The sequence below is a fragment of the Pseudorca crassidens genome, chromosome 3 (assembly GCF_039906515.1).
Source record: "Pseudorca crassidens isolate mPseCra1 chromosome 3, mPseCra1.hap1, whole genome shotgun sequence".
Classification (NCBI taxonomy): Eukaryota; Metazoa; Chordata; class Mammalia; order Artiodactyla; family Delphinidae; genus Pseudorca; species Pseudorca crassidens.
This window is the reverse complement of record NC_090298.1, coordinates 30232867-30362383: the sequence shown is the minus strand read 5'-3', so window position 1 is coordinate 30362383 and position 129517 is coordinate 30232867. Positions and strand designations below refer to the sequence as shown.

Here is a 129517-nt window from a genome sequence, read left to right as displayed (position 1 = left end):
TTTAATCTATCTGGAATTATCTTGCCATAAAGTAAGGACTCAATTTTTTCCCAGATGACAGCTCCAACATAATTTATTAAATACTTTTTCTTTTCTCTATTGATATTAAATATCATCTCTATAACTACTAAATTTCCACATATATTTATGTCTACGTCTTGCCTTTCTACTCTGATCCATTGATCTGTCTGCATACTCAGTGTGCCATTACCACAGTTTTAATTATTGTAGCATTATACTGTAAAGACGTTCTTTCATTAGTTTTGCTTTTCACAATTGTCTTAGCTATTCTTCTTTTTTTTTAATAAATTTATTTATTTTATTTATTTATTTTTGGCTGCATTGGGTCTTCATTGCTGTGCCCGGGCTCTTCTCTGGTTGCAGCGAGAGGGGGTTACTTTTCGTTGTGGTACGCGGACTTCTCATTGTGGTGGCTTCTCTTGTTGCGGAGCACGGGCTCTAGGTGCGCAGGCTTCAGTAGTTGTGGCACGCGGGCTTAGTTGCTCTGTGGCATGTGGGATTTTCCTGGATCTGGACTTGAACCTGTGTCCCCTGCATTGGCAGGCAGATTCTTAACCACTGTGCTACCAGGGAAGCCCGTCTTAGCTATTCTTGCTTACTTATTTTTCCACATGTACTTTAGAATCAGCTTATACATTGCAATCTCTCATTATTTTGTTCAGATTTCCCAGGGAGCCCAATATATAGCATTTTTTTTCTCTGTCCAGGTTACGAGCAAAGTGAGAAAAAAGGTAAAGAATTAAGCATGTGGGAAATCAAATATAACCATTATTAGAGACACGGCTGAGTTGGATAGCTAAGTATACTTCCAAATGGCCTTGTGAACAGAATCTCAGGACTAGGCAGATATGTTTCTGAGCCACAGACAACTTTGGTCTGGGGATGGCCTCTTGAGGTGGGAGCTGTCCAGGTGAGGCTCTTGAAACCATCATCCTTGTGGCCCACTCACTTCCAAGAAAAAGGAAGGAATAAAGCCAAGAAAGTCTACTTTATTCTTCCCAAATTTGCTAGAGAAGGAGAAGGCGGAGCGAGTGAGAAGTGTAAAAGAGGCCTTAAAAATCCTCTGCAGGAAAGAAAACTGGGCCTTTCTCTTCTAACAATTTGATGTTGGGTGGAGTAAATTATTATTCCACTTTTTTCAGTGAGATACATAGTACACAGAAATGTTGAGAAGAGACACAGAAACCTCCATCTTCTACTTCAGTTAACTCCTTACGCAAAGCTTTCGTGGCCTTCGACAGATCCCCTCAACAATCCCTTACATTAATCATTGGTATCTTCTCTCAGCCCAATGTAACATGAGAGAAGTCATAAAGATAAATTTCTCCATTATTTTTTTCTTCATAGTTTACAAATAATACTTAATACAGTCTCACAGTCAAATAATCCTCAATTCAACCTTGAACTGCTTCCATTTGGAACTCTGACATTGAGTTCAATTTTTTTCGGTTTCAGGACAGCATCATCTATCTTTCTTGGCATTTACCACATAGCTTCTTTCTGTCTGACTCTTATCTCAAATTAATTAACCCCAAAATAATGTCAACTTCCATGCCCAGTTCCCTCTACAAGGTGTGTTTTTCATATCCTTGATGCTATCTATGGGATTATTGCTGTGGACCCTAAAACTGAAGGAGAAATACCCTCAAATCATCTCTGATTTTCTGAAGTTGAAGCTAGAATCACCTACCTTACATCCATTCTACTCCTATCCCCTGGGATCTGGCTGCACTAAAACTGATCAAACATGGTGGATCAAGCATGCCTTTTCAATGATCACTTAGGTCTTCCTAATCTACATATTCCTCTGGGTGGTAGATCCCTCTTAGCCCTCCAATGCCTGCACCCCACCCCTGAGACACGTGACTCTGTGGAATTCCAGGGCAGGGACAGTATACCCAAACCTATGTTCTGAAACAAAGTAATGCGTACTTTTAAATAGATAGGTTAATATGGTAGGTCCCCATAGGAAGAGAAAGAATAATCTTAAATGTACATCATTATTGGAATCCAAAGAGAAGAATGTACTGATGAAAAAGAATTCAGCTTTATTGCATAACCTGCTAAAGAGCTAATGCAAGTCATGATTACAACGTTTTTACGGTGTTTCTCTCTGTGTCTGGTGGGTTTTTGGTTTGTATTTTTTTTAGTTCTAAACATCATTCTCTGTCTTAGTGCTACTGAGTTCAAGCACACTCCACTGAAGAGCATGTTGTTAATGTTCATCATGGCATCTGTGCTGTATTTTGGGAGGTCCATGGAACTTAATTAGAAAGAAAGTTGGCTTTAATTTCTTCTTTTAGTCCCCCCACTTGAAAAAATAAAGCCTGGCTGTTTGAAGACCCATTTCAGAAAATCATTCTTCAGTTTCCTCTTGATTTGTGTTTATTGCTTAAAGTTTTCCCAGGGGAGGGCTGAAAGCAACCTTAGAACAGCTCAGGCGTGCTCTTGTATTCCTTTTCTATCGCAGGGCTCCAGATAAGAGCCTTGAAGAAGGGAACATATTCAGCCCTTACAGCAGGATGTCAGTACTTTATAATAACCTCTTCCACAGCCCCAAGCTCTCAGCACTATTCACTTTGTACTAGTACCCTTAACACAGCACAAAGGAAGACTTTGAACATCCCTGAACCCCACATCCCTGCTGAGACCCCGGGATCCAGGATACTGCACAGCAGTCTTCAAAAAGCCCCCTAATTTTATTTCTGTCTCTGATTTCTGGGCCAGAGTCTTCTGCTTGAACAAGGGGAAGAACAGCTGTGTAAATAAATACAGATGACTACAACTGGCTGCATGCTTTCCCCAATTGCGTGCTACACTCACAGAGGCTCTCTGTTGATTGTGTGTAGGATAGATAAGGACATGGACCCAAAGTGTGGCACTATATGGTATTTTTAAAAAATTTAATTAATTAATTAATTTTTGCTGCACTGGGTCTTCATTGCTGTGCACGGGCTTTCTCTAGTTGCGGCGGGAGAGGGCTACTCTTCCTTGCAGTGTGTGGGCTTCTCATTGCGGTGGCTTCTCTTGTTGCAGAGCATGGGCTCTAGGCGTGCAGGCTTCGGTAGTTGTGGCACTCAGCCTCAGTAGTTGTGGCTCTCGGGGTCTAGAGCTCAGGCTCAGTAGTTGTGGCGCACAGGTTTAGTTGCTCCGTGGCATGTGGGATCTTCCTGGAGCAGGGCTCGAACCCGTGTCCCCTGCATTGGCAGGCAGATTCTTAACCACTGCACCACTAGGGATGTCCACTATACGGTATTCTTCAGAGAGAAAATTGTCTGGTATTAAGCAACTGGGAGAGTGTTCTGTATAAAATATGGATGCAGGGCTGCTGGCTCACCAGAAACAGTTAACTGTATCATACGATTGTAGTTAGGAACTTCCAAAAAAGCCTGTTTTCCTAAAACCAATGGATCATTCATTCAACAAACATTTATCGAGTGTCTACTACATATGAAACATTTTTTTCTAAATATTCATGGGGACACCTGGCAAACCTTGGTAAGGTCTATCTATGCCTTTAAGGCTGTGAATCAGAGCAAAGGGATAAGTAGTGATTAAAGGTATAGTTTCTGAAAGCAACTGGTCTAGGTTTCAGTTCTAACTCCATTACCTACTAGCCGTGTGGCCTTAGGCACGTTGCAAACCCTTTCAGAGCTTCAGTTTCCTCATCTCTAATACTATTTTCCTCATGATATCATTGTGAGGATTAAATGATGCGATGCACAGTGTCTGCTGCATGATAAACTCTCAGCGATCATAGTAGATAGGATATGGACTAAGCTATTGTAACAAGGAGACCCCCAAATCCAGTAGCACAGCATAATAGAAACTGATTTTCTCTGTTCATAGCTAAGAGGTCTAGAATATCTCTGCCATTTTCAAAATGTAGTTTCATCTCTAAGGCCAAGATGGTTGCTCCAGCCCTTATCACATCCTCGCCAGCAAGAAAGGAAAAAAGCAAGGTGGGTGTTGGGGGGACATGCTTATTCCTTTTGAGGGAATAACCTAGAAGTGGCACATTCTGTTTCTGGTTACATCCCATGTGCCAGAACTTAGTCATATGACTGTGTCAAGCTACATTAGAAAGGCGGGAATTGTAGCATCCAGCTGGCAGCGTTGCGCAGCCAAGACTCATAGCTTCTGCTGTGCGAAATGGTTGGCCACGAACAATCTCAGCCACAACTATCACTGTTACCTAGTCATGGGACCAATGACAATCGTGCTGTGGGAGCCTCAGGAGATCACAAGACACATGGGGTAAGAAAAAAAAACACATTTTCAATGGAGGGAGAGAGAGCTCGGAGGCATCTAAGAGGGAGCATGATCAGAGCATTTTGAGAAGTTCAGATTATCTGGAGTGTAGCATGTAATAGCAGCATCTTGTGGGAAGCGAAGCCAGAGCAGAGGTTAGCAGCAGACCCTGAAGGGCCTGAGATATTTGGACTGTACTTCCAGGCAGTGAAGAGATAGTATAGCTTTTTTTTTTAGCTGGGGAGGGGAAGATAGGGGATGTAGTTTAAGAACATATATCTGACAGTTGTGAATAGGCAAGGAGGTGAATGACCAATTGGGGAAGTCATTTCAATAAACCAGCAATGAGATTTTGAGGGCCTGAACTGGGCCAAGGTGGTGGTGGGATTGGTCAGATGGAACCAGGTGGGAGGCACATTTGGAAACAGGATCAACAGGATATCATAACTGATTGAGCATGGGTATGAGGAAAATGGGTCAAGAATGACTCAAATTTTTCATGCTCAGTTTTTGTCAGGATGATGATGCCATTAACAAGGACAGGGAAGCTGGGAAGAGGGGAGATAACAGCTAGGATGGGGTAGTGTTTTGTGAGCCCGGAAAGGAGAAAACTTTGTGGTACCCTTATAGTTGAATTTATGTTTTTGGATAATTGTTTGATGTCTGCTCTAGGTATTAACGCATATGACTATAAACTCATTTGTAGGTGCATAACAAACCATCACACACTTTGTGGCATAAAACAAAAAATTATTTATTATTATTGTCCTTCATGGTTCCGCAGGATGACTGGGCTCAGCTAGGTGCTTATCACTCAGGATCTCTCACTCAATTATAGCCAGACAAGGGCTGGAGTTGGAATCATCTCAAAAACTCACATGTCTGATGGCTGACAGTGGCTATCCACTGAGACTTCAGCTGGGACTATTGGCCAGAACACCTCCATGTGAGTGTAACCTCTCCACGTGGCCTGGGTCCTTCACAGCATGGTCACTGGGTTCCAAGGACACACATCCTAGAGAAAGTTAAGGAGAAGCCGAACAGTATTTCTGCTAATGACGGAGTCACACAGTGGCATTTCCACTGCAACCAATTCATTAGAAGTGAATTTCTAAGACCGGCTCATGTTAAGGGCTTGATGGGAGGACTGTTGAATTTGTGGACATGTTTTAGACCATCACACTCTGTGAGGACAGGGACCTGACCTGTCTTTTTTTAAACCATTATATTGTTCATGCTTAGGGAAAAAGTCACATATTGGGTGGTCAATGAAAGTTTGTTGAACAAGTAAATGAAGAGAAAAATGAATGTTTCAGTACCGCAGATGATCCCGGCTAAGGATGAGGGAATGTTGGCTCTTACTGTTTTATTACTAGCTAGTCACCTGTGTGGTCATCACTTCTACACGGGGAACTTCATTTTTTAGCAGCTGCCACTAATACAACTGGGAGAGTGAGAACATCACAATCCTTTTTTATTGGGCCACTGGCTTTTGAGTATGGAACAAATGGATCTGAGAGGTGTTAAAAATAAAATGAGGCGTATTTAAAAATTTTAGAATTTATTTGAGCAAAAATTGATTCAAATCAGGCAGTATCCAATCTAGCAGATAGAAAGGAACTTCAATTAGCTGTACAAAACAAAAGACTTTTACAGGCAAAAGGCAGTAGGAAAAAATTATATGAAGCAAAAAGCAGGTTGGTTATTGCAAAGTTATTTCCTTTAGGGGATGACAGGAGTCTATGAGCCAGATTACCCAACTGGTGCTACATCAGGTGATTCCTGGTTGACTGGTTTAAGATTCCACTTCTGGGAGAGCTGAGACTATAATTAAGTCTCAGTTTGGTGACATGGGTAAATCTGTGTTCAGCAGTTAATGTTTCAGTATTTTATTTTTTGGAAATGATCTAGATAGTCAGTGAATACCCATCATTTAATTTATCTCACTGTAACTTTAAGGTTTCAAGTTACCAGAAGATTTTGGAAACTATTTTCAAGTAGACTTATGAAATGGAGCAGGACCCTGTGGGGCCCTCTCAGGCACAAATCCTTTCCATGTCCCCCATTTCTCATTTGTAGGAAAAAGGCTTCACCTCCTAGACCTTCCTGAATACCAAAGAGCAGATTCAACAGTTGTTAATCAGGGAAGCAAGGGAATGCAGAAACAAAGGAGGAGCAGTCAAGAAAAAATACTGCAGGAAATTCCCTGGTGGTCCAGTGGTTAGGACTCTGCGCTTTCACTACCAAGGGTCTGAGTTCAATCCCAGGTCGGGGAACTAAAATCCCGCAAGATGCTGAGCCAAATGAAAAAAAAATTAATAGAATTATAGTGATGGGCAAGGTCCAGGTTCCTCCTCAAGGGATATGCATAACAATACCTTTGAGTTCTTCTAGAACTAAGGTACCCCACCCAGGTTGAGGATGGTAACTTCAGGCTAAGCCCAAAATTCCTGGAGCACCATCCTGTTACCACACCACCAACTAATTAGAAGAATGTCACACACTCTGCAGCCTTTGCCCCAAATTTCACCTGTAAAAACTTCTCCCCCAGAACCATGGAGGAGCTTGGGGTTTTTGAGAACGAGCCACCCATTCTCCTTGCTTGGCCCTACAATAAACCTTTCTCTGCTCCAAACTCTGACATTTCGGTTTGTTTGGCCTCACTGTGCATCAGGCACAAGAACTTGCATTTGAATAGGCAGAATAAAAGTATTATACTTAATACTGATAACTCTAAAGACATGCCTATTTTAATTAAACCAACAAACTTAAACTTGCTTTTATTTACTGAAGATTATCCTAGATCACATGAACTTGAAAAACGTTTGAATTAATTTCTACACTTCTGAGAGTATACTTGATTTATATAAATGCTTGCTTGTCTTTAAGCTTATTTAATAGAGCTCTTTACAAATTAATTTTGGCAATACCTTCCTCTGGTGGAAAAATTTCACACATGTATAAATACATACATAGACATACGTAAACATACAGACTCAGAGGTCTTATAGCTGTTGTTTTGAAATTTTAAGCATGAGATGGGTATGATAGTACAAAACTCACTAGTTTAAAAAAGAACAATTAGATCTAAACTGTGTTTCTGACAGATGGAATAAGTTAATATTACCTGTTTTTTACTAATTTCTGTGAAAGAAATTTTTAGTTTTTTATTGGCCTACTTTGCAAAATACCCTTTCCTCTTTTCTTCTCCTTCTGATAAGAATTACCCTGGTTCCTGGAGAAGACCAGTAGAATACTTACATATCAAAAGATACAGAGAAAGTGGGCTTCCCTGGTGGCGCAGTGATTGAGAGTCCGCCTGCCGATGCAGGGGACACAGGTTCGTGCCCCGGTCCGGGAAGATCCCACATGCCGCGGAGCGGCTGGGCCCGTGAGCCGTGGCCGCTGAGCCTGTGCCTCCGGAGCCTGTGCTCCACAACGGGAGAGGCCACAACAGTGAGAGGCCCGCGTACCGCAAAAAAAAAAAAAAAAAAAAAAAGATACAGAGAAAGAATGCAAGTTCCACGAGGAAGGACTTTTGTTTCCTAAGTTCAATTTTTTTACAATATCTGCAAGTCTTTTAAGATGAATAGGGGAGGTTTGGGGATTGATAAGAAGGATAGATGGGCTTTGAATTGTTTCTAGAGTCACACCTCTGTTCTTATAAAGACTCAATTGTAAGATAAGTGCTGTTGTTTTTAATTCCTTAAAGAACTGGGTTGCAACCTGAATGATATGGAGGCTGCCCCACCCATTCAACTAGTCATCTTCAGTTTGCTTCTTTGTATCAAGGAGAAGATCTTCAACTAAGATGAAAAACAAAAGACTCCTATGTTCCAAATTTAGAGCTGTGTCTAGATTTAGTGTTTTTGGAATGTTTTAGTAAATCCTTCCACAAAGGCTTCAGAAAGTTTTTCTTTCCCTCCCAGTACATAGTTTGATTTTACCTTAGGGGAGAAAGCCTCAAAAAAAGTTCCTACCACGCGCTCAATATCAGCTTCCAACATGGCCAGCTTCTGAACATAGAGATCATTAAAAAAAAAAAAAAAAAAAGAGCGAGAGAGAGAAAGAAAAACATCCTTTCAAATATCTTGTCAGGTTTCACCTGGTAAAAAGAGCAAATATTCCTGGCTGTATTAAATGACTCCATGAACACAGAGGAGTTTCTGAAGAGGGTGCAAAAGATACTACATTTCCAAGATCTAGAGCTGTTAACGAAAGTTCGTGTGCCCGACACACAGTGAGGCCAAACAAACTGAAACATCAGAGTTTGGAACAGAGAAAGGTTTATTGCAAGGTCATGCAAGGAGACAGGTGGCTCATGCCCTAAAAGCCCCGAACTCCCCAAAGGGTTTCGGCAAAGCACTTTTAAAACCAGGTGAAGGACGGGGGGTCACAGGGTGTGTGATCAGCTTGTGCACAGTTCTCTGATTGGCTGATGGTGAGGTAGCAGGGCGGTATCACAGGAGTTAACATTATCAGCCCTTAGGCTCCAGGAGGCCTGGGGCCATGTGCTCATGGTCGTCAAGTAGTTAGCATTTTCCATTTGTTGGGGAGGGGGGAGTTTCACATCTGCAAAACAACTCAGGAAATGTGCATCAAATGCTATTATCTAGGTACTTCAGAGGAGCTAAAGCAGAGGATATGTGGGAAGCCTGTCCTAGGAAGGCCCCATGGAGTCCTGCTGGGTTACACTTCCCCCCTTTTCTTTGATACTCCTCAATCTCAAGGAGAACAAATTTTGAACAAGAAAAGGAATAAAGGTTCAGAAAGGAGGTTAATCATAAACTTGACAGAGGTACCCACATTCTGGCAGACACTGATTTGAGAATGGCTGGTGGTGTCTGAGTCTGACACAGCTACTCCATTTTTACTTCCAAATGCATTTCTCTCCTCAACGGCCAAAGCAGATGTCACCATTAGTGATTTTAATGCTTTTCTAGATATGAGAAGATGCAAGAATTTGGGCTCTTAAAATCTTCTGAAAATATCTAACTATATGAAGACCTGTTCTGCCAGTTTTTCCCAGAGCACAGAGTGCCTCATTCCTGATCTCCATCCTGAACTCCTTTCAGGGGGTGTTGAAGGTCAGCAGCTGCAGGGGAGAGGTAGATGGCAAATGCCAATTTTAAGCCAGCAGGGCCCCTTCATGGTCATACATTTGACCATGGTTTTGGGGGGCATTTCATGACCTTTTTGTGCTAGGAATACTCATTCCCAGGTATGATGAAGATCTCATTGATAGGCCACTCAATGTGCTATCACTGGACTAGGCCTTATTAACAGCACAAAAATCTCCGGACCACCTATCTTATGAGTCTCTTATTGTCCAGGAAAAGATTCCCTCTTGTTGCTTCTTCCCATATCTAGAATTACATTATTACAATCATTGAGCCACATATTATCATTTTATCAGAGGCTCAGTCACACATTTGTTAATGCAAGAAACAACAACAAAAGAAGACAATATAGGTTATAAGTTGTTGCAAATATCTCCTAGTTTTGGCCAGACTCAGGAGGGGATGTGTTAATTTCTTCTTTCCTGCAACCATTCACAGGTGGGCTGGGTCAGGATGTTCCCTGTGAGCTGAACAAAGGTATTTTAGTTTAACATTCGAGCATCAGGGCAGGGTTCCTGAGATGGGCCATTACATATACTTTAAGCTATAGGCAACACCCCTTTAGTGATTAACTTGTAGAAAAGCAATAGAATACAAAGGTTAAAGTAAAAGAAACAGATGTAATATGGAGTCAGATTTGTTCTTCCCTACTACAATTCCCAATGGTCAATGCCCATTCCACAGTCTTGTGGGGAAAGGGGCAACAACCACTCTTGGCTACTTCCTGCTGTACAGGGGTGATGAAGGGTGATTGTGGAATGGAATTGATCAGCCTTAGGCATGGAATATTCTTTAGAATCTTTAGTAAATAGAATAATTCTCTTCCTTTCTTTATCTATAATTATTCAAATCTGATGAAACTCCTTAGCCCTGTTGGTATCTAACTTGTAATTGGACTTAGGCTTTTGGTTCCAGTTCCCATACTTATCTATTAAATTTAACTTTCTGACTGTGTCATGACTATACTTAGGGGGAAAGACTTCCTTACATTTGGAGAAACACAGATTAAAAGCCAGTAATATTTCAGGCAAAACCAAAAAATTATAACCATATTCACCAGTTTACACAGTCCTATATACTTGATCCTTTTTACTAACAGTTTTATGGAATCAGAGTTTCCATTAGACTTTTAAAATATCTTACCTAGTTTAGCAGTATGATTTAAAAGTTATCAGAAACCTGTTTTCATCAAAACATCCTTTCTATGACTCTTCTTGAGGATGTGGCAATTTTGCAAAGCATCAGCTTCGCTGTCTATGAATGATAAAGGTCTTAAAAAGGCAAGGTTAAAGATCTGATTACAATTCTTCTTGGCAAAGAAGCTTATCCAAGTTGTTGTGACATACAACATTTTACAATAACAACCAAAATTATAACATTATACCAGGATGTATACAAATTTCAGATATTTTGCATAATTTCTAGAATGTCTATATTAATAACATTTATTCATAATGTATAATCACTCATTTGACAATGCCTTCTGTGTAATTTAGCATACCAACTAATTCTAGTCAGTTTAATATATATATTTTATTATTATTAATTAATATTAATATATTATTCTGAGGTGCCTCAGGAGCCCTCTGAAGCATCTCAAAGCTAGCTGAGGTCAAAAGAACTTTAATTAGAATTTGATAGGAAGTTCATCAAAACTATCAAAAAAAATTTTTTTTAAACATTTGGTCATATAGAATCATACATAGGTCACTGTGAATATTTAAAAACAAATACAGATCAATGAAAGGCAAGGAAGTTCACACAATCTGTCCTCAAAAGCAGCATTCTAAGTAAACTTGTTCTCTTAGCAGAGAGGAACCAAATCTAGTCCTGCACCTGTCTACTTTTAATAACAAAATTCATTTACCCAATTAAGTTTAATCTAATCTCAGCCTGACCATGCATAAAACTCCTTTTTTACTCAAAATGTATATCCCACTTTCCTACTGTATAGTGAAATGTTTTATTATTTTTAGTAGCTTTAATTACATATTTAAATTAGAATCCCCAACTCTTAAAAACCTTAATTTCTAGTGAAAATCAAGAGGTAAGTAATAGTTACCAAAATCTGGAGAGACTATTTTAGATATTTTTCAGAATGTAATTATTCCTATAGAGTTTACCTAAAAGCTCTTATCTCATTTGCATTTAATTCACTCATAAAAACTTCATCATACCAAGTTATTTTTCTTGCTGACAAATTTTCAACAGATATAACAAGATTTCATTTAACTTCTATTAAACCTAGGTGCAGTGAAAGTATTATACTTAATGTTGACAACTCTAAAGACAGATCTATGTTAATTAGATCAACAAACAAACTAACCTTAATACCAGGTATTAATAGAGTATTTCCCCTTTCACATGAACTTAAAACTCATTTTTAGAAGATTATTTATTTATTTATTTGGCTGCTCTGGGTCTTGGTTGTGGCACATGGGGTCTTTAGCTGGGGCATGTGGGATCTAGTTCCCTGACCAGGGATCGAACACCCTGTATTGGGAGTGTGGAGTCTTAGCCAACGGACTGCCATGGAAGTCCCTTGAAACTCATTTTGTCTAGCTTCTTTTATATTTAATTAGTTCGTGCTTAAAGTCAATTAAATAGAGGTCTTTATAAATTCAATTTTTAAAAATATTTGTTTATTTATCTTTGGCTTCAGCAGTTCTTAGTTGTGGCATGTGGGATCTTTCATTGTAGTGAGTGGGCTTCTCTCTAGTTTTGGCACGTGGGGTCTCTAGTTGTGGCGCACAGGCTTAGTTGCCCTGTGGCATGTGGCATCTTAGTTAGATCTTACAACCCACATCCCCTGCATTGGAAGGTGGATTATTAACCCCTGGACCACCAGAGAAGTCCCTATAAATTTAATTTTGATAATACTTTCCAGAGGTAGAGATATCTCATATGTATAATGTGTACACAGACATATAAACAAACAGTACTAGAGATCTCATAGCTGCACTTAAAAAAAAAAACAACTCAGTTATGAATCAGGTATTACAATATAAACTTACTAGCTTACAAAGAACAGTTGGAATATATTAAAATTGTTTGCTCAGATAACTAAGTCTTTACTATTTGTTCTTGATATCCCTTATGAAGCTTATGAATTAAAGTTTGGCTGAGGGAGCGTTCCCAGAAGTTTTGAGGTTTTTTTAAAAATGTTATTTCTGCATCCTTTTTTTTCTTCAGTTCTAAGCGACACACGTTGATTAGATAAGCTCCAGAGAGGCCAGATAGATCATTTACATCTCAAAGGCACAGGAAGAGAAATGTGAATTCTTCCTCTAACTACTTAAACAAAACCCAGCCATCTTAGGCTATTTTCAGGGAACTTCCTTTTTTCCAGTTCCCAAATATCCACTGCAGTTTAAACAAACAAATGACAGTAATAAATAAATACAATAAATAATACATATCATCTGCTCACATTCGTAGGCCCCTTTTTCAGCAAAACCAGGAAGAGAAAAAGGGATTTGGACTTAGGTACTGAGACACTCATTCACATACATACACATACACTCCCAATATAAAAGCAATTGCAAAAGACCCATTTTGATATAACAGCCGAGCCATTAGGGCCTTTGCCCTCCAGATCTCAGGGAGTATTGAGGCATTTCCTTTCATTTAGGAAGCATAGCTAAAGACCTCTTAGTTTTGCAAAAGTACCAAGTAAGATGGAACAGAACTCTGATCATACATACTTAATTATTCACAGCAAGTATTATCAAATATCAAGCAAACAGCAATTCAAATTGGTCCCTCAGGGTCATGGTTCCCTAGTCCCAAAAAGGAAAAAAATCCCAAACAATGCTCTGCCACAGGCAAAACCAGTGCAATAGGGAAGGATACCCTGTTATTGTCACACATGAGTCCCATTATTCACCAAAGATGTCTCAATTGGCCAATGCAAATACTAACACACATACAATTCCTAAAGCAAATAATCAGATGAGGCGTAGCCCAGAAATTCCACCTCCATTCACAGATGGAGGCTCCAGAGTGTCCTGGCTCCCAAAAAAGAATGGACCACGAGTGGCTCACCCCAAAATGATACACACAAAAACACAAACAACAACTAAGCTATGGTCACACAGACAGAAAATCAGAGGAGGTGTAGTCTAAAATTTCACTTCTACTCCCAAATGGAGGCCTCCAAACAAATTGGCCTAGCTCTCAAAATGAACCAGTTCCCAAATCGGGTGAAGTCCAGCAACAATTCCCCTCTCCAGCAGAGTACCCCAATCAAACAAGATTTCCCTTAGAGGGAAAGCCCAAATTGAGGGGGGTAATTATTCCCAGTTGTACACACTGGAGCGACGTACCCTCAAGCAAAGAGAGTGGCTCACTTCCCACAAGGGAAGCAGCCCATATGGAGTGGAGGGAATTCCCAGGCTGCGTAAGCTGGAGCAACTCACCCAATAACACCAAATGTGGACCACAGCTCCAGGTGTTTCTTGGCTCCAAACAGCCTCATGCCATGGACGGCCGGTGCCTGATGGGGGCAGTCCCTCTGAGATCCCCAGAGCGAAATGGGCTTCGGCAGCTGCTGGGAGCTCAGGCAAGGGGCTGCCCCAGGCTGGGCTTGACCTGCCACTGGCATGGACTCCTGTCTGGCTCACCAAAATTGTTAACAAAATGTGCCTGACACACAGTGAGGCCAAACAAACTGAAACGTTGGAGTTTGGAATAGAGAAAGGTTTATTGCAAAGCCATGCAAGGAGATGGGTGGCTCATGCTAAAAGCCCCGAACTCCCTAGAGGGTTTTGGCAAAGCACTTTTAAAAACCAGGTGAGGGACAGGGTGTTGCAGAGTATGTGATCAGCTTGTGCACAATTCTCTGATTGGCTGATGGTGAGGTAGCAGGGTGGTGTCACAGGGTTTAACACTATTAGTCCTTAGGCTCCAGGACGCCTGGGGCCATGTGCTCATCGTCATCAAGTAGTTAGCATTTTCCATTTGTTGGGGAGGGGGGAGTTTCACATCTGCAAAACAACTCAGGAAATGTGCATCATATACTATTATCTAAGTACTTCAGAGGAGCTAAAGCATAGGATATGGGGGAAGGCCAGTCCCAGGAAGACCCCATGGGGTCCTGCTTGTTTACAGAGCCACTCCCAGATAATCAAAAAAGAGACTCAGATAATTCCCCTGAGAGTTGGCAACAGTTCATAAAACCCCAAATGAATTGCAACCCACATTTCTGTCCAGCCATATTTTTGAGACCCCTAACCTGAGGTTTTCAAGTCAAGTTCTCAGGACACAAAATGATACAAATAGGAAGTCAATAAATGTCTCTGGGAAAGCATCAACAACCAATGGGTACCTGAAAGCAAATTCACCAGTCACAATTTAAAGATCTAATTCTTACTTTTCTGTTTTTTTTTTTTTTGGCCTGCCAATCTAAAAGGAAGGGGCGGCCTTTTAGGATGGCCTAAAACGTGAAATTTTACCTTCTCTCTCGACGTGGCACCACAGATAGAGATCTGGGAGAGGGGAGAGATGACTTGGGTAAGAATTCTCCCCCTTTGAAGACTTCTGCTAGTTTACCCCCTCTGCAGGTTCTGGAGCAGGTGGGCTGTCCCAGTGGGTCTCATCCTGGTCACCAGAAACTATAGAGGAGGAAAAATCATTTTCCTTCTACCCTTTGTGGTCAGTGCTTGGCTGAGACCCCTTTCTCTCTAGGGACCCCTCATGGGTCCCTAATGGCTAAGCTTATCTAGATTAAAAGTTCTCCACTTTGGCCACTGTAATTCAAGATTATCTTTGGTAAGTTTAACCTGCTTGTTCAACTTTAAAACAAAATTTTACTCACCTGAGACCTCACACTGGACCCAGTCCAGTTTCTAAGTTGGACCCCAGTTTGAACCTAAACGCAGTCCCATTACTAAGTCAGTCTTAGTCCAACCCAGACAGGTTTCTGTGTTGAACTCCTGTCACTTTTTGGGCTCAGTCAGTAAAAAAAAGAAAGCTTAAATAAAGTCTGAAAACTCATAATTCAAAAGCTGGGGAGGTAGGACCCGAGAGGGACTTGCCTACCACCTCCAGGGGCTGCAAGAAAGCAGCAAGGTCAAGGGGTTCCATGGGTACCTATGTCTGGTTGCTCTTTGCTCCTGGGGGGCTCCTCATGGGGGGGATCCCCTTTGATTCCCTCTTCTGATACCAGAGTGGTTAAAAGATAAACTGAGGCATATTAAAAATTTTAAGAGATTATTTGAACAAAAATTGATTTGAATCAGGCAGCATGCAATCTAGCAGGTAGAAAGGAGCTCCAAGGAGTTGTACAAAATGAAAGACTTTATAGGCAGAAGGGAGTAGGAAGAAGGAAGTTGTATGAAGCAAAAAAAGCAGGTTGGTTATTGCAAAGTTTCCTTTAGGAGATGGCAGGTGTCTATCAGGCAGATTGTCTAACTAATGCAGATCATGATTCTTGATTGACTGGTTTAAGATTCCATTTCTGGGATAGCCGAGACTATAATTAAAATTAAGTCTTAATCTGGTTACATGGGGCTTAGCATAAGTGACTCCAGTTTGGGCCTGATGTCTTATTTTTAATAGACGTAATCCTAAACCATATGTCTTCATCCTGCAAGGGATTGATTTCTGCTTTTACCCAAAGGTAAAAGGAGGGTGTAGTAGTTTCTTTCTGCTTTGGAACAAATTACCACATACTTAGTGGCTTAAAACAACACTCTTAGCTCATTTGCTCATTGTTCTGTAGGTCAGAAATCTTGGGATCTCTGCTCAGGGTCTTACAAGACTCAAATCAAGGTGTTGGTCAGACTGCATTCTCAGTTAGAGCTCGGGGTCCTCTTCCAAACTCATGTGGTTGTAGAATGTGCAGTTCCTTGTGGTTATAATGCTGGCTATGTAATGTGGTTTCCTTGCTGGCTGTCCAGGGGTCACTCTCAGAGGCTAGAGACTGCCTACATTTCTTGTCAAGTGGCCCCTCCATCTTCAAAGCCAGCAACAGAGAGTTTCGCCCTCATTGAATCCCTCTCTTATGCTTCACATCTCGCTGACTCTCTCTGTCCCTGACCACCAGACCCAGATTTAAAGGGCTACTGTGATTAGGTCAGACTCATTTGGCTAATCTCTGTATTTTAAGATCTGGGAACTTGATTACGTCTGAAAATCATGTTTGAATAACTGGGAGTTCACAGCAGTAGTGTCTGAATAACAGGGAGAAGGTGCAGGTACACCGGGGCTAGCAATCTTGGAGGCTATTTTAGAAATCTGCCTCCCACAATGGGAAATTCCCCAAATATAGGAAGGTGTATGGGTGATTCAAATGTTGGGAAACCCAAAACCTTACAATGTCCACCGCAGGAAGAAAGAAGACAAATGCAGACATAGGAAAACTAAATGGTAAGCATCTGAGGGGAATTCCCTGGCGGTCCAGTGGTTAGGACTCTGCACTCTCACTGCCCAGGGCCCGGGTTCGATTCTGGTCAGTGAACTAAGATCCCACAAGCTGCGTGACGTGGCCAAAAAAAAAAAAAAAAAAAAAGGAAGAAGGTAAGTTTCTAAAATTGAAATTATAAATTCTACTAGGGAACTAAATAGAGATGGACAAAAAGAATGTGGACCAGTACTGAAAGCCTGGCTGAAATTAGATGCAGAAAATGGCAATAGAAGCTCTTGATACAATTAATCATTTCTTAAGCAATTAACTGCAGCAGTGAGTGTAAAAAGATGAAGGTGGACAACAGTGAGAGGCCCGTGTACCGCAAAAAAAAAAAAGATGAAGTTGGAGAAATTAAAGGGAGGCGTTTGCACAGCACGGGAATTAGCAAGACAAGCAGAGCACTGGTCAAAGAAGCAAAGGATCATGGTAAGAGCATCATTAAAGGGAAAGGAGCTGGAGGTCTGAATTCTCTTTCTTTATCTATAAAGTGAGGGTGCAATGGATAATGGCTGACCTTTAGCACTGTAGCATCTATGATTCTATGTTGTGGCCACAGGGTCCTGCTGAGTTGGAAGGCAAGGGAATGATTCTAGTAGCATTGTAGAGTAGGAAGTGAAAGTCATGAGGACAAAGATTGGGTTCGTTAGGATTTGATGGAATAAGAAAGTGTAAGTGTAAGAGAGTTAGGTAAAAAGTTGGTCTTATGCTACTTCCCATAGAATTTTAAACTTTATAGCAATATACTTCTTTTCCCCCCTCCCTTTCTTTGTTCTATTATTGTGATAGACTTTACTTCTTCATATGTTATAAATCTCACAGCATGTTGTTTTTGGTTTGTTTTTAAAGTCAATTATTACTTAAAAAACTTTAAAAATGAGAAATAAATATCTTTTATATTTATCTCCAGAGGTTTAAATTCCCATCGGAAACTATTGCCTTTTAGCCTGAAGCACTTCTTCAACAATGGCAATGAATTTTCTCAGCTTCTGTTTGCCTGAAAATGTCTTTATTTCAACTTCATTTTTGAAGGTTTTTTTTTTTTAATATAGAATGCTAGGTTGAATTTTTTTTTTAACCCTTTAAACTTGAAAAAATGTTGGTCTATTTCATCCTGGCTGTATCTTTTCATCTTCCTTTAATGGAAGAGTGGATAGATTCGTTCTGTCATGTAATTAATTTACTGGCAAATTATCTTCATCATTTTGAGGCTTGTTTTTAAGCTTTATTAAAGTAAGTCTGGAGTAGATTTTACTCTAGGGTTAGTTTGGCCTTAATGCTATGGGTGTCTTCAGTGAAAAAAAATATCCAGAGTATTTGGTGGAGTTTCTCTTTTTCTTTGATTGGACTCGTTTTGTATTACCCTATGCCTTCACGGACTAATATCCAGTCAAAGACTCAAGGAGATATCTATGCAGATTCCTAAAGCTACATCTCTGCATAGCTTCCCTCCTCTCTGCCCTGCAAATTTCAGTCACCTCAGCTCACTTAAACTTCAACTAATGTCTCTTGCACTCAGTGAGACAACTGTGCTGTACTCACTTTACTTTCCACTTCTGTGGTCTGGAGTCTGGCAAATATCTTCAGAGAGAAATGCGGGGTCATAATAGGAATCATTTCATTTATTTCTCTTCTCTCAGGGGTTACAGTTCTCTGATGCTTGTTGTCCAGCATCTAAAAATAATTGTTTCACACATATTGTTTTCTTTTCTTGGTTATTTGAGGCCTGAGCATTGGTCTGGTACTACTTTATCTGTCATTGTCAGTGGTAGAATGACCACATTAAAAAATATTTTAAATAGTATTTATCTATTATTTCCTTTTGATGTGATGGGGTAGAATTAGGCCTGTGCTTCTTCTATTATGTCAACTAGAAATTCTATGGGAAGTTATTTGATAAAGACAAAGGCATATTCAGACTTGTGTGGTGTTACTGGGGGTTGGATTGGAAGAGAATGAAACTGGAGCAGAGAGACATTTTGGACATTTTAGACATTTTATTCTGCAATAATCCAAGTAGAACACAAAGCCTGAACAAGGTTGTCAAATGTGCATAGGAAAGAGCAGTTGAAGATAACTCTGAGGTTTCTAGGTGATTAAATGATCTCAGAGAAAATAAAGAGCCCTAGACATTCAATGATAGCACAGAACTTCTTCCCTTCATGGTGGCATATAATATTGTCATGGACTGAAAAATTTGTTAGATTGGAAATAAAAAATGTCACCTAGGTATAAGTGTATAACTCTGGAATCATCTTAGAACTGCTGCATTTCTTCTTTTATAATTCATTCTTTATTTTTCAGATTATTATTATTCTTTTTATTGGAGTATAATTGCTTTACCATGTTGTGTTAGTTTCTGTCGCACGTTGAAATAAATCAGCCATACACATACACACATCCCCTCCCTCTTGGAGCTCCCTCCCCTCCCCCCATCCCACCCAACTAGGCCATCACAGAGCACTGGGCTGAGCTCCCTGTGCTATACAGCAGGTTCCCACTAGCTATCTGTTTTACACATGGTAGTGTATTTATGTCAAACCTAATCTCCCAGTTCATCCCACCCTCCCTTCCCCGCTGTGTCCACATGTCTCTTCTCTACGTCTGCCTTTCTATTCCCGCCCTGCAAATAGGTTCATCTGTACCATTTTTCTACATTCCACATATATGCGTTAATATACAATATTTGTTTTTCTCTTTCCGACTTACTTCACTCTGTAGGACAGATTCTGTGTCCACCCACATCTCTACAAATGACCCAATTTCATTTCTTTTTATGGCTGAGTAATATTTCATTTTATATATATATATATATATATATATGCCACATCTTCTTCATCCATTCATCTGTCAATGGACATTTAGGTTGTTTCCATGTCCTGGCTATTGTAAATAATGCTGCAATTCAGATTGTCGGAGGTCATCTTAACCTAAGTAGAAAACAAGAACTGAATATTCTTTAGGTAGAAATACTATGTAAGTGGGCACATGATGTGGAGGAATGTTAAGTGTGCAGACACAAAGCCTATGTAATAATACACTTAGAATTAGGCAGGTCCAGAATACCAGGTCCAGTGGGAACACCACATGCCAAGTCCTGAGTATACACAGAAGCAGAGGCCACCTGGGCACCATGTAGGCTTAGGCACATTTATACACAAGTAGCACGTGTACACTAGCACCGCATACCCTAAGGGATGGAGTACACTCAGGTTTTCTGATGACTGCAGAGTGATTTAGAGGAGCTATCAAGTCAGTGGTCCACAGCTATGCATTTGAAGTCATAGATGGGAGTGGGAAACAACATTACCTGTCACAAACACAGTCCTGCTGCATAGGCCTTATTTTCTAGTTGCGGTGATTGATAATTATGGGGTTTTTGTTTTTGTTTTGGCTGTAACATGTAGTATAATATCAAACACTCTTATGAAAGGATAAGAAAGGCTACACAGTGGCAACAAAATATGTTAAAAAGTAAAATTTGACAAGAAGCCAGATGGTGTTAAGCTTTAATGTATTTAAGGTAATTTCATCTTCTCCTAAATTGTGCCAAAGTTGATGGATAAATGCACAGTAGGTGCTTTGAAGGTAGGAGTAGGGGTCGGGGAGTGGGAGGAGAGGTAAGTTTTGGATTAGGGGCTTTTAAAATAGGAGGCCAAAATTTTCTTAGTCCTCAGTTGAATACCATTAGGTGGCAGATTACAGATTGCCTTCCAATATCTATTCTCCCCTTCTTATTAATGGAGCTATAATTTTTAGGTGGGAACTGGACACTTAGAACATAGACTGTTTCTACCCTTTCCTATGGCTTGGTTTGGCTATGTGATAAAGTTTCGTTTAAAGAAATCTCAATGGAAGGGCTGTAGGACACTTTTTGAAATTTTTAAAAGGAAGGAGAAGGTGGCCCTATAGCTTTGCCCTGCTTCCTTCTGATGCCAGGCTGGAATGTGCACTTGATGGCTGGAGCACCAGCTGCCAACTTGGACCAATGCTTCTCAGAAGCTTGCCTATCTGCCTGCCTTCCTCCATGTACAGGATTTTATGAGTATCTCTGGGGTGCCCTGCCCTGGGGATATGCGCTGGTGATTGTGGCTGTGGCTCTGCCAGTGCACCTCCATGTGTTTGTGAGTGTGTGCACAAGCATGTTCCTGCAAGGGGTGGACATCAGAAGTGCATGTTCTGAAAGAAAGCGAGCAGCATAATTCTAGTGCTTCAGAAAGAACCGTGTGGCTGTCCAAGCTGCAAACTGGGGGAAGTCAGAGAGAGGTACCTTTCAAATCGGCCCTTTTTATGCCATTCCCCAAACTCCAGATCATTCTTGGAAAACTGGGCAGAGCTGACCCAGAGAAGGAGATGGGCAAGGGACTCTGGGGTCCACCTCTGACCTTCCTGGCCTCCTCCATAATATCCCTTGTGCTATCATGTGAAATGCTGAGCACAGGGACTGGATGATTTCACTGAGTTGAGAAGTCTGAGGTGGGTTTTTACTTTCTAACGGAAAATACAGCTCAGAGCAGGGGACTTCCCTTCTGAGGGAAAGTTTTTGGGCGATGGCCAAGGTAGGAGTTTGGGTAGTTGGTACTACGAGGCAAGCGGCTCCTGTCTCCCTGCTCCAGGTCCTGAGTTGGGACAGTTCTTATGGGTGAAAGCAGGACCTGAACTAGATCTTGGGGAGGAGGCTTGGAGGAATTGGGAATGGGGTGCAGGCAGCAGGATGGCTCAGCCTCTCATTTGCCCGTGAGCTTTTTCTGAGGTATCCTCTCTTTTCCTTCTTTGGAAATTCTGGTGATGTAGCTGCCATTTCCCTGGGAGCAATACTTTTACAAGAGCTTTTTTTTTCTTAAATAAATTTATTTATTTTATTTTTGGCTGCATTGGGTCTTCGTTGCTGCACGCGGGCTCTCTCTAGTTGCGGCGATCCGGGGCTACACTTCGTTGTGGTGCGTGGGTTTTTCATCACGGTGGCTTCTCTTGTTGCAGAGCACAGGCTTTAGGCACAGGCTTCAGTAGTTGTGGCCCATGAGCTTAGTTGCTCCACGGCATGTGGGATCTTCCCGGACCAGGGCTTGAACCCGTGTCCCTTGCATTGGCAGGTGGATTCTTAACCACTGCGCCACCAGGGAAGCCCTACGAGAGCTTTTATTGCATCTTTAAATAAATAAACTAAACAAACAAATAAGAGAAATTGTTATTCATTGTGGAACGCTTGAAAAATATCGAGCATCCTTAGGAAATAAAAGCTATGCCTACTTCCACTGGCTGTGGACAACTACCCTAGCTGGTATTTCCCTTTAAGAAAAAGGTTAGGTAGTTGGAATAATCCATGAAGTTGTGCATCTGCTTTTTAAAACCTAACGTTATAAGGAAAACATTTTTCTGAAATTTCTAGATCTGCTCTTACTTGTTGTGTTAGCTTGGGTGAGTCACTTAACCTCTATAAACCTCAGTATCTTCATCTGTAAAATGGAGATCAATAACAGTACCTCCTTCACCAGATTGCTGCCAGGACTAAATAAGATAATATATGAAAAACTCTTAGCTAGTGCCTGGCATGTGGTAAGCACTCATTAACTGTTGGTAATATGAATATTTTTCAAGTTATGCATCATCAACGTATGATTTTTCAATGAGTGCATATGCTGGCATTGTATATCTGTATCATAATTTATTTAACTATTCCCCTATTTTGGACATTTATATTGTGTAAAATTTTTGCTGTTATAAATAATTCGTAATGAAAAGTGCCTGAATATATAACTTCGTCCACTTTCCATAAGAAGGTAAACTCCTGGAAGGGGAAGGAATCATTGGGGGAAAGGAGAACATGAGTGGAGGGAGAGTTTTCCTCATCCATCTCACATGCTTCATAACCTCTTGTGACGGCCTCTGATACAAGTCCTTTGAGAAAGCACAGCAGCTTCTAAGGGAGCCTGGGCCGAAGGAGAAAGGATGACACTTTGGGAGATTTCTGTCTTCCCTCCTTTTGTTTCAGATTCTCAAAGGGTTGGGACTCACTGAACTGGGAAGACCTGAGGTCTAATTCCAGCTAAATGGCTGACTGTGAGCTTGGGCAAGTTGCTCAATTTCCCTGGACTTCTCCTTAGGTAAAATGAGGAGTTGGGTTTTGCATCAAAGCTTGCATTCTACAGACCAAAAACTCTGACAAGTTCATATCCAGTATCAACCTACCCCCCTTCCTATTTCAGGTGGAGACTCTAGTTCATGAAATCTCCAATCATTCATTCATTCAAGAAGCATTTTTACGGCACCTACCAGTCATTTATCGCAGAGGTGAATTACATGGTCCCCTGTCCTTGAGAACTCCCAGTCTAGTGGATAAGCAGAACAAGGAAAAAATTATATTGATACACTCTGATAAGTGCCATAATAGAGGCTATTACTAAATCCCATGGGAAGACAGGAGAAGGAGATACCCGTTAAGTTTTTATGGTGCTGGGTGAGTGGGTCAGATTAGAAGCACGTCACCTAGGAAGAAAGGCTAGCTCTCCTCAACCCCCTGATCCTGAGGATTAATGAAATCTCTCTCTCCACGAGACCCTTGTCTGTCTTAAAATATCTCCATAAAGCAAATATTGCTGAGAACTTCCAAGATGGGAGAGAAGGTGCTGTCCATAAGGGTGAACAAGACGTTGGCCTCATCCTCCCAGACACGGATGGGGAAGGGCAGCCTAGAAGTAACTGAGGCTGTAGGAGGTGGGAGTGATTTCTGCAGTCTTCTATGGGAGAGCTGGGAAGGGAGGGATTTAACTCCTGAGAGATCTGGAGAAAGTGTTTTTTCTGGCTTGGTGGAAAGAACTCTGAGTTTGGAGCTGGAAGGGGCAGGTTCAGCTCCAGAGTCTAGGATGGGCTGCCTGATAGCTGTGCGTATCGGTAAACAGCCCCAGGAACACTTGGAGATAAGTGCATGCAGAGCTGGAGTACGGCCCTTTCTCCCTTCCTCCAGTTTACACACCCTAAAGGTGTGAAGGTGCTTCTCCCTGAAGGAATATAGATGAAGTACTGAGTATGGAGGCATTCGGCACATGCCAGAGCATTACCACAGTTCAGGAAGAAGGAGGATGTGAGCTGGGATCTGAAAGAGTGGACGTCTCCAGTAGGCTTTTTCAAGAAGGTTCTGGCATTCACCAGGCAGCTGTGCCTCTCTGGCAGAGGGCATCGCGCAGCAGCAGTTGCTGGAACTGGGCCTGATGCAGCGGTGGTGGTGGCGAAAGCACTCAGAGGAAACGGAAATGGAGCAAAGGGGACGGGGAGCCGGGGGCGGGGAGGGCAGGGCAGCTGACCACACCTCAGTCTGACTGGCCCAAGTGCCAGCAGGGAAGGGTCGCTGGGTCAGGGCAGGGGTGGGGATGGGTGGCTGCTCAGGAAGGGCCGGCCACCTAGCACCACGGAGACAGGACAAGGAGCGGCCATCACTGCTCCACCTCTGCCCCTCCTTGTTCTATTCCAAAGGGAAAAGCTGTGATGAAAGGCCTTTAAGAAAAGTAGGGCAGAGGGAAGATGACCCAAGCAGGGGTTGCCCGGACACTGGTGAACGGACAGCTGGGTTGAGTGTCCGGCCTGGGCAGGAGGGAGAAGTGCCCCGAGAAGCGCTGCGCTTTGTTTCGCCTTCAAACAGGATGCTCCGGGTCCAGCGGGACCCGCCCTGCCAGCCCTCCTCCCTGCGTCCCCGAGTCCACGCAGACAGAGAGGAGAGAGGAGGGTGTAGGGGTATAGTGTGCATTGAAAAACAACGCAGAAGGGAGAGAAAGTGGGCTCAGAGCGGAAAAAGGCGGGATTATATCCTCGGGTACCTTCGCGAGGCTCCAGGACTGGAGGGGGATACTGCAAACAAAACAGCGCAATGAATATTATCCCCCCCCCGCCCCCACCCCCACCCCCGGCACGGGGAAGGCCCACTCTGTGTGTGGAGCTGAAATAGGCGGCCTTTTTAAAAGGAAGAGAAACAAATTTGCAGCATCTTGGGGCGTGTCATCTTGGAGTGTTCTTCCTTTGCATGCTCTCCACGGCAGCAGATTTCCGTCCCAGTCCGCTCCCTCCAGGGTAGTGTGGGTGCCTGGTTAGGTCACTGGGGTAGGTGGCAGAGAGGCAGCATAGCTACAGGTTCAAAATGTGGACTCTAACGCCACACTCTCTGGTTTTGTAACCTGGCTCTGCCACGGGGACTCAGTTTCCTCATTTGTAAAATGGGGTAATAGTAGTATCAACTGTAGGATTGTTCTTAGATCGGTTTATACATGGGAAGCACTGAGAAGACTGCCTGGCACCTGGTAAGAGCTCTGCAGTGTTGGCTTTCATTGTTGTTGTAATTAAATATCTGTGTTTAGAAGATATTCTCTAAATGTTAACTGCTGTCAGAAAGATCAAAATATCAAATGCTTCCTGAGCCCTCACGTGTCCATGATGCTATGCTCTATGCTTATTTTTGGCGCTGGATTGAGTATATGTTTTCTGCCCAGGAACTTACTTTCCCCGGTGGACACACTGATTTAGACATACACAAGGAACTGAAGAATAAAATGGGAGTAAGGCACGAAAAAATAGTGCATCAGAAAAGAAACAACTGAGCATAAGAAGTCAACCCAAATTTGTGCTGACTGTTTTAACAAAGTTGTAATCACACTTCTTACCGGTAGGGTTTTAAAGCTGGTTAATAGGTCAATTTGTAGCTGTTAAGCTGTCATGTACCTACCTGGAAGGAAGTCTCTGTTGGACTATCACAGGATCATTCTTATCCTGGGGAACATTTTCCATAATAATATTTTATTAATCATTATAATAAATAATAAATATTTCATGTTATCTTGGTGAATAGTTTTATGTAATAATTTTTATTATCATGATAATTAAAATATGTAATGTATGCTGTTTTAATAAATATATTTATAACAATGTTTTATTTCTATAATAAGGTATTGAGAGATATACCAGTTATTGTCATTTCATCATCCCAAGAATCCTGTGTTACAAAATATTTGTTATCCCATTTAACAGGTTAGAAAAGTGAGACATAGATTGAAATTGCCCAAGTCCACACAGTTAATAAACTGTAGAGCTTGTATTTAAACCTAGGACTATTTGAATCCAAACTTATTCTTAATGACAGGTAATTCAAAGCTAATAATTTGGATAATCAGAAAGATCTCAAAGGAAAGAGAGCTATGGACTGAAACTAAACATGACTAAATAAAATGGGGAGAGATGGAAATTTCTGAATGTACCTTCACAAAACTAGCTGTTTGAGTCTGAACTGGAGAAACTATGGCTTACTAACAGTTTATGTGGAATACACTTAGGTTTACTTTTTTTTTTTTAATTTGAGTTTCATATGAGCCAACAAATTGTAACATGGTTGCCAATGAAAGCTAATTGCTGTGGTTGCAGCAACAGAAGTAATATCTGCCGAAATACAACCATATAGGAATTAGTAAATAGAACACTAAGAGAGCATTCATGACAGTGAAGGGTCTGGAAAATATATTGGTTTCTAAAAATCTCAACAATGAAGAATCATAATGTTTTTTTTTTCTAGAAAGCAGTAATAATTATAATAATAATACCTAATTCTTTTTAAATTCTTTATATATATATATATATATATATATATATATATATATTTATTTATTTATTTATTTGGCTGTGCCGGGTCTTAGTTGCAGCATGTGGGATCTTCCTTGCAGCATGCAGGATCTTTAGTTGTGGCATGCAGGCTCTTAGTTGCGGCATGTGGGCTCTTAGTTGCAGCATGCGGGATCTAGTTCCTTGACCAGGGATCGAACCCAGATGCCCTGCATTGGCAGCGTGGAGTCTTAGCCACTGGACCACCAGGCAAGTCCCAATAATACCTAATTCTGATAAAACAGTTCCTTTGACCCAGGCATATTTATACATATTAACTCTTTTACTCCTTACAACAACTTCGTAAGTAGTCTTATTATTATTCTCACTTTATGGATGAGGAAAATTTGTTAGCAGCATAGAAAACTAATAGTAGCCCTCTACCTTGTGCTTTTAGCTTCTGCCACAGTCATGTGAAAGACGCATGTGCAGTGAACAGAGTTTTTACTTTAACATATGGTTAAATCTGAAAGAGGACTAATGATAGATAAGTCATATCTCTTTTCCCAACCCTTTCCGGATGCAATATAATTAACCCCTCCTTTTCAAGAATAGCATGTAGATACAATGGCATACTACTCAACCATAAAAAATAATGAAATAATGCCATTTGTAGCAACATGGATAGACCTAGAGATTATCATACTAAGTGAAGTAAGCCAGACAGAGAAAGACAAATACCATATGATATCACTTACATGTAGAATCTAAAACATGCCATGAGGGACTTCCCTGGTGCCTCCCTTGCAATGCAGGGGACACGAGTTTGATCCCTGGTTAGGGAACTAAGATCCCACATGCTGCAGGCAACTAAGCCCACGCACTACAACGAAGATCCTGCGTGTCACAACTAAGACCCAACTCAGCCAAATAAATAAATAAATATTTTAAAAAATGACCCAGATGAACTTATCTACAAAACAGTAACAGACTCACAAGCATAGAGAACAGACTTCTGGTTGCCAGAGGGGAGGGGAAGTAGAGGAGGGATGGATTGGGAGTTGGGGATTAACAGATGCTAACTGTTATGTATAGAATGGATAAACATTCTACTGTATAGCCCAGAGAACTATATTCAATATCTCATGATAAACCATAATGGAAAAGAATATGAGAAAGAATGTATATATATGCATAACTGAATCACTTTGCTGTACAGTAGAAATTAATACAACACTGTAAATCAACGATATTTCAATGAAATAAAATTTTTAAAATAGTTTACCTTAAAAAAAAAAAAGAATTGTATGTAGAGCATTAGTTGTTGAAAAGAAGTGCATCCACACTTGAGCTAACTCCTTTTTTCTTTGACAAGTGGATGCCTCTGACGGCTATTTGGTCTACCAGCCAGTTGTGCCCAGATATGTGCCATAGCCAGGGAGGCTCACAAAGCCATGAGATTGTCCATCAGTGGGAAACACAGGAAATTGCAGGTTAGGTGTATACGAATTATGTGCTGGATTTAAAGGCTGAACAGTCCAGACACAGGTAGATATACAGAAAATAGTATGAACTCTTTAGCTGTGATGGTTTTCGTCAGTTGTTACTTGGCATCTCTATTTAAAAATTTTGCAATTTGTACTTTCAGCATAACAAGCTAAAAAACAAAAACACCACCACCACAAAACCAAGCCAAAAACCTGAAAGAGCACATTTAATGAAAAATAAAGTACTGAATGTTCATTTATCAAGGTAGTTGATGACAAATATAAAATTTGCATAAAATGCTCATTGACATCAGGGGTTTTAGTGATATCACTAAACATATAAAAAGCAAAGACACACATCTGCTGAAGAAGCAAAGCACCTACTTCAATGTTAGATGTTATTTTAACTGGATTATGCCCAAAGCAAACAATTAAACATGTGCAGCTGTGGAAAGGTATGTTTACACATCACTCTTTGAAGTGTGACTTTTCATTTAGATCAGATATCTGTTCTTCTAAATTAATTTCAATCATTTTCAGTTTCAAGATTTCTTGTGCACTTACAAAGCAATGTTAGAGTGTTGGCTCCATTAGCAATAAGAATTTGGTGAACAGTTAAATAATTCCAGTTTTACGTCAGGATCATCAGATATTTCAAACAGGAAATCAGCTAATTCTGGTTAATGATTCAATCCTTTTTCCATCTGACAATTCATGAAATCAAAGTAAAACTTCCAGAGGTTCATCTGTTGAAGGCGAAACACTTGATATCATTGTGAGTATTGTAATAAATTCAGTTAAAAATCCAACATTGAAGATGAAATTATCTGTTGCTGTGGTGATATTATGAATATAAATTTTAGCAGAGCATAGCACCATGGTAAAAACTGTGCTCTACTCATGTTCTCTATGGAGCAGAAATGTACTTGGAATTGATTTTGGTGCACACACAACTCCTAATTGCATCTAAACAAATTTCAATATTTTAGTAATTGAAATAGAAGCTGACAGTGGTTAAATTTGAACACAGAGTAACTGAATTACAATTTTTTTGTGTGTGTATGTGTGATGAAGCTGACCTTGAAAAGCAAACAAAAACTGCAACATGACAGTATGTACTTTCTCTTTGTCATGCATCATCATTTGAATCTTATAAATGTTTGAGCTTTTTGAAGAATTGCTTGGAAAATCAACTTAAATGTCAACCATGGGGAAGAAATCCTCCAAATTTTGATTGCGTTTTGTTCAAAATCATCTGGAAATATTTAATCAAATTATTCAATAAAGGGAACAACCACACTTTTAGCTTTTAAAGTTTATAGTAAACTGCAATGATTGAAAACAAAGTTTGTAAACAGGGAGATATTAATACTTATCCTTACAAAAGCAAGGAAAGAAGTGAACAAATTAGTTAATAAGTGCTCAAACAGTGGAATAGCTCAACATGTGGAAAAAAATCTTTTGAAAAGATTTTATTTTCAGTTTGATAAGTTTTTATTCTATTGTGGAATGCATTGAAATTAAGAAGACATGTGATTTTCATAATCTAAATTAGATTAAGTATTTAGAAGAATTATAAAAAGAACACCTTTTTTTTTTTTTTTTCGGTACGCGGGCCTCTCACCGCTGTGGCCTCTCCCGCCGCAGAGCGCAGACTCCGGACGCGCAGGCTCAGCGGCTATGGCTCACAGGCCCAGCCGCTCCGCGGCATGCGGGATCCTCCCGTACCGGGGCACGAACCCACGTCCCCTGTCTCGGCAGGCGGACCCCCAACCACTGCGCCACCAGGAAAGCCCAAGAACACCCTTAAAAGGAATTTATTTTGTAAAATATATTTGCTGAAGAAAGTACTCTGGGATTAAAAAAAAAGTACCCGTGAAATATTTGGGTTGAAATATTTACAGATTTCAATTTAAAAATTAAAATTTGAAAATAAGCTCTGTTTGGCAGACTTTGCTCAGAGCTGCCTGTGGAGTGCTCAGCACCAGTAGAGAGTGTAGTTTCTTTAATAAAAATACTACAGTCAGGGATTTCTCTGGTGGTCCAGTGGTTGAAAACCTGCCTTCCATTGTAGGGGACGCAGGCTCGATCCCTGGTCAAGGAACTAAGATCCCGCATGCCACGGGACAACTAAGCCTGCGTGTCACAACTACTGAGCCAGTGCACTCTAGAGCCCGAGCGCCACAACTAAAGAGAAGCCCACGTGCCACAACGAAGAGTCCACGTGCCGCAACTAAGACCCGATGAAGCCAAATAAATAAATATTTTTAAAAATACTACAAAGAGATCAATGAAGCTGTCATGAATTTCAAATTCATTAAGCATAAAATTCAACTATGAAGAATGCTGCAGGCAATTTTATAAGAAAAGTAAAAATAATAAATCCTTATTTTAAAACTCTTTACAAAAACACCCATGACATGGTATTATAGACAGATAAAGCTAAGAAATTGATTAAATACATAAATATGTACCAAGGGTAATTATTTCACCTTTATTGTTTTTAATGTTTAGATGATTATTATAAGGACTTGAAAAGTTTTGTCTTAATATACTCAGATACATTATTTTAACATTTTAAGAAAGAATTTTATTTTTGAAATTAATTTTTAGTGAAGTAATGTATAAATTCTCCAATAATATAACACAATTTTGTTGGTCACTTAATGTTTCAAAATATTATGTAATTTTAAGCTCTTGTCTTAAGTTTTTATTTTGATGCAATTTCAAACTTACAGGAAAGTTGCAAGCCTATTACAAGGGTCTCCAGTATTCCTTCACCAGTTTCCATTTTGCTCCAATTACTTTATTTTATTTATTTATTCATTTTGGCTGCACGGGTCTTAGCTGTGGCACGCGGGGTATTCTTTGTGGCATGCAGGATCTTTAGTTGTGGCATGTGGACTTCTTAGTTGAGGCATGCATGTGGGACCTAGTTCCCCCGACCGGGGTTTGAACCCAGGCCCCCTGCATTGAGAGTGTGGACTCTTACCCACTGGACCACCAGGGAAGTCCCTTGCTCCATTTACTTTAGCATTTTCCCTTCTCTCTTACTCTCTCTCATATCAACATGTTTATGTGTATAAAATCTTTTTTTCTGAACCATTTCAGTGTAAGTTCAAGACATCATGTCCCTTTTCTACTAAATCATTTCATGTGAATTTTCTGAAAATAAGGATATTGAATTTAGGAAAATTAACATTACTATAGCACTATTATCTAACCCATAGTTCACGTTCAAATTTCATCTCTTGGATCAATAATATCTCTCATAGCTACTTTTTTCTGGTCCAGGATCCAATCCAGTTATCATTGTAGCAGTAGTTGTCAGGTCTTTTTGGCATCCTTTAAACTGAAAGAGTTCTTCAGTTTTACTTTGTCTTACTTAACCTTGACATTTCTTAAGAGAACAAGCCAGTTGTTTTGTAGAATGCTTCTCAATCTGGGTGTGATTAATTTTAGGCCATGCATTTTTGGCAGGGATAAAGTGATATGTCCTTCTCAGTGCATCACATCTGGAGGCACACGGTGTCAATTTGCCCCAATGTTAATGATGTTGACATAGATCAGTTGGATGAGGTGGTGTCCACCAGCTCTCTCCCTTGAAATGTGGAGGTACGTTTTGTGAGAATTACTTGGACATCATGTAATTTTTACCCACTATATTTAACATCAGTTGATTTTATCAATTGTCCTAGATATGACCAATGGGAACTCCTTCAAGCTGGCTCCATGTTCTTTTGATATGATCTCTTATTCTTTATGAATTTCTTTTTCAGCACAAGGTATTATAGGAGCATCTTTTGCTCTTACTGCTCCAAGCCTGGAATCAGGCTTTTCTCCAAGCAGCCCTGGCTTTTTAGTAAAGAATGGTATTTATAAACCAAGATCTGAGAACGAGGTGTGCTGAATGTTATAATACATGTGTGTCATTGCTTAGAGGCCTTCTCAGTGGTAGTGCTAACACACACACACACACACACACACACACAAACATGGACATATACAAATGTCTCTCTCTCTCTGTATGTATGTATACAGAACCATGAATTTATGCTGATACTTCCAGTTCAATCCAATCCCACAGATACATTCTAGTCTTCTCCCTCACCATATCTACAATATGTAATTACTCACTTGCCCATGCTTAGCCTACACAAAAAATAACTTCAGAATTGCTCAGCCATACCACTGTGAAAAGCAAATTTACTAGAGTTTAATATATATTAACAGTTTTACAAGGTAAAAATTACATACAGTGAAGTATAGAATCTTAAGTGTACAATGAGATGGGATTTTTCAAATGGATATACCTTATATACCTTATACCCTTATCAAGATAAAGAGCATTTCTATTATTCCAGTGAATTCCTTCTTGCCCCTTTAAGTCCCTCCTGCAACATGCATACTCAAAGTTTGATTTTTTCTTTCTGATTTTTTAAAACCATCTTAATTTAGTTTTATTTAATTTATCTATTGATTGATTTGCCTGAGCCATGCAGCTTTCAGGATTGAACCCTTGCGCACCGCAGTGAAAGCATGGAGTCCTAACCACTGGACTGCCAGGGAATTTCCAGTTTTACCTTGGAATTTACCTGTCTTAGAACTTCATACACAGGTCATGAAGATATTCTTGTAGATCCTTCTAGAAGTTTTGCAGTTTTAGGGTTTATTGCTAGGTCTATGATCTGTAACAAATTAATTTTTGTGAATGGTGAGATAGGAGTCAAGGGTCATTTCTCCCTCATACATATAGTTGTTTCAGTACCATATGTTGAAAAGACATTCCATTTGTTCTCATTTTATTGTTTGGTGCTCATGCTGAATATTAATTTGTAAGTATATTTATGGACTCTATTTTTTCCATTGATATTTCTCTAGCTTTATGCTATTATCCCACTGTCTTGATTATTGTAGCTTTACAGTAAGTCTTGATATGAGGTAGTGTAGGTCCTCCAACTTTGTCATCTTTTTAAAGATTGTTTTGGGAGAATTCCCTGGTGGTCCAGTGATTAAGATTCAGCCCTTTCACTTCTGAGGGCCTGGGTTCAATTCTTGGCTGGGGAACTAAGATCCCACAAGGTGTGGCCAAACAAAAACAAAACAGGAAAAAAGAAAAGATTGTTTTGGTTATACTAGTTCCTTTTTCATTTTTTCCATATACATTTAGAATTATCAGAGTCCATAAAAATACCTGTAGGAATTATAACTCAGATTATTGTGAATCTATAGATCCATTTGTGGAGAATTAACATTTTTAACAATATTAATTTTTCCAGTTCATGAACATGACATATTCTTCTATTTATTTAGGTCTTTAATTTTTATCTCAGCATATTTTGTAGTTTTGAGTATAGAGGTCTTGCATGTTTTTGCTAAATGTGTTTCTAAATATTTTATGTTTTTGGATGCAGTTGTAAATTGAATTGCTTTTACACTTCATTTTCAATTGTTTGCTGCTAGTGTGTAGAAATGCTACATTATAGATTTTTTTAAAGTTGATTTTTTTTTAATCCTATGATTTTGATGAAATCACTTATTAGTTCTATTATAGTTTTGTTAGATTCTTAAGGATTTCCAACTTAACATTTATGATGTCTGTGATTGAAGACAGTTTTAGTTTTTTTTTCTTCTTTTCAAATCTTTTTGCCTTTTATTTCACTTACTTGGCTTATTGCAGTAGCTGGATGAGTATATAGTTTGGTTTTTTTTTTTTTTTGATGATTTACACTTTATTACACATTTTCCCCTAAAGAATTTGAATATGATTTATACTGTTTTTAGAGAATTCTGAGAATCTTTATGTGAATTAGCTATTAGTATATATTTTTATATTATACCTACTTTTATTCAGTGAGAAAAAGACACCAACAATTAAAAAAATCCAAGTTAGATAGATACACATCTTTAGTTCTCATTTATCTTTCTTTTTAGTTATTTTAGCATGATTTTGCTGCCTTGATATTGAGGCAGATTCCATTCTCCACTCCCCTAACCCCCCCAACCCCACAACTAGTTCTATTTCCAAGTTAAGTATGGTCACGTGACTAAATTTTCTCTAAAAATATGTGAATGGAAGTGATGTGTGCCACTTCTTGACCTAGTCTAGGGTATGTCCCACTACAGTTTCTTCTGCCTGTTAGCCAGATGCAATCTTAATGTGACAGTGACCTGACTTTAATCATATGATAAAGACCAGGCACTACGGTTTCTTCTTTATGTCTTTGGATGTAGAATATCTTTTTTTGGTAGATTCCAGTCTTTTTTTAACCCATGGTTGTTCAGCAGTCAGTTGTGATTTTGGTGTGCTCGTGAGAGGAGGTGAGTTCAAGGTCCTCCTACTCTGCCATCTCGTCTCCCTCCCAGGCTCAAGACCAGGCACTAAGGAATGGTGGAGGAACATGAAGGAAGGATCCTGGGTTTCTGAATGACCATATGGAGGAAAGCAGCCTTTCGACCTGGACTGCTCCTTTCAGACTATCAGATGAGAGGAATACACTTTTGTCTTCTTAAAACTACTCAATTATTGTTCATTCTCTTTATTTCAGCAGCCTAGTCTAAATAACAGTTAGAGAAGGAATAGGTCCAGATGGTTTCTCAAGTTCACAGGTTCAAGTTAGTCCATTTAGAGTATATAGTTTTTTGGTAGAACTTGTGTAAAATTGATATTATTACCTCCATTGTTTCTGATGAGTAGTCTACCATCATTCATATCATTTTTCTCTTTTTAGTAATATGTCTCTTTTTTTCTTAATGCTTTTAAGATTTTTTTTTATCTTTGATTTTCAGCTGTTTGATTATGATGTGCCTAAGTGTATTTTTCTTTGTGTTCATCCTGCTGGGAGTTTGCTGAGCTTTTGGGATCTGTGTGCTGTTTTCCATAAAATTTGGTAAACTTTGGCCATTATTTCTAAGTCATTTTTCTTCCTGTTCTTTATATTCCCTTCTTCTGGGATCTAATTGCAAGTATGTTGGTCTTGGTGACATTGTCTTATACATTTCTGAGGTTTTGTTCATCTTTTTTCAGTCTTTCTCTCTCTCTCTCTCTCTCTTTTTTTTTTGACCATGCTGTGTGGCTTGTGGGATCTTAGTTCCCTGACCAGGGATTGAACCTGGGCCCCGACAGTGAAAGCACCAAGTCCTAACCACTGGGCCGCCAGGGAATTCCCTTTTTTTTTCTTTTTATATTGGATACTTCCTATGGACCTATTTTCAAATTCATTGACCCTTTCTTCAAACTCCATACTGTGATTCTTCAAACCAATAAGACTGGGACTTTCTGCTTAAGTTCTAGCTGACTTCTGTCTGTGTGGACTAGGAAATACCCTCAGGCAAAAAAGCTATATAATAGCTAGTGGGAAGCAGCCGCATGGCACAGGGATATTGGCTCGGTGCTTTGTGACAGCCTGGAGGGGTGGGATAGGGACGGGGAGAGGGAGGGAGACGCAAGAGGGAAGACATATGGGAACATATGTATATGTATAACTGATTCACTTTGTTATAAAGCAGACACTAACACACCATTGTAAAGCAATTATACCCCAATAAAGATGTTAAAAAAAAAAGTTATATAAACACAAATTTTATCCAACTTAGTTCTCTTTCAAAGACTGTCCAGTTTCTACTGCTTTTGATTGATCTCCAGAGCCTTCAAACGGCTGTTTTAAACTATTTTTTGCAGCATTATCTGCAGAAAATACAAGCTACTTTGTCAATATCAGATATGGAAACAGTAATACAAATATTATTCCCAAATTTACCTAAAAAAGGAAAAATATGTCATAGATATAAATATACATATAACTGCAAAACAGTCAGTAGAATAGAAAGTTGTAAAAATAAATAAATTTAAAAAATTTTAGTAAATATTTGGGGGAGTTCCCTGGCAGTCCAGTAGTTAGGACTTGGTGCTTTCACTACTGTGGCCCTGGGTTCAATCAATCCCTGGTTGGGGAACTAAGATCCTGCAAGCCACATGGCACAGCCAAAAAAAAAGAAGAAAAAAAAAATTGGGTTACAGCTGACAAACTTACCTTAAAATATTCCATGTGTTAACACGAGCCTATTTGTGCATCACTAGAGTGTAGCACAAGCCACGTGTAGTTCACCTCCTGAGTCAACAGCCCCTGAGTGGCTCTATTTGCTATTTAATGAGTGGGGTGTGTGGTTGGGTATTTGAGCGTTGTGGCAGCCTCAAATTGTGCTATCAAGGTTTCTAAAGGCATGCCCTCCATTTTTGTACTTATCTCATGGCAATTCAGCCACAAACATCTTACAGACTGGCACCAGTCCATGAAATGTACTACGCAGAGTACTGATACACAAAACCTCCCCCAGCTCTCTGGGCGGGATTTCTCCCCTGCCTCACTTCCAGTTTTATTTTTCACCCTTTCTGCTCTGCTCTGTCCTCAGGAGGCTGACATGTATCTCTTGCCTTCTGGCTTCCTGTTGCATCTGACCAATGGAGACAACCAGAAGGAGATGGAAGGGCAGAATAGTCAGGTTGATGTGTTTAATCCTGTAGCCCTTTCTTAATGGGTCACTGGAGATTGGTTGTGTTTCTGTCCCTCTACTAAAGGCCACAGATCCAGTCAGGTAGCCGTCTCATTACGGCTACCTTCTTTCGGTTCTGGTGTCTACTCTGTTCCCTTGTCCTCCAGGCCTTTGTTATTAGCATGATATTGCATTTTCCTGCCCACACAACTTTGTTGACTATCCTCAAATGATGTGTGTGCCACCCCTTTGCTGTCAGGACTCTGACTAACACCCCCTCAGGTAAGATGTGTGTGGGTTGCAGTAGTAAGCAATTTGCAAAGATCTAGGACTCAAATACCCTCTGTTTTATGGATAATGTTAATAGACCATCTCTGATGAATTGAGACAGCTTAGACTGAGGGTCAGCTGGTGGTTAGGGACATTCAGTATGAGGGAGGGAACCAAGGACAAGAAAAGGGCTGGCTTGCAGCATAGCATGTGGCCAAGGCGGCAGGTTCCCCCTGATGCAACCTCCCTGGCACTGTGGACGTACCTCTGAAAAACAGCCATGTCTATTTAGAACAAGCCAGGTAACTAGTCGTGTTGTGTAGTGAGTATTGCTGATCTTAACGTGTCTTTCTATTTTTCCATACTCTACCTTGAGAAACACCTGCCAGACCAGTGGCATAGCCATGGATTGGTATTCAGGTCCCCTTCTTCAAGGGATTGGTGGCCAGCACAGATATCATGAGACACCACGGTTCTCACAGCAATGAGGAAGAATTGTATTGCACTATCAAACCACCGCTTTTCATAGATACTCCCTCAGCAGCAACTGCTGCAAATCCTGACATCCATCAGTGGATGGACTCGTCATAGTTTCCAGTTTTCTTCCATCATGAGGATGGTAAAAACAGGACTGACCCCTTGGGCTAAGACTCCTTGGGTTTTTTTCCCTTGACATTGGAGGTGAGACAACCCTGAAGAGAGAGGCTATACTTTTTCACAATAGAGGAGTAAGATGCATAGTTACTTAATTTGAATATTTTTAAGAGATATCCTTATTTTATATTGCATGTTGGTAAAGAGGGGCATATCAATCACAAGAATAGCTAAGAGACATATTTAAAACTGCAGGCTGCAGAGACAACAATAGCACTACAACTATGTTATGTTCTCTATGTTATGCCCGTGTTATGTTCTCTATAAGTATTGGTGTTTTAGGGCAGAAAATTTGTTCGAGAACACGTTTACGAAGTGGATAAAATCCTCATTTCATTTGTATAAGTCTTCTTCCTAAAGAAGGTAGAATTTTAGAATGTCTTATTTTTTATGGTATCAGCTTGGGCTTGGTTAGATGATGAGACCAATGATCAGGATGTTTGCGGGGAGAGAGGAACACAGAGGACCAAATTTAACTGGTTAAATTTACCAGAAGTTATTGTTTTTGTGATCTGTTTTTATTCTGTTGGGGCCAGTGTGTTGATTTTGAAGTCTTTATCTGCCCTTGGAGATTTCAATGATGAGCACATTTTAAGAACTCTTTAAAAAACCCACCCTCAATAGCTCTTTAAATGCAATCACCTGTTGGCAAGTGGTCAAGACATAATTCATAATGAAACATTTGTTGTTTGGGATTAGTCCATATCCATCAAGCAAAAGCTTGTCTAGTAGTCAGTTGCCTTTTCCAGAGGTCCTGTTAGGGAGACTTGCTGTATGTATTCTTTTTTTTTTTTTAAATTTATTTGTTTTTATTTTTGGCTGTGTTTGGTCTTCGTTGCTGCGCGTGGGCTTGCTCTAGTTGTGGCGAGCGGGGGCTATTCTTCGTTGCAGTGCACGGGCTTCTCATCGTCGTGGTTTCTCTTGTTGCAGAGCACGGGCTCTAGGCACACGGGCTTCAGTAGTTGTGGCACGTGGGCTCAGTAGTTGTGGCTCACAGGCTCTAGAGCGCAGGCTCAGTAGTTGTGGAACACAGGCGTAGTTGCTCTGCGGCATGTGGGATCTTCCCGGACCAGGGCTCGAACCCGTGTCCCCTGCGTTGGCAGGCAGATTCTTGACCACTGTGCCACCAGGGAAGCCCTGTATGTATTCTTTTAATATGATTCATATCAAGGGTTAAATTCTGTGATCCTTGCTGGGGTCATATGGTCAAGCTTATGCTGGGTTAAGTATTTTTCTTTCTTCACCCACCATCAGAGGCTACAAGGCCCTGGACTTTTCTCTGTCCAATGTCAGGACTAACCTTGTCTTTCTTCCTTCATTCCTATTGTTCTTCTTTTCTATTTCCTATCACTTTACTCATGCACTGCCTGCCTGGGTGAGGAGGCAATGGAAGAATGCCACTTAATGTCTTTATGTGAAAATTTTAGGTGACAAGCAAAGAGCAAAGTCTGGCAGGGAAGATACCTAATTAGAGGTGATCATGTTTGAGACAGATGCTCAAATTAAGGTGAGCACACAGGGTTATGGTGCGTATGGGAGAAAGGTCATCTTGAGAAAATCTTAGAAAGTTTTCTTTCTTTTATTTCTGGCCCGAGGTGCAGCTTGTGGGATCTAGTTCCCTGACCAGGGATTGAACCCGGGCCCTTGGCAGTGAGAAGGCAGAGTCCTAACCACTGGACTGCTAGGGAATTCCCAGAGAAAGTTTTCTATATTAGAAGATATATAGGGATTTCCCTGGTGGTCCAGTGGGTAAGACTCCATGCTTCCAATGCAGGGGGCCCGGTTTTGATCCCTGGTCAGAGAACTAGATCCCGCATGCATGCCACAACTAAGTCTGCATGATGCAACTAAAAAAAAAAAAAAAAAAAAGAAGATCCCACATGCTGCAACTAAGACCTGGTGTAGCCAAAAATAAAGAAAATTTTAAAATATATGTATTTTTTTTTTAAAAAGAGAAGAAGATATGTAAAGAAGTACAGAAGCATGAGCTGAAAGATAAACAGGGCCTAAATCATGAAATAATTGAATGACATATTAAGGAATTCAGTCTTTAATCTGAATTATGGGGAGCCATAGAATATTTTTAAGTGGTATGTTAAGGTTTATGTCTTTGAAAGCGCTCTCTAGTAGTGTTATGGAAGATAAACTGTAGATAGAAGATCTAATGGGACACAATGGAAGCAGAAAGGGTGAGAAATTGTAAGGGCCTGGAAGTGGGGGCAATGAATTTGCATAAGAGGAGACAGAGGCAAGAGACATTTCAGGACTTAGACTCCACAGGACTTGGGTTGGCTTGGAATAGGATGGGCAGATGAAATAGGGATTGGGGTTTTAGGGGTGATGGATAGTAGTATCACTGGTCAAAAGAAGGAGTATAAGAACAGAAGCAAGTTAGTTGGGGGAGTGGGTAAGAGATTCTGAGTTTAGTTTTGAACATATTGGATTTGAGGTGTCTATGGGGAGATAATATTACATGTGTAAGCATGGAATAAGAAGAAAGATTTTTGTTTTTTTTTCTTTTTACAACTGGTAATATTCAGTAATTTTCAGTCCAGTATATTTTTTCAATCATATTCCCACTGTTATAATTTTCTTCTTTCTTGATATTTGGCCACTCATAGATATATTTCTGACTCATTTGCATTTATATGCTGAGTTATTTTTGTATCATCACTATTTTTGATTAGAAATACATTTTACCTTGAAATATGCAATTAAAGTTTATTTTATTTGCATTATTGTTTGATATTTCAGTGCAAAACATTTTTTACATACATATCTCATATTTTTATATACAACCCTGATACAAGTAGGTTTTATCAGATGAGGAAACTGAGGCTTAGAGGTACCAGGCAAGTACTTAGGCTTGTGCAGAGAGAGTTCCAAAAAATAAAGCTAGAGAAAGTGGGCCTGCAATGGGGCCTGCAGAGTAAGCATAACCAGAAGAAAGTGTCAGAGCTGAGATAAGAAGAAGAAGCTGGGATAGGAAGTTGATGTGGGAGAGTTGGAGGGGTTCCCTAGCAAGCGTCAGGAGTAGCAGAATATTGCCCCGGGCTTGACTTCTACCTGTGTGGGACGGTGTGCACCTGGGTCCGTTTCAAGAACCTCTAGGCTATTCACATTCAATCCCACGTATTAACAGAACTTCTAGTATGTCCTTGGCACAAGGTTAGGAACTGGGGATATAAAGATTAAATAAGAGAGTCCTTCTCCCCCCAGGGCTGGGAGTGACATATGTATAAACAACAGACTATACACAACCATTAAGTTCTAAAATAAAGTGAAGAATAATATACTTTGGGAATAGGGAAGAGAGTAGCTAATATTGTCTAAGAGTTCAGCAAAGAGAAGGAGAAGAAAGGAGTTAATTTGAGCTGAAACTTGAAAAGGCTGGAGAGATATTTACTAGGTAGGAAAGGAGGGCAAGGATGTTCCAAGTGCTGGGAAGAACAAAGGCGAAAGCTTGGAAGTATAGATGTGTATGGAGTGGATATAAGTTGGTGTAAAACATACTACCAAGACTAGACCCCCTCAAGGAAGGAGATGCAGGTGGAAAGGTGGACATCTTATCATCGTCTCTATGGAAACTTTTCAAAGGCATGCCTGGGAGGATGGGTGAGGCGGGGAACTCAGACCACCTCTTTCAGTGGTAGAATCACCTGGGTTTCTGACCCCTGAGCAGCCCATGGCTCTTCAATGATCTCTATGTCCACAGATCGTAGGAGGAGTGAGAAGATTGAATACAACTGAACCCCCTCCCTTCCTCCTTACCTAGGAGTCTGGACAAGCTTTCAGGCAACTCATTTTCTACAGGTTGTTAGGTCACAGGCACTGTGACCTTGGTGTTTCTTGTGGCTTGGAGGGTCCCAGCTCTTTGCAGTAAAGATATTCATGAAAAATTGGGTAGAAGTCAAGTGTTTGTCAACTGTGAGAGAGAGGGCTGCATGAAAAAGACAGGACTCAATTCACCTTGAGGTGTAGTCAGGATGAGCAGGTCCACCTGGCAGAGAAGATAGTCTGTGCTCAGACACAGGTATGGAAATTAATGAGACACATGTTGGTGGGAAATTGTGACAACTGGCTTCCAATGAACAGAGCACTTACGTTCAGGACAAGGCTCATGTCAGCAAGGCTCTTTATAAAGCATTTATATCCCACGTGGAAGGACACTGCAAGCTTCTGAGCACTGGATAGGGAAAGTGACGTTTTAGGAAGATTATTTTGATGAATGGGAAGCTTGGAGTCTCTCGTTATATAAGTATTCTCAACTCCTGGGTTCTTATGAAGTGGGGTCTTTGTATCGTTTTCATGCCAAGCAAATTCATTTGAAACCCATCAACCTCTTCTTCATGACTGAAGGTTCTGGAGTTTAGGATAAGCATAGGAATGAGTTAAGGAAAAATTGTCTGAAGCCTGCATGCAGTCAGTAGCTGAAATCCGCAGGTATTTTATCATCCCTGTGCCATGTGCAGTGGTTTTACCCGAGTATTTTTTTATCTGTGTTTGCTTCAATCTCAGGGGACAATCTGTTCAGTCACCAAAAGGGATACCTTCAAAGAGTTTTCTTGGATAAAGTCCACTCATGTGGTCAGCTGTGACCTCATCTTACTGCTCCAGGGGCCCTGGTTTGGGACTTGATATCTTGAGTTCCTGCTTGAATAGGGAAGCAGAGAGGCCATTCTTTTTCATGCTTCTCATTTTGGAACATGTCAGAAACCACCATTAGCTTGTTAAGTGTTTTTCCAAAAAAATGTTTTTGTATTTTTAAATAATTTAGCCCATTGTCCTGCTTATTGTCAAGAGCTGGTAGAGACAGCCAACAGCTCATATTCTTTTCACAAACAAACACAAAGTGGGAGGTTTGGGGAGGTGCAGGGGTGGGGAGAGTAGGGCTTTTCACTTTGCTGGCACAAGAGCTGGAAGTGTAAGGAAAGAATAGAAATACTCATTCAAATTTTCCTAAACTAAATTGAGAACTTGATGTTTCTACCAGTGACCATAATACTCATCTCACAGAAATGTTCACACTTCTCTTTCTTAGCTGTCTTTTCAAATTCGAAACTGTTGGAGCAGGCTCTGTATTCCTTTATTTTATTCATTCTTGTGAGCGAAGCTCCCTGGCAGACTCCCGAAACCCCTTGGAGGAGAAGCCACGTGTCATGGCACATTTCTGTTGCCCAGTGCAGCCAGAAGTGGATGCAAATTCAGTCCCCTCCACTGCTGAATTCACATCCTTCTCCTGGAGCACAAGGGCTGGGGCAGATTCAGCTTGAAGAGCAGCTGAGCCGATGGATGGATGGGAGCAGTGTGAAGGGACTGGGGGCAGGTCTTTTGTTGCATCCCCAGGAAGTGAGGCTGTGCGCGGGACCGGACCTGCTTCCAGAACAGGCCCCCGCTGCCTGAAACAACTCATTCCCTGAAGGGCCTCTGACTCATGCCTCTAATAGAACTATTATGGTTTCTTGGCTGCAAAGTTGTCCTTTTGAAATGTAGGGTTTTTTTTTTTCTTTTTGCAATTCGAATTCTGAGTCATCTATATAGATTAATTCCCCTGCTTCCTGCTCTCATGGTATTTTCGAAGCTTTCTTCACAATATCCCTTTACTCAACTAGATTTTAATCTCTATGCATACAAAGGAATGGGTGTCTACTCTATTCACGACTGTATGTCCAGTGTCTGGAATGCTAAATGGAGCCTGGAGGCACAGGATAATTTGTTGAATGAATGAATGAATGAATGATGTGCTTTTCCACTGTAGCCCTACCAAGCAAGAATGGTTTTTAAGAGGCATCAGACCTCCTAAAGCCATAGCAGGTGGACAATTAAGTAACATGACCCAGAATTTCCCTAGGTTTTTATTTGGGGCACAATTCAACAAACATGGTCATCTGGTTTCTATGCTACAGTCCAGTACAAGTAAATTGGAGACACAGAGGTGGGCTGCTGCTGGAGAAAGGTGACTCGGATAGAAAAAAGAGAAACAACGTAAAGTGTGACAAAAGGCAGGCTTAACTTTAGTGAAGTGTAGGAGCATAAGGCTACTGAATTCAGGGCCAAGTCACCTACAAGCTCACAAGCACTGAGTTCACCCCTCTATTATACTGAAATGTAACCATTGGGTTGGCAGTGAGAATTTTCAGTTATCTGGAAAGTTTACGGTGTGAACTGGTTTGTTTCCAAATGACGCTGGGCCACGGAGGTATTAGCATGTCTTGGTATGTCAATTGTTTCTTTTAATCCTTTAGAATATCCACCACTTATCTTTGACATGCATAGTAATAATCATATCCTGTTCTGTTTCTGCTTCACAAGATATGCCTCCATCTCCATAGTTTCCTTCTGAGCAGGAGGAGAATCTTCTACTAATTCTAACTCATAGAGCCTTTATGCACATCTGTATTGGAAATTTCCCCCAATCAAAAACAAACAAACAAAAAACAGATAAAGGAAAAGTCGAGAGAAGAAAGCAATGACAAGAAGTGATGCTGAAGGTACAGTGATGCTAAAAAGCACAATTCTGATTTTTACACACCTAATGAAGGAATAGAATAGATTTCACAGGAGAGAAAAATAGAGACACGCAACTGGGAAGAAGCCGAGGATGTTTTCTTAAGGCAATGGAGGGGCAGGTTTTTTGTCAACGGAACATGTGATTCTTCTGAACACATTTTTATGTTCATACCACACTGAACAATATTTGATTCAGATTTCTAGGTAAGGAGAAAAACATTGTATGACTCAGGCCATAAAAAAAAAGTCCCAATTCCAGAATTTAATATTTGAGGGACAAATATTGGGTGTCTCCTCCTCTGTGCTAATTCTAAGCAGGCACCAGGTTGTCTACTGTGTGAGATGCCACTTAATTAACACCTGAAGGGAACATATGCTAAGCACTAAATATGTAATGTGAAATAACAAGAAATGGTTACACTCAAACTATGATTGGTAAACAACTTAAAGGAAAAGGTGAAATGAATGAAAAAGGAGAGATGAACTCTTCAACACTCAGCTTATATTGACGGTGAAAAGGTTATAAAGAAAAACAATTTTTCCATATTGTTTTCTAATCTTTGTCAACTGGAATGCATGTTTTACATAATTAGAACCATAGTGTATGTGTATTTGTATTCATTTTTTTTATGACTAAGTATTCCATGGAAGCTACTACTGGAAAAAAACTGCTTATTGTTTTGGGGAAAAAAAGAATTAGTTCATCTCACTCCATAAGCTCATTTAACTTGCAGATTGACTAGACAGTGAAATGCAAAAGTGAAACTTCTGTTAGAAAATAAAATGGAATAAAAAGTAAATGATACAAAACACTAATTTGAAAATATACATACACCCTAATGTTCATAGCCCTATTTACAACAGCCAAGACACGGAAGCAACCCAAATGCCCATCAACAGACAAATGGATAAAGAAGATGTGGTATAAACACAATAGAATATTACTCAGCCATAAAAAAGAATGAAATTCTGCCATTTGCAGCAACATGGATGGACCTAGAGAATATTATGCTTAGTAAAATAAGTCAGACAGAGAAAGACAAATACTGTATGATATCACTTATATGTGGAATCTAAAAATAATACAAATGAATGTATATGCAAAAGAGGAACAGACTCACAGATATAAAAAACAAACTTGTGGTTACCAAAGGTGAGAGAGAAAGGGGAGAGGGACAAATTAGGGGTATGGGATTAACAGATACAAATTCTATATGTAAAATAGATAAGCAACAAGGCTATATTATATACTACAGGGAGTTATAGCGATTATCTTGTAATAACTTATAAGGGACTATAATCTGCAAAAATACTGAATAGCTATGCTGTATACCTGAAACTAATATAATATTGCAAATCAACTTTACTTTAATAAAAAGTAAATCATACCACTGGGGAAAAATCCAAATACAAAATACTTAGAAATAAAATGTATAGGTCCTATATGAAGAAAACTAAAAACTGTTTTGAGGGAACTAAAGGAAGATTTGAATAAATACAAAACCAGGTCATGTTAGTGGATAGAAAGCTTAATATAGTAAAGTTGTCAACTTCCCCCAAATATCTATAGCACTAACATATTTAATCAAAATGCCAATAGGATTTCTCTTTGAATTAGGCAAAATGCTTCTAAAGTTCACATGGAACAATTAACATAGGTGAAAATTGAAGAAAATGATGAAAAGGAAGGGAATAAAAAGGCTCTGTTGTATCAGAAAATTAAGATATAATACTATAATAAATAAAACTGTATGGAACTGGTCCAGAAATAGGCAAAACAGATAAATGGAAACATAATAGAAATGGACCCAAGTATATATATTTGAACTTAATATATGATAAAAAAAGACTAGATAAGCATTTGAAAAAAGAAGTTAGACTACTAGTCCATACCTTACAATAAAATATATTCCTTCAGGATTAAAGTCTTAACAGTAAAAGAGAACACTAATAAAATATAAAGAGAAATATAAGTAAAAATATATAATCTTGAGGTGAGGAAGGCCCCAAAGCACAAATCATAGAGGAAAGGTTTGAAATTAAAACAATCTATGTAGGGAGAAAATATATTTTAATTTCAAATATATACATATATATTTAAATATATATATATGTTTAAAAGGTGAGTGACAGAATGTGTGATAAAGTGACAGATGTAGAGTTATCTTTCTTAATATATAAAGAGACCTTAAAGCTCAACTAAAAAATGAGACTATTACAAAAAAAATTTTTTTGCTGTTTTTTCATTTTCATTCAGTTAAAAATATTTTCTAATTTTTATTGTGATTTATTGTTTTACCCATGGACTTAGAAATATAATGTTAATTCCAAACATTTGGGTATTTTTCAGATACAATATCTTCCTTTATTGGTTTCTAATCATTTCTATTATAGTCACAGATATTATTCTGTATGATTTTAGTACAGTTCATTTTATTGAGATTTATTTTATGGCCTAGTGTACGGTGTTTCTTCATAAACATTCCACATGCACTGAAAAGAGTATGTATTCAGCAATTGTTAGATATAGTGTTCTATAGATATTAGTTAGGTCAAGTGGGTTTGTATTGTTTTCAGCTCATTATATCCTTACTGATTTTTGTTTAATTATTCAATCAATATTTCTATTTTACTCTGAGACAAAATGTATTTATCTGGTTGCTTAGAGCTGCTTTAAATAGATTTGGGGCTCATCACTAATTCTTTCACATTGATTATGCCATTTCAAATTCCCTAACTCTTTGTTTTGATTCCTTGCTTTCATGACTGGATTTCACCATCAAGTATCAATAGTTTCTTTGAAAATGTGACTTACAGGAGCCTGAGATTTTTCATGTTTTTAATTTTCTACCTGTGGTTTTTATATTTAACAACTTGTCTATCTTTGGACCATTTCATTTCTTCACATGTTGCATATTATTCCAGTGTCTTCCAGAATTAAATTTTCTGTGGACAAGTCTGAGATCATCTTGAATTTTTGCCCTTATTTATAACTTTCTTTCCTTTCTGGATGTCTTCCTTTATTTATTTATTTTTACTTATTTATTTTTTTGCAGTACGCGGGCCTCTCACTGTTGTGGCCTCTCCCATTGCAGAGCACAGTCTCGGGATGTGCAGGCTCGGGGCCATGGCTCACGGGCCTAGCCGCTCCGCGGCACGTGGGATCTTCCCAGACCAGGGCACGAACCTGTGTCCCCTGCATCGGCAGGCGGACTCTCAACCACTGCACCACCAGGGAAGCCCCCTTTATTTATTTTTAAACTTACATATTTTGATATGAAATATAGTACATATATAAATACCTTTATTCTTGAAGTTTAATAGTTTAACCAAACTATGTCACAATGTTATGTTGTATCAATTTTACCTGGTATGTACTATGCTCCTTCAAGTTTACAGACTCTGATCCTTCTTTATTTCAGGGGAATTTTATCTGATTATATATCTCTGAATATCATTTTTTTTCTTCAAGGAAATAAATATATTTAGGTTGAACTGTCTTTGTCCCCTATGTCTATTATATTGGCTTCATTCATTTCATTTCTTTTATTTTTCTTATGTATTTACTCCTTTTATTTCAAGATGTCCCTCCATACCATTAACTTAAAATTTGACCATATCTTTTTTATTCCTTGTTGGACCTAGATTATTTATCGGTATAAATGGTGAGGGTTTTGGGGGGTTTTTTGTATTCTTAATATTTTTTTTCATTCTCCATCTCCTTTTCCATTGCCATGTTGTTATATCACCTTGCTTTTGCACTCTTAAGTTATTGAAGTAATATTCTTATTAAAGTTCTTTTATAGTACACATTCTAAGAGAATTTGCTTCTGTTTCTTGAGTTCTATTCCACTCCGAGTCCTTCATATTTTTTGCATGCTATATTCCTATATCTTCTTTTCCTCAAAACTATGTATACTTTCTATTTAATTTCTTTTAATCTTGCTTATGCTTGGGAATCTTTTATCCAAACTTTTATTTTCTGTAATATATCATGAGCCTTGACACATTTGCCACTTATAGCAGATGCTTTTAATACCCCAGCCCCTATTACCTTTACTCACCTGAGTATACCTGAAGCTGCAGACAGTTCCTGGCATGCTGACAACTTCTCAAGCACCTGCATTTCTCCTCTTTACTGCCTGAAGCCCTTCTTTGGTATTATGGGAGTTTACTTGGTTGTGTGCAAGCACACTCCAGAAGTATGAGTGGAATTATGCTCCTGGGGGAAACCCTTAACTGACAGGGGATGAGAGTCAGTGACTAAATGCTCATTAGAGAGTATCAACTACAGAGAATATACTGGGCAGGTGAACATGATAACTCAGCCATTAGAGATCAGCTTGTTTCTGTGCTCAGCCTTCATCGTGCTTGCACAATGGGTCCATGAACAGTGTAGCAATGGTGTCAAGCATGGAGACTCTCTATGGAGTCCAACAAAATGAGCTGTTTCTCACCAAGGCTGATCTAGTCATTGCCATTACTCAATGTCCAACGTGTTGGCACAGAAAACGGTGTTGAGCACTTGGTTTGATATAATCATTCAAGAAGACTAACCAGTTATCTGGTGGCAAGTTGATTACATTGGACCCCTTCTATGCTGGAAGAAAATTAATTCTTCCTTGCTGATATTGGTAAGTATTCCAAGTAGGAGTTTGCCATCTCTGCCACAAAGTCTTGGCCAGCACCACTAACTGAAGGTAGAATTTCCGATTTGCTGTTATAAGATCCTGCTTAATGTTGCCGTGGATCAAGGGACCCAGGTATTTACTTTACCATAAGGAGGTGTAACGATGGGCAATGACCATAGAATCCATTGTTCCTGACAAATATTGCATCACGTGGAAGCTGCTAGCATGATAAGAAGTTGGAATGCCATCTTAAAGATACAGATAAAGTTCTTGCTTGGAGAATAACACATTTAAAGGTAAAGGTATTTTACATAGTGCTGTGTCTCCAATAGACTATAATACAGTGCTTTGTCTTTGTTAGTGAAAACACAGGGGTGGAACCAATGCGTAGAAGTTGAGCTGACTCTTCTCACCCTCCCCCTCACTGTTGCAATTAGGGAATTTTTGTTTTCTATTCCTAAAACTTTAGGATCTTTAGAATTAAAGATCCTGGTCCCTGGGGGGACATTTCTACTAGGGGATACAATTAGGGTTCCATTGCACCTAAAGTTATGACTGCTGCTGGACCATTTCTGGAATCTCGTGTCAATAGACTATCAGGCTAGAAAAAGTTCATATACTTGTGGAGGTAATAAACCCTGATAATATGAGAATCTAACACTTTTCTTACAACAATGGGCATAGTTTGGAACTCAGTGGATCCACTGGGGAGCCTCTGATAATTCTGCACCTGATAGAAAGGCAATTTCTGCAGCTAAGAACTGACGATGTCAAGGCAACCAGGGATTCAGACACCTCAGAGATGGCCTCACAGGAGAGCAACCTAGGTAGCAAAAGTTCTGGCTGAGTGTGAGACAAAACCAGAAGGAGTGAGAAGGGAAGGAGAAAATAAAATCAGTTACTTGAGTTTAGCTGAAGCCAAAGGGACTTCTGCTTCCCTCCATTAGGCCTTTTAGCTAAAGCAGCAGGGACTTCAACTTTCACCTTTAAGCATCATTAAAAGCATGGAATCAGAGTGGGGCATGAGCAGATCTGGGAACCACTTAGGGTGATGGTAGCAGATGCTGCTGATAGCATCCCCTATATCCCTTTGGCCTTCCTGAGTTTACCTACCACTGTGTGGGGGAGTTGATACCCTCAATGCCCTAGTATCTCTGTTCTCCAGTGGGACAATTCTGAGGTGCATTCCACACGATTTCTCAGAAGGTCCCAGAATACTGAGCCTCAGTTGCCCATAGCAGTAACCTGATCAATACCACTGCTCCTCCTTTATTGGCCTTTCTTACTTCCCTCTTCTCAATTCCTCATTTCCGTACTTGTGCTTCCTAGAATCACTTTCTATATAAGCCACTTGCATAAAAGTGCTTATCTCACTAAAAGGTCTACTTTGGGGGAAAACCCAAACTAACACATCTCTTATCTGAGACAAGTTTGTGGTTTCCCTCTAAACTACACTTTGATTCTTTGGTATTATTTTTAATCCACACTTCTGTTGGCTCTGAAAGGAAGGGCATGAGTCTTCTCTCTTTTTTATTGATCAGTCTAGCTAACAGTTTGTCAATTTTGTGGATCTTTTCAAAGAAGCAACTTTTGCTTTCACTGATTTTCTCTATTGTTTTCCCTGTTATCCATTTCACTTATTTCTACTGTAGTCTTTATTATTTCCTTCCTTGATTAGTTTTGGGTTTAATATGCTCCTTTGTTCCTTTTTCTCCCTGCTAGCCCTCAAGGTGCAAATTTAAGTTATTGATTTGAGATTTTTCTTATTTTTTAATGTAGGTATTTATAGGTATAAATTTCCCTCTGAGTACTGTTTTCACTGCATTCTGTAAGTTTTAGTATGTTATGTTTTTGTTTTCATTCATCTTAAGGTATTTCAAAATTTTCTTTGTGATTTCTTTTTTGACACATTTGTTGTTTAAGAGTGCATCACTTAATTTCCACGTATTTTTGAATTTTCCAGTTTTTCTTCTACTATTGGTTTCTAGCTTCATTCCATTGTGGTGGGAGAGGATACTTTAATTTTAAAGTATTCCAATCTTTTAAAAAATGTTCTGAGTCTTTTTTTGTGACCCAGTCATTGTCTGTCCTTAAGAATGTTCCGTGAGCACTTGAGAAAAAATTATATTCTCCTGTTGTTGGGTAGAGTGTTACAAAGATATTTATGTCTAGTTGGTTTGTAGAGTTGTTCAAGTCCTCTATTTCCTTGGTGATCTTCTGTCTAGATGTTCTATTATTGAAAGTCATGTATTGAAGTCTCCAACTATTATTGTAGAACTGTCTATTTCTTCCTCTGATTCTGTCAGTGTTTGCTTCATATATTTTTTGGTTCTGTTGTTTGATGTATATAATTATTATAACTTTTTTTCTTTTTGGCCATGCCATGCGGTTTGTGGGATCTTAGTTTCCTGACCAGGGATTGAACCCTGACCCCGGTGTTGAAAATGCCAGAGTCCTAACCACTGGACAACCAGGGAATTCCCTTATTATAACTTCTTGATGGATTGACTCTTTCATCAGTATATAATGTCTGTCTTTGTCTCTTGCAAGAGTTTTGACTTAAAGTCTACTATGTCTGATGTTAGAGTAGCCTCCCCAGCTCTCCTTTGGGTACTGTTTGCATGAAATATCTGTTTTCATCCTTTCTTTTTCAAACTTTTTGTGCCTTTCCATTGAAAATGAGTCTCTTGTAGACAGCATATAGTTTTCATGTTATTCTGTCCATTCTTCCAATCTCTGCCTTTTAAAAAAATTAATTAATTTAATTCCCAGCAGGGAAGCCCCCAATCTCTGCCTTTTGATTAGAGAGTTTAATCCATTTACAGTAATGTAATTACTGATAAGGAAGGATTTACTTCTGCCATCTTACTATTTATTTCTATGTGTTTTACACCTTTTTTTGTCTTTCATTTCCTCCATTGCTGCCTACTTTTATGTTAAGTTGATTTTTTTTGTAGTGAACTGCTTCGATTCCTTCTCATTTCTTTTTGTGTATCTCTTTCTAGATATTTTCTTTATGATTACCATGGTGATTACATTTAATAGCTTAAATTTATAACAGTCTACTTTGAATTGATACCAACTTAGCTTCAATACCATACAGAAGCTCTGCTTCTAAATATCTCCATTCCCCCTCTCCTTTATGGTGATAGTGTCTGACATTTTTCTAAGAAATAACCTTCAGAAAAGAAGAAAACAATAGGAAACACTTGGCCACTAGCAAGTGGCAAAAATAGTATGTGTTGGCATCTTGTTTCTGCATTTATATAGCACTTGTGCATGTCTCCTTGACTCTCTATTCTTGTCTCAAATTTGTCTTCTAGAGTTTTCTTGGGATTGTTGCAGCTCAGTTGCTAGCCTTTTATCTCGCTATTGGCTCCCTATGCATTTGATACTTTCCACAAAGTGTTCCAAGCCTAGGACACTGTTTTATATTTCTGTCCCATAATCTGCCTTCCTTGCCCTGGACTAGCTTCCTGGCTCCCCAGGCAGGTTCCTGAGAGTTGAGGTCATGTTGGCCTATGGGAGAGAGTCCTCTATTTTCAATAAGTACTGGGTGAAGGTGGTCAAAATGTACAGACTTCCAGTAATAAAATTAATTAATTCTGAGAAGGTAAGATACAGCATGATGACTATAGTTAACAATACTATATTGTTTATTTGAATGTGGTTAAGAGAGTAGATCTTAAATCTTTTTATAATAAGAAAAAAAACTGTAACTATGTGAGATGATGAATTAACTGAGATTATTGTGATAATCATTTCACTATAGACACATATATCAAATTATGTTGAACCCTTAAACAATGTTATATGTCAGTTACAGCTTAATAAAATGGAAATTTTAAATTAAAGAAAAGGTTAGCTGATGTTCCTCTGACTTAGTTTACCCAGGTAGCAGCAGCAAAAGTCTAGTGGTTTGATTTGGATACTGTCCCTGATCACAAGGTCACAGGTGAAAAATCCCTCCCACAGTGATATCCTTAAAGAAAGATATTCCTCTTCAGCTCAAACAAGCTAGAGTGGCTTCTGTGATGTACAACTAAGAACGTTGACTGTTAGAACCTCCATGACACTGGATAAGTGACGTCTTGCTATATATTTGGCTTATGTTATTACAAGGAATTAAGACCAGATAAATCAAAACAATAACAATAAATGTTAGGATAACCTGTGTAGGACCAAGGAAAGGAAGGGCATGAATCTTCTCTCCTGAGTGCTGCATGGAACATTCAAAATAGGAATTTCTTTCTTTCTATTAAGAGTGTGAAAACTCAGAGGTGGCCTGATCACTATACCCAGAAAGGAGATTTTTGGGCACAAGAACAAAAGAAGTTTTTCTTATTAAATCATTTCTGTCCTTACAATTTTGGCTCCTTGTAGCCCAGATCGATTGTTTCGTTTGTCAGTATGTGCCAAGTCTATTACACAAAAGGTAAAATGCAGCAAAACCAAATTGAAGTAGAATGGCTCTCCTTAGCAAACAACATTTATTTTCTGCTAAATTCTGACTGATTTCCTAAGAGCTCAGAGTTCCAGAGAGCAACCAGAGTGGATTTTATTAAATCTTTGATTATGCAACATTAAGCTTGAAAACTAGAGTGCAGTCTTCTTATTTTGCAGTTGGAGAGAGAGTCTCAGGGAGGTAAACAACTTACACGAGGTTTCACAATTCATTCAAGGCCAAAGAGTAGTAGAAAGTGACACCCCAAAATGTGACTGTGAGAATTCAGGACATGCCACCCCAAAATATACCACTTTGCTATATCGATTATTTTGTGATGTGGGCTTTTGAAAGACAGTAAATGCAGGAAGAGGCTTTCCCCAATCTCCCCTTATCTGCCAGAAGGTAGATTCTCCAAAAGGAACTCAATTGTCATCAGTCCCCTTCCCGGAGTTTCACCAACTGGGGAAGATTAAAACTTTTATCACAGGAGAGGAGCCTTGAAGTTGATACCACACACAGACACACTTTGCCACAAACAATCATAACTCCCATCTATTCTTCTAAGGGTCCGTTCATCGTTTACCCAAATCATTTACTCTCCCATAAGAGGCCTACATCCCTCTCCCCTTTCCCTGTTAAGATGGTATTTCATCCTGAATTCTAAAGCCACCTCTTTGAGTTACTCATTTTCCCTGGGTATCTCCCGTGAATATGAGTATACATGTCAATAAACTTCTGTTTGTTTTTCTCTTGTTAATCTGTCTTTTATTACAGGGGTCTCAGCTCAGAACTCAGAAGGGTAGAGGGAAATTGATTTTTCCTCTCCTACAAGGCAGATCTAGGTTAGAAAAACCCGGGTACACCATTCTTTCCACAGGTGCATCTTCTGTTCTAAGTGTAACAAGTGCTGTCCTGTCCAGCACGGGAGACATTTACCCATGGCAAGTCCTTTGCCTGCGGGTCCCAAATGAGGAATTTTACCGATGAAATAGATTGGCAAAGAGATGGAATTTAAAATGGCATTTATCCTTGGGAGGGAGGAAAATATACTGTGCTGGATCAGATTTTCTGCCTGGAAATGGCCCCCACGTTGCAGGAAGTTTCTTTCCCTTGCTCCCTTCTCCCCTGAACTCCAGATTCAGTGGCATTTATTTTTTCCCCAGGTCCTTTCAGTTTCTTCTTAATGAGACCAGTGGTTGCTGAGAGTTTGATCGACACTTGGTATGTACAGCTTGTATTCATCTTCCTGAGAAAAGGCATTGCACAAAAAAGGATTGCCAATGGCAACCATGGTGGCATTTCTGAGAGCCCCAGCAGCATTCCCAGAAGCTCCATTCCCCACCCCAGTGGAAGGAAATGCCACTGGCTGACCAGCGGATGGAGGGAGGAGTGACTTCTACAGTAATTAAAATATTCCTATGCAGGGAGACCTTGAATTCTTTTCTTGTCACCCATCAGACCTCATTACTTTTTACCCACATACAGTCCTCCTGATTTCCAGGACATCTAAGCCAAGTCTAGGCTGGAGGGAAATACTTTTGGAATAAAATCAAATCAGTTGCAAATGAGTTACAACATCTCAATTGCCTTAATAGATCAAACAAAAACTTCACTGTGTGTTCCAGACACCCGGACTGATCCACTCCGTAAAGTTCCCCCAGCTACAAAAATGCAGATCTTTGGCCGGCCTATAGCAAGGTCCCAAGCAATGCCCTTGGGGGCTTAGCCAGGACACAGGGACTTGGAATGGAGCTTGCGGAGCGTGTGGCCTGGCCAGGATGGTGTAACTAGCAAGCAAGCTGGAACACACTCTCCTGCTTCAGGCCAGGGAATAGCTATGTCAGGCCAGGAGTAAAGAAAATAGATTTCACTTACTTTGTACCCTGTGTACTGCTTGGGGAGAGGGTGGGCAAGTGAAACAGTTTTTGTGTGTGTGTTGGTAGCACTTTGGTAGCTCCAGCAAGTCTCTGCCCAGGCCCTCCCCTCACTTCATCCCAGCTTCCCTCCCTGTCTTCTCTTCAGAATAAATGTGCGAACCGTAGGCAAAGATCTCCTTGTTTCAAGTGAGCCTCATTTTAATATAGCTAGATGGTCCTTCAACTTCAAACTTTAAAAACAGGTAGATTGAAGTGAGATTTATAGAACAACCCTTCAAATAGAAACGTTTTATTGATAACTGGTTCACCAACTGACATAAAATAAACTGCACGTACTTAAAGTTTAGGTGTAGGTATATGCACATGGAATCATCACCACAATCAAGATAAAGAGTATATTCATCACCTCTAAGAGTTCCCTCTTGCTCCTTTGTAATTCATCCCTCTCTCCTCTTCCTGCCCACCCATCACCACGCTCCCCTGACAATCACAGATCTGCTTTCTTTCATATTAGATTCATTTTCATCTTCTAGAAATTTACGTAAGTCATACATATATACTTTTTTGGGGTCTGGCTTCTTTCAGCTAGCACAATTATTTTGAGACTTATCTATATAGAGTGGACTTTATTAGTTTGCATATTTAAAGAATTGTTCCATTTTATCTAAGTTGTTAAATTTATTGGCATAAAGTTGCTCATAATATTTCCTTTATTCTTTTAATGTCTGTAGAATTTAAGGTGCAGTTGCCTCTGTCATTCCTAATATTATTGATTTTTGTTTTCTCTGTTTTTTTTTTTTCCCTGATTATTCTGCTGAGACATTCTTCAATTTTATTGATCTCAGGCAAGCAACTTTTGGTTTCATTGATTTCTCTATTGTTTTTCTGTTTTCTGTTCATTAATTTTTGCTCCGATATCTATTACTTCCTTCCTTCTGCTTTATTTTAATTCCTTGGTTTAATTTGCTTTTCTTTTTTAAATTTCTTAAGGTGGAAGCTGAAGTCATAGAGTTGAGAACTTTCTTCTTTCTGATATCTGTAGTTACTGCTATACATTTATCTCTAAGTACTGCTTTAGCTGTATCTCACACATTTTGATGTTATGTTTTCTTTTCTTTTTTTTCATTTAAAAATATCTTCTAATTTTTCTTTGATTTCTTTTTGACCCATGGATTATTTAGAAGTGTATTACATATACATCTTAAATATATACAATTATTGTCAATTATACCTAACTAAAGCTGTCAAAAATATGTATTAATTAGTTTCCAAATATTTGGGGATTTTCCAGCTATCTTGCTGTTATTGATTTCTAATTTGTTTCATTTGGGGCAGAGAAATGCTTTGTATGATATGAATCCTCTTAAATTGACAGAGATTTTTTTTATTGCTCAGAATATGGTCTATGTTCTGTGTGTATTTGAAAATAATGTATTCTCTTATTGTGGAGAATGTTCTAGAAATATCAGTTAGGTCAAGTTGATAGATAAGTGTTGTTCAAGATGTCTGTATTTTAACTGATTTTCTGTCTACTTTTTCTAACAATTATTGAGAGATAGACATTGAAATCTTATAGATTTGGTTAATTTCTCCTGAAGTTCTGTCAGTTTTTGTTTCATGCATTTTTGAAGCTCTGTTATTAGATACATACATTTTTGTCATGTCCTCCAGAACAACTGGTTTATCATTATGTGATGAGCTTCCCTATCCTTGGCAATAGTCTTTACTCTGAAACTACTGTCTGGTATTAAAATTGTCACACTAGTTTTATTTTGGTTAGTTTCCTATCCCTGCTGTAACAAATTACTGCAAACCTAGTGGCTTAAAACAATACAAATTTACCTTAAAGTTCTGGAGGTCAGAAGTCCAAAATCAGTCTCATTGGGCTGAAGTCAAGGTGTTATCAGAGTTGGTTCTTTCTGGAGGCTCTAGGGGAGAATCCTTTTTGTTGCCTTTTCTAGCTTTTCTAGCTCATGGCCCCTTCCTCCATCTTTAAAGCCAACAGCATAGTGTCATTACATCCCCTTAATTATCTCTGCTTCCATTGTCACATGACTTTTTCTGACTCTGACCCTCCTGCCTTTCTCTTATTTGTTGAGTAAATTTTATTAGTTTGTATCTTTCAAAGAATTGGTCCATTTTACCTAAGTTGTTAAATTTATTGTGATTACACTGGATCCACCTGGATAATCTCCCTGTCTCAAGATCCTTAACTTAATCACAACTGTAAGATCCCTTTTGCCATGTAAAGTAACATATTCCCGTTTCCAGGGATTAGGATATGGATATCTTTGGGGGGTCATTATTCAGCCTACCATACCATACCATTCTTTTACTTTTAACCTATTTTTTCATATATATATATATATATATATATATATATATATATATATATATTTTTTTTTTTTTTTTTTTTTTTTTTGCGGTACGTGGGCCTCTCACTGTTGTGGCCTCTCGCATTGCGGAGCACACGCAAGCTCAGCGGCCATGGCTCACGGGCCCAGCCACTCCGCGGCATGTGGGATCTTCCAGGACCGGGGCACGAACCCGTATCCCCTACATTGGCAGGTGGACTCTCAACCACTGTGCCACCAGGGAAGCCCTATTTTTTCTTATATTTAAAGTAGGTTTATTGTACCTTTAATGTGACTATGGATACAGTTGAGTTTAAATCTTCTCTTTGCTTTGTGTTTGTTATTTGTCTCATCTATTCTTTATTCTCTTTTTCTTCTTTTTGCCCTTAATCTATTTGGGCTGCTAAAAAAAATACCACAGACTGGGTATCTTATAAACAACAGAAATTTATTTCTCATAGTTCTGGAGGCTGGAAGTCTGAAATCAGAATCAGAGTTAAGGCCCTCTTCCCAGTTGCAGACTTCTTGTTGTATCCTCACATAGTAGGAGTGGATGGGGATATCTCTGGAGTTTCTTTTATAAGAGCACTAATCCCATTCATGAAGACTCTGCCCTTGTGACCTAATCACCTCCCAAAGACTCTGCCTCCCAATATCATCAACTTGGGCATTGGGATTTCAACATAGCAAACATATTTTTTTTGTTTTGTTTTGTTTTTTGTTTTTTTTTTTGCTGCAAGGCATGCAGGATCTTAGTTCCCCAACCAGGAATCAAACCTGTGCCCCCTGCAGTGGACGCGTAGAGCCCTAACCACTGGACTGCCAGGGAATTCCCTATAGCAAACATCTTTAACTTATCACAATATACCTTCATGCGATATTATGTCACTTCATATGCAATGTTAGAATACTTCCATTTCTTCTTTCTGACCTTGTGCTATCATTGTTTGTTGTTATTTATCTGTTTTTTACTTTTACATGCATTATAAACTTTACAACACATTTTTTTCTTTGAAGTCAATTGTCATTTAAAGAGATTTAAATAGTAAGGAAAAATATTCACATATATTTACCTAGTTACACTTTCTGGTGTTCTTTATTTCCACGTGTATATTGAGATTTCTGTCACATACAATTTTCTATCTGCCTGAATCACTTCATTTGATATTTCTTTTAGTGGAGGTCTGATGGTAATATATTCTTCCAGTTTTTATATCTCTGAAAACAACTTTATTTTACATTTTTAAAAAAGATTTTTTTTTCTGGGTATAGAATTCTATTTGAGTACTTTAAATATGTTGCTGTAGATCCTTTTGACTTGCATTCTTTTCACTAGAAGTCTGCTATAATTCTTAACTTTGTTTTTTTGCACATAATGACCTTATTAATAGACTGTAAAGGTCACAAAATGACCTTCCTCCATGCTTTCAAGATTTTCTCTTTATCATTGTTTTTATGTAATATCATTATGATATACTTTAGTTAGTTTTCTTCATGTTTCATGTACTTGGATATTGTTGAATTTCTTAGATCTATGAGCTTACAGTTTTCATTAAATTTCTGACCATTATTTTTATTATTATTAATCATTATTATTTCCTCTTCCTAACGCAGGAACTCTAATTACACATATATTAGGCCACCTGAAGTTGTCCTACATCTCACTGATGCTCTGTTCATCTTTTTATTTTTCAGTCTTTTTTCTATTATACTGTCATTTTGAATAGTTTCTATTATAGTGTCATTAGTTTACTGATACAACAGTATGCTCCTTTTGGGTCTTGCTTTAAGTTTTATTAGGCAGGACTAGGACAGCTTTTAGTCTGTGGCTAATTTTCCCCCATTATCAAGGTAAAACTCTTTTGCGTACATGCTCCCTGAAAACCATGAGGTTTTATCCTCTGGTTTATGGAGCCAGGACTGTGTTTTTTTCTTTTTTTTTTTTTTTTTGACATTGTCGGATCTTTGGGTACTGTTTCCTCTAATGTCATTGGGTATTTCCCCCCTGCCTTGAGTCATTTTCTCACACACAAATATTGCTCAGTACTCACTACAGACTTGGTGAACCATCTGCAGATCCCAAGAGCTCTCTGTGAAGCCTTGTTCTTTCCAATACTCTCCCCTGTAAACTTTAGCCACTTTGGTCTCTTTGACTCGCAGCTCCTTCTCTTCAACTTGGGGACAATGCTGGCTCCACCTAAATTTTTCATTCCTGTTCCACATTTTGGAAACTTTCTCTAGGCAATAAGCCATGAAAACTGTAGGACTCACTTCATTTATTTCTCATCTTTTACTGTTTGTTGTCCTTGTTCAATGTTCTGAAAACCATTGTTTCATATGTTTTGTGTGGGGTTTTTAGTTGTTTCAAGTTGGAAGGTAATTTCAGTCCATGTTACTTCATCTTAGCTCCCAGTGGAAGTTTTACAATCTTTCATTTAGTTTTTGTTTTAAACTCAGTGTTTATTTAAGTAGAAACTCCACTATGAGATTTTCAGTGTTTGTGTATTTCCTTCATTAAGGGACTTGATAGAGGGTTGGGGCTAGAATCTGCGAACAAAAGTAAAAGATGCCATTTCCCCAAATGCAGTACCTCTGAAATGAGAATGGAAGGCATTTAGAAATTAGTCCTGTTTATAAAAATTAATGTTCTCACCTATACTTATCTACCTATTATGTAAATGTTGAGAGAGTTTTCCAGTTATCATGTTTCTGCATGCCTTATGAGCAGAGATACTAACTGACCTTTGTTTTTAACTATATTCTCAAATGTTTATATAGCAAACAGCTTGGAAGATAGAGAATCTCCTTCTAGAACAGAAGACTGGTTTGCCTACAGTTTGACACACACAAAAAAATGTCTTCCACTGGAGGCAAGCCTAGGCAGGTTTGCTTGTTAGCCATTATAAAAGATTCAGGTTCCCTAAACTTTCCTGTAAAGCAACCCACCCCATGTGCAGGTGTCACTTGGCCCTCTCCTCATTGCCATGTGGGAATTTGGGCTTGGGGAACTGGCACAAATAGTCTGATGTTTCTGCTGTTTGCCATGTCATGAGTAATACAATCCTTTGTTTCTGACCTAGGAATCTTGTGTCTTCTGCCAGCAACCATGGAACCGTGGCAGGCTATCTTGCTTGCTTGCGAGGAGGGTAAAATACCAGATCCTTCATAGTTTTTGACAGTAAACTAGGATACAATTACCTACGTCGCAGGCATTTTGACTCTGCTTCCTTATTCCAACAAGATCCCAACTTATAGGAAGTGGCATAGATGGAGGGACGGGGAGACATGGCAGGACTCAGAGTGAGTGGCAACTGTGGTAGGACCATGTTCTGTGATTCCTGAGGACGTAAAGCAATGTACAAACACCAGGTGGTGTTACTGTACTGTATTTAAAAGGGAGTTGGGGAATATTCAATCTGGAGAAGCAAAGATGTGGTAGGGCAAGATAGCCATACTCAACTATTTAAAGAGCTTTGAAACAAAAGGTAGAAATATGTGTTACGGGGGACTTGCAAGACCTATTCATCTTTCTAGTCTCATATGGGTGCTGCACGTACAATTAGATGTGACCCACAGGTAGTGGGAAAGGAACAACTGCCAAGGACAAATCTCATGTGCATATCACCAATGACCATTCTGCCTTGGATAGGAAAACCAAAAATACACAAGTATAAAGCCCTCAGCTTGGCCATAGGGCCCAAGGGGAGTATCTGGGGGTTGTCTTTGTGCCCTGTACATAACCCTTCTGGCCTTAACATTGTAGTATCAGACTTCTCACACCCTAGGGCTTTCTTTCAGCAGGTGAGCAGTGCCTGGGGATTAGTCTCATCTCCCCCACCCAGTAGTCCTGAAGCAAAGACTGATGAAAGTTGGTGTATAAATCCTTCAGCTCCCTCACCTCTTGGATTTGGTAACTTCCAGGCACATCTTCTGAATCCTTGTTCCAAAATGGGTCTATACTTGAGTTATTCACAGCTCCATCATGCACTGTTCATTCACTGCCTTCTCTTTCCTGTTTCACTTCCGTTCTCTTCTTCCAGTATTTCCTGGGGTCAACCTCACCCACCCCAACCCCAAAACGCCTTATACTCGAATCCTTATATCAGGATATAACCAAACTAAGCAGGTAAAGGGGAGGATATAGGGACAGAATGAAAAATTACATTTGATGTATTGTCCCATTAAAATCGGAGCATCAAGAAGAAAGTTGAGAATCCCCCCAGTGAGGCTCTGGAGCTAAAGTGTAATGCAGTTACTGGCAAGAAGAATGGGTTTTTAAAACGTTCCTTAGGACAGTGATATAAGTCCTTTGAAGGAGAAAAATGTCCTGAAAATGCTTGCTCAGGAACATAAAACAGATGTCTTTAAAAGCCTATCAGTGAGGCTGGGAGCCCAGAGGGCTTTGATGGTTCCAGCCTTGTGCCTTATTTGCTGGCAAGCTATTTCAGATTTGCCAGAGCTCCTGGGGTTACCATAGTATTTGTAAACAAAACTCTGTGGTCAACAGACTCCGGGGTGGTACAACAATGCGAAGGGAAGTTTAGGGGAGGCAGGGTGCTCTTGCTGGGAAACTCTTGGAAAATGACATCTTAAAAAGGTCACAGAACACAAAGCAATGTAACTGGCTGCCTTGCTGACTGGGATCAGCCACTCACTTGACTCAATTCCCTCCCTCGCTGCTGCTCCCAGCAGCCCACTTCCCTGCAGATGTTTTAGAGCTCCTCCATAAAGACAAGGAGGAAGTCAAAATCATACGAGAAAATGTCCCAGGTGCCACAGGGATATCGCCAGAGGACACCCTCCTCTGGGTTCTCTGAAAATCAAGGTTGTCGAGCCTTCTGCAGAGCAGTTCAGAACTGCCTGCTCTTCTCTCTCCTCTAAAAGACATTGATTCCACAAATAGCTATTGCACATCTACAAAATGCTGAGCTTGGTGCGATACTAAGGGTTGTAAAGATGATGAAGATACTGCTCTTGTCCTCAGGAGGTCACTGTCTGGGAGCGTTTGGGGTGGGCAAGGACAGCAGCACTGGGCCTAGTGAAAGAGGTCAGCAGAGGAGGGAGTGGGGAACTGAAGGTGGCTGGGTCCTCCTTGAAGGGCAGGAGGGGCTAACCATCACAGTATTTCCTGAGCACTTACTGTGTGCCAGGCACCATTCTAAGTGCATACAGACATTAACCAATAAGCAAATGCATGAGACAAGTACTATGACTCTCCCCAGATGGATAAACTGAGAAGTTAAGTAACTTGCTTAAGGTCACACAATCAGGATTCAAGGCCTCAGAGTATCATCTTAATGACCGCACAGTGCTGCAGGGACCATCTCTGGTATGCTGCTCCAGGGCTAAGACTATGAGAAATAGGTGTGGATTATTGATCTTTAACATGTCTTATAGGTGCTCCAGCAGAGCGTAGACTAAAGTTGCCAGTGTGAGACTAGAATCCAGGGTTTCCCAGGAAGAAGCATCCAGAGACATTAGAGTCCCAATAAACAAAATGACCACAAAGTTCCTATTTTAGGTAACTGTGCTTCTAGAACATGTTTAGACATCCCTCTTCTCCCAAAGATGATGACTAGGGTTCAGGCAGGTACCAGAGGTGTATGCATTAAAATGCAAATAAGACAAGATCTTAAAGAGTTTGAAGAGCCATGATTTTAGTCCACCAGGCTTCTCAGAGCCAAATCATTATCTTTATCTTGAAAATGGAGAGATTTGAGGGTTTGGGAGCAGAGCACCTTAAACAAGACTTGGCATGCTAGGGCTGGCCTGAGGCAGAGCTGAGAAGAAGGAGTTTTGCAGAAGGAAAAATGCCTAGAAAGATGAGCATATATTTAATCCAGAATGAGTGTTTTGACACTGGAGACATTGGGTGACTCCAGGCAAGGGGAGCCTTGCTAAGAGCAAGTATTATAGAAATGACTGAGGAACAAATGGGTTTCTAGCAGGTTAGGTGGTGAGGAATGTGACTTGCGGGCTTCAAGTGCAACAAGGAGTCCTGGGTCAGGGTGAGAAAGCGTCTTCTTCAGGACCAAGATGGGACTAAAGGAATGACCTCAGCCTTGGCCAGAGGCATGGAAATCAGCTATGCTGGCCAGTGGGACAGTAGCTTTGAGGGTCAGGACCTCCAGTAGGGGCCTGTGGCCTGGCAGAAAGAAGGAAGATGGGGAGTACCCGGGTGCACCTGTTTAAAGCGTTCTTTAAACTGAAGCCGAGCTACTGAGAGATGCGCCACGGCCCTCAACCCTTCTCACCATGCAGTTTCCTCACACTGCAGCCATTTGTTTGGGATCTTGAGCTGACAATGTGTGCTCATCTTAAAAAGGGCAGATCCAGAGGGGAGAGGAAGAGAGGAAAATTAGCCCTCAACATGCTCATCAATGGGGAATCCCTTCTAATCACTTTCCTTCCCTCCTTTCATTAAAAAAAAAAAGTAATAAATACATATAGTTTAAAGGATCAGAGAGGTCTATGTGATTTGTTAGAGAAGCAGCAAATTGTATAACATGACTGTCCTGGGAGGGGCTTTGGGGGTCTAACTAAAATATAGAGTTTCACCCAATCCTATTAATTTCAGCTACCCTGTTCAGCACCTACTTCTAGAGGTGCCTTTTGCTGTAAATTTCTCCACCTTTTGAGGTTTTCTTGGTGCAAATCACACTAGTTCTCAGCTTTCTGGTGTAGGGAACACACTCATGTATTTTCTACTTTCTGAAATTTTTCTCTGAGTGCCTGCTCTCATGGAAACCAGCCTTTTAGATTTATACCTTAAGAAAATAATTCCTTTACTGGCATTTTTAGTAGTGTTTTGGGAGGGAAGGAAAGTAGAAGGCTGTGTTCAGTCTGTGGATTTTATCAGAACTCACCTCTCTCATTTTTTAAAAATATTCTCTTTACATGGTGACAATGACAACAGTAGGAACCAATGTAAGTGGGATGTGTGTTCAGTTGACAGTCTGTCTAGTTGGTCAATCAGTCTGTCAGTAGGTTGGTCAGTCTGTCCATCAGTGTCTTAGGAAGGGCCAGCTCCCCATGCTCAGGGATTCCTCATCTATGTTAGTCACAACCAACATTAAGTGCACCAACATTCACATTATAAGGGTCCCAGAAGGAGAAGAAAGAGAGAAAAGGCCTGAGAAAATATTTGAAGAGATAACAGCTGAAAACTTCCCTAATCTGGGAAAGGAAAGAGTCTCCCAGGTCCAGGAAGGGCAGAGAGTCGCATACCAGATAAATCCAAGGAGAAACACACTGAGACACATAATCAGATTGACAAAAATTAAAGACAAGGAGAAAATACGTTAGACACAACAGTTTTAGTTGATCTCGGTTTCTAAAGAGATACTAAAGCAGATGGGAGGTGGGAGTGCAGAAATAAGATTACCCCTTCATCTTTCAGGAACAAATAGTGAATTCCCAGCCCCTCTTGTATTTTGAAGGAAGCTTTTACCTACTGCTTTCTGAATCCATACCTTAAAATTCTTATCATCAAAGGAGCAAGCCACAGGATCTCCGGGATGCAGAGTAAAAGGGGTAAAGCTCCCTGTTGGACAGATGTCTCCAGCTCAGGGCAGAAGCCCAATAACAGCCTTCCCACACTGATAAACTGACTATCACTTAGGGAAAAGCCAGTGAGAAGTGACAAGAAATTAGCAGCTTTTTCTTCAGTACGCTGGAGAAGGCAGAAATTCTAGTTTGTGTGCTAACAGGAACTCAGGAAAAGAAGTAAATGCCCCTACCCTTCACATTCTCTACAACCAATGGCTCCTTGTTTGGGGATACAAATAAACTCAAGCAAGGACTACATCATGTGCCCTGAGAGGTTCTCATTCACAGTGGACCCTGGGTGTGCACACTCTGTGGCCTGGGATCCAAGGTGGCAGCAGGGAGGGAGATGAGAGGATGGCTGTCTCCGGAAAACCTACCTAGCTTCCCAGGTGTGTTGACAGTTGGTGGGCCCTTGCACATATCCACAGTGCCAGGGCAGGAGAGTATTTTTGGGGGCAGCGGCACATGTGAGTGGACTCACAGCTTAACGGGAGTGGAGTTTGAGGAAGCAGCCCTAGGGATGCAGCTTCTTGGATGCTTGTCTCAGCATGTCATGCCATGTGCCCCACTTTACAGCTTTTGCTGCCAAGACATGGAATGACTCAGGATTGTCCCTTCTCAGAATTAGTCAGTCCTCCTCATGGCCACTAGGAAGTTCAAGCAAGAGTGTTCTGGGCAGACTTGGGAGCTGGCATTACCTAGGACTTATCTCCATTCTCTGGGGTCATTCCAGAGGTTTGGAGAAAATTTTTCCATGGAGTAGCAGACTTGGCAATCAACTGAGGATGTTAGTTAAAAATGAAAATCCCAGGGCTCCCCCCAGATTTCCCAAATTAAAATTTCTTGAGTTTTAGAGTAGACATGCCTAGCCAACTTCACTTTCAAAAAACAAGGTTCTTCCTTCCTTCACTGTTGTTGGGAATATAAATTGGTGCAGCCACTATGGAAAACAGTATGAAGATTCCTTAAAAAACTAAAAATAGAGTTACCATATGATCCAGCAATCCCACTCCTGGGCATATATCTAGAAAAGATGAAAACTAATTCAAAAAGACACATACACCCCAGTGTTCACAGCAGCACTATTTACAATAGCCAAAACATGGAGGCAACTTAAATGTCCATCAACAGATGAATGGATAAAGAAGATGTGGTACATATATACAATGGAATACTACTCAGCCATAAGAAAGAATGGAATAATGCCATTTGCAGCAACATGGATAGACCTAGAGATTATCATACTAAGTGAAGTAAGTCAGATGAAGACAAATATTATATGATATCACTTACATGTAGAATCAATCATAATACAAAATGAACTTATTTACAAAACAGACTCACAGACACGGAAAACAGACTTATGGTTACCAAAGGGAAGCTGGGGGGAGGGATAAATTAGGAATGTGGGATTAACGGATACACACTACTGTATATAAAATAAACAACAAGGATTTACTGTATAGCACAGGGAACTATATTCAATATCTTATAGTAACCTATAATAAAAAAGAATTGAAAAAGAATACCTATATCTCTATCTATCATCTATCTATCTATCACCAAATCACTTTGTTGTACACCTGAAACTAACACAATATTGTAAATCAACTATACTTCAATTAAAAAAAAAAAGGTTCTCAGTTAATTTTTATACACATTAAACATTTGAGAAACTTTTTGGGCAGTGTTTCCCAGCTTCCAGATGATAAGATTCTCATACTGTCTAGACCTTTTCCCCTAAGATTTGATTTAGAGTGTCTGAGATGGAGTGTGGGAATTTGTATTTTCAGCAGGTACCCCAGGTCAGCCTTATCCCTAGGCTAAGGGGCGTGTGAGTACTGAGGGGCTGGCCCAGGGCTTCTCTACCTGGCTTCCCTTGGAATTACCTGAGGAGTTTAAAAACGTATGTACACCTAGTCTGCTTCTGATGATTTCGATTTAGTTGGTTCTTTTCCAGATAATTATTATGCAGATATCTGGACTAGAAGCACCACCTATGCCTTCCTTCAGGCAGATCTGATTCCCATGGATTGGAGAGGGGAGTTTTGATCGCTGAGCAGGAAGTATTTGGAAAGAGCCTCTTTTCTTTTCCGGAGCAGGAATCAACTTGAGAAACAATGATGGCAGCTTTGCGTCAATTTAAATTGCCATTGCACTTTTGCGTGATTTATCTAATTTGATTGTCACAATGTGGGGTTGTGATGTGGATACTTTCATACTGTCACTTTATGGATGAAGAGCCTGAGGCTCAGAGAGGCTCAGTAACCTGCCCAAGGTCCCACAGCCTGTCTGTGGGTATGTGTGGAAGCAGCTTTTTGTCTCTGGTCCATTTAAACAAGCAGATGTATGCAAGAAAACGAATAAATGAGCATTTGCCCAAGGGATTGGGGAAGCACTGTTGTGGGTCTCAAGCTAGGGCTTAGAGAGAGAAGAGGAGGAAACAGTTCTGATGCTAACGTGATTGCTTTTATTTGTTGCTGCCGCTGCCAGTAGCCCTGGGTTGGATGTTTCCTTTGAAGTCTCCAGGATGAACATGACTTAAACCAGTCCACACTCGGCCTCTGCCAGACGGAGACCACACTCCGCAGCCCTTGACTGAGGACAGGGTGAGTCGGGGCCACACAGCACATTTTTCTTTATACGAGGCCTGCTGACCTTTTGGGGACTGATTCTTGATGTCATCAGTACCAGCGAGCGTGGCCAAGTGGACCCACCCACCCAGACCAAAACAGCAGCGACATAATAACCACTGACATATCGCAACTTCCCCGAGGCTCCAGGAAGGGGGCAAGCTCTGGGAGAGGGGCATTCTTTTTCCCCTGGCTCTTCACTAGTGCCCACACCAAACGACTGCTAGACTGGGATTTATTGCGCAGCACCAGGGACTCTGGACACGGACCAAGGGACAAGGAGACCCTCTATCCCACAGGGCTGGGGCTGGGTCACACCCTCCCTGCCTTGTGCTCTCATTCACAGGAGAACAAAGCCATCCATCCCAGCCAAGGAGGTCCTGGGGAGCGCAGAAGGTGCAGAGAAGAGGGATGCGGGCCTCAACACCCTTCACCAGGCCCAGGGCTGGCATCTGAGTGCTGTTTGCTTACTGCTGTAACGAAGGAGAAAACAAGAGTAAGGGGTGAAGTGTGAGAGGAACCGTGGGGTGATCCAAGCGTGGCTGGCTCCCTGGAAGGCTCGATTGTAATTGGCCTGCATTTCTTTCGCTGCCAGCTTATTTGGATCCAGAAATGGCATGGAGTTGCTGGCATTAGAACTCCCTTTACCACACACGGGGAAATAATCCCAAACAGTCAGAGCAAGATGTGGGGCTGAGGTTTGGCTAGGTAAGGGGCTGGAAGGAGCAGAAGGGTGCAGGGCAGTGAAAGAATTCTGAGTCAGGAGGAGAAAATCATGCCTTCTAACCTCATTCATCAGTGAAGTCACAGGTCCCCAAGTGGGCCCTGGGAAGGGAAGAATGAGGTGGAGGGGAGGGAAGGAGGGTGAGAGGGCAAGAAACAAACTATAGTTAGGACACGGACCCTGGGGAGAGAGGAACGTGGCTCAAATTTACGCTTCTGGGGTGTGCCTCCATGTGTACACACACACACACACACACACACACACACACACACACACACACACACACACCCCTCTTTGCCAGCTCCCAGCCTGCAAGTTAGCCAAGGATTCATTTTTAGATTGTCATCTTAACCATCCTCTATTAAAATATAATCACCATTAAGAAGTTTCTTTTTGTTTTTTTTTGCCTTTGAGTCCCTTTCCTTAAACAACGTTAATGTGTTTGTACCACATTTAATAGATAATTAATTGTTATCTATCTATCTATTGTGGTACAATTAATTGTACCACAATTAATAGATAATTTAATAGTAAATAACCTTTACTTATTTTTCCCTCTTAGTCACACTTTTGACCTATAATTGAGCATAAACGGCTTCATGGCTAAGAAAGTACTGCTGTATTTCTTTCCTCTTCCCCATCTCTGAAGCACCTTTGCACATACCAGGTGCTTCGTAAATGCCTGATTGGTGATGTCCTCATAGGAAGGAAGGATCCACGGCTTTCCTGGGCAGTGGCAGCGAGCAGCTGGGTTTGGCTAGGGGCCCAGCAGCAGTTCTGCCTGTGTGAGCCTTGCCTTGGGTTCCGGAAGGTTCAGTCCGTATGACAGCCACCTGGTCCCACAAAGCTCGACGTCTTCTCTCACCTTGAACTTCCCCATCTGGTCCAGCTGTAGCTCGGAACCCTGCAGGAGGACTGCCCTTGGGATACCTTTTCCAGGCCCAAGTTCCAGGTGACACTGTGTTCTCAGGCGGCACTGACTCCCTTGTGTAGGGCCCAACGAAGGCGTCTGTAGTCCTGTAGTCTGAGCCAGGGAAAGTCACGTTATAGCAAAGATCCCATGAAACCAGAATACCCACCTGCATGCTTTGAAGAGAATTTCAGAAAGTTCTCTGAGCCTTCTGAGCTTGTCATCTGCGGGAACCTTTTTTCCCCACCAGCCCCACCCACAGTGATTAATGAGATTCCCTGCTCACTCAGAACCGCATTCCAGTCTCTTTCCCATCTCCTAGGGCAGAGGGAACACACACCTGGCTGTGGTCACACCTACTTGGAGTTTACACCGATAAGAATTCCTAAGGAAACCTAACAATATGGTAAAGGAAAGGAGAGGCTCAGGCTATCAGGTTCTTACAGACTTACCACTGAAATGCTTTATAATCTCGGCCTTAGTCTATTAAGCACGAACACAGGAGAGGGCCGAGGCCGTGTCAGTACCTCTAGAGAACACAGAAAGGCTTAAGGGGTTTTGGTTCTGGGACATGATAAATCCCAATGGCGATGGGAGAAGGCCGAGTCTTCCTAGCCAGAGCTTGGCCCTGAGCTTGACATGTGTTAGTGTACCCAGAGGGCATAGGAGTCCAACAGGCACTTGGTCCTTCCGCCCCCCCCCCCCCCCCCCCCGCCCCGGTAGGCCTGTGAGGCCCTTCTTAGAAGAAAGATGCTGCTGCCTGGTCTTGGGGATTCTGGTGTCTTGTAGAGGCTGGGGATCTTCCCACCTAGAGGCTGTGTTCCCTGGAGCCAAACTCCCAAGGATAATGTAGAGGACTGGGGTGGGAATTTTGGCTGGGACATTCAGGGTTATAAAACTCCAAGAGAGCTGAAGGGTCTCGCTTCCTTTTTTTTTTTGGCCGCGCCCTGCGGCTTGTGTGATCTCAGTTCCCCGACAAGGGATTGAACCTGGCCGCAGCAGTGAAAGCCTGGAATCCTAACCACTAGGCCACCAGGGAACTCCCGGGTCTTACTTCTTTTCTATGATGTTTAATATGTTACCACAGTCTTAATCTATCACAGTTCTTCTCAACTTTGGAGTACTTAAGAATGACCAGGAGCTTGTCAAAGAGGCAGAATCCCTGACTCCTGTTTCCAGAGATCCTGGCTGAGGCCCAGCTGAGGTCCACCTGGGAATCAGACGCAGAGTCTACAGACTACGCTGTGGGAAAGGCAATGCTTGTCAATTCCAAGGGCAGATGCCGCCCCTCAGAGACTTTCGTCCCCCTTACCACCCTCACCATCTCCGTCTGGGGAATATTCAGTGTGTAGTGGTCCAGGTTCAACTCACTGCGAAGCCAGCACATTCCTCACTAGACCACGTGAGTTTCCAAGGACCCCAGCGACGGCAAGATACATGTGCGGCATGTGCCTCTTGAATGCCTTAAATATGGTAGTGAGACTAAGGAACTGAAGATTTCGTTTTGTTGCGTTTTAATTAATTTGAATTTAAACTTAAATAGCTACATGAGACCAGTGTCTACATTGCGGGGTAAGGCGGAGCCAGATGGGGGAAGCACCTGATCCGCTCCTGGTCCCAGATCAGATCACTTTTCATCAACTCCACTGGAAAACACCAAGTCTAAGAGCTGCTAGAATCTGGACATACACCTAGAAGCTCTTGACAATTCACGAGAATCGACCAGCTCTCGCACCCCTCCCTGTACCCAGCATGGTACCGACCTCTGCAGTCACTGACCTGCTTCCACTCACGGAGGCCCTATCCTGAGAAGGGTATGCTGCCTTTTCCAGTAATCCTGGGAGAGGAAGGATGGGACTTTGTGCCACTGAAAATGGGCAAAATTGAGGGTGATAATGAAGCCAAACCTTGGGGCTATTGGAGCTGCCTTGTCTGACAGAGCCCAGCAATAGGGTGCAGAGGCGAAGAATCTGGGCCCTGAAGCTGGGCAGCCTGGGTTGAATCTTGCCTCTGCTACTTGTCATCTTCTGCATAACCCTGAGCAAATTACTTACCTTCTCTAAACTTTAGTTTCTTTATCTGTAGAATGGGGATGAGTACAAATTTCGAGCTTTGTGGGGTGGTAAAAAGTCAGCAGTTCTCAAACTCTTTGGTCTTCTGACTCCTTTACACTCTTAAAAATTAGTGAGGACCCTGCCACCCCAAATAATTTTTGGGTTTTGTGGGTTAAATCTATCAATGTATGCTATACTAGAAATTAAAAATAAGGGCATTAAAACATTAATTTACTTAAATATAACAAGCATTAAACCATTACATATTAATAGAACATATTTTTGTGAAAATTAACATGCTTTCCAAAACAAAAAGCAATTAGTAAAAAGTGTGACCTTGTTTTACATTTTCGTAGATCTCTTTTGTGTCTGGTTGCTAGATGCCAGCTAAGTTCCCATCTCTGCTTCCGCATTCCATCTGCCACACTATGTTGTCTTGGTTAAAGTATATGATGAACATCTGACCTCACTCAGGTATTTAACTGGAAAAGAAAGGAGTGTTTTCATAGTCTTTTCAGATCATTGTGGACATTTTTCTTTGATGCTACGTAAAACTTGAAAAGTGAGAGTTTATTAAAGATTAGTTGCAATGGGGAATCTGAAACCATATCAATAAACTTTTCGTATTTTGTACACTAAAATCTATCATTCTACTGTGCATTTTCAACGTATCTTTAACCTATGGATAGTTTTGTTACATCATGCATTGGTCATCTGAGAAATATTGGTTCATAAGTTGTGCTGATTTTCCAAATGTTATCATAGTTATTATGCAATATCAAGCTATCAAATCTGTTAACATCACCACTAAATAATCAGAAAAAGGTTTTAAATATTGGAAATCTTTTAGAACAATAGCGTTTGTAGTGCTCTGGTGGCCTACTTGCCACAGAATAAAACAAGATGGAAGATGGCAACTAATGGCGTCAATCTTTTAGTCTCTCTCTGATTGTTGTCTATACTCAGTTTTAGTATGTTTTGTATGTTAACATTTGGAAAAAAAACGGTCTATTCTTTATAACTCAGGATATTGAATTGCCTTCTTTGTAATTCCTATACAGTCCAGACGTGAAGGACTATAGAGAAATAATCATACAGAATAAACAGATTAATTATAGAGGCTATCTTAGCACATTGTTAGAATGTTTTTAACTTCCATGTAGACAAAGTGGGGTCAGGAGCCAGGTGGGTACTGATGCCCAAAACTTTAGGCTAATTTGAGGATGATTTCACTTATCTAGTGCTGCATAACAACTCACCTTAAAACAGAGTGGCTTAATGGGAGAGAATCACTTATCATTTCCTGTGATTTCTGTAGGTTAGAAATTTGGGATTAGCTTAGCTGGGCAGTTCTGGATAGGGGACTGCGTGACGTTGCAGTCAGTTGCTGGCTCTTAGCAGGAGGCCTCAGCTCCTCACCATGTGCACCTCTCCATAAAGCTCCTTGAATGTCTTAATACTTGGGAGCTGGCTTCCCCCAGAGCAAGTGATCCAAGTGAGGGCACGTTGGAAGCCACATGGCTTTTATGACGTAGCCTCAGACATCACACATGTCATTTCTGCAATATCTTATTGGTTATACAGGTCAGCCCTTTCAAAGAGAAAAAGACTCCACAAGGCTATGAGTATCAGTAGGAGAGGATTACTGGGGGCCATTTTAGAGGCTGATTACCACAGATACCTGTTTCAGGTATAAGATTGCTTTTCTACCTGCAGAGCCTTTTTCTAGTCTCCATTATCTGGGAACTTACGGAACACCTACCCACAGGCATGGAGCCCCACACAACTTAGCATCTGAACAGGGGACCCACTTCATAGTGAAGGAGGTATAGGAGTAGGACATGATAATGGGATCTATTTTTGTATCACATACTGCGCCATCCAGAAGCAGCTGGTATCTTGGAAAGGTGAAAGAGGCATCTAAAATTGCAGCTAATTCTCCAGCTCAGAGGCAGCACTCTGTGTTGATGGGGTACCATCCTCCAGCATGTAGTGTATGTATTAAGTCATAGGCCTCTATGATGCTGTATCACCAGTAGGCAGAACAAATGGGTCTGGAAACCAAGGGGTGGAAACAGGAGTGCTCCACTGGTGGATTTTTGTGCTTCCTGTTTCTGTAAGTCTGATCTCTGTAAGGTTGAAGATCCTGGTCCCCAAAGGTGTCTCTTGTCAGGGAACAAAACAAGGTTCCCATTGAACTACAAGTTACAGTTGTGTCCAGGTTCCAGCCGGCAAGGAGAAAGCCACCATACTGACATGGGTAATTGACTGTTAGTCTGGGTCCTCTGAGAAGCAGACACCAAGATGGGGTTAAACATGGAGGGATTTTATTGGAGCAAAAGTCTAGGAAAGAAAGTGAATCACGTGAGGCTGGGAGAGTGGTCAGACTGTGAGGCAAATCTGACACAGTTTGGGTGGGATAGCCCTGGAGAGCTGTGCAGTCCTAGGAAGTTTCAACAAGGCCACTGGAGAGCCCTTGACCCAAAGTCAGCCATCAGAGGAATCCCACATCTCCCAGGAAGGGCCCAGTGCTCCGTCATTGACAGGAGCAGCCTGTGGGAAGCACAGCCTGATTTCAGAGCCGGTAGCCAAGACCCTCAGACAGCCACACTCCCTGTAGTTGGAGTTCTGCTACATGCATTCTCATGGTTCCTACGCTGACTTCTCAACAGGCTAATTTTACACAAGAAGGAAAGGAGCAGTACATTTCCAGCCTCCTAGTACTTCCCTGCCTCATTATAACAGTGAATGTGTGAATATGTGTGTATACATATATCTCTGTATAGGATTATAGAACCATCAAGAAAAATATGCAAGGATACAAATTAACTTGTGAACATGGTATGGCAAATAATGTTGATTTGTTGACCCTAAACCATTCCCAATCCCCTTTTCCCTAGCTGCTTTCCAGCCAGGGATGACCATGTGACACAGTTCTGGCTTAAAAAAGAAGCCTACATGGAACCCCAAAAGAAATATGAAGAAATGATGAGTAGAGAAACAAATAAGCATTGACTTAACAACAGTAAGAGCTCATTCTACTGTCTCCCTTCCTCTGCTTCTTGACTGGGATGTGAACTTGAAGCATGAAGCTGCAGCAGCCATTCTGAGGCCATGAAGGAAAGGTCTAAAGAATTGTCAAAAAAAAAAGAATTGCCAGTAGCAGAGTATCTCCCGAAATTTTTATTATGACAAGAAAACTAAATACCTTTTGTTTTATTCACAATAAATGTGTATCTTGTCATACACATAGGACATCTTTGGGTATGTATGTGCATGTGGGGGAAGAGGTAAGTCAAAACGCAGAAAAGCAAGTATAAGGCCACTTAAAAAATCATGTACATGATCAAACACGTAATCATTTACATGCATAGTTCTGTATATGTTTTCATGTATGTAAAAACAAATGAAATGATTAACTATTAAAAATGTAATAAAATTGTCCATTTAATCTGTTTTAAACTTTATTGGCATAATATTACTTACACATTTAAAATTTTATTTCTTTAGTTATATCTCATTTAAAGAAAATTTAATATTGTATATATTTCTTTTGTGTTCAGATGTTGATTTTACGCACCTTGAAAAAAGATCTTAGGTTTTGTTGACCTTCTTTATTGCTTATTTTCTAATTCATTAAATCCTTACTTATTTTTGTCATTTCCTTCCTTCTACTTTATTTGGGATAGTTTGTTTATTTTCTAACTCTTTAAGTTGAATACTCAATATTAATTTTCAGCTTTTATTCTTTTTGAATGCAATAAATCCAGGCCAAAACATGAATTTTGGCCTAATGTTGCTGTGGAGTCCCATTGTCTGCCCAGTTCCTGTTCTTAAGGAGAAGGTGGTTTAAAGTTCTCATCTTTTGTGTGGGTGGAAGGGGGCTGGGCAGAGGTGAAATGGCAGGCAATGGAGGTGGATCCCCAGCCACCAGACCCAGAAATCTCCCAGTAGACAATCACCAGCAGGTGGCACCAAACCGCAACAGGGACTGAGATGCATTTAGAATTTAATTCTGTAAGGGGATCCAGAACTCCTTGCTCCCGTGTCTCTCCTTCTCCTTCTTCTCCTTTCCTCCTCCTTCTCTCTCTATTTTCTTCCTTTTATTATACTGTTTGTTTTCATTACACTATTCCTCCACCTCCCTCTATTGGCCTGAAAAGTATTCCTTATATTTCAAATATTTTACTGGTTACAGTATATATTTTTTCTCATGCATACTTCACTAGCTATTCACTAATTTTTTGTTTTCCCTCCCCCAAATACAAGAACATAAAATACCTCCTCTTATTTTCCATGTTATTGTTCCTCAATATTATAATCTATTGCTCCTCAGTATTATAATCTATTGTTCCTCAGTATTATTAAACTTGCTTTTGGCTCTTCCAAGAGCAACAGCTCTTATTATTGCTGTTGTTTTAAGTCAATGCTTATTTATTTCTCTGCTCATGATTTCTTCATACTTCTTTAAGGATTCAGTTTTGGCTTCTTTCTGAAACACATCAAAGTAGTAATTTTTTCAGCCATGGATGTCCGTGAAAAAAAAATTTTTAGCCTTATTTATTTATTTATTTATTTTGCGGTACACGGGCCTCTCACTGTTGTGGCCTCTCCTGTTGCGGAGCACAGGCTCCGGACGCGTAGGCTCAGCGGCCATGGCTCACAGCCCCAGCCGCTCCGCTGCATGTGGGATCTTCCCGGACCGCGGCACGAACCCACGTCCCCTGCATCGGCAGGCGGACTCTCAACCACTGTGCCACCAGGGAAGCCCTAGCATTATTTTTGAAAATACCTTTATTTCACCCTCATTCTGGAAAAATAGTTTAGTTGGATATAAGAGAAACTGTTTTATTGTCGCTAATGATAATTCTGAGCTCAGCCTAATTGTCATTTCTTTTTAGGTTTTCTCTCTTTTCAGTAGCTTTTAAGAGTTTCTTTTTTGTTTAAATGTTTGACTCCAATGTATGTAGTTGCGTGGCCTTTTTGTTTGTTTCCTCTTCTTTTATGTTACTTGGGACTCAATGACCTTCTTAAATTCTGAAAAATTCCCAGCCATTATTTCTTTGAGTTTCTTCCAACCCCCTTCCCTCCATTCTCTTCTGGACTTTATATTTGATTTAGATTTAAAACTCCAAATATATCAGTCAACTCCACTCCCCCTACCCCACACGCCGTATCTCTTAAACTATCTTTGATATTTTCTATCTTCTTGTCTTTCCATGTTTCAATCTGGATGATTTTGTCAAATCAGTTCACTAGTTCTTTTAAGTGTGTTTAATCTGCTATTTAATTGGATTAAACACTTTTAATGACTATATTTTTCAGTTCTAGAAGTTCTGTTTGATTATGCTTCAGATTCTTCACTCAAATGTTTAAAAGTCCTATCTTCTTAACTTTTACTATACCTTCTTAATGCCCTCAATTTCACATACTTATTTTGCCCTGTCTTACAGATTTTTCTCTTATTTCTAGTTCTTGGGCTGATTATTCTTCCATGTGTTGTATCAGCTAATGTTCTTCCTTGGTACTTTTTCATCACATAGTTGGTAATTTTTTTACTGTGAGCTTTTGCTTTTCTTCTGGAGAGGGTCCCATATATCCTGGATTGTGGATAATTCCCTGCAAAGTCATCTTGTATTTACTGCTCTACAGGTTCCCATTGCTTCTACGGGTCATGAACCAGCAATTATGTTAATTTCTTGCTTGGGATTTTTATGACATGTAGATAGCTTAAATTCATACCCCATATACAGACTGGGTTTGGAACTATTCACAGGATGCATAATTTTTCCCACCCAGAGCCCAGAAAAGACAGCTCTTACTTCCTTGTTCCTTCTCTGGGCAGTAGGCAGAGTTCTCTTAGTTCTCCTTTCGAGTCCGGGAAGGATTTTTGAGAGTCCCAGTTTCAAGCAAAAGTCTCAGTTCCAGCCCAAACTGCCTCTAGGCCAAATTTACTGTGGGACCTGTAGCCAGGCTCAGTTCTTTCCTGGTCCCTCATGTGTCAGCTGGAGCTTACATCTCTGGTTTTGAATTTCCTTTTTGTTTCTTGGCTTTCTTTCAGGCTATGGATTTTAAGGTTGTAAACTATGTATCCAGCATTTACATGCACTTGTAGTGGGAAGGAGCCTTTGTTAAGTCAGGCTGCCGTACTGTCAGCATTGGAAGCCTTTCGTGCACATATTTTGGTCATGCATTTCTCCCTTAAGTTAATCTAGGCAACCCTCACTGACCTCATAGCCCAGGGAACTTCAGACAAGCCAGGAGCATAAAGTTGTCTACCTGAGTTTCCTTTTCCATTTCATTTGCATCATTTCTCAGAAACAATCAGAGAGGGATGGACCCAGGAGAGACCTTGCAATCCTCCAGTCTCATATGCTCGTTAATCAGATGAGGTCTCACTGGGACCCTGGATTCTGGATTTTGGATTCTCCATCTGGAGCAAATTCACTAGGAAGGAGCCAAGTGTAGAAAAAGGAACACTGGACTTGGCATCAGAAAATTGAGATTTGCAGCCCAGGTTTGCCACTTACCAGCTGTTTGACCTTGGACAAGTCACTTCGCCCTTTTAGACCCAGTGTGTTATCTATAGAATGAAAGCAGAGTGCACAGAGTTTTGATTTAGTAGGTGTGAAAGTTCCTGGTATGTCGTAGACTTTAAATAACTGGTTTCTTTCTTCCTTATGATTAAGATTCTTCATGTCCCCTCTTGGAAACATGGAAACATCTCTTTACAGTTGTTCATTCTGACAGAATCTGCCTGGAAATGGCTCATACAATACCTGGACATCTATCAAACTGAAAGGTGTCAATTGGGGAACAGGAGGTTATTTTCCTGTTTCTCTTTTCCCATTAGTCCCAAAGTCTAAGGTAAATCTGCCTTGAAGAGTTTCATAAGGGATCTACAATTGTCAGTGAAGCCATTGACATCTTACAAGGTTTTTTATTCTGGCTTCACATTCATTGGCCCATGGCTTTCTTTTGTTTTCTTTTTTAATAATTATTTATTTATCTTATTTTATTTATTTGGCTATGCTGGGTCTTCGTTGAGGTACGTGGGATCTTCGTTGTGGCATGCAGGATCTAGTTCCTCGACCAGGGATCGAACCTGGGCCCCCTACGTTGGGAAGGTGGAGTCTCAACCACTGGACCACCAGGGAAGTCCTGGCTCACGGCTTTCTTGTGATGATCACAGAGTGGTTGCTGGTGAGTTAGACCAGGAGTTGCTGGCAAACTTATTCTGTAAACGGTCAGGCGGCAAATATTTTAGGATTGAGGGCCACCAATGGTCCCTTGTCACACATTCTTCTTTGTTTTGATTACAACCCTTTAAAAATATAAGAAACATTCTTAGTTCATGGACTGTACAAAAACAGACCATGGGCTGGATTTGTCCCTCAGGTCTGGTCATAGTTTATGGAATTCTGCTCTGGACTGATGCAGCCTTCTGACCACATCCATGAAGACTCTCTTGACGTAAGCAACTCTCGCTCAATTAGGGGCACTTAGACTAATTCCCCTACCGAGTTCGCACAGAAATGACAGCCTCCTTTTGTCCCGCACCCCACCTGCTCTGATGAGTAAGAATCTGAATTCTTTCAGGTCCGTGTCCCTGTTTACTAGACAATATACTAGAGGAGCTTCTATGTCCCAGAAGTTCATATGTTTGGGTTGAACGGAGTGCCCTTAGTGCCAGCAATCGAGTCACTGGTAGCCACAATTTGCTGATGGATCTGCAGCCGAGCCAGCTGTGGGTAATCCACATTCAGCCGTGCCTAGAGCACGTGTCCTCTATCTGCCCGGCAGCCGGCTCTTCCAGGGTCCCGTGACACAGTGCAGGCGATGGTAGTATGAAAGTAACAACGTCAGGCTGTGAAGGATCCCCTTACCAGTGAAAACCACAGGAATCCCGGGCAGGCAGAAAGGAATCAGGAAAAATTGCCTTTTGGCAAAGTGACATGGGTCAACTCTCTTGGTCTCCAAAACGGCATTCTGTGATCTGTGGTTATGGGATGGCTGGTTCGCAATGAGTCCGAAGTACAATCTTGCTTTACTATGGTCATCTGTTCATGCCTAGTACTTCAGGGGGGTGAGGAAGAAGGGGGAGACAGTTTCTTCACCTAAGATCCTAAAATTGGCTAATGGGTCAGACTTTACATATCTATAACACTTAAAGATAAAAGTGAAAAGTCTCAGGAGTCAGGAACCGCAGGCTATAGGTCCTGAAAATTGCTCTAACCAAGCAACAAAAAGAATCTGTGATAAAGATGGTTTGTGAAACTCCAAATACTATATTCTCTTTTAAAGAAAGAGTCGCAAAGACATGACCATGTTAAACGGTGGGAAATACTCCAGTGAAGAATATGGTGTGGCTTTGTTTAACCCTGAGTTTCAAAAATGTAGTTGACCTTAGTACCTCTCTTCCCCCACCCCCCATCCCACAGTGATCTGAAGTTCTTTGTTTCTTTGGTTGAAAGCAGCAGAAACCAATTCCAGCTAAAAAGAGCAGAAGTTCATTTTCTGGAGGAATATTGGTAGCATATAGAATTGTCAGCAAGGCTGGAGAGCCAAGCTGTCTCCTCATGTGGTTGGCCTGAGAGCTGACGTGACTTAGCCTCACTACTTAAAACTAGATCATTGTGAGGGCTGGAGGTGGCCTTAGATATCAGTCAGGGGGACCTTGTGATCTCACAGAGGAGGAAGCTGAAATTGACAGGGGGAAGTAGCCTAGCCCAGGTCACCTGGCCAGGCACGGGAGAGTGAGATAACGGCTATTTTCACTACCCTACCTACTCTTCTTCACTCGGATCTTTTATTTGAGGGGGTAGGAGGTATTCCTTTAAAGCACAGCACCCCCATTACTCATGAAGAGGAGAAGCCTACATCCTGAGTGGTTGCTTGGCAACGGTGAGCTTTTCACTGGACCTCCACCTAACTCAGTGGGAGATCTTATAATTACAAAGTAGCTAAATGTATGTTTTAATTTATTTCCTACTTATTTCCAAAAAAGGAATGATTCTGAAATGATTTTGGCTTAACCCATCCCTATGAAAGCAATGCTATTGGTCTTTCTTTTGAAAGTTTATAGTTTCTCATGGTTATGATTCATCTGAGGTTAGAGACTCAACAGTCCTTGTTTCTCTTTCTTTCTTCCCTCCGCACTACTCCTAATCTGGAGAAAAACTACTCATCTTCAAGACTCACCTTCTCTATGAAACATATTCTACTGTTCTCTTACTCTCCTCACCTAGAATTTCCAGATAAAATACAGGACTCCCAGTTGAATTTGAATTTCAGATAAATGATGAATAATGTTTTAGTATATCTCAAATATTGCATGAGACATACTTATACTAAAAAAGCATTTGTCGTTTGTCTGAAATTCAGTGTAACTGGGGATTCTATATTTTCATTTGCTAAATCTGGCAAGCTAACCCCACCCTCAGTAAAATTGTTTCCCCTGTCTTTGGCCTCCTTCGCTAATACCACAGACAAAGCTCTCAGCACTGTGCCTAGCTCAAAGTCAGCACTCAGTGACTGGTAACCACCTTTGTTGTTACTCTATCCTGTAACCACCTTTGTTGTTACTCTATCCTGCAGGTACCCTTGCCGTAGTGCTTGTGACAGTCTAATATTTTACTACCCTTATGTGTTTCGTCTTTGCCATCTCCATCAGTCTGCTAATCTGATGTCAGGAGGAATCATGTTCTTATATCTCAGCAACCTATTTGGTGCTTAATAAATGTTGAATGGAAAAAAAAAGAAAGAAAAAAGATACTGGAACCATAGATAGCTAATATAGGAAGTAATCTAAGGAGAAAGCTGGAACTTCATATCAAATGAATCCTATGTTTCAGTCCGTCTGGCATTTGATAGCCTTGGGTTTAAAATCCCATGTTTGCCACTTAATACTTATATATCTTGGATACGTTTCTTGTCATCCTCAAGATTCAGCTTCCTTTTCTGTGAAATGGGACAATACATTTTTCTCGCACCACGAGACAGAGATTGCTGCTGCCTAGACCAAATGGAGAAGGACCAGAGTCTGGTGCCCCTGGCGGTTTTCAGGGGTCCCCACATGGCGTTCCCTCACCCGCCTTTAAGCCCATTCACCACGTCTATACAGTGTGAGGTGGGAGCAGAATGATCCTGAGAGAGTAAAACAGAACCTACCTTTTAAAGCACCCCTGATTTTTCCTTTACCCATTTTAGGAGAAATCCTTGTGCGTTACATACTTTCCTTCCTCCTCTCTCTTTCCCTCTTTCTCCTCCTTCCTCTCACACTTGCGTTTCTTTTTAATATTTTCTTTTTCTGAGCAGTAACAGGACTCTCATTTTTGGTATCAAAGCAGTGTTTATTTCTTCTTTTTCCTGTCTGTGTGAGAAAAGAAAGTCCAGAGGGCTGGAGTATATCTGTTTCCCTCATGGGGGGAGGGGAGCCCTCTCTCAGCATGTGGGTTTGTCATCAGGGTGCCTTTCCTGCCTTCCAAAGCATTTTGAATAGAATGTCAACTTTCCTTGATGACTCAGAATGATCATTATAGGCGGTGGCCTTGGAGAGTTGTAGGACCCTGAGATTTTGACTAAAATGAATTTAGAACAGGAGGAGAAAGAAAATTTCCTCAGTTAACTAAGAAGTGATTTATTGCAGTTTAATCAAAGACTTTTAGCTCCCTTGGCTAATGGAAGAATGTTTTAACCAAGAGGAGGTTTTAGGCAGGTAATTCAGTAGCTCAGAGAGACAGAATTGGTCAGGACACAATCAGTATCATTCAGTAGCAACCCCAGTTTGTAAAGCGATGATTGTGTTCTGGGTGCTGTATTTAGCCTTGAATCTCCCACCAACACAGAAAGTTCAATGCAGAGGGAAGTGGTTAAGAGCTGCTAGCTCTCAGGATACTCTTTCGGCCCAAATCTCAGCTTTGCCTCTCACCATCTGAAAGATCTTAGGAAAGATCCTTAACTGAATCTATAAGATTAGGATAATAACAGTACCTAACACATAGGGTTGTTGTGAGCATTGCATGAGATAATGCACATAAGCAAGCATGGTACGGAAGCATTTATTAAATATTTACTCTCATGAATCTCATTTCATAAATAAAGAAAACTTAGTAACTAGCGGTGCCAAGGTTGGACTTCAAATCCCATTTTTCCCCATTTTAGTACAGAGCCACTGCCAAAGGAGAGAAGCGAAAGTGAAATGTGGAGGCATAATCAATGGGATCCCCCAAATAGTATCTCTAGTTAGAAGTTTCATTAGTTGTTTAGTTAGGATGTAGATTTTGCTGCTAAAACCCAAAATATCAGTGGCATAAACACAGCAAGTTCACCTTCTTATCAAAAAACAGAGTAAACAGGGCTTCCCTGGTGGCGCAGTGGTTGAGAGTCCGCCTGCCAATGCAGGGGACGCGGGTTCCTGCCCCGGTCCGGGAGGATCCCACATGCTGTGGAGTGGCTGGACCCGTGAGCCATGGCCGCTGAGCCTGCGCATCCAGAGCCTGTGCTCCACGATGGGAGCATAAGCAGTGTAAGGTGATATGGTGGCTCCCCTGTGTCAATGACCCAGACTCTTTCCTGTTGCTCTGCCATCCTCAGTATGCGACTGTTTGTCCCAACTCTGGGTACAAGGTCCACAACCAAGGCAGCAGATGAGGGGAATGGAGAGCATGAGTCTTCCTTTCAAAGAAGGGTATGACCTGAGTATTGTCCATATTATGTCCATGCACACATCCCATTGGCCATACTCAACTGCAAGAGGATGGCAAAAATATTCTCAGCAGTCATTTGCTCAGCTATTACACTAAAGTTAAAAAGGAAGTGTGGTTATGGGGAGCTTAGGTGAAATAGTTCTTCTCAATCAGTTTATTATTTGTCCTGTTTCTAAGCTAAATTGATAATCTATTCTACTCCTATTCTAGATATGCTGTTGTTTGGAATAGTTACCACTGGGGTAAATGGTTCTGTTTATCTCACTATTAAATATCCTACATCCTTTGATTCTCCTTTTATCACTTTTTCACTGCCTCCTATTTCCTGTCTCATTACCTGTCAGTCTAGTGATTGAAGCATTCCTCTTTCCCATGCCTGCTTGGACCTTCCTCTCCACCACACACTTATACGCTTGACGCTTGCAATTTTTTTTCCTAGATAGAATTATATGTAATATGAAAGGAAACTGGTTTGAGTGAAGGCTAACTTATCATAACTTTGGTATTAAGTCTTTGTTGTCTATTCAGTGGTGCTGCTGGCTTGCCTCCTGCTTCTCAGTCATGCTAGAAAACCTGACATCACTGAGAAACGAGGTGTCTCTGTATTAGAAGAAGAGAGAAAGGGGAAAAAAGACCAGTGATGGGGGAGAATTAAACAATCAGAAAACTACAGTCATCTAGGGAATTTTGCCAAGAAAACAAAAACAAAAACAAAACCCCCCAAACCTAGCACTTAAGAATAAAAAGATGAAGCAGATAAGAAATACAGCAGAAGCAAATATGGGAAAGACCAACAAGAATTCAGGGATCAAAAGCAGCTTTCTTAAGTTAAAAAAAAAAATATATATATATATATAATATATATATATATATATATATATATATAGTGCCTGAGTGTGGATGTCTGGAGTGCCCATCGCTGGCACGTTTTGTTCTGATTTAAGGCACCATTTGAGGGTGGGGAAGAGCCTCCAGTTTGTTAAGACTGTGGTTAATTAAAGTTGGGGACTCAGAATCTGGAGTTAGTATGCAGCTCATCCTCCTGCAAACTGAAAAGAAGGGCATTAGGATGCTGGTCACCCTGGACTCTGGCGAGGAGGAAAGGGGAGCTGAATGCTGGTCTTCACGCAGACCATTCTAATGACAAATCCTCTTTGTAATGGTCCATTTACATGTTAGAAGATCTAAAAGGCAGGAAGCATAGAAATGGGCTTTGAATTTTCTTCCTTAGAGTTTGTTTCCAATTAATCTTTCTGAGACAAGAATCGCAATCCCACCACAAACTGTTCTGAAGCTTTCAAGAGCAGGTTTTGCTACTTCGGACAAGATGCTAACATACTAAAAAGGAAGAAAACAACTTAGTGTTTGGTTGGATATCCACCCCCAACCCCCCAACTCTGAAAACAACTGCTCCATCTCCATAAAAGGGCAGTAAACAATTTTTATTTAAAGTAGACTTTTGGCAGCTTTCTTAGAATCACAGGACTGCAGAGGATTGCCCAGATATTTTAGAAATGAGGAAACTGAGGCCCAGAGAGGCCAAGCATTCTCAGAAGGTTGCTCAGCAAATGAGCAACAGAGTGGGGACTAAAACTGTCTCCCGCTCCCTCACCACGCCATGCTGCCACTTCTTCACAGAATTTATCTTTAATGAAGAAAATAAGTAGCCTCCTAAGCCTGATTAGTTTTTTTTTTTTTTTTAAAGATTTCTAAGGAAAACATGCATTTTCTTTACGGAGAGTGGAAAGGTTTTGTATTCAAAGAAAAACAAGGCAACACAGAGAAGTGTCCCTTCATCCTAAGTGGAGGCGGTTGGGTAGTATCCCAAAGGCAATAAGAGGTTGTCTCTTGCTCCAAAGAGTCTTTCCAATCTCTCTTGCCTCTGGCCTGAAAACTCCCCTATTATTATTTCCTGAGGCAGAGATATTTAATAGATGATTGTTTCTCCACCACACTGTAGTTAAAAAGCAAACATTACCTGAGAAGAAAACCCCCTGCAAAGATCAGCTGTTAATATTCACCAGCAGTGGCTTCAATCTTTTCTGAGGTCATGGAATAGTTCAAAATCTGCTGAAATCTATGGCTCTTTTCCATAAAAATGCACATGCAAAATTACAGTATCTTAGGGTCTTCACTGCCCTCTGAAGCCCATCTTTGGAACCAGGAGAAGGATTCCTGTCTTTAAATAAATTAGCTTGTCCTATTAGCTGGTTGGTCTTAACTAGCGGAGTCTAATGGGTATGGAACTAAGTTTCCATGGGAGAGGAAAAGAGCCCCAAAGTTGCTGCCCTGAAAGGGTGAGCAACCAAGATAGAGAGTCCTGGGCAAGCTTGAGGGAAGGGGACAAAAGGGAAAAATGAAAGAGAAGTTTCTCAGGGGAGTTTGGAGAGAAGCCAAAGATAAACTCTTCGACTTCCTCACCTTGTCTTTTGTTGGCCATAATTATGATTTCCAGGCCTATTTAACTTACTTAGCTGACCTCTGTAATTATTCCAAAGCCACACATCTTCCTGGAATCCTTCCCCAAGACGTACTGACTCTCAAAGGCAGCCTGGGCTCCTGAATAAGATGTCGAGCTGAGAGCAGAGTCCTTGTTTCCTGGTACTTTGCCATCTTATGCTGCTCATGGAACTTTTGGACCCCAAAAGGGGTGGGAAGTTCCTGCAATAAGCTATGGGGAGATGATACATCACCAAAACCTAGACATGATCTTGGCAAGCACGCCAGGTAGGGATGTATTGATAAACATCAAAAGAGGTTGTGAATTCCAAGAAAGAGAGTGAATTGGAGTAACTCCCGTGAGTCAATTTTTTTTTTTTTTTTTTTAAAGATACAGTGTGATTTGTGATGCTCAGCGGGACATGGTTGAGTAATGCGTCTGGGCTCCTGTGAAGAGCGGGAAGCCACAGAGAAGGACCCGAGCTCCCGGGACACATAGGTGCCGTAGAGTCCACAGCAGTTCCAAAGAAGTGAGTCCAGGATGGAACTTGGGTGCTGAGCAGCCATTTCAAAAACTGTGAAAAGTTGCAGCCAGTCCTGGGCTGTTTCTCAGAACTTCACTGCCTCCATTTTGTTTAATGGCCATGTTCTCGCAGACTGGGAATTCTTATAACAAGAAAGGGAGAATGTGGGAATTCCAGTTAAAAGCAACTAGGATATAGGGTCGGATAGTGGGAAGCCAGGTGATTGGCTGCATCTAGTCAGAATGGCCCAAGAGCATTTGAGCACAATGTTCTATGATCAGTACTGCCTGATGAGTAGCCAATAGCCCCATGTGGCTGTTAGCACTTGAAATGTAGCTAGTGCAACTAAGGAACTGACTTTTACATTTTATTTAATTTTAATTGATTTAATTTAAATAACTATACCTAGCTAGTGGCTCCTATCTTGGACAGCTCTAATCTGGACCTAGGGCAAGAACAAGTCAACATTGGCCCACACCCTTGAGCAGCTTCTGCTGGAGTTAAAATCTGCTTTTATCCATTTCTCCATCCATTCATTCATCAGGCATGTCTGGCCCTGCAGAGGTTCTAGTAGCCTGTAGCCACTGGGGCTTCTAGAATGGAGTCAGGAAGCTCATCTCTAGCTCACCTGTTATACTCCCCTACAAACTGAGGGCGCCTCTTTTGTCTGTACCTTGATCAGGATACTGATGACTGTGGGTCAGGGTACTTCTCCATTCTACCTCCATCTCACCTCTCTGAGAATGCATCAGCCTTGATTCTCCTCCCTTGCCTGTGAAGTTGCTTGTCTTTCTTTTTACCACTGGCATTAAATTATTGACATTTCTCTCTATGTCTGTTTGTAAAATGGTCGTTTTAGGTGTTCTCCAAGAGTACAGGGAGGCTAGAGTGAAACCTACAAATCATTATGAAGCTTCTGGTGAGAAGAACAAATTGTTTAAGTTGGAAATGATGCTCGAGTTGATGAAGTTCAACTTCCTTGTTGCTCTGAAGAGGAAAACCATGAAACCAATGATTTGAGTGAAAAAGAGGCTACCATTCAGGCATCCACTTATTTGACAATACTTATGTGCCAGGTAGTGATGCAGCTGCTGGGGTACAGAAGTGAAGAAGAAAAAGAGTATCTGTCCTCACAGAACCCATTTCATTGTGGGGATGATGGACAATAGGCCAGCAATCTAACAAATAGATAATAAAATGTCAGAGAAAAGTGCTACCAAAATAAAGCAGAGTCAGGCTATAGAGTCGTGAGAAGTGCTGTTTTAGATGGGATGGCCAGGAAAGTCCTCTCAGAGGGGGTGATGTTTGAGTTGAGACATGGATAAAGTTAGGAATTGAGCCATGTGACTCGTGGTGGGGAGTGCAAATCGAGGCACAGAGGAAATAGCCAAGGCCTGAAGCTGGAGTGTGTTTGGCTGGTCTGAGGGACAGGAAAGAGGCAGCGGAGTGAGTCAGGGGGAGGAGATGAGTCAGAGAGGGCCCAGGGGCCAGAGCCTGGAGGGCCTTTTAGGTCATGGTATGGACTTGGATGTATTCTTGGATTTATTCTAAGTGCAATGGGATGCCATTGTGGATCCTTTCCTCATGTCAGTTCCAACTCACTTGTTAGATTAGGAGTTGCAACTTTAAATGCCTAATGAGAAGTAATGAGAGTACAGGTAATGAGAGTGCAGGTAATTGAGAATGCATGTCCTGTGGGTGGCGGTCACTGTTCAGCTCCAGGTTGTCATGGCCTTGCAGTAGTGCAAGACCAGTGCTTTTAGAGATCATTCTTGATAAATGAAAATATGGACATAGAAATGTTCATGTGAAAGATTTCAATTTTTAAATACTGCAAAAAATTCACATTAAATATGCAAACACACACACACACACACACACACACACACACACACACACACAGAGTACAGGCCAAAGAAAATATATCTGCAGAAAATATCCACCAGTCTGGGTGTTCTGCATTGGACAATCATGTTCAGGGAGTTTGGATTTTCAGCTAAAGCACATGTGAGAAAGAAAATTCCAAATGATGCTGAAACAAAATCACTAGAGGCTGTGGAATAACAGCCAGTGTAATTTCCACTGTATGAGCCTAACCAGGGGGGGCAAAATCTACTTATGCAGAGTGATCCTTCCTGTTGGGCTGTAGATAGTTGGGATAGACCATTGCTTTCTCTATAACACTGAGACAAAAATGGATAAGCTTAAAAAAAAGTGCATTAAAAAAAACATTGTGGAATCCTGCACCCTGTGGAACAAAAACCACATTCACAGAAAGATAGATCAGATGAAAAGGCAGAGGGCTATGTACCAGATGAAGGAACAAGATAAAACCCCAGAAAAACAACTAAATGAAGTAGAGATAGGCAACCTTCCAGAAAAAGGATTCAGAATAAAGGTAGTGAAGATGATCCAAGACCTCGGAAAAAGAATGGAGGCAAAGATCGAGAAGATGAAAGAAATGTTTAACAAAGACCTAGAAGAATGAAAGAACAAACAAACAGAGATGAACAATATAATAACTGAAATGAAAACTACACTAGAAGGAATCAATAGCAGAATAACTGAGGCAGAAGAACGGATAAGTGACCTGGAAGACAGAATGGTGGAATTCACTGCTGTGGAACAGAATAAAGAAAAAAGAATGAAAAGAAATGAAGACAGCCTAAGAGACCTCTGGGACAACATTAAACACAACAACATTCACATTATAAGATTCCCAGAAGGAGAAGAGAGAGAGAAAGGACCAGAGAAAATATTTGAAGAGATTATAGTTGAAACCTTCCCAAACATGGGAAAGGAAATAGCCACCCAAGTCCAGGAAGCACAGTGAGTCCAATACAGGATAAACCCAAGGAGAAACACGCTGAGACACATAGTAATCAAATTGGCAAAAATTAAAGACAAAGAAAAATTATTGAAAGCAGCAAGGGAAAAATGACAAATAACATACAAGGGAACTCCCATAAGGTTAACAGCTGATTTCTCAGCAGAAACTCTACAAGCCAGAAGGGAGTGTCATGATATACTTAAAGTGATGAAAGGGAAGAACCTACAGCCAAGATTACTCTACCCGGCAAGGATCTCATTCAGATTCAGAGGAGAAATCAAAAGCTTTACAAAAAAGCAAAAGCTAAGAGAATCCAGCAGCACCAAACCAGCTCTACAACAAATGCTAAAGGAACTTCTCTAAGTGGGAAACACAAGAGAAGAAAAGGACCTACAAAAACAAAATGAAAACAATTAAAGTAATGGTCATAGGAACATACATATCGATAATTACCTTAAAAGTGAATGGATTAATTGCTCCAACCAAAAGACACAGGCTCGCTGAACGGATACAAAAACAAGACCCATATATATGCTATCTACAAGAGACCCACTTCAGACCTAGGGACACATACAGACTGAAAGTGAGGGGATGGAAAAACATATTCCATGCAAATGGAAACCAAAAGAAAGCTGGAGTAGCTATACTTATGTCAGATAAAATAGATTTTAAAATAAAGAATGTTACAAGATACAAGGAAGGACACTACATAATGATCAAGGGATCAATCCAAGAAGAAGATATAACAATTATAAATATATATGCAACCAACATAGGAGCACCTCAATACAAAAGGCAACTGCTAATAGCTATAAAAGAGGAAATTGACAGTAACACAATAATAGTGGGGAACTTTAACACCTCACTTACACCAATGGACAGATTATCCAAAATGAAAATAAATAAGGAAACAGAAGCTTTAAATGACACAATAGACCAGGTAGATTTAATTGATCTTTATAGGACATTCCATCCAAAGCCAGCAGATTACACTTTCTTCTCAAGTGCGCACGGAACATTCTCCAGGATAGATCACATCTTGGGTCACAAACCAAGCCTCAGTAAATTTAAGAAAAATGAAATCATATCAAGAATCTTTTCTGACCACAACACTATGAGATTAGAAATCAATGACGGGAAAAAACCCTAAAAAACACCAACACATAGAGGCTAAACAATACATTACTAAATGACGAAGAGATCACTGAAGAAATCAAAGAGGAAATAAAAAAATACCTAGAGACAAATGACAATGAAAACACGATGACCCAAAACCTATGGGATGCAGCAAAAGCAGTTCTAAGAGGGAAGTTTATAGCTATACAAGCCTACCTCAAGAAACAAGAAAAATCTCAAGTAAACAATCTAACCTTACACCTAAAGGAACTAGAGAAAGAAGAACAAGCAAAACCCAAAGTTAGCAGAAGGAAAAAAATCATAAAGATCAGAGCAGAAATAAATGAAATAGAAACAAAGAAAACAATAGCAGAGATCAATAAAACTAAAAGCTTGTTCTTTGAGAAGATAAACAAAATTGATAAACCATTAGCCAGATTCATCAAGAAAAAGGGGGAGAGGACTCAAATCAATAAAATTAGAAATGAAAAAGGAGAAGTTAAAACAGACACTGCAGAAATACAAAGCATCCTACGAGACTACTACAAGCAACTCTATGCCAATCAAATGGACAACCTGGAAGAAATGGACAAATTCTTAGAAAGGTATAACTTTCCAAGACTGCACCAGGAAGAAAGAGAAAATACGAACAGACCAATCACAAGTAATGAAATTGAAACTGTGATTAAAAATCTTCCAACAAACAAAAGTCCCGGACCAGATGGCTTCACAGGTGAATTGTATCAAACAGTTAGAGAAGAGCTAAAACCCATCCTTCTCAAACTCTTCCAAAAAATTTCAGAGGAAGAACACTCCCAAACTCATTCTATGAGGCCACCATCACCCTGATACCAAAACCAGACAAAGATACTACACAAAAAGAAAATTACAGACCAATATCACTGATGAATATAGATGCAAAAATCCTCAACAAAATACTAGCAAACAGTATCCAACAACACATTAAAAGGATCATACACCACAATCAAGTGGGATTTATCCCAGGGATTCAAGGATTCTTCAATATATGCAAATTAATTAATGTGATACACCATATTAGCAAATTGAAGAATAAAAACCATATGATCTTCTCAATAGAGGCAGAAAAAGCTTTTGACAAAATTCAACACCTATTTATGATAAAAACTCTCCAGAAAGTGGGCATAAAGGGAACCTACCTCAACATAGTAAAGGCCACATAAGACAAACCCACATTCTCAATGGTGAAAAACTGAAAGCATTTCCTCTAAGATCAGGAATGAGACAAGGATGTCCACTCTCACCACTATTGTTCAAAATAGTTTTGGAAGTCCTAGCCACGGCAATCAGAGAAGAAAAAGAAATAAAAGGAATACAAATCGGAAAAGAAGTAAAACTGTCACTGTTTGCAGATGACATGATACTATACATAGAGAATCCTAAAAATGCCATCAGAAAACTACTAGAGCTAATCAATGAATTTGGTAAAGTTGCAGGATACAAAATTAATGCCCAGAAATCTCTTGCATTCCTATACACTAATGATGAAAAATCTGAAAGAGAAATTATGGAAACACTCCCATTTACCACTGCAACAAAAAGAATAAAATACCTAGGAATAAACCTACCTAGGGAAACAAAAGACCTGTATGCAGAAAACTATAAGACACTGATGAAAGAAATTAAAGATGATACCAACAGATGGAGAGATATACCATGTTCTTGGATTGGAAGAATCAATATTGTGAAAATGGCTGTACTACCTAAAGCAATCTACAGATTCAATCCAATCCCTATCAAATTACCAATGGCATTTTTTACGGAACTAGAACAAATCATCTTAAAATTTGTATGGAAACACAAAAGACATTGAATACCCAAAGCAGTCTTGAGGGATAAAAACGGAGCTGGAGGAATGAGACTCCCTGACTTTAGACTATATTACAAAGCTACAGTAATCAAGACATTATGGTACTGGCACAAAAACAGAAACATAGATCAATGGAACAAGATAGAAAGCCCAGAGATAAACCCACGCACCTATGGTCAACTAATCTATGACAATGGAGGCAAGGATATACAATGGAGAAAAGACAGTCTCTTCAATAAGCGGTGCTGGGAAAACTGGACAGCTACATGTAAAAGAATGAAATTAGAACACTCCCTAACACCATACACAAAAATAAACTCAAAATGGATTCATGACCTAAATGTAAGACTGGACACTATAAAACTCTTAGAGGAAAACATAGGAAGAACACCCTTTGAAATAAATCACAGCAAGATCTTTTTTGATCCACCTCCTAGAGTAATGGAAATAAAAACAAAAATCAACAAATGGGACCTAATGAAACTTAAAACTTTTGCACAGCAAAGGAATCCATAAAGAAGACGAAAAGACAACCCTTAGAATGGGAGAAAATATTTGCAAAGGAATTAATGGACAAGGGATTAATCTCCAAAATATATAAACAGCTCATGCAGCTCAATATTAAAGAAACAAAGAACCCAATGCAAAAATGGGCAGAAGACCTAAATAGACATTTCTCCAAAGAAGACATACAGATAGCCAAGAAGCACATGGAAAGCTGCTCAACATCACTAATTATTAGAGAAATGCAAATCAAAACTACAATGAGGGGCTTCCCTGGTGTTGCAGTGGTTGAGAGTCCGCCTGCCGATGCAGGGGACATGGGTTTGTGCCCCGGTCTGGGAAGATCCCACATGCCGCAGAGCAGCTAGGCCCATGAGACATGGCCGCTGAGCCTGCGCTTCCGGAGCCTGTGCTCCGCAACGGGAGAGGCCACAACAGTGAGAGGCCCGTGTAACACACACACACACATACACACACACACACACACACAAACACTACAATGAGGTATCACCTCACACCAGTTAGAATGGGCATCATCAGAAAATCTACAAACAGCAAATGCTGGAGAGGGTGTGGAGAAAAGGGAACTCTCTTGTACTGTTGGTGGGAATGTAAATTGATAAAACCACTATGGAGAACCGTATGGAGGTTCCTTAAAAAACTAAAAATAGAATTACCATATGATCCAGCAATCCCAGTACTGGGCATATACCCAGAGAAAACCATAATTTAAGAAGACACATGCACCCCAATGTTCATTGCAGCACTATTTACAATAGCCAGGTCATGGAAGCAACCTAAATGCCCATCGACAGATGAACGGATAAAGAAGAAGTGGTACATATATACAATGGAATATTACTCAGCTATAAAAAGGAACAAAACTGAGTCATTTGTTGAGACGTGGATGGATCTAGAGACTGTCATACAGAGTGAAGTAAGTCAGAAAGAGAAAAACAAATATCGTATATTAACGCATGCATATGGAACCTAGAAAAATGGTACAGATGAACCGCTTTGCAGGGCAGAAGTTGAGACACAGATGTAGAGAACAAACGTATGGACACTTAGGGGGGAAAACCACGGTGGGGTGGGGATGGTGGTGTGCTGAATTGGGCGATTGGGATTGACATGTATACACTGATGTGTATAAAATTGATGACTAATAAGAACCTGTTCTATAAAAAAACAGACAAACAAAAAAAAGAACTAATACTAAACTTTCTTTGGGTTATTTGTATGGAAATATATTAATATAAATGTTTCAGACATTACATGAAATTTCTAAAAATCTTAATAAAACTGAATTGTAGTGATGCTTGCACTACTTTGTAAATTTACTAAAAAGCATTGAATTGTATGCTTAAACTAGATGAATTTTATGATATGTAAAGTGTACTTCAATAAAGTTGCTTTTGAAAATTCAAAAGAAAAAAAAAGCAACAGGGCTGGTACTGAAGTTCTTAGGGGAAAAGATACCTATTGAGAAGATCAAGTGATATGATGCCTAAAGGATTATTAAATAACAGTAACTTATAATCAAAAAAACCCCCAAAAAACATTGGAAGGCTATGGGCACAAATAAATCCAAAGAAATCAAATTCCAGAGAGGGTGAATCCTTCCCAGGAGAGAAGAGATGGGGGCCTCTAGGGACATTTGTAAGTGTGAGAGTGGCGGGGGGACATGAACAGAGCGGCTCTGGGGCAAGTAGAAGCTAGGAGACTTTCTAACAGACATATAGGCTGCCATGATAGGCTGCAATTTGCAGGAACCCCAGCTTCAGGACTAATTCTCTCCATTTGTCAATGCTACTGCATGGGATCTTGCTGAATGTGTGACAGTGCCAGAGGCTGAGGGCTGGGGTGGAAAGGCAGAGAGAGAATTCTACAATTTCAGCCCAGAGAAAATCAAGGCTTCTGGTCCGGAGCCCTATACCATCTCCACTGGGAAAGACTGTTGTGTTGAGGGTGGAACTCCCCTCCCCCACTCCCTGTCCTTCCCTGTAAATTTAGCACAGAATTTTTTTTTTAGATGTTGTACCCTATCGTTTCAAACCCAAAACCCAAGCAAGTCTCCTATACTTTTATGTGTCCATGATTAGAGCTTTAGAGCTTTACAAGAATATTTCTGTTTTTTGCTTTGTTAAGATTTTGAATAAGGGTTATATTTTTTTGCATCATAATCTAACCTATCCTGATTGACACATTTTTAACTTACCATCAACTAGTATTTTTTACTAAATATTTTTTAATAATTATTTTTTTACTGTCAACTGAATTTAAACTATCCCTTTCACCTGATCATTATTTACCTCTACTTAGATACAAATATGGTCATAAGAATAAGACTCTCCTTCTAACTGGCAAGAGTGATAACCTGTGTCTACACAGGTTTCTCATCAAATAACATCACATCGCACATTCAGCTCAACTTAGGGCTCACAATAGCCTTTTAGAACTCAAAGCCAGTTACAGATTTATGTGCTGTTTGCGATGTCTTTTGCAGACTCCATATAATGCACTCTTAAGAGTCATGTGAATTTCATTCCCTGAATTCTACTCCTTGTCCATCCAGGTCTTAAGACATTAGGAGAGCAGTCAATCAGTAAGTTCAGATTTACTTGTGCAATTAATTTTTAATTATGTAATATGAGAGGGTGTAGGAAGAGGTTATGCATTACCCCATACACAATGGAATATTATTCAGCCTTAAAAAAAGAAGGAAATTTTGCTATTTGTGACAATATGGATGAACCTAGAGGACAAGTGAAATAAGTCAGACACAGAAAGACAAATACTGCATGATCTCACTTTTATGTGAAATCTAAAAATGTCTAACTCATAAAAGAAGAGGGTGGAATGGTCGTTGCCAGGGAGTAAAGGCAAGGGTGAGAGTGACCATGCCTATAAACACGAAATCCTAGAGACTGGCCAAGCAACATGACACAAGAAGTTTGGAACCCTGACCAGCTGGAGAAGAGCCACCATACCAGCTCCAACTTCTGTGCAACAAAAAATAAATTTATCTAGTGTTACCATTATTACTTTGGGTCTCCATTATAAGCATCTGATTCTATCCTAACTTAGTTGTTTTGAAAGTGAAGTTTAAGTTTTCCTGGGGGATAACTATCGTCCATGAGATATAAAGACTTATAGTTTTAAGGGAATCAATTTCCAGATGCTCAGAATGTTCAAACAATAACAACAACCAATAATAATAATATTTAGCAATTACCTACGTTCCAGTACTTTACTTATACTAAGTTATTTAACATAACTTGTTATGAACTCTTTCCTAAAATTAATCTGTCTTAGAACAAGCCTGTGGCTAAAGCTGGTTTCTTTTTCACTCCCCTCTCATGAATGCATTTCTCCTGCTTTAAGGAAAAGACGCAACTCTCCCCTATTCCAAATCTTAGAGTGAGACTTTGCCTTTGAGCAGTGTTTCTCAACCTTTTTTTCATCATGGCCTCCTAAGGAGGCTTTTAGTTATTTGTTCCTAATCCTCCCCCTATAAAAATTTAATACCCTATGCATACTCTGTACACTTGTTCATGTACTGTATGCATATCTATTCTTTTTTTTTTTTTTTTTTTTTTTTGCGGTACACGGGCCTCTCACTGTTGTGGCCTCTCCGGTTGTGGAGCGCAGGCTCAGGGGCCATGGCTCATGGACCCAGCCGCTCTGCGGCACGCGGGATCTTCCCGGACAGGGGCACGAACCCGTGTCTCTTGCATAGGCAGGAGGACTCTCAACCACTGCGCCACCAGGGAAGCCCCATATCTATTCTTTATACACAAAAAGTGTAAGATTTCTTTTTCATTCTTCAAGAACCAATTTTTGGCCCTGTCAAGAAAACATGCCCTAGAAAGTGAAAAGCTATAGGGCACCAAGGTACTATTTGAAATACTGGTGCTGGTGGGAAAAATGAAATGATTTTATGATTGCACAATAAAACTTTTGCAATGCATATGATTTCTGATTCTTTGCTTTAAGAAAATTCAATGATATAATCCAGTTGTCAGTTGATAAATAATTAAAATTAGCTCAGAAAGATTCAAAGAACTGAATTGCATTGCTATAACAAGCCCCTTCCATTTCCATATAATTATTTTTATTTATTTATTTATTTTGCAGTACGCGGGCCTCTTACTGTTGTGGCCTCTCCCGCTGCGGAGCACAGGCTCCGGACGTGCAGGCTCAGCGGCCATGGCTCACGGACCTAGCCACTCCGCGGCATGTGGGATCTTCCCGGACCGGGGCACGAACCCATGTCCGCTGCATCGGCAGGCGGACTCTCAACCACTGCGCCACCGGGGAAGCCCCCCCATATAATTACTTATATGAAAAAGATTTCTCAGGACTTTCATATATAAAAATGGAAAATATTAATATAAATGATTCTGAACTCTAGCTCATTCTAATATTAAGTGTTATTTATCCATAGAATAACTAGAATAAGTCCTATTCATTTAGAGATGCCTTTCCAATTACACTCACTCTCTGTGTGCCATGATTTGTAATATATTTTTGTTGATTTTACTGAAATTATAGTGATAATTAGATTCAGAAGATATTTTTCAACTCAGATCCTTTTGGTCACTGGAAATTTAAAAAAACATTAAATATCAGATTATATATATGTGATTATATATACATAAAATGCATAACTATAAAAATATATAAACATAAATGTATATTATAGTAGAGAAAATATGTATGATAGAATGATCAATAAAAGACTAAAAGAAAAAAGATATATTGTATTAGGATGAAATTATATGGGGGAAGTCAGATGGAACTATGAGTTCAAGAGGAAAACAAATTGCTATAAAATTTCTGACTATTAAAGAAGGACTTGGACTTCCCTGGCATTCCAGTGGTTAACACTCCGAGCTCCCAATACATGGGGCCCAGGTTTGATCCATGGTCAGGGAACTGGATCCCACATGCATGCTGCAACTAAGACCCGGTGCAGCTAAATAAATAAATAAATAAATAAATAAATAAAGGACTCGTTCGGGTTTATTTAATTATTAATTAATTAATTGATTGATTTTGGCTGTGCTGCTCAGCTTGCAGGATCTTAGTTCCCTGACCAGGGATCCAACCCAGATCCCCACAGTGAAAGCACCGAGTCCTAACCACTGGACTGCCATGGAATTCCCTGTTCATGTATACTTTAAACAGATCAATGAATGATGGCGGGCACCAACTCATAACTTTTAGATTCCATTTAGTATTTTTAAAAGAATCACGTGACAGTTCAATTTTAAAATGCCCAAATATACAATATGCCAGAAAGTAATCTTTTGCAGCAACTTAAACTTATGATGAAAAATTTAGATATCAACTTAGAAATGAGTGAGAATTTTTTAACCATTGCTTTGAGGGATGTCAAAGGAAAAAAGGTTGAGGATTACTGTCCTATTACTTGAGGTTCCAGTCTGACTGAAGTTGCTTTCATCCCACTTCTAGCTGCTAGTTCTGGAAACTGAGAGTGGGGCTGAGCTTACAGGTGAGGCATGAAATCACCCTAAGGGTGTGGGGTGAGAGGAACAGAGTTTGGGAAATCAGGTCACTGCCCGCTATTTGGCACAGTGGCTCCATCTTCCCCCTTCCTTACTGCCTGGGGTCTAGTGGTGAATAGCAGCCCAAAGGTGGAGCAACAGAGCTCAGACTTTATACTCTGCAGCCCTCTGCTCCATGTAGGGCCTCCACACACCCCCTTCCCCAGGAGGCTACACATCACCAAGTTCCATGGGACGTTCTTCCCCCACTCCAGCCATTTTCAGCTCTTGCTAAACTGACTTCTTTTCTCAAAAATGGGCTGCACCTCCCTGGAATCACCTGGAATGTCTGTTAAAGTGCCTATTTTTTTTTTTTTTTTTTTTGTCTTTTGACAAATCTATTGCATTGATATCTCTGAGGCTCTTACCCAGGATTCTGCATTATTAACTTTTCGGTGTAGGAATTAATTCTTTATGCCTCAGCATCTTTGTCCAACAAAGGACGGTAAATTCTTTGCTTGTCACAGGAATTTGAATTTGAGAGTTTGGATTAAAAACCCTAGGAAATGGAGATGTGAATCCAAATGGATTTCAGCCTGTTTTATTTCTGGATGACTGGAAGATGTTGGAGATTTCTTGGCTTTAACCTGGAAGAGCAGGAAGAAAGAAATAATGTTCAGAGCAAGATAAAATGCATTTCAAAAAAAAAAAAAGGAACAGGAAAAGCACAAAGCAAGCTCTCTTCTAATCTGATTCTTAGGACCGTGACATTGGACAAATGTCCACAAACATTCGAGACTGACAAAAGAGGAGATGGTTTCCAGCACTGTACCTAACTCAGAGTTGGATGCCGTCTTAGCCCTGGGGTTGAATCAGAGCTTGAACTAGACCAACGCAATCATAATCAGAGGCCAGGAATGGGTGCTCTGCTTAGGGGAAGCTTAGGAAGGAACTGAAGTGTAGTGGGGTCTGTATTTAGCAGAGTCAAGACCAACCGATTCTGTGAGGAAGCCTGAAGAAAAGGTCCCATGAAGATGGGAGCCAGGCAGATGGTTCCCTTTGATAACATAGAAAGGGGTTTACCTAAAGAGGTGGGTAAAGTAGAATGGGGGCAGACTTAGAATCTCTCTCTAATTTTCCACTTTTAAAAACAGCAACTGGACTTCCCTGGTGGCGCAGTGGTTGAGAGTCCGCCTGCCAATGCAGGGGACACGGGTTCGTGCCCGATCCGGGAGGATCCCACATGCCGCGGAGTGGCTGGGCCCGTGAGCCATGGCCTCTGAGCCTGCGCGTCCGGAGCCTGTGCTCCGCAACGGGAGAGGCCACAACAGTGAGAGGCCCGCGTACCGCAAAAAAAAAAAAACAAAAACCAAAAAACAGCAACTGTCTCCAAGTTAGAATGTCCAAATTGTCTTGATCAGCTACTTAGGCCAGGTTTGAATTTCAGGTCACAACCCTTGATTTTTCCTGAGTTCACTACATGGTGCCTTGTGGCATTGTCTATCAGAGTGATGTTTTCAATTACTTAAAGTAATTCAGGCAAGGCAAAAAAGTTGCTGTATGCCAGCCCCAGCAAACTTGGCTTTTGTCATTTAGCAAGACTCACCTCTTTGTGCTATGGAGAAGAGAAAAATAACCCCAGTAAAAGACCTACAAGATGGGACAAAAAATGGGGGGAATTAAAAAAAACTTTCCACTCTGTATTTCTAGCTTTGGGGAGTGTGGTATTCTCAGAAACAACTGTCTGTCTAGACTAGAGAGGAGCTTTGAAATTTTGGGGAGAATTATCATTGCTTCTTTGATTTCACAACACTCCCTTCTCCACTACCACCTTGTTTTCATAACAATTTAGTGAATTAAAATTAAAATAATTGTTTGCTTTGAGAAATTAGGGAAGAATTTTCTGATGCTTCTGGGGGTGAAATGGAAACCCTTGTGGTTGACAGAACCAGGATTGAGGGTTGCTACTCTTAGATGGGGAATATCAGAGCATGATCTAAGGAGATTTTAGGTCTTCAGCTTTGGACCTTTGTAAGGTAAGCTTTTGGTTTCTAGCACAAATGAACAATTTGTTTCTAGTCATTTAACTTGTACCTCACTTGCATAGACAACGTTCTTTCCATTTATTATGTTTACTTAAACATTGTTTCAACCCACAAAAGCAAACCGGTAACTAAAGATATCTGCTACATTGTTTTATTTTTCTTGTTTGCTATTCAAATCATTCCCTTACTTAATTTAAGAAAAAAGCATCATGGTTTTCTGACACATTTGCTTGTCCTTTCCAACCTGAATCATTTATGCATTGTTCAATCATTTATTGATTCATTTACTCCGTTGACAAATATGTACTGAGCACCGATCATGTTCTCAGAACTGGGCTGGGCATTGGGATATAAGAAGATGGGTTTCCTGCTCTCTGGAAGCTTTCTATTGGAATTCTCAGCATATTCCTCTCAGGATCACTATGCAGCCCTCCCGAAAGACAACGTTCTTTTGATTTTTGTGTCTTCACTGCTTGGCAGGGGTATTTCTTGGCATGGACTTTTATTCTGGCCATTTTTCCAAGGACCAGAGGCAATGCATGTCAGCATCTCACTTTCTCCGCAAAGGATGAGGCCTGAGGGATCTTCACAACCTCTTTTTCACCTGACTCACAGGGAGGCCACACAGAAGAGTCCTCCCAGAATGCTTGGAAGCTGATGAGCCACCTTAAACAAATGAAAGAAATCATCCTTTCATACCCGGAGGGGATGGAGATGTTTGAGTTGGGGCCTTGACTACAGCCAAGTGAATAAGTATGTCCCTGGGTATTTAGTTACAAGCCTGGGAATTATTGAACAAGTCTCTCATCGTGACAGGATCTGTAAATCAAATAATATAAGGCCTTCATTACATAAGGGAGATAACTCTGCATTACCAAATGGATTTGAAAGCATCCAGACTCAACTTGCAATGCGAGAAACTCTAGGTAGTCAGCCTGTTGCCGCATGTATGCGGGTCCACTCATGTATGTATCTCTGCTCTGCCAGCTGTGAGGGAAGGGACTCACTTGGCTGACTTGATGATTTTTTTTTCTTTCTTTTTCTTTTTTCAGGTGTGTAGAGTTGAGTCAATTTTAATTTTCTGCCCATTGCCCGCTATTATCATTGTCAGTATCTGGCTCCTCCCTTGGTTTGGTGTTTGTTTTTCCCTTATATTTTCACTCCCCACTCACATTCTTTTTCCTCCATAGGTATTTGCTTTTACAAATTGTATGTTGCTTGGTCTGTATGTATTTTTTTCATCTTTTCATTATATCCGTATTCAAACACAGTGGAAAGTTGAATGAAGAGTACAGTACACACTCCTATACCTACGACCTTGAATCAAACATTTCCTAACACTTTGTCATACTTGCTTAACTCATATAGGTGTTTGAGAGTAAGTTGTAGACATTATGATAAATCTCCCCTAAATACTTAAGCATGCTTTTCCTAAAAATAAAGACATTGTCCTACACAAAAACAATATCATGACCCTTAGTCCTAGAAGGAGAGAAGGAAGATAGATAGAGATAGAGATAGAGACAGAGACAGAGATGGAGATGGAGATGGGGTTGGAGATGGAGATGGAGATAGAGATGAAGATGGAGATGGGGTTGGAGATGGAGATGGGGCTGGAGATGGAGATAGAGATGAAGATGGAGATGGGGTTGGAGATGGAGATGGAGATGGAGATGGAGATAGAGATGAAGATAGAGATGGATTGGAGATGGAGATGGAGATGGGGCTGGAGATGGAGATAGAGATGAAGATGGAGATGGGGTTGGAGATGGAGATGGGGCTGGAGATGGAGATAGAGATGAAGATGGAGATGGGGTTGGAGATGGAGATGGAGATGGAGATAGAGATGAAGATGGAGATGGATTGGAGATGGAGATGGAGATGGGACTGGAGATGGAGATAGAGATGAAGATGGAGATGGGGTTGGAGATGGAGCTGGAGCTGGAGATGGAGATGGAGATCGGGCTGGAGATGGAGATAGAGATGAAGATGGAGATGGGGTTGGAGATGGAGATGGAGATGGAGAGGGAGAGTAGCAGGAGAATTAGAAGAAATTCAGCCATTTTTCTCTCCAGTTTCTTGGCTGGAGGTTGCTTTTTTTGTTTGTTTCCAAGAATGGGTGCTCTGCCTCCCAGTACACAATATAGACACCTCAGAGTAAAGTTACTATCCAAAAACAAAACAAAAACAAACAAACAAACAAAAAACCAATAAAGGGCCTGAGCTTCGTAGCTCTAAAAAGTCACTTTTTTGGAAAATTAACACTTGCGATTTTCTTTAAATGCAGCCCAACCATTCCATCACTTGGCCATTCAATCCTAACAGTAATAGCAAGGTTTGGGTTGAACTTGCTGTTGAACTGCAAAGAATTTCTCAAGGCGGTCATTTTTGTGGTGTGTGGAGCAGTGTATGATCTCTAACTTTGGAAGGCCAGGCACAGAATTAATGAGAGGTTTCATGTGTATCTAAAAGAATGTCTTTCCAAGAATTTATTACTCTCGTTTTGGCATGTGCTCTCAGGCTCTTCAAGTTGGTGGTCAGATTGGAAACTTCAAATTTTTCTTTCAAAACTCTGCCTGGGCTTGTGTACTTTTCTATATGTGTGTTATACTTCAATGAAAATTTTATTTTAAAAACAGAAAAAAAATAACTCTGCTAAAGTCTCACTTTCTCTAACATACCCATCACCCTTGACCTTTAGCATTTCCCCAGACACTTAGCACTTCAGAAGTCTTTGTTTTGGTCTCTGAAATTGGCAAACTGTAGTGTAGTGACAAGAGTTCTCGATTCACAGTATCCCTGATTCTAGAACTGGTTCTTGGTTTTTCAAGTAAGAGTTGCATGTTATTGGGCAAGACCCTTAACCTTTTTATGGCTCAAATTTCTCAGCTGTTAATACAGGCATAATAACGTGTTGTCAAGATGCATGTGGAGTCATGAAAGTTAAACAAGATAATGGATACAAAAATGCTTCATTAACTATAGAAAACGTGAAATTTTACGATTAGTGGTTTTATGTGTCTCTGTTCTTTTTCTGGACTGTTACGTGATGATCTGGTTTCCCAGGTTCCTCCCTCAGCTGCCTGTGGTCCATTTTCCACGCAGCAGCCAGAGGGATGCTGTGAAAACATCATGTATATCATGTTTCTCCTCGGTGCCCATGGTCGGTCCCATTTCTCTCTCTGCTTCTTGACTTCCCCCTGTCTCTCTGAGTTCAATTCCTACTATTCTCTTCTTGCTCATTCTCTTCCAGACACACTAGATTTCCTGTGAGTCTTCAAACCTCCCGTTTCAATCCTGCCTCTGAGCCTTTGCAGTTTACTCTGATGAGAATGTATCCACATGGCTCACTTTTTCACTTCCTTCAAGTCTTTGCATTTCATTGAGGTCTTTTTGGCTATTCTGTCATAGTTGCAACCCTGGCACTGCCTAGCCCTTCTTCCTGCTTTGTATTTTTACATAGCATTTATAACTTCCTAATATACTATGTGGGTGACATTTATTTTGGTTAATATTTGTCTTTCTCCACTAGATTATAAGCTCCATCAGAGCAAGAATTTTTGTCTGTTTTATTAACTGATGGATCCCCAGCACCTAGAACATAGTTTGACATGTAGCAGGCCCTCAGTGAATATGTTGAGTATTATGTTGAATAGTATCTTGAAATAGTATTCAACCAATAAATATTTGTTGAATAAATGAATGAGACTGTTTCAATCTCACAATCAGAAAAAGGATGGGAACTTACATTTCTGGACCTTTTTCCATATACACCTCATAAAAATGAGCCCTGTTGGAAAGTCTATGTGGATTCCTTACCTTCCCCCAGGATCCCGACCACCTGGAAGATATTTGTATAATCTCTTTGTATGTTTTAATAATCCAGGAATGCTGTTTCTATTTCAAAAACCTGCGGAGAAGCAGTAAATGGAGGAGAGATGTTCTTTGGAGAAATACAGAGAATCAGGATCATACCAGGCAAATTTGATGCATGCTTTGGTCTACTGGATGATATCGTTTCCCCACCCATCTTTCTAGTATTTTCTTCAGCAGGATGTAATTTTGTCTTGCAGCTTCTCAAAAGGCAGAATGATGACCTCCACAGCATTTCCCAAACTGTGCTCTGTGAACACTAGTTCCAGGAAATGCTAATCTGTGCTCAAAAAAGAGTAAGGTTTCTGTGGTTCTGATTACATATTAGCATGTTAAAGGCTCTGAGGAGTCACATAGCTTAAAAATAAGTAAAGAATGGGTGGCTTGTTCAATAGTAACTTATTGGAATAGAGGAAGTGTAGGCAATAGTGAATTCTACTCTAGTATATTAAAATGACACACCAATATTAAAAGACACTACCTATTTTGAGGCCATGATCTTCAGCTTTCAAACTTTCACTTCCCACAGAGCTCATGGCTATATACATTTTGTTTTGCCACCGAGTTCTGCTCAGCACTCTGTAAGCTTACCTAAGGAAGGAAATGTACTTACGGGGTATCCATTATATCAATGGCATTCGCCATGGCACTGCAGTTCTTTTCGGATTTTTTTATTTTTAACTAATGAAGTACTTATTAAGCACATCTCCCTACTTAATGCAAGAATTCCATTAGACACAATAAAGGTACCACGGGGAACAAGATAGGACAAGATCATGGAGCTTACATTGTAGGATAGCCAGGCAAAAACAAGTAAATCTACCAAATAATATATGTGGAGCCAAGGGTGTTAAAGGAAGAAGGGAGGAGCTAGGACAGAGAATAAGGTGTATGTGAGGGTGTTTCCTACTTGAGGTGACCAGGAGGGAAGGATGCTCTGAGGTAGGGACATTTAAAGTGAGACATGAGGATGATAAGGAGCCGGCTGTGCAAAAGGGGGAAGAAGAATGCGGGTTTTAGGCTGAACAAAGGTGTAATCATGGCTCAGTTGCAAGAAGCAACTTGTTAAAGAATTGAAAGACAATCCCATGGTTGACCCATGGTGCTCATGGGGGCCATGAGATGAGGGGAAGGGCGGCAGTCTGTGTATACGTGGCAATTATTCAGGGCTCTTGAGGCCATGGTATGGCCTGTCATTGAGAGGATGATAGGATTGAATTTATGTTTTAAAGAACCTCCCTCAAAGCAGAATATACCCCAATGCACTAAAAATTTTAAGTGAACAATGGGCATTTAAAGATGCTTTTAAATATCTGAAAACTACAGATTACATATTTACTTGTCTCTCTTTCCCAAACATACAATATCCTCTAATTCTATGTGAACCACTGGGTCTTGGTGAAATGTTGTTGTTCTACTCTGTGTTTTATACATAAGTCTCCACATCTAGGCTCTCTATATAGCTGTGCTTCAGAGAATACCTATATCCTGGAGCACATGTGAGGGATTTTAGGGCAGAGTCAACTTTCTACAGTCCTGGAGCTTGTTTTGGGGGCCTCCCATCTTCCCACCCCGAAAGCATGAATTCAAGAGATGCATTGTTTTCCAGTAGCTCTGAACATGCATTTTCTTGCTCTTCTACATGCTTCAGTGAGGGGTTCTGGAGGTACTCATAAATCAGCATGATATTTGCAGCACTGGAAAATGGCAATTGAGAAAACTTTCCAACATCAAACAATTCATGTTATATTTATGTCAGTATAGACATGGCATACATGAAGTATGATAGAGAATTTTTTGTTAGCCAGATGAATACTGAACTCCAGAATAGCAAAGGCTTGCTTTTATAAAAATATTTAGGAAGATTTATTTAAGATCTAAAAAATTAATTTCAGCTTTATTTAAATAATAGTTTTAGTTATATTTTATTTTTTTGAATTTTATTTTATTTATTTTTTTATACAGCAGGTTCTTATTAGTTATCCATTTTATACACAACAGTGTATACATGTCAATCCCAATTGCCCAATTCAACACACCATCCCTCTGCCACTTTCCCCACTTGGTGTCCATACGTTTGTTCTCTGCATATGTGTGTCAATTTCTGCACTGCAAACCAGTTCATCTGTACCATTTCTCTAGATTCCATGTATATGCATTAATATATGATATTTGTTTTTCTCTTTCTGACATACTTCACTCTGTATGACTGTCTCTAGATCCATCCACATCTCAACAAATAACCCAATTTCATTCCTTTTTATGGCTGAGTAATATTCCATTGTATATACGTACCACTTCTTCTTTATCCATTCGTCTGTCGATGGGCATTTAGGTTGCTTCCATGACCTTGCTATTGTAAATAGTGTTGCAATGAACATTGGGGTGCATGTGTCTTTTTGAATTATGGTTTTCTCTGGGTATATGCCCAGTACTGGGATTGCTGGATCACATGGTAATTCTATTTTTAGATTTTTAAGAAACCTCCATACTGTTCTCCTTAGTGGCTGTATCAATTTACATTCCCATCAACAGTGCAAAAGGGTTCCCTTTTCTCCACACCGTCTCCAGCATTTCTTGTTTGTAGATTTTCTGATGATGCCTATTCTAACTGGTGTGAGGTGATACCTCATTGTAGTTTTGATTTTCATTTCTCTAATAATTAGTGATGTTGAGCAGTTTTTCGTGTGCTTCTTGGCCATCTGTATGTCTTCCTGGAGAAATGTCTATTTAGGTCTTCTTCCCATTTTTGCATTGGGTTGTTTGATTCTTTAATATTGAGCTGCATGAGCTGTTTATATATTTTGGAGATTATTCCTTTGTCCATTAATTCCTTTGCAAATATTTTCTCCCATTCTAAGGATTGTCCTTTTGTCTTGTTTATGGTTTCCATTGCTGTGCAAAAGCCTTTAAGTTTCATTAGGTCCCATTTGTTTATTTTTGTTTTTATTTCCATTACTCTAGGAGGTGGATCAAAAAAGATCTTGCTGTGATTTATGTCAAAGAGTGTTCTTCCTATGGTTTCCCTCTAAGAGTTTTATAGTGTCCGGTCTTACATTAAGGACTTGAATCCATTTTGAGTTTATTTTTGTATATGGTGTTAGGGAGTGTTCTAATTTCATTCTTTTACATGTAGCTGTCCAGTTTTCCCAGCACCACTTATTGAAGAGACTGTCTTTTCTCCATTGTATATCCTTGCCTCCATTGTCATAGATTAGTTGACCATAGGTGCGTGGGTTTATCTCTGGGCTTTCTATCTTGTTCCATTGATCTATGTTTCTGTTTTTGTGCCAGTACCATATTTTCTTGATTACTGTAGCTTTGTAGTATAGTCTGAAGTCAGGGAGTCTGGTTCTTCCAGCTCTGTTTCTTTCCCACAAGACTGCTTTGGCTATTCAATGTCTTTTGTGTTTCCATACAAATTTTAAGATTTTTTGTTCTATTTACATAAAAAATGCCATTGGTAATTTAATAGGGATTGGATTGAATCTGTAGATTGCTTTGGGTAGTACAGTCATTTTCACAATATTGATTCTTCCAATCCAAGAACATGGTATATCTCTCCATCTGTTGGTATCATCCTTAATTTCTTTCATCAGTGTCTTATAGTTTTCTGCATACAGGTCTTTTATCTCCCTAGGTAGGTTTACTCCTAGGTATTTTATTTTTTGTTGCAGTGGTAAATGGGAGTGTTTCCATAATTTCTCTTTCAGATTTTTCATCATTAGTGTATAGGAATGCAAGAGATTTCTGGGCATTAATTTTGTATCCTGCAAGTTTACCAAATTCATTGATTAGCTCTAGTAGTTTTCTGGTGGCACTTTTAGGATTCTCTATGTATAGTATCATGTCATCTGCAAACAGTAACAGTTTTACTTCTTCTTTTCCAGTTTGTATTCCTTTTACTTCTTTTTCTTCTCTGATTGCTGTGGCTAGGACTTCCAAAACTATGTTGAATAATAGTGGTGAGAGCGGACATCCTTGTCTTGTTCCTGATCTTAGAGGAAATGCTTTCAGTTTTTCACCATTGAGAATGATGTTTGCTGTGGGTTTGTCATATATGGTCTTTATTATGTTGAGGTAGGTTCCCTCTATGCCCACTTTCTGGAGAGTTTTTATCATAAATAGGTGTTGAATTTGTCAAAAGCTTTTTCTGCCTCTATTGAGATGATCATATGGTTTTTATTCTTCAATTTGTTAATATGGTGTATCATATTGATAGATTTGTGTATATTGAAGAACCCTTGCAACACTGGGATAAATCCCACTTGATCATGGTGTATGATCCTTTTAATGTGTTGCTGGATTCTGTTTGCTAGTATTTTGTTGAGGATTTTTGCATCTATATTCATGAGTGATATTGGTCTGTAATTTTCTTTTTTTGTAGTATCTTTGTCTCGTTTTGGTATCAGGGTGATGGTGGCCTCATAGAATGAGTTTGGGAGTGTTTCTTCCAGTGAAATTTTTTGGAAGAGTTTGAGAAGGATGGGTGTTCACTCTTCTCTAAATGTTTGATAGAATTCACCTGTGAAGCTATCTAGTCCTGGGCTTTTGTTTGCTGAAAGATTTTTAATCACAGTTTCAATTTCATTACTTGTGATTGGTCTGTTTATATTTTCTCTTTCTTTCTGGTGCAGTCTTGGAAGGTTATACCTTTCTAAGAATTTGCCCATTTCTTCCACGTTGTCCATTTGATTGGCAAAGAGTTACTTGTAGTAGTCTCGTAGGATGTTTTGTATTTCTGCAATGTCTGTTGTAACTTCTCCTTTTTCATTTCTAATTTTATTGATTTGAGTCCTCTCCCTCTTTTTCTTGATGAGTCTGGCTAATGGTTTATCAATTTTGTTTATCTTCTCAAAGAACCAGCTTTTAGTTTTATTGATCTCTGCTATTGTTTTCTTTGTTTCTATTTCATTTATTTCTGCTCTGATCTTTATGATTCCTTCTGCTAACTGTAGGCTTTGTTCTTTTTTCTCTAGTTCCTTTAGGTGTAAGGTTAGATTGTTTTTTGGAGATTTTTCTTGTTTCTTGAGGTAGGCTTGTATAGCTATAAACTTCCCTCTTAGAACTGCTTTTGCTGCATCCCATAGGTTTTGGATCATCGTGTTTTCATTGTCATTTGTCTCCAGGTATTTTTTGATTTACTCTTTGATTTCTTCAGTTATCTGTTGGTTATTTAGTAATGTATTGTTTAGCCTCCATGTGTTTGTGTTTTTTACATTTTTTTCCCCCTGTAATTCATTTCTAATCTCATAATGTTGTGGTCAGAAAAGATGCTTGATATGATTTCAATGTTCTTAAATTTACTGAGGCTTGATTTGTGACCCAAGATGTGATCTGTCCTGGAGAATGTTCCGTGTGCACTTGAGAAGAAAGTGTAATCTGCTGGCTTTGGATGGAATGTCCTATAAATATCAATTAAATCTATCTGGTCTATTGTGTCATTTAAAGCTTCTGTTCCCTTATTTATTTTCATTTTGGATAATCTGTCCATTGGTGTAAGTGAGGTGTTAAAGTCCCCCACTATTATTGTGTTACTGTCGATTTCCCCTTTTATAGCTGTTAGCAGTTGACTTATGTATTGAGGTGCTCCTATGTTGGTTGCATATATATTTATAATTGTTATATCTTCTTCTTGGATTGATCCCTTGATCATTATGTAGTGTCCTTCCTTGTCTCTTGTAACATTCTTTATTTTAAAATCTATTTTATCTGATATGAGTATTGCTACTCCAGCTTTGTTTTGATTTCCATTTGCATGGAATATGTTTTTCCATCCCCTCACTTTCAGTCAGTATGTGTCCCTAGGTCTGAAGTGGGTCTCTTGTAGATAGCATATATATGGGTCTTGTTTTTGTATCCATTCAGCAAGCCTGTGTCTTTTGATTGGAGCAATTAATCCATTCACTTTTAAGGTAATTATCGATATGTATGTTCCTATGACCATTACTTTAATTGTTTTCATTTTGTTTTTGTAGGTCCTTTTCTTCTCTTGTGTTTCCCACTTAGAGAAGTTCCTTTAGCATTTGTTGTAGAGCTGGTTTGGTGCTGCTGGATTCTCTTAGCTTTTGCTTTTTTGTAAAGCTTTTGATTTCTCCTCTGAATCTGAATGAGATCCTTGCCGGGTAGAGTAATCTTGGCTGTAGGTTCTTCCCTTTCATCATTTAATTATATCATGCCACTCCCTTTTAGCTTGTAGAGTTTCTGCTGAGAAGTCAGCTGTTAACCTCATGGGAGTTCCCTTGTATGTTATTTGTCATTTTTCCCTTGCTGCTTTCAATAATTTTTCTTTGTCTTTAATTTTTGCCAATTTGATTACTATGTGTCTCAGCGTGTTTCTCCTTGGGTTTATCCTGTATGTGACTTGCTGTGCTTCCTGGACTTGGGTGGCTATTTCCTTTCCCATGTTCAGGAAGTTTCCGACTATAAATCTTCAAATATTTTCTCTGGTCCTTTCTCTCTCTCTTCTCCTTCTGGGACCCCTATAATGCAAATGTTGTTGTGTTTAATGTTGTCCCAGAGGTCTCTTAGTCTGTCTTCATTTCTTTTCATTCTTTTTTCTTTATTCTGTTCCACAGCATGAATTCCACCGTTCTGTCTTCCAGGTTACTTATCCATTCTTCTGCCTCAGTTATTCTGCTATTGATTCTTTCTAGTGTAGTTTTCATTTCAGTTATTGTATTGTTCATCTCTGTTTGTTTGTTCTTTAATTCTTCTAGGTCGTTGTTAAATATTTCTTTCATCTTCTCGATCTTTGCCTCCATTCTTTTTCCGAGGTCCTGGATCATCTTCACTGTCATTATCCTGAATCCTTTTTCTGGAAGGTTGCCTATCTGCACATCATTTAGCTGTTTTTCTGGGGTTTTATCTTTTTCCTTCATCTGGTACACAGTCCTCTGCGTTTCCATCTTGTCTATCTTTCTGTGAATGTGGTTTTTGTTCCACAGGCTGCAGGATTGTAGTTCTTCTTGCTTCTGCTGTCTGCCCTCTGGTGGATGAGGCTATCTAAGAGTCTTGTGCAAGTTTCTAGATGGGAGGGATTGGTGGTAGGTAGAGCTGACTGTTGCTCTGGTGGTCAGAGCTCAGTAAAACTTTAATCTGCTTGACTGCTGATGGGTGGGGCTGGGTTCCCTCTTTGTTGGTTGTTTGGTCTGAGGCAACCCAACATTGGAGCTACCTGGGCTCTCTGGTGTGGCTAATGGAGGACTCTCGGAGGGCTCACACCAAGGAGTACTTCCCGGAACTTCTGCTGCCAGTGTCCTTGTCCTCATGGCGAACCACAGCCACTCCCACCTCTGCAGGAGACCCTCCAACACTAGCAGGTAGGTCTGGTTCAGTCTCCCCTGGAGTCACTGCTCCTTCCCCTGGGTCCTGATGCACACACTACTTTGTGTGTGCCCTGCAAGAGTAGAGTCTCTATTTCCCCCAGTCCTGTTGAAATCCTGCAATCAAATCCCACTAGGCTTCAAAGTCTGATTCTCTGGGAATTCCTCCTCCCATTGCCAGACTCCCAGGTTGGGAATCCTGACTTGGGGCTCAGAACCTTCACTCCAGTGCGTGGATTTCTGTGGTATAAGCATTCTCCAGTCTGTGAGTCACCCACCCAGCATTTATGGGATTTGATATTACTGTGATTGCACCCCTCCTACTGTCTCATTGTGGCTTCTCCTTTGTCTTTGGATGTGGGGTATCTTTTTTGGTGAGTTCCAGTGTCTTCTTATTGATGATTGTCCAGCAGCTACTTGTGATTCTGGTGTTCTTGCAAGAGGGAGTGAGAGCACGTCCTTCTACTCCACCATCTTGGTACAGGGCCAATAGTTTTAATTTTAAATATTGATAGTTCAACTATAATTATCTTTTACTTTTAATAGATAATTTTAAATACTTCAGAAGAAAAATAACTTCTTTGGAAAACTTATGAAAAATCATTTTTCCTTTTTTTTTCTGGCCTCACCACATAGCTTGTGGAATCTCAGTTCCCTGACCAAGGATTGCACCCGGGCCATGGCAGTAAAAGCATGGAGTCCTAACCACTAGACCACCAGCGATTTCCCTACTTTTCCATTTTTTTGAATTTACTTGAATTTACAGAATTTGATGAAAATATGTTTGTTTTGTAAATTTTGAATATTACTTTCAAAGCTTTTAAATCCTTTAGATCATTGAGAATGAGTACAATATGCAATTGTGATAGAAACTGAAAATACAAACCTGGAGTTCGTAAGAGGGAAAGAGCTATAAAGGAAAAATAAGTAAATCTTCAAAGAAGCAGTGTGCTCAATTTTTTTTTTTTTTTTTTTTTTTTGCGGTATGCGGGCCTCTCACTGTTGTGGCCTCTCCTGTTGTGGAGCACAGGCTCCGGACGCGCAGGCTCAGTGGCCATGGCTCACGGGTCCAGCCGCTCCGCGGCATGTGGGATCTTCCCGGACTGGGACACGAACCCGTGTCCCCTGCATTGGCAAGCGGACTCTCAACCACTGCGCCACCAGGGAAGCCCGTGTGCTCAAATTTTAAAAAACTATTAAAAAGAAAAGCTGGCAGACTTCTGTTGGGTATGACCTACATAAAATTTGCAAATAAGACATTATAAATTCTTTTTAAGTCAGGTTTTTGAGGTATCATTTATATATAGTAGCAGGCACCCTTTCAAGGTGTTCAGTTTTATGTGTTTTGACAAAATGTATACTATTACATAATCATGACCATAATCAGGACATAGGGTATTTCTATCAACCAAGGAAGTTTCCCCAGTGCCCCTTTGTAGTCAATCCCCTTCTCACTCTTCTCCCAGCCCCCAACTCCTGGCAATCTGTGATTGGATTCTTTCCCTATCATTTTGTCTTTTTCAGGATGTCATGTAAATTGAATTCATATACTATATAATCGTTTGTTTGTGGCTTCTTAACGCTTAGCATAACCCCTTTGAGAGTCATTCATGTTGTTGCAAGTATCAATAGATCTCTCCCTTTCATTGCTGAATATTATTCCATTATATGCCGTCCCTACACAATTTGTTTATCCGTTCACCAGTTGATGGACATTTGGCTTATTTCCAGGTTGGGGAGATTATGAATAAAGCTGCTCTAAACCTTCTTTTACAGGTTTTGTGTGGCTATGTTTTCATTTCTGTTGTGTAAATACCTAGGAGTGGATTGCAGATTTATGTGGTAAGTGTATTTTTTACTGTTTAAGAAACTGCTGGGCTTCCCTGGTGGTGCAGTGGTTGAGAGTCCACCTGCCGATGCAGGGGACACGGGTTCGTGCCCCAGTCCAGGAAGATCCCACATGCCATGGAGCGGCTGGGCCCGTGAGCCATGGCCACTGAGCCTGCGCGTCCGGAGCCTGTGCTCCGCAACGGGAGAGGCCACAACAGTGAGAGGGCCGCGTACCGCAAAAAAAAAAAAAAAAAAAAAAAAGATACTTGCCAAAGTGTTTTCCAAAGTAGCTGCATCATTTTGCACATCCACCAGCAATGTGTGAGAATTCCCTTGCTCTGCATCCTTGCTAGCACTTGGTATAGTGAAGTGTTTTTGGGGTTTGTTTCCTTCTTTCAATTTAGTCATTTTAATAGGTGAGAAATTCTCTAATTACTGATCAAAAAATTAAATTGACCAAGAAAATTATTCTCATCAACACCACAACTTGAATAGGTTAAATCAAATCTTGCAATTTCATGCTACTGTTTAAAATGATCAGAACACGTGCGAGCCTCCATTTGTCCTCATGCCCAGGGTCCACAATGTTAGTGGTGAGGCTGTACTCACTGTACCCCTTCCTTCTGCTCTGAAGTTGGCTGTTAGGGGATGTGTTTCTTTGGGGTCTGAGACCCTTCCTTGCATAGGACAGAGGCCACTTCATTCTGCAGTGCCCTCTAGTGGAAGCTGTTCAACTTGCTCTCTGTGCATACCCTGACCTCTCCACACTCCCGGTGAAAGAAGAGTCCTCATGCCACCCTGAGAGGCTGCAGCCCCTGGTCTAGAAGACAAGACCTGTGTTTAGGGAGCTCTGTCTGTGGAAGACCTAGCATAGCTCCGCGAGCCACCTGATGGAGTGGTGAGTGACGCTGAGAAGAGTTGTGAGCAGTGGAGCCTTGGTTCCCAAAACTGTCATTTTGGAGGAGGAGCCTTATGGGATGTCACAAACGGTAGCATGCTCTATTTATCCCACCGCTGGTGAGACCCTGTGCAGAGCTTCTAGTCAATGATGAGATCAGCTTCAGCATCCTTAAACATTGGATGAGCGGCACTGGAGAAGGTTAGACTATGACGGACAATGGTCCTGACCAACTCTAAAAACTTTTTAGTAGATTGTAAAGAATGCCACTAGGGAAAAATGCACTTCCTCAATTTCAGATTCAGCAAAATAGGCACCGACTAGATCAAAATGCTGCCTCTTCCTGACCACAAGAATGTGTCCCCACAGGAGTGGTGGTGTTTTGTGATCTACTAGCTGCAGGCTGGAGTGTAATATGTCCTGACTTGGCATTTGAGGAAACTTCACATAATTAAGGCCACTCATCTCTCCTCTCAGTTATGTCTTCCTTTGGGGATCATAAAAACCTTGAGAAATGTCAAGCTTCCCTTTTAGATTTTTCTTCATTGAATGCAAGACCTCAATTTTTTTTTTTTTTTTAGCCCTTCTAATGAATTTGGGTTATCATCTCAGGCCTGTCACGCTGCCAGGTCAACTTTTCCAAAATGATGACTATATTTAAGATATTCACAGTCAACTAGGCAGTTAACTACATACTTTGTATTCGTTTCATATAACTTCATGGTTGACAGTGTAGGCTGTGAATTCAGACAACCTGGTTACAAATCATAACTCAACCACTCAGCTACCACACTGTCTTTTAAAGTTGGAATGTAATGCCCACCTATTTCTTTCTTTATTTACCTTTGAAAGTTCTTGAGTGTTTGTGCTATTACTTTCATGTACACAGTACAGAACTTTCAAAGATAAGAATATTTTTACAATTAGTCTCACAGTAATTATTTTTCCTTTTTTAATTTTTTTTGCTGCATTTTATTCTTGCAATTAAATGCTGTATAACCTTGGGCAAGGAACTTTTATCCTCAGTGACACTCTTCCATTCTTCTTCTTTTCTTAAAAAAAACCTTTTAATTGAGATGTAGCAAACATAAAGTGTATTAGTCTTAAGTGCATAGCTTGGTGAATTGTTGTATATACCCATGTAATCGTTTTAATTATTGTTGCAGTTTATTCTTGGAAAAATAAATATGCATTTAAATCTCAACTTGCTGATATAATTTCAACATACAAAGCACACAAGGACAGTTTTACTGCAAATTACATCTAGAGTACTTAACTATATTGAAAGTGAATATTCAGATATTAACAAAAATCCTTATGACAAACTTTGTATGACTGACATGGTTACAGTGATTATATATGATGTTAGCCCACATGATCTTGAGATCAAGTATACTACAAACCTTGATCAAATATTTTTCTTTTTTTTTAAAATAAATTTATTTATTTATTTACTTTTTTCTTGGCTGGGTTGGCTCTTTGTTGTTGCTGTGCGTGGGCTTTCTCTAGTTGCGTCGAGTGGGAGCTACTCTTGGTTGCAGTGCACGGGCTTCTCAATGCGGTAGCTTCTCTTGTTGTGGAGCACGGGCTCTAGGTGCACGGGCTTCAGTAGTTGTGGTGCACAGGGCTTAGTTGCTCCGTGGCATACGGGATCTTCCCGAACCAGGGCTCAAACCCATGTCCCCTGCATTGGCAGGCGGATTCTTAACCACTGTGCCACCAGGGAAGTCCCTATTTCTTTTCTTATTAGTCTGTGTTACACTGCTCAAATATGTGATCTGTAGAGTCTTAAGTGCTATGATGAAGTCATTATCATATCAAATGGCTCAATAGCTCATATTACAATGAAAAAATATAAAGGATTGACATAAGTCCACCTCTCCAAACAACCACTTAATCAATGGGACCTGGACAATGGTGAAGATCTGGATTTCACAGAATAATATCCTACGGGCTGATCTTTTCATTCCTTGGCCAACAGGGGAGACTGAGAAATAAAAATTAATTTGGAGGATAAGAATCTGCCTTGCCTTTCAACTGACTGGAGAAAAAGAAAACACAGATAAAGCTAGTTGTAGAGTTAATAGAAAGCCGTATTTCTTCCAAGGACATGCTTCAACAGCAAAGTATCATAATGACTCCTTTATTTGAGTGACTGCTGGTTTCTTATTCAATGAGAAACTTCACTATTTGAAATGCGGTTGGTTAAGAATAAAACATCTCACTCTTGCCCCGAGGATGTAAGTGACTTTGACACAGAGGAGTAGTTTTGGTTTCCAACCCAGGTGCAGAGGCTGAGATAAGAGGTGTCTGGACTCAGCATTTCAGATCCATCTTAACTTGGTCATTTCCAAGGAAACAGGACCCTGGGTCCACTTTGCAGTCCAGGCTTGTTGTTGACTTCTTTGAGTCTATCAAAATACTACTTCAATTAAATTTTACTTAACTCTACCCTTCTCTCAAACCCTATAATAAATCTATCTTTACCTTTGTTCAGTGAGATATCCCACAGTTCTCTGGTGTGGTCTCCCTCCTGGCAATGGATCAATAAATCCGCTTCTGTTGGCCCACAGGTTTGTCCCTGGAATGCTTAAGCTGATGAGACTAGGAAAGTAGGCTTTATTATTCCTGTTTTTAAAAGATAAGGAAATTGAGTCTCAAGAAGGTTAAATAAAGTGTACCAAGGGTTATAGATAGTGAGTGGTCACAGAACTGAAACGAAGATCTGAAGTGTGATGAAGTCCAATCCATGTTGCCCCCCCTTCACCTCCCAGCTCTTTGTTGCCCTACTTTTGGTTAACAACCCCACTCAATGAGAAGCCACAAAAGCCACTCATACCACTTTGCTCTTTCTTCTTACAGCTCGTATCCAATTCTGACACACATCACGATTCCTCAAGGTGTGGCTTCAGTTTCATAGTGTTACTCTCTTCCAGGAACACGGGTGAACCACCCAACACTTAGTTCTGAGTTCCTTTCTTACTCAGCCACAGCGATAAGCCGATATTTCTAACAACACCCTCTGGGTTTTCACATTTTCACGCCTGTGCTTGTGCTGTTCTCTGACCTTGGCGTTCCTTGCCCACAATTCTCTGCCTATGCAAATCTTTAAAAAATTTAAAATCATATCAAGGTTTTCGTTGCAAACAACAGAAACCGTGCTAGTTTGTTTTAGCAGACAAGTGATTTATAAAGAATATCAGATGATTTCACAGAAGCTTTGGAAGGGCCAGAGCACCTGACTTAAGGCTGCTCTGAAGGACTGATCCAGGGTCGACGGGACTGCTGCAGCCAGACACAGAGAACACAGTTTCCATCTCTGACACTAGGGGGTGCTAGACTTTCTCTTGCTGCTGTGTTGGAAGCTGGGTGTCTGCCACCGCCCTCATCAGGACTAGCCAGATTGGTCCCTTATTTGCATCATGAGCCTCCAAGTCAAGTCTTGCCATAGGTGTATTGGACTGGCAGAGCCCAGGTCACATGTCTACTCTGCAGCTGCAAGGGAAGCTGGGAAAAAGGTTTTGGCTTCTACCTTAAGGAGGCATAGACTTAAGTGGGGAAAGTCCCTCCACACAGAAAGAGTATTCAAATATATAGAAGAGATCCAAAGAAGAATGATAAACTTTCATTACACTGGGGTCCAGCTCAAAAGTCTCCTCACCTGGGAAACCTTCTCTAAAACTACAGCAAGAATTAAGATCTCTTTGTTTTGTCTCTCAGTTATATGTTATTTGCATATTTACTGAGTTATCATTACAACAGATGTAATTCATATCCCTCCCAAATCGCCTCACTTTTACTTCCGGTTCTGACTTCCAACTGCCATAATAGCATTTTTTTTCCCCTGAGGGCTTTTTCTGGCCACTTAGCTTGATTTTGTTTGCCTGTGCTGTGGGCTGAAAAGATGGGGGAATTCACACAGGTCAGGAGCAGCCCTCAACCAATGACTAACAGAAGGTGTATAAATATCCCAGTTCCCTTGCCCTGTGGGTGGAACAACTCTGAGGCATGTGTTTCATAGAAGCCCCTAGCATTTCCCCAGTTGGAATAAGCTGGGTTCCCCACAGTGGTTGCTGGCTTGATAACCCCTTTATTGGCTGCCTTCCCTTCCTTGTCTCACTTTCCCATTCCTCTGTCAATGTTTCCTTCACCTCCAAACTACTTGCACTTGAAACTTTGTATCAGGATCTACTTCTGGTAGAACCCCAAGAAGGACAACACTCTTCCCTATGTTATAGATACCCATTTACTTATCTATCTCTCTTGTAAGATTCCTGAAGACAGGGAAAGCACGACCTTTTTGTTTTTTCTATCTCTTTTCTAGACACAGGTCCTTGTATATAGAAGAAACTAAAGAGATATTTCTTGCATTGAGTTAAAATAGGGATAATGGTCAATTTTTAAGTTTATACCAGTGTACAGCCACACAATTTTACTCTTTCTGGAAGGAGTCGTGACATATGATTAATAATGGCTATTTTCAATGGTAAGGACTGGAATTATGTGGTTGTTTTCTAACTTTTGCCCACATATTGTTATTTACTTTACCATACTTTTTAAATCATCAACCATCCAGGAGGTTGTGGTCCATTATGGGTACACACTACTGAATGGTGCAGTTATTCTGGGCCATTCAGGGTTGAATGACCTACCAAGGACAAAGCTCTTCTATGAAACACCTCATGAGGAGTGCTAAGGACAGCCAAAGGGATCTGACTGACCTTTGCAGTGGTCTCCTTCACCCTGGACCCTCAGCCTGAATCCATGCCTGAGTGGAGTAATTCACTTCCTGGCCCCTTTCCTTGTCCCCCAGGATGGGCTCCCTACCCTTAGGAACAGTTTCCATATGAGTGGTTTTTGCTTGTTTTATTCTTGAGTTTTTTAGTTTTGAATATAGGCCCAAGGTCTCTGGCCAGTGGGTATAATTTCAATGGGTTTGATGGATAATGACAAATAAAAAGAATGGTGAGTGTTATGTAACAGCTGGCAGGCTCTGAATGCTTTTGGCTGTGATTCTGGAAAAGAATGAGAGAGGGATGTGGTTGACATACAGAAACAGTCTGAGTGGAACCCTCCTAACTTTTTTGGATCAATATTGCAGCAGGAGGTTGAAGTAAGAGGCACCCCAGTCCCAGGCTCCCTGCCTCTATCACAGGTCCTAAAGAAATTCCCAGACTTTAGACATTCTTGCATGTTTCTGGCAAGACATCCTCTCTTCTCTATCCATTAACACTGTCTCAGTGGCAGTATCTTCCTTGAGATTCTCTGGACTAACCTCATTCTGCATAACTCGGTTACCACTAGATACCCAAGTTTCCCTGGTCATTCCTTATCCTCCAGATTCTCATTTCTGAAAGATCTATATATCTCCTTCATTGATCCCATCTCTCATCCTTCCCCAACTCTCAAAACTCTTCCTCGGTGCCTCTGGAACTCAATGAATAGTCAGGAAATCTCCTTCTTCCCAATGTGTCTTTCACCTTCTTGTTGTAACTAGCTCTCCCCTAAGGACACTGTTCCCTCTGCAGTCTTCCATAAGGTTGCTTTCTCTTCTCTCATCTCTGGAACCACAGGACCTGGAACAGGATAGATGTTCTCTTTGTTTCTTTATTGCTGGTCTCAAACCGTTGTCCCACCTTCCTCCATCAAAATGACCATCTTTGAAACTCGTAACATCGGACTGTATCATCTGCCACCTTCATGTTGGCAACAATCTACTGACTCCAGCATCACTTCCTCTCTTCCTGGCTCACTGCCACTTTCTCCATCACTATGCCCATTGTATTCTTGGTGCTTTCAATATCCATATAGATGAATCTTCCAGTACACTGTTCATCTTCTTGACCTCCGCTCCTCCAAACATCTCATACTCCATCCTAGCTCAGCCATTCACTCACATAGTCATACCAGGTGACCCTGTCCTCACCAAGAGTTGTATCCCCTCCAGAATCTTAATTCCAAGCTTCCCAATATCTGACCACTACTTCTTATCTTGTTTATTTTATTTGTATGTACCTATGTCTTCTTTCTTCACCCTATCTCCTTGCCTCCTCTCCAGAAGTAACCACTATCCCTAATTTTGTGCTTTTAATTCCCCTAATTTTTAAAATGACTTCATTATATATGTATGCATTCTTAAACAGTATGTTGTTTAGTCATTTTTTTGAGCTTTATGAAAATGATAGACTGCAGGTAGTCTATTGGAACTTGCTCTCTTCCACAGTATTCTATAAATGAGATGTCTCCATGTTGTTGGGCATTGCTATAGTTTGGTATAACTGCTGTATAATATTTTGTGGTGTGAATTTACAAAATTTATTCATTCATTTCTTCCATGGCTGTTTCCAGCTTTTTTATATCATGAATTCTGCTGCTATAAATAACTTGTACATGTTTTCTGGTGCATATTTGCAAGAATTTTTCTAGGAGCAGAATTGTTGGGTCAAAGAGCATAAGAATGTTCAACTTTACCAGATGATGTTTTGTTTCCTAAAGAAATTGTGCATCACTTCCTATTATTCCAGGTCACTTCCACTAAGTTCTGATGTTAAAAACTCTCTGCCATCCCTAGGACCTATAACCATTGAACACATCTTTTTACTTTCTTCAGTTTCCTACTTAGCCAGCCTATAGTCTGTGATCTGTAGTAATATTCATTCCTTTGACTCAGATCCCTTGCCTCTTTCTTTATCATGCTCATCTGGAAAAACCCTAGTTCTGCCTACAGTCAAACCTCTGCTGGCTCTGTACCTGCACCCACTCAAGAGACCATGGCTGCAGAGGGTGACACGGCCAGGCTGACTGTTCTCACTTTACATTCATGAGTGCTTACTGCAGCTTGTATGATACCTGCCAAACATATTATGCTTCCCTGGTCTATTAACTCTCCTCAAACATCTATTACCTCTCCTCAAACATCTATTACCTCTTGCTGCACCCTCACTCCCAGCTGATGACCTTGCTCCCTTCTTCACTGAGAAGATAGAAGCAAGCAGAAAAGAACTGCCATTGGCTTCCACTTCTGCATTGACCTCCCCGCTTTGATCTATGTTGGTTGTATTATCTATTGCTATGTAACAAATTACCCCAAATCTTAGTGGCTTGAACAATGTCATTTATTATCTCATAGTTTCTGTGCATCAGGAACCCTGGCACAGCTTAGCTGGGTCCTCTGGCTTTGGGGCTCCTAGCATCTTCCTTCTGTAGCTGAGTGCCTTGATCGGTAATTGTGCCCTGGCCCTCGAGGGAGAGTACTTACTATACTTATTATTAATAATGAGCTGGATGAGATAGGCCACACTTGTTCTCATCCTCCTATAGAACACACACTGGGTAAAATAAAATTTGTGCTATTAGTAAATTATAAAGCTTTCTAAAATTAAACTGCTTTTTTCTTAAATGTCTTTATGGTATTGGAATAGCGTTATAACATATATCTGGGAAAAAAGAAAGTGTCTCACCTAAGGCCAAAATAATTTGCAGATGGATCAATGATTTAACTGTAAAGAAAAGAAAGTATAAAGAACCAAAAAAAAATAGAAAATAAATTTTCTTATCATCTGACAATAGGAAGACTTTTCCAAGTAAGGTACAAACCTCAGAACTCATATAAAAAAGGTGGATAAATTTGATTCTATAATAATAAAAAGTATCTACGTGGTGGGAAAAATATGAAATGACAAATTACAAGCTAGGAAAATACCTTCATACATAGACAAAGGATATATATATATAATTGAAAAAGATATATGTATTTATATATAAATGTGTTTATATATGTGTATATGTATATAAACATATTTATATATTAAAAGGGTATATGTGTATTGCATTCTCCATTGCTATATAACAAATTACCCCAAAACAGAGTTGCTTAAACAATATCATTTATTATCTTATGGTTTCTGTGGGTCAGGAATCTGGGCTCAGTTTAGGGAACACAATATTTACTGTATATATGTGTGTGTGTGTGTGTGTGTGTGTGTGTGTGTGTGTGTGTGTGTATAAAACCTTTTTAAAAGCCTAACAAATCAATATCTAAAAGGTCAATACCTTAATGAAACAGGCAAAGGATATAAACAGACAATTGGGGAGATGCTCAAATTAATTCAATTAGAGAAATGCAAATTACATCTATAATGAATATACTTATTTTGTATTAGACACCATGCTTTACATATATTATATATAAACATTTATATTATATATAATATATTTAACTCATTTAATCCTCTCAATGAGCCTATGAGGTAGGTGCTATTATTATCCTCATACTGTAAATGAAGAAACTGAGACTCAGAATGGTTAACCAGTTTGCCTAGGACAGCTCAAAAGTAGCAGAACCGCTGTGTCTCTTACCTATTTGCATATGCTGGGAATAATGTAAGTATAAGGATATTTACTGAAGAGCCTGGCGCAAAGCAAGCACTGGGTAAGTGTTAGCTAACTAAGTAAATAAGTGCTGCTTATAACAGCAAAGATTGGAAACAATCTACACGCCCCTAATAGGAAACTGACTAGATATAATATGGTCCAGTTCAAAGAATGAGGCAGTGACGATACTGTTATGAAATGATCGCCAAAATTAACGCTAAGTGAGAAAAGCAAGATGCAGAAAGGTGTGTATAGCATGCATATCTCCTGCATAATATAAGGGACATGTTTGTAAATGCATGGTCTATCTCTGGAGTTATTCACAAGGAGGGTTGCCTCCAGAGAGAACTAGAGGTGGGGTGACAGAGGAGGAATCAGAATACTTCTCAATGCATCCCCACTCCCTATTTTTTTGCTTTCCTGTGTGCATCTGTTACCTATTCAAATGAATGAAAAATTAAAAGTGAAATAGTGATAATTTAAGAACTAAAATAAAATAGTCTTTAAACAACAGAATAAAAACATGCAGTATCACACAGTGAGCTGGAACTTACTGTCTGTATTTAAACGAGTAGGGAGGATTGGTTTTACTGCAAAACTAGACATAGTCCGAGGATGTTAATACAGCAGGGAAGCCTGATATTCTAGACCCACCTCTTGCTTTTGACTTTGACTGCTGAGGCCTGAGGCAAGTGAATTAAGCCAGTCAAATCTGGGAAACAGTACTTAACAAACAAGTTCACTTCTGCATCGTGAAAACCAATAGCTTGATGTTGGTGAGATGCTTTGAAGGTGCAACATTCCAGGGTGCGAGGCAGAGCCTGTTGGGACCTGTGTGCTGCCATGGGAACTGAGATGCCAGAGTCTAGGCTTTGAGGAGACTTTCGTCACTATCTAGTCAAACAAATGTTTTTAAAAGTGCCAGCGCTTCCAAGTGTTTCTTAAATGCGTGTGCCCAGAAAATTGGCCTATTTTAGTTGAGTTTTCTGATTCCTGTATTACTTTTCTACAATACTGCCAATGTAAGTAAATTTTGAATGTCATGATTTCAGGAAAATGGGTTCTTTTCAGGGAAGGGAAGTGAGGCTTAAGATCTATCATAGTGTACTGTTCAGTAAGGAGATGATAAACCCGTAGGAAAATTACAGCGAGTTAGAGACTAAGGCTGGTTTTCAAACAATATGTATTAAATTAGTCTGTAGAAATATAACACGCCCAAAGAGAGATATATCGTATAAGAAAAGAAGACGAAGGAAATGAGGATGTTGGTAGATCATTCTCCATGGGTGTCTCGCATTTCTGCATATTTTGCAAGCAATGCACTAACTGTCCTTTATTCTGGAGTATCTTTTTAAAGTATGTTTATATCATTAACAGCCTGGAAGACATAGTTGTCCTCCAGAGCAAATGGCAGCTTTGCTTGCTGCACTTTGTATCAAAGAGCCAAGCCCTCTACGTGCCGAATTCCTCTCCTGTAATGCAACACATTGCACTTTCCATATCACCCAGTGTGACTGGGGCTTGATGAACTGATGCAAATATGTTGATACTGTGGCTACTGCTATTGCTGTGAGAAATAAACTGTCCTTTGTCTCTGACCCACGAGTCTCATATCTTCTACCGACATCCGTTAAACTCTGGCTGGATGACTTCTTCACTTGCAAGTGGAGTAAAACCATAAACCCTTCATACTCTTGAGAGCGAAGTGTTCTCCAGATGACTGCTGTACAATAGAAATGTCATGTAAGCCACTCAGGTGAGCCAGAAACATAGTTTAAAATTTTATAGACACCGCATTAAAAAGCTAAAAGAACCAGGTGAAATTAACTTGAATACTATATTTTATTTAACCCAATATAGCCCAAATACTACTATCTCAATATGTAATTGATATAAAAATTATTAATGAGCTGTTTTACATTCTTTCTTTGTATGAAGTCTTCAAGATCTGGGGTGTGTTTTACACGTATAGCGTCTCAATTCGGACTATTCACACTTCAAGTGTTCAATAGCCATTGAGTGGCTTCCATTTGGGACTGTGCAATTCTGGACTATAAAATACAGTAAAATGAAAATAAAAGGCTTCAAGGCTGAAATAGATTTTCCTTTAAAAAAATTAAGTTCAGAATATCAGTGATATCGCTCATTGGGCTCGTCACTCCAGAGACTCTGAGCCATGTCCTGCAAGTTCCAAAATTTGTCTGACCAGGGAATCCTTCATGCATTATTTATTCCTCCTGTGCCCTTTAAGGTACATTTGGGATTGCTGGTTCTTCTGCAGCTGCCTGTAATAAGATAGGAATGTAGGATAAGAGTCACTAAAGACAAATTTGATACCAATCCACCAAGCCATGCCCTGTCCTCATGTTTCCAGAAACTGAAATGTAGATGTGCCTTAACTTTCCCTTCTGGTTTTCTCCTTTGAGAAGTTTATTTACCCAGCTGGGGGAGGGGAGGGGGAGAAAATCCTAACCTTAGCTTGTATGATATTAATATTTAAATAGGAGATTGGGTACTCAGCCAATTTTGAGGAGGGAAAAATGAGTGATTTCAGCCAGGCACTTGTTGCCTACCTTTCCTATCTGCCCTGCCTGGTGCAAGGGTTGCCACGTGATCACATGGGCAGCAGTGGGGTGTTGACAAAGGAAGAGAACCCTGAATGTCAGATGCAACATGATGAATGTAATGATCTGTCCTTACTAGGTATTTTTTTCTAAACAGTGTTCTTCACGCTTCAGAATCCTGCATGGGTTTGATTATGGTAAAATAAAGTAAATATTTGGACCTATCACCCATCATTTGGGGCTGAGGAGATATATCCCAAATAACGTCCAGGTTTAAAAACAAGACATGGGAGTTTACAGGAATCATGCACACTGTTCCTCATATATCCTCAGATCTTCCATATATGGCAAAATAGTAGAATGTTGAAAGAATTTCTTTGAATCCTCTAACCTCACAAAATTCAAGGACTCTTGGATAAAAATATTACAAGATTTCATCTAAAATATCTACAGTGGATTCTTTTTTGAGACAAGTTCTGCACAGAGAAAAGTCACTTCAGTTTACTAAATAAATCTATTTGTAAAGGTCCCATAACATTAAGAGTGGATGAGTTAAATAATGACATGTTATGGCTAAGTGTGGTCAGGCACCCTGGATAGTAAAGATCCCAGACCCTAGACACCTCAGGACCTCGGCATGGGTCTGTGGAAGACAATCCTGCCTCCCAGTCTGAACATGGGGGCGGATTCCCCTCCACAGAGGTCTTCAGCCAACCCATGACCTGGTGTTGCCCGTGTCATTCTGTTCCATTGCACAAAGCTGACATTTGGTCTAAAACCTTCACGGAGGTTCTGCTCCTCCCACATACTTCTACTCAGGAATTGCTATCGAGTCCCCTCAGTGACATTCTGTGTCCTTCTCTTTTATCAAGCACCCTGACTTCCCAACCCTCTCCCCAAGATTCTCCCTATCTCTTCTGCTGTTGTATGTCCCAATAGCCCCAGTTTGGGTTTCATACCCAGGCTTCGGGCAAATCCTTCCCTGCTTTTGGACCTATCACCCATCTTGGAATCTGGCCCCTTCCAGACTCAGCTTGTTGTACTTATTGTTGTGTTTGGCTTTGGTTTCTGCATCTTTGGGTAAGAGGCACCTCACCCTGTACCCAGTTGGGTGCTCTTTTTTGCAGCCATTAACTTTGCTGGCTGTCATTCGTTCCTTGTGTTATACCATCTTTCTCTCTCTTTCCTTTCCTCTCTTCTCTGCCTCCTTTTTTCCCTCTCCTCTCCCTTCATTCAAAAGACAGTGTAATCAGGGAGATCAGCTCGGTGCTTTGTGACCTCCTAGAGGGGTGGGATAGGGAGGGTGGGAGGGAGACGCAAGAGGAAGGAGATATGGGGATATATGTATACGTATAGCTGATTCACTTTGTTATAAAGCAGAAACTAACACACCATTGTAAAGCAATTATACTCCAATAAAGAAGACAGTGTAATATAGTTAAAAAGCCTATGGAATTTGGAGTTATCAAAAACAGTGTTGGATTCCAAGATGCCACCTTGCTGTGTAACCTTGGCAATTAATCATATCTGAGCTTGGTTCTTCATCTCTAAATTGGGAATGATAACAGTTAGTGCTTAGCTATAAGTTTCTTACGAGGGTAAGAAGATGTGTGAGGGCCAGTGTGCAAGAGCCAGGCATAAACTGACACACGAGCATGGCATGTTTGAGAGAAAATGAGCTGAGTGTTCTAAACTCAATTAACTTTTTGTTTGCCTGACTCTTTTTGCTTGAATTGTATTTTTTTTAAGCACAGATCTTATAACTCCTGCTATATTACATTACAAAATCTTTGACATGATATGCTTTATCTTTTGTGTTCGTTTCAGTAGTGCTTTGACCATTACAGTCAAGTATTTCTTGGCTTGGGTGGAACAGAGATCTCCCAAAGGAGGGCCTCAAATATTGGGAACACTTTTAGGCTTTTGAATAGGAAATGCACATATGAAAGTGGGTTGTAGGGAAGTCTGATACCCAGTGTAACAGAACTGCCTGGAAGCAGGGAGGCTAGGGGTTGGAACATTTGACAGTTGTGAGGCCCTGCCTCCTGTTGGCTGTGAGGTTTTGGACAAACTGTTGAGCTTTTCAGCTTCAGTTTCCTTCTCAGTATATTAGGGATAAAATAGTATCTACCCCATAGCATTGATAGGAGGATGCACTAGGAAATCCATGATACTCGATTATCAAAGTATCTGGCATGTAGGATTTGCTCAACACACATTAACTGTGATGGTTTTAGTGTTTGCTTCAAACACCTTCTGAAGCTGTTCTCAACCCAGAGCGACCCTATTAAAATGTCAGTCAGATCATGTCACTCTGCTGCTCAGAAACACTTCCATTCAGTGTGAAAGTCAAGATCCTTGCAGAAGCCTACCCAGATGCACTAAAGCCTTTTCCTGCTCTACTTCCTTTTTCTCTTTGCATGTAAGACCTCTTTAAAAAAACAGTTAATTTTCTTATTCGGTGTGCATACTGATTATTATCTGTGTCTCCCTACTAGACTGTGAACTCCACGAGGGAGGTCTACTCTGTGCACTGTTAGTTCGATGTCCTAGAATGGTGCCTGGCCATTGTAGGTGCCATTTGTTGAACAAACGAATGAATGAACGAGTGAATGCATTTCCCACACCAAGATGGCCTCTACCTCTTCGAAGTTCCTATATCACTCCGATGGCTATTTTCTTATGCTACTTATTATAGCCTAAATTATGGTCTACTATTTTGGGGTTTGCCTTAGTACCTTAACCAAAGTGTCAGCTCCCTGAGTGGCAGCGGTGTCCTATTGCCTTCTTGTCTCCCCCCGCAAGCCTAGCGCACGGTCACAAATAGTGCTTCTATGGGGAGAAACAAAACTCCGGAATCTAGACCATGTTCTCTGACTTTACCCACTCCTCTCACACCATTTCTTTACTCATATTAAACTTTAGTACCAAAATTAATTTGTTAAAGATTTGACCTTTAATTTTCAAAGTCGAATGAATTTAATAAATGCCACTTACTAAAATCCATTAATAAGTGGTCCTATTTAAGTTATACACAATACTTGATATCTTCTCATTAGGAGAAACAAACTCACGCCGTGACCCTCTTTAATGTGGTGGCCAGCAGCAGCAGAGCGACAACCTCCCAGGCCCGCGGCGCAGTGGATTTGGTGGCAGAAGCGGCTTGGCGGTGGCCTCCCTCTGGGCCTGTCCATCTTGCCTCCAGTGGCTGTGTCGAACAGTAAAGGGAATCTGCTTCTTCCCCTGCTCGTCTTGCCTGGACCTCCCCAGTGCCACCCAGTGTAAAACAGTCTGGCTTTAGGGCAGAAGCCAAAGCAAAGGAAAAGGGCCACTTAGGAAAAGAAGCAGAAAAATACAATTCTCTCTCTCTCTGTTTTTGTTTTTGTTTTTGTTTTTTAATGTAGGGAATCACAAAAATGTGCTTAAATTGGCGTTTGTATTATTTGATTTCAATACTAAACTTCCTTAGCTTGTAGCCCAACTCGTGTTCGCGGTAACTGATGGTTATTAAAATTGAGGTTTGGGAATGTCATTTTGGCTTAGGTTAATCGAAGGAAGAAATTCCTGAACTGGGTTGGGGCGAGCTCGCCACACTGAGCGCACACAGAGGCCCTCCGTCCACCTCTGCGGCATGGAAGGAAGGACAGGAGACCCCTCTCGCATCTGGAACTCAGGCACCGTGCGCATCCCCGGGTCCTCCCGGAAGGCGAGGGTGCGAGCGGCGTTCATTCCGCTGCTGCCTCATCACTCTCTCAGCAATGAAGCCCTGGCACTCTTATTTGATGATTCTTTTTAAAAAGCTTGAGCTCTCCTCAGGACCCCGGATGACACAAGGAGGTCTGCATGCTTCCCTTTGCCCGTCGGGGGTCATGCTCAGGCTCACTCTTGCAGCAATATCCGTTTCCCAGGCTGCGGGGCATGACTACTGGCCAGAGAGCTGCAGGCTTCAAAGGCCCGGATGAGCCCCTGTGGCAGGTCAGTCCCCGGAAGTGCCTCTGATGTGAACAGACACCTGGACAAACACAAAGGATGCAGCGTAATTCTTTATTCCTGCTACACGTTCCCCTGAGCGAAATTTGCCTGAACTACCTTCTCAGGCCTCCCAGCATAAAGAGGCTTTGTGCGGTTGGGGGTTGGGGAAGAGAGTGCCTGTTGGATTAGAAACTTCTCCCAGCTAGCTCTTTCGTCTTCAGATACTCAGCCCGCCAGCGCATCTGGACTTCGCCGTGTCCAGCAAGGGTGGGCACCTCCGTGGTCCCTTAATCACTTGCCCAGTCACAGATAACCGTACTTGTCATGGAAGATTTTCAGCCAAGCACCCATCTACTCATCTTTCACAGAACGTGTACGGATAGTTTTTTGGTGCTGGGCTCAGGACCTGATCCCACAGGAACATAACAAACACTTGTCAAATGAATAAATGAGATACTGAATGAAACCCTAGATCAAAGCTATATCTTTAGGAGCGGAACCATCTGTCTTAGTCTGTATTCCCCACAAAGCAGGCTGAAACACGGAGTTGAGTAAAAATAGTTCCTTTGGGAGGTGATCCCAGGAAACACCAATGAGAGAAATACCATATGATATCACTTATATCTGGCATCTAGAAAATGCAATTATCTAGTGAATATAGCAAAAAAAGAAAGAGACTCACAGATATAGAGAACAAACTAGTGGTTACCAGTGGGGAGAGGGAAGAGGGGAGGGGCGAGGTAGGGGTAGGGGATTAGTAAGTATAAACTCTTAGGTATAAAATAAGCTACAAGGATATTTTGTACAACATAGGGAATATGGCCAATATTTTATAATAACTATAAATGAAGTATAACCTTTAAAAATTGGGACTCAATATATCGTACACCTGCAACATATAATACTGTACACCAACTATACTTCAATTAAAAAAAAAAAAACAAGAGGATAAGGCAGTGGGGCAGGCAGCGGAAAGCAGCCAGTAGAGGATGCCTCATTTAGCAAATTACCACTGTGGGCAGTGGGCGCGTAGCCCTCCTGGGAAGCTGGAGGAGCCGGGGATGGACACCCTCAAGAGTAACCCCACCTGAAGGGTGAAGGAGAGGGAACATGCGGGTATTATCCACCTGCTCCCATCAGGCATTGGCGAAGGACAGCTCCCAGGGCGTCATCAGTTCCAGCTGCTGAGAAT

At 40.3% G+C, this 129517-nt stretch overlaps 1 long non-coding RNA gene across 1 annotated transcript; it reads left to right on the top strand.

Annotated features, from left to right (window-relative positions):
- Positions 1-14865: 14865 nt before the first annotated feature.
- On the top strand, positions 14866-68011 carry LOC137220655 (uncharacterized). The gene is made up of 3 exons (XR_010941728.1): positions 14866-14903; positions 54029-54086; positions 67138-68011. It is a non-coding gene; the product is annotated as an uncharacterized lncRNA (long non-coding RNA).
- Positions 68012-129517: the final 61506 nt, after the last annotated feature.